At 31.7% G+C, this 120,960-nt stretch overlaps 2 protein-coding genes across 4 annotated transcripts; one reads left to right on the top strand and one right to left on the bottom strand.

Annotated features, from left to right (window-relative positions):
• Positions 1 to 22,017: 22,017 nt before the first annotated feature.
• On the bottom strand, positions 22,018 to 56,275 carry LOC129220550 (JNK-interacting protein 3-like). The gene is made up of 7 exons (XM_054854980.1): positions 55,725 to 56,275; positions 45,930 to 46,062; positions 45,738 to 45,847; positions 41,355 to 41,552; positions 30,798 to 30,952; positions 25,315 to 25,383; positions 22,018 to 22,238 (listed from the first exon to the last, which is right to left on the bottom strand). The coding sequence occupies exons 1-7, from the start codon at positions 55,998 to 56,000 to the stop codon at positions 22,184 to 22,186; spliced, it is 996 nt and encodes a 331-aa protein (XP_054710955.1). The 5' UTR covers positions 56,001 to 56,275; the 3' UTR covers positions 22,018 to 22,183.
• Positions 56,276 to 56,699: 424 nt separating this feature from the next.
• On the top strand, positions 56,700 to 99,578 carry LOC129219634 (WD repeat and SOCS box-containing protein 1-like). Of its 3 annotated transcripts, XR_008580427.1 has the most exons (11): positions 56,700 to 56,801; positions 56,877 to 56,955; positions 66,154 to 66,325; positions 70,106 to 70,150; positions 72,213 to 72,436; positions 78,139 to 78,371; positions 82,342 to 82,514; positions 85,560 to 85,673; positions 87,893 to 88,003; positions 93,516 to 93,686; positions 98,474 to 98,611. XR_008580427.1 is itself a non-coding variant. In XM_054853895.1 (10 exons), exons 2-10 carry the CDS (start codon positions 56,919 to 56,921, stop codon positions 98,637 to 98,639), a joined length of 1,260 nt encoding a protein of 419 aa, XP_054709870.1. In that variant the 5' UTR covers positions 56,700 to 56,801; positions 56,877 to 56,918; the 3' UTR covers positions 98,640 to 99,578. The 3 variants fall into 3 exon arrangements, 2 of the variants coding, with proteins under 2 accessions (XP_054709870.1, XP_054709869.1); XM_054853895.1 differs by lacking the exon at positions 93,516 to 93,686 and having other exon boundaries at positions 72,228 to 72,436; positions 98,474 to 99,578; XM_054853894.1 differs by lacking the exon at positions 93,516 to 93,686 and having other exon boundaries at positions 98,474 to 99,578.
• Positions 99,579 to 120,960: the final 21,382 nt, after the last annotated feature.

The following is a 120,960-nucleotide window of genomic DNA, read 5'->3' as shown; positions in this document are numbered from 1 at the left end:
ATGGTTAAAGAAAAAAAAAATTTTTTTGCAGTTTTTGTAGATGAATAAAAAAAAATCTAATGAAGTTTTTTATTTGTCAATGTTTTATTGAAGTCAAATGATATAAAGTCCGAAAAGGATTTGTTTGCTACGTCTGTTTAATTAAGCAACTATTTGGTATCCAAGCAGGGATGTGAATATTATTGTATTAAATATATCAAGTTGATGTAACATTTTTTTCAATGCATAGTTTATTGATACATTTTTTAAATATTTAATTTATAACAGTAACCGATGTATATATGTCATTGTTTATATTTTATGTAATAAAATGTTATTTTTATGATATTCATTCATTCATATTAAATTCATATCAAGTGAACACACAGTATTTAATCATATTTTAAAAATATTTTGTTCAGGGTTGGCTTTCTGCCGGCAGAAACTAGTTTTTGCCATGCCAGTGGCAGAAACTGGTTATAACCGGTAAAAACCGGTAGAAATTGGCAAAAACTTAAAAGCATCTCAAGTAAGTTAGTAAAAGCGTCTCAAGTAAGTAGTTGGTCCAGTTTAACCCATTTTCGACCAAAGGTACGTATACGCACCATTTCAGTAAAGAATTTTTAAATAACGTTGTTTCGTATATTTTTTACAAATTTAATTTTTATGCTATTTTAAAAGGTTTTGAAGGCATCTATAAAATAATAGTAATTCATTTGGAGCAAATACTTTCTTTAGAGAAAATTTCAAAATATGCTTGTTTTTTACCTTGCAACGTCGACTGTCAAATTCGACTTTTTGAAATTGTATAATTAATCCACTTGAGATTAATCACACGTTCTTATAATGGGTTAAAGTTGTAAATTCTATAGATAAAATAAAAATAAAAGTAATGTCATAAAAAATCTTATAAAATGTTATACAAATTTAATGGTGCGTAAACGCACCATTGGCCACCCAGGTAGCATCAACTCATCGGATTTTGCTCGGCCGATCATCGACTCCTCCTAAACTCATCGCGTAATGCACGCTGATATCGTTGCGATCAGAATCTGAGAACGGTTTTCGATGAGCTGTTTTATATCGGAAAACTATATCCTTACGATCAAATTTTTCGATGAAAATTTGTCGAGCTACATTTCATCGGAAAAAGAGATCGTAACGATCAAATTTTCCGATGAAAATTTGCCGAGCTACATTTCATCGGAAGAAGAGATCGTAACGAACAAATTTTCCGATGAAAATTTGCCGAGCTGCATTTCATCGGAAAAAGAGATCGTAACGATCAAATTTTCCGATGAAAATTTGCCGAGTGAAATTTCATCGGAAAAGTAGTGATCAAATTTTCTGATTAAAATTTGCCGAGTTACATTTCATCGGAAAAAAAGTAGGTCGTTTAAATTTTCCGATAAAAGTTTTTCCAATCTAAAATTTTTGGAAATCGCCCAACTGTTAAAATAGGATAAGTTTTATTATTCGACTATTGATCAAACTTAAGGCTATACGGATCAACATTCAGGGTTGAGAATCGGAGGAAAAATGACTGAGACTTTGACTCCGAATCCGACTCCTGGATTTTGGAAGGGTTTACTCCGATTCGTTGCAAAATCAACTCAACTTTAACTCCATGATTCCAACCCCGATTACCTCACTGGAATTGCGAACAAAATGAGACTCCGACTCTTGAAGGATTTCTCTCTATCTCCAAAACAATTCCACTCCGTTCAATTTGACTCCCAAAATTACCGACTCCGACTCGGTTTGCGGGCAAAATGATCGACTCCGACTCTTCACTAGCTGGCGCCACAAGTATATTCACTGAATAATATTCTCACTTTCCGTTCAGAAATCTGTCATGGCCTTGCCCCCCGATAGATGGCGCCACAAATGATTTTCCATTTAATACATTATTTTCCTCCTTGGAAAAAGCATTACTTGTCTAGTGGTTAGCATATGAATCTCGTGTTCCAGAGGTCTAGGATTCGATTCCCGGCTAAAGCGACTTAGATTGAGCTCATTAGTCACGTTCATCAAAAGTTGTATAGTTAGAAATTAAATAAACAAGTTATTAAAAAAATGAAAATAGATTAAATAATTGTCCCAAATGACGTCATCCGAAAATACCCTCCTGAAAGTTTTCAAGATGGCGGAAGGGTCACGTGATCATCCAAGATGACGGACCCCCCTTCCCACTGTTATTTTTTTTTCCTCCTGCTTGTCCCTATATCGCAGTTGTTACTACTTCTCATCGTATTTTCATCCAAAATTCATCGCCTCGGAACAGCACTGCTCGTATATTGCTCCAAATCTCATCGTATTTTCATCCAAAATTCATCGCCTCGAAACAGCACTGCTCGTATATTGCTCCAAACCTCATCGGTATAGGGAGCAAAATTCATCGAATTCCGATGATCGGATTCTACTATTGCCGATGAGACATATTGGAGCAATTTCCGATGAAAACTCATCGGAATCCGATCATCGTCCGATCAAAGTTTGATCGGATTTCGATGAACGGCCGATGATCGGCCGATGAGTTGATGCTACTCGGGCAAATGCATGAACAATAAGCAAAAATTGAAAACCTAGTTTTTATGCAAGGAATCGTACGTTTTTTTTCTTGCAAATTGTTATTTCATTTAAATTTGTCTAATAGATGTGACCTAATAGATTTCTTTATTTTTTTTTTTTTTCAAAAAAATATGCTAATGACAATAATAGTCATGATTTCCAATTTTCCGCAACAGACTTGAAAATATTTTAGGCATACTAATTTTTTCTGGATACCATTCTCTTCCCCAAGTAGATATGTACTAGTCTTTAGATGAGGATAAAGAACTGCCAATAATTCAGAGAAGCACGAGTCGAATCAGATTTAAAAACATAAAACAAAATATCCATTTATCCGATAACTCTTGCCTTGATAAAACACACAAGTTTACTACATTACGCCCATTTTTCCTGCATGTAAAAAAAAAACGTATTTACAATTTGGAATCTTTTCTCAAAATTTGTCAAGTGACGAAGAGATGGTGTCTTTTTGGAAGGCATTCATCAAAAATGTTCATAAAGGGAAAGCCAGTAAGGTTTGGATTCAAACTTTGGTATTTGTGCTCATCAGACGGATACCTTTTCCAATTCATTCCGTATATAGGTGCTGAGACTGGCAGTAATCAACAAAAAAAAAAGCCATTAGGAACAAGTGTTGTTATGAAACTACTTAACTTTGTTTCAAAACTTGAAATGCACAAAATAAATTTCGATAGCTTTTTTTCTTCCTACAGTTTATTCAAAATTTTGAAAGAAAAGGTTTTTTTTTTTTCATCTTGAACAGCTTGCGAAAATCACATTGCTGAATGTGTATTGGATGACTCCAAAAATATGAAGAAAAAAACCTTGGGGTTCCTATGATTTTGCATTCAACAAGGATGCGAAGACATTGGCATCAAATAGAACGACTATGCTGTAGCAACGATTGTTACCAATAATGGAACCGTTTTGCCAATTGTGAAATTGCACTGTGCCGCAGTGAACGAAAGGAAATTTCTATTTCACAACCAACCTTTATTTTGAACTACAATAAGTATATCGGAGGCATTGACCTGCATGAAATTGCTATAGCAAATTACCAGATCAGAATTCAAGGCAAAAAATGGTGGTGGCCATTATTTACAAATATTATTGATAGTGAATTCATGGAAGCTACATAGAATTGCTAATAACACAAAAATGCCACTTGCAGACTTTAGGTCATACATAGCGATTGCCCTATTAAAAGCTGAATTCAAGGACAATCTATTTGGTGAAAATACGATACAAATAACACTATTCAAACAAGGGTCGTCCATCGTCCACAGCTCTACCGAAAGAAATACGGACTGATAGAATAGCATATGCCATTAATGAACACGAAAAAAAAGCCCACAGACAATGTAAAGTGCTCAAAAACCACACGATTTATTTGTGCCTCAAATGCACAGTCCATTTACATCCAAAATGCTTCGAAAATTTACATTTAAAAATTCGACTAAGAATAATATTGTTCCACTGAAATATTTGTTCATTGATTGGGCCAATGGTGCGTTTAATGCACCATTTTATTTTTTTAATTAAATATTATTTTTTAAGCAAGAAACTTTTTTTGTGTCTTAATGGATGCATTTTAAACTCAATTTAAAAAAAATATTACCACATTTTATAAAATGTCCATGCTCGGCCTGAAACGGGTTAAAAAAATATGCAATAGAAGAAAGTTTAACGAACATTGCTTGCTCCTTGATGCATTGCCTGCTATCTCTTCTGTTAAAAGAATTGGAGGTATTACATTTGGAGTATGCTGTTCAGTTTTGGTCTCCTTATCTTAAGAAAGACATTAATGTATTGGAAAGGGTTCAAAGGCGGGCTACAAGGCTAATAAGTGGACTTTCCCATTTAGATTATGATTCCAGGCTTAGAAGGTTAAAAATTTACAGTCTTGAGCAAAGAAGAGACCGAGGGGACATGATTCAGCTGTTTAAATTTATTAAAACGAAAGATGTTACGGGGCTAAAGTTTAGCACTGAAAACAGGACAAGGGGTCATTGTTTTAATCTATTTAAATCTCAGGCTAATATGGATATTAGGAAAAATTATTATTTTAGCAGGGTAGTGGAACCTTGGAACAGCTTACCGGAAGAGGTTTTAATGAGCAAAGGAGTTTACAGTTTTAACACTCCGTCGGGCCCAATATGTTGTAAAACATGATCGGGCACATTGAGCCTGGGAAGCATACTTTGATCTACTGATCTTTTCTACGCATGTTCACATTTTCTTACGAAAAAAATGTCAACTACAAACACCAAAGAAGAGAAATAAAAGTTTTTCATGATTTTCGAATGTAACAAGTTTATTTGAGAAAATGAATGTACATTTTTCCATAAGCTATTGAGGGCGCATGGCTAACTAAAGAGTTCGAGGTGTGCCTAATAGATCAGTTGCGCCCAACGGAGTGTTAAGAGGGCCATTGATCTTCACTGGGGATTGTAAATTGACTAGGACCAGTCTAGCTGGGCCCAGAGCTTGTTGCTGGTCGTCACTTTTGTATTTGTATAATATTCTAAAATTTCTCATTTGTACATATTAAATTGAAAAACTGTTTAGATTTTAGAAACCACCTTTTCCAAGGGGCAACTGCAAGGTTCAAACAATATAACATTTGATTTTGAATTGTGATAATATTGTAATTAAATTGTGCTTTGGTTAACTGCTAATTATTTTCCCCATGCTTTTTCTATAGTATGTCAATAATTAATTTTTTTTCACTTTGAGTTTTTGCCAGTTTCTGCCACAAATGTGGCAGAAAGTGGTTTTTGCCATCCCGGTTTTAACCAGTTTCTACCAGTGGTTTTAACCACCTCGGCAGAAACTTACCAACCTTGATTTTGTTACCAATTTGTTTTGTATTATGTAGCATTTGTAATTCCTAGACATTTTACATGTAGAGATGGGATTAGTCGGAAATTTTCGGGAAAAAACTTTTTTTTTACTGAAGGTGTTTATTTCCAGTGTGGGGGGGGGTGTAGATTGAACATTTTTGAAATTTCTAGAATAAAATTATGCATTCAGAAATTTGCAATTCACATTCTTGAATGTTTTTTGTTTGTTTAAATACTTTTTTGTTTAGTATCCCAAAAGAAAACATTAACTTTGTTAATGCAAGACATAACATAACTTAAATTCCCTGGACAGCAAACTACTGAAGTATTATCTGCTACTTTTTTGATAGACACTGTATATGTATACACAGAAAAAAATTAGAGTGTATTATGAATGTCAGTAAAAATGTTTAAGTAAAATTTTCATATATTTTCATTTAATGTAAAGGTGTATATGTACACAGTGGCGTACCGAAGGGGGGCGGTCCGCCCCAGGCCCCGCTTTGACATAGGCTCCTAAATTTCAATTTTTGGTTTTCACCAATGTTGTCGCATATCTTGGTTTGAATTTCTTAAACAAGTTGGCTTAATAAATCATAATTTTTTTAAAGAACAAATATTTGTTCACAGTGACTCCTCTTCGGGATCAATGGAGGGTTTATGATACCCAGGCCCCGCTTTGACATAGGCCCCAAAATTTTAATTCGTTTTCTTTTTCGCCAGACCTGTTTTATGTCTTATGTTTAGATAAATAAAAAGTTGTCTTTTTATGTAGAATGAATATTTTCTCAGTGCCTCTTGCCTAACCAAAGAGGGCAAATTATGTCCCACAGGCCCCGCTTTGACATAGGCCCCGAAATTGTATCTTATTTTTTTCCAATATATACATCATGATTAGAAATATTAATCGGTTACCTATATATGCGAGTATCCACTATAATATTAAAATCTGTTCGCGTCTGTCTGTCTGTCTGAAGATCTATCTTCTCGAGAACCGCTGTGAATCCGAAGTCAAACGAGATACCGATCAATTCGAAATTTCCCAAAGAAAACAATAGGACCAATCTCGTAATTGTGCGACTTTAATCAGCGGAGATATTAATTAAAACGTTAATTAACATAACGTTATTCGGGAATTTTATTTCTTTCCTGTTGCCATTTTGAATTTGCTTGAGCAAGTAAAATTCTAATAATTGTTTTAAAAGAGATTTTTTTGGCTGCTGTCCAAATCTTAAAACAACGTTTCAATCTAGAATTTCATTTTAAATTAGTTGCTCTATTCGGATATCGCCTTTATTTTATCGTCTGTCCTTTTTTATTTTTTACATTCAACGTTCTTAACTCCTTTCAACATATGAAAGTTGTTTCTTTAGCTATGTTTATTGATTGTAGTGTAAGTTTATCATTCACCGGCCTCATATTTTGGTACATTTAGGATGTGCGACTAATTATGTTTATTTTGTTGGACTTTTTCCCGTCACATCTGTGAGTTTTCGAATTGTAATAACTCTCTTTTTCCTTCCTGTTTCTATTTTTGAAATATAGTTTGTATTGTTAAAAGAACATGTTAAATTAAGATTGTTTGGATTTCTTTAAGTGAAACAGAGTTGAACAAAAATATTGTTTTTAAGGATTTTAACTAAAGCTTAATTCGAATCTGATGACTTGGTATTAAATTAATGCTGATTGGTATTTATAAAGTCTTGGTGCTTTAGTTTCATGTAAGCAACCAAAAAGTATGTGTCATTTTATGTAAAAAGCTGATCGTAATTGTACATACAAATGTTTTAGGTATAGTCTATCAGATTTAATTCAGTTTAAAGTGAGCACAGATTATAATTGATAATGCATATGTGCTAATTGAAAATACTCATAACTTGCATTATTGATAACTATGATTAACTTTAAAGAGATTTTTGCCAAAAATATGCTCGACTGGTGTTTGCAAACCTTGCATTACGCGTATTTATTTACTCCTTAGCGCTTTAAAAACTGATGTCAGAGTAATACAAAAACATCAATTGGACATCTCTTTAATTTTTTAAGTTGCCCGTGCAACGCCAGGCACACAGCTAGTATATCATAAATTTTGTTAAATATGACTTTTTTTTCACAGTGACCTGTCCTAGTGTACAAAGGTACATGCGCTTGGGCCACGAATTTATTATTATTTTCGTTAAGTGCTTTCAGCAAAGTTTTATGCATTTTTTTTCAAACAATTTATTAAAAAAAAACGAATGCATAACAGATGCACGTTTATAATTTTTGATCATTACAGTATACAGCTAAAATATCTGTTTTATGTTTTGTTTTGTGTATTAAGACTACGATGGTCTAGTCTTAATTCATACACTATTTTTGAAACCAAATTCAAACATATAAACAAGAAAATCCATTCCTAAATGAGCAGTTGTCTATCCTTTGTGGCGTTGGAAGAATCAGCCAGATAAATTTTTCTTTTTACCAGCTGCACTTCTGTGGTTTTAAGTTTCGTTTTCTGCCCGATAAGCTATAACTTCTAAGAGCAAATCGGACGGACCCTTTCTGACTCAAGCAAAGAGGACTTCCTTTTTGCTATGCCCCTTTCGACAGCATAAAACTGTTTTAATTGGTCAATCCTTCGGGACTTTTGACCTTGACTGCATAATACCTCCTCCCATCCATTCTATACTCTATTGCAAGCTTACTTGACTATGGAGAAATGAGCTGCGGCCAAGCGAAAGAAATAGTTCCTAGCGCTTTATCCGATAATCGGGGGAAATTACGCTCTTCGCTTTAGAAATAAATCTATATTTTGAATGCCCTCATTTCTACACATGCATAAAATGTCAGTAAAAAGTAGTTACTAATATTTTTAAAAAATATTTCAATTCATGAGTACTAATTGAACTTCGTAATGAAGAATTGCAACTTCTATACAACTAGCTTAGAATTAGCTGCTGTTATTTGTTTTATATGTTTTTAAATATATACTTGGATGTTCAGATGCAATAAATTTTTAAGACGCAATATATAATTTTAAGACTTTTTTCGGTTTTTGATATTTTCTGACAAAGCACAATTTTATTAAAAATATAGTATTTACTTAATTTCACTTAAAACCATGTGTTTTACTGTGGTATTTACAATAGTGTCCGAAATCAAACCAACACTACCTGAAATATGTAAAAATGTACCACTTAAAGTAATTACTGTAATATATGGTACGTACACATAGTTTGAGAAACTTCAGTTTCAATACCAGATAGGTCCTCATTTCAAGTAGCGCCCCAGGACCCCGTCCGTCTTGGTACGCCACTGTATGTACGTATAAATGTATGTAACAAATTTTGAAACAAGTAACTAAAATTAAACATTGAAAAAAAGTAACTGAGTAACAAATGTAGAATCAAGAAAAAAATTAAAAATCTTTTTAAAAGCCTTTCATTATTAAAAATCAATTAGAAGTATTTTATTTGTTAACAAATAGAAACTGGCAACAGATAAAAATTTTAAATCAATGCGTTTTCTTTCCTTGTCGGCCAACAATGAATTCGGTTACCAACTGCATGAGTAAAGGCTCAGCCATGCATAAAATCTGCTTTTAAAAAAATGTAATTTGAATTCTATATAACATGGAAGATCCAATCATATTCTATCAGATTCAGAAAGAAATTGCTCTTCATTTAAATACTAAATTTTTAAAATTTAAAACATGTTTTTACTGAAAAAAGCATGAAAAACCTTTTAGAGGTATTTAGTTAATATTTTTGTTAGTGTCATCCAAAGACGCAACCTAGCTAACACTCTTGATTAACTCTCCTTTTGAACAAAAATGTTTTTTTTCAAAATCGGTCCATCCCTTTAGGTGTTAGAGTGCCACAGACTTGTCAAACTTATAACCCCCCTTCCTTTGTGTGTTAGGGGTTAAAAGAAATAATAAGAGTTTAACCACCTTGCAGTTTGTGACGAGATGGCTTGTCCATTCAACATGTAATTCTGGGACTGTCCAACTGCAAGGGGGTTAAAACCTTACTGTATTTGCAGAAAAAGAAAAGCAAATTTCTGTCAAAAAGCTTGATTTAAACATGTGCAAAAATCATATTTTACTCAAAATTAAGGGCTGATTGATAATTTTTGATATTCTGAACAAGAAAAAAAATAACTTGCTTTTTTTTCAACAGTTTAAGTTTTATGTAAATTTACTTTTAAATAAAAATGTAGGCTTGCACGGATCTTTTCTTAGCTTCATCAAGTTTTAGGTTTTCTGAAAATGCATAGCTATTAAATAGATTAGATTCGCCAAAAAAAAAAAAAAAAAATCCAGAAAAAAACGTTACCTCAAAATTTCTTGAAAGTACAGTGTATTTACTACTAAATTCCAGCCAGTAGTGTATGACAATTACTATTGAGAAAGTAGGTGAACAGCAGTACAGTGGATTTCCACTTGTCTGAATCACTTTTAGACTTCCAAAAAAAAAAAAAAAAAAACAAACAAACATACTGCGATTTACAAAATAATGAGGTCTACACCAGGGGTGGATACTGAACGAACCTACGGTGTTGGATGTGAAAAATTCTAAAACTGCTTGGTTGAACAAAAAGCACCAAATCAGCCAGGAATGATGCACCAAAAAAGAGCAAACACATAACTAATTAATTTCATAAAAAATGAAAACAATCAGTATGTTAAATGTTTACATTAGTGATGTACCGGATATCCGTAGAAATAGGAGGGAAAATACAGATCCCCTTATCCATTACGTTTTTGAAGGATTCTTACACATACAGTAAACTCCCGATTATCAGTGGTCTTATTATCCGGTGGTCTTTACACAATTGTTTTTTTTTTTTTTAATTATATCTGTCATTAAATGTCTTTTAAACTTAGGATTGTGCCTTTTCATTTTTTACATTGAATGTAGATGCAATATAGCAATGTTTTTAGCTATAAATTAAATATGTGTATGAATGTTATTCATATTTTTTAGCTATTGTATACAGTAATAGTTTTTACCTATTTGAGTTATCCGCGGTTACCGTGTCACCCTATTCCGCGTTGATTGCATTTGAATTCTAAATATATATATAGGTATAAAACACTCTTAAGTTCCATTTAAATTAGGTTTTTTTTATTTCTTTAAATTATAAGGTATTTCTAAAATTAGAAAGTTAATTTTTAATCCCTGGCGCAGCAAGGAAGGGGAGAATAAAGTTGACATATCAAAAGTGCTTTAAGCTTGGTTTCTTCTTTTTAGAACATTAATTATCAGAGATATTAATTTAAAACCGACTTAGCGTTTTTTGCAATTTTGGTACAGTTGACGCTCACTATAACGACCACACATTATAAAGACCGTACCATTATAACGACAAGTGGTAAAAGTCCCAACTTTGTTCCAATGAACTCGATGTTAATTTGCTTTCATTATAACGACCTTTTTGTATCGTCTAATCCAATACCGACCGAATTCAGCGGACGCTATTTCTGGTATTCTTTCCAATAAACAAATTTGTAGCTTGAAATGACCTTGATTATTGTTTACGGACATCTGCCTGAAGTTTTCAATGTCAAATCCAACTTTGAGAGGGGTGGAGAGATTACCATTCACCACTGCTAGCACAGAAAAAATAATGGGAGGAAAAATCGAGAAATTTCCAGATTCCTAAGAAAAGGGAGTTGACAGATGTGTTGGTAGTTTGGTGTTTGAATCTAGTGGTTTTTAAAATTTGGGGTTCTCGAGGGACTTTTAAATGTTTCTTTGAAAAGCAAGAAAAACACAATTTATCACCTATATCTGAAACAGAAAATAATGTTTGCAAAAATCACTTCTGTCAAAAAGGCAAACATCTGTCTGGTTTTATCTTCAGAAAATGTTGTGGTAGTAGTAGCAGATTTGTAAGTGTGTAACATTTTCCTCCCTATATTTTCTACTTTAAAATTTGTTTAATATTCTGTCATAATATTTTGCACACGATTTTTCTAAAAAAATCCTATGATAAAAATAATTCGGGCATTTAACTGGAATGTTTGAAAAAGTACCATTTTTTTTCGGAATAGCGGGGCATGCATGATGACCCTATATATTTTTTTTAAAAATTATACCTCTTATAACGACCAAGCGTTATAAAGACCTTTTCCTCTGGGACGGAGATAGTCGTTATATCGAGTGTCGACTGTAGTGAAAACTTCTTTGACGTGAAAAACATTGGCACTAATTGAAATATTTAAATTTTTGTTTGGAATTTCCAAGTTAAATACAGTAGGAGTTATAATCTTGTTGAGTAAATTTCAAATACAATTCAAAACCCTTTTACATGAGATTAGTAATGACCTCTTTGTTGCAAGATAAGGAGAAAAAGCTCAATTATTTAAAATTTCTACCTGCTTTTAGTTTCTGCTTGTTACCTGAGTACTGACACGCAAGACTTATCTTAAAATGAGGTTGGTTGAAGTACATTTGTCCAAAGATGCGGTCACCAATCGTGAGATGGATTGTTTATATACTAACTCTGTATAGCCAGAATCTAACCTTTTTTTTAAAAATTATACTATTTGTGTGAGAGCAGCAAAATTTTACAATGATAAATTTCCTGATGTGGCATTGTGAAAAACTATATTATAAGTTTTATTTTTTATTAGAGATTATCATAATATGTCAACACAGGGCTGAGTATATTCTGTTATTAAATGACTATCTCCACCTAGATCTGCTAAATGCATGTACAAATCATTAACCAACATTTTGAAGTAATTCAAAATGACCACCCTGCCATTCATTATACTGCATTTGGGATCAGATGCCGATTATTTTCAAAAGTGTTTGCTTTCAATGCTGAAATTAAAATAATTCTGTCACCAGAAAAACCAGGTTCGAAAATTCATATTTTAAACTTAATTGAAAGGCAGAATTTTAGCTTTCATGGGAAAAAACTTTTGGCACTTAATTTCTTTGTATGCTCTGATTCGTTATCATGTTCCAAAACCATTGGTTCTGCAAATTTCCAGTTGTTTTTTCCCTGAGACCTTAAATTGAAATCTAGAATTTTATAAATTCATTAAAAAAAATTTTGATGCCAGTAAATCTAAAATGTTTGAAAGCTTTGCTAGATGCCCTTTCTCTCGAGTATTGCTTTGAATATTTTCACTGTCAAAAAAGGATGAAATATTTTTAATTTATCATTCACAAATGAAGGGTACATGGGGGAAAACCCCATCAGTCAAAAAAAGTTAGTTTTGAGAAAAACATTTGAATGTTTTACTGATGGACTTTTTCCTCAGTACCACGTATTTTTGAACAAATATTTTAGCTGACTTACGGAATTTTGTCAAAAGATGATAGACTATTCGAAAAGAATACTCCAGCAACCACTAGACTGCATCATAATTTCGTTCCCTAGTAAAAGCTGACTGATAGCGTTTTCCCCCAGTACCCTTCCAATGTTGTGACTTTTTAAGCTTTGGTAATATAGAAAAACGAAACTATTCTTATAACGTAATTGTTATGTGGATTATCTTGATTAAATTTAAGTCTTTGTTCACTACATTTTTTAGATACTTATAATGTATTAAGGAAATATATAAACTTAATGACATAATTCACCGAAATTATTACTTAAACGATGATTGATAAAGATTTATTATCTTGCTCATTCCATTGCATAAATGAGACATTTTTACACATATACAATGGAATTCCAATTTTACATATTCCGTTGGACTAGTGATAAATATCACACCAAGTGGGAAAACGTAAAGTTGGGGGCAGGAACAAAAATCTAAAGATGTCATTTAAATTTCACATTTTTCCAATGGAAAAAATTTAGTCCACTTGTTTCCTGCTTTTTTAATAGTTTCATTTATAGCGCATTTTGACCTAACAATATTTTACAAATTTGCTTCTCGGTTTGCATACAAATAAAATTTGTTTTAAAGTTTAATGCTTTGACAATAAAAACGATAAGACTGAACAGAAATAAAGCTGGAACGGCTCATAGCCCCACTAGATGGCACTGACACTTAACGGCCTTTGTACTTTATGACTTTTCTGTGTTAAATAGATGAAACTCATGCATCCACCAATTAATGTCAATGTTTCAAAGTTTATTTTTGATTGAACATGGCCCATTTTGACTGCAAGAGGCGCGGAAAACGGAACCCCTGCATCCACCAATCAATGGCAACATAATGGAAACAGGGGTTCCCTGTAGCGTTCTCTTTGTTGTCATGAGTTTCAACGATTGCCATCGGCTACAAGAATTAAGTGGGGCCATGAATGGCTTCGAATAGCTAAAACAAAGAATTTATCTTGAAAATAAAGACCCAGAAAATAAGTGTATGTGAGTCTTGTAGAAGAAATTTGATTTGATCTGTTTTAAGATTGACATAATAAGGAGACTTTCTGAAAAAATGTTATGTTAAATCCGGAATATTTGAAAATAACTTGCATAGCAATTTTCATGGACCAACAGAAAATGATTTCAAAAGCGGAATAAAGTAGGATATGGACACTGTAAAATCGAGATTTCACTGCATTTGAAATTTATTCATCGATATTTTGTCATTTAATTTTCCTATATTCAAATGTGAAGAACTATCATGTATCATAATATGAAGCATCATTTTTCTAAAAAGTTTTCTGGCATTTAAAAACTGATGATTTGTACATGTCGAGGGTATGATTGTGTACAAATCATAATTTTTTAAGAACAAAATTGATTTTAGAAAGTTTATACTTCATATTATGATACATAATGGTCCTTTATATTTGAACCTAGGAAAATTAAAAGCCAAAGTTTAAAATTCCAAGAATAAAGTGCAAATATATGCGTAAAAATGTCACACCTGTGCAATTGGCTTGAGCAATCTTCATGCCAAATCAGGCAATTTGTAGTATAAAACACTTTTTCGATTAACTAATAACTTTGAAATTTGTTTTCTTCCAACTTGAAAGGCTTTCTTTTTCTCCAGTGATAAAGTATGGTAATTATGTTCCAAATAGTGTAAAAGTTTTTTTCCTTCAAAATTTACAATTTTCAAAAGTACCCCATTCTAGAGATGAGATGGGCTCAGCCCGGGCCCGACAGCTCGAGCCCGATCTCTAGAACCGAAAATAGGTTTTGGGTTCGGGCTCAAGCACAGATATTCAATCACCAATCTCCACACAAATTCAAAGCAAATAAACATTTTCCTACTGTGAGAAACTGAAAGGAAGATTTAAGTCAGTTCAATCAATGTCAAATCCCCCCCCCCCTGCCGCCCAAAAAAAACAACAAATAAATTAATTAACGCTTATTTATAGTGTTTTTTTGCGATTACTATTGCAATATGTCATACAGTAACACATTTGAAGTGGAGCATTTTAAGAAATTTAGAAACTTCTCTCTGTTAATGAAGAACATTTGACGTCAGAGAGTATTTCATTGTCAGACTGTAGAAGGCTTGGTTTTTGATACAAGAAAGGTTCCTTCTGGCTCGGATTTTGGTCCGAGACAATGTTACTCAGGTTCGGGCGAACTAGGTTTCGAATTTTCGGGCTCGGGTGGGACCGGAATCTCAAAAATGAGCCCGAACTCATCTATACCCCATTCCCAAACTTTCCAAGTACTTTCTTTCGTTTCAATTTTTCCCAAACTTTTTGTTACTCTATATATATAAGAGCAATCCAATTCGATAATTGATAATTTCACCAACACTTTGTTCTAATTCTTAATATTTTAACTAAACAGGAGTTAACAATTTTTTTAATCTTAACAAATACAAATATAAAAGTGACAACCAGCTATAGACTCTGGGCCCAGCTAGGCTGGTCCTAGTCAATTTACAATCCCCAGTGAAGATCAACGGCCCTCTTAAAACTATCTACTCCCTCGCTCATTACCACCTCTTCTGGTAAGCTGTTCCAAGGTTCCACAACCCTGCTAAAATAATAATTTTTCCTAATATCCATGTTAGCCTGAGACTTTAGATTTGATACAAAGATAGTCCTGGCAAAGTATAGTTTTTATTAAATAACTTTGTTACTTAAAATGTAATTTATTTGCATGCATCATGTGCGGCACATTCAAAGGCAACCTTTTGTAGTTTGCTATATGCATTACTTAGTATTTCGGTTTGATTAATATAGCAATGACGAAACAAATTGTAGGTTTTGAAAGCTAAGGTTCCAACGTAAAGGAAACATATCTCATTTGTTGAGAAATAATAATTTAAACAGTTGAAAAAGAAATATGTATATGGGCATTCCACTGAAAATGGTCATTTGGCCAGCATGAGATGGTTCCTATATTTTATAAAAAAGAAATAATTTTAAAAGGTAATGACAAAATTTTTTGAAAAAGAAGTCACACATGCGTTTGTGATATCTTAAGCAACAAAATTTTGTTCATTATCCTTTTAAATTATTGTTTTTAATGAAATGTATAAAGCGTCAAGTGAGAGACAAAATTGCCTTTTTCCGTGGCATGGCCCTATAGCGTTGAGCAAAGAAGAATCAACGGGGACATGATTCAGTATATTTAAATTTATTAAAATGGAGGGCGTTGAAGGGACATTTCTGCACAGATGACACCAGAAATGACTGGTTCAGAAATGGTGACCAGAGACGACCATGAACCAGAAATGACTGTTTAAACTTAATACTTTACAAATCCTGAGCTAAGTTTGAATTTTGGAAAATTACTACTTCCAATGGGTTGTTAGCATTTTTGCATTTAGAAAAGTTTACCCTAAGCTCTTGTTATTTCTAATGAGATAAATAGTTTTCAGAAGGCTCTTGGTCATCATTGGAGATTGATATACGTATTGTCAAGGACCAATCTAGCAGGCCACAGAGCCTATTGTAGGTCACCCTTTTTGTATTTTCATTGTATTTACTTTAAATTCATTAACGCTTTCAAAGTTAGCAAAGTGCACATTTATGTACAGTCAAATATGCACAAAACAGAAATAAACTTAAAAAATAATGATTTTTATTTCCAACAAGAAATGTGATAAATAACTACAATAAATCTCACTTAGTATCAAGTACATAGTCCAAAAGAGTTGAAAAAAAAAAAAAAATAGAAAACAATGTAACAATTTAATTGTAGATTCAATACCTTATGAGTGCATAAATTGAAATAGATAGTCAAATAATAGTGTGTTAAAATGCAAAATATTTCAAATGAATTTTTTGCTTTTGAACATGCTGGTTGCAGGTCCTTATTTAAAAAAAAAAAAAAATCACTAGCAGTTTTCAAATAAATAAGAATATTTTAAAGAAAGTTATAACATAGCACAACAACTTCATACATTGAATTTGCCAACTTGTTGACTTACAAAGAATTTTAATAACTATTTTGAATTATTTAACCAATGCAAAATGGTCAATTATGAAGTAAGATTTAAAAAAAAAAGTACTGTGAAAATAATCATGATTTCCCATACCTGCCTTCTACTGCGTTTCACCCTCCATGCAAGAGGTACCTCTATCCCAGTGGCCGCTTTTTCTACCTCTCACGGTTTCGACCACTTGTAACTGCAACCTTACAGTTAACCTACACATTCTGGCATGGCTTGATTTTTCATTCAAAAAGTGGAATTTGTGCAAGAATGTAGTTTGCAAGGTTTTCTTCGACTCCTCGGCACTTTTTAATGTTTGGGGGTCATGCACACAAATTGGTGACTCTTCCAAGTTTTTCTGCTAGCCGAATCATCTGCATGTGATCTTCGATTTTTTTTTTTTTTTTTTTTTGTGTGTCTTGAGCTTTCTGCTAAAACAAGTAGGAAGGCAAATTTCTTCAATCTACGAATGCAGATGTCCTAGAGATGCGGACGCTGAACTGAGAATAAGGAGATCTACAGTTCTACAGTTCTTGGTAAACCCTTGTGCATCTGATGAGCATGACTACCAAGATGTGAAATCCCGATACATCCTAAAAGTGGTTCATAATCTAGCAATAAAAGGGGAGCAACAAGTATCACCAACGAATTAATAAATTGTGTGCAGGGCGATTTATGATTTTTATAAAAAATGATGTTGGTGTCTTCAAAATTGTGATTCGCCGATCCACGTGCTGCTGAGCATAAAAAGGTCTTACTTTTTTTTTTCTGTAATGTTCCATCACTTTTGCATTAATATTTTATCCTATAAATTATAAATTGAAATTTTGATTACACACCATGTTATACATGTGTATCACATCACTTCAATCCATTTGCTGATCAGCAAGGTTTTTTAATTAATATTTCCTTAAAATGGTCATTATGCAATATTATATACTTATGCCACTATACTATTAGATCATGCATACAAATGTTTATATAATGTAAATAAACCAGCATTTATGTTTCTAAACCCTCTCTTTATCATTATTCGAAACCCTTCTGCAGCTTATCTTTAGTACCCTTTCACCACATTATCAAGTCCATTTAATAATGCATGAAAATGAGAATAAATTAAATGCACCAATTATAACAAGGGCACAGAAAAAATATAGGAAATTAATCTTAAAGATTTAAAACCCTTATCCGAATTTCCATTTACTTTCCTCTAGTTTGATAATCCTAGATGCATACTTATAGTTGCAAAAATGTCCAAAGTGCAGAGTAAAGGTATTGAAAGTTTGAAGCAAAAAAGAATACTAGAGAAAAATACAAATAACTTTTTATATGGACCCTAGTTCCCCTACCTTACACTTCAGTAAATCCTTGCCATAGAAAAATAATTTCAACACAAAAAAATTGAAACATTTGCAACCAAAACTCAAGGAAATATTAAAGTTCAAAGTATTTAGGGGCCATTATTGCCCTTTCAGAAGAACGACAAGTTGTCGAAAAAAAAAAGAAGCATAATATTTATATATTTCATTATTGCTACTGAAAAATAAATGCAAATGCTATACTATGATACACAAAAACACATTACAAAAAGCTTGTCCAATTTGAAAAAAAAAACACTAGGCACACATAATTTTAAACAAACCAATTGTTAGCTGCAGAATTTCTCCCAAAAGGTGTTGTTGATTGCGAGTATAAAGTGGTATAAGTCAAAAGACGCTGCATTTCACATATATATCTCTGTGAATATTTATCATACTTATATCAAACTTTCTTGTTGAAATTTTTTTCAATTGAGATTATTTCCCTAAATATAAGTTAGGGGATCTAGGATTCATAAAAAAGTTAGATTTCATGCATTACTTTTCCCTTTCCCTTCAAACTTTCAATATCTTATCTCTGCACTTTATTTTGACCATTTTTGCATTGGAAGTATGGATCTAGGACTAACTTTTGCGAAAATAGAGGTTTTGCAGGTTAAACAGGTGCACGCTGTATACCTTCAATGGAGTCTAAGGGATTATCTAAAGCAACAAGGAAAACAACTCTGGTTCATATTTAATTCACTCATATTGCAACACATTATTCAGGGGTGCCTCCCCTCTCCCTCCCCCCCCCAAAAAAACACCCCTTAAAAATTTCAATGGTTCAGTTCAATTACCATACCCCCCCCCCCCCCCCCGCCCAAAGGTGGGCGCCCCTGCTTTATTAATGTCTCATTTTAAAAACTGAGCCACAAAACAAATTGTTACAACCTTTTTGCATAAGAAGTACAGGGTCTGTATTTTAAATAATAAGAATGAATTCACAAATCAAAATTTTTTACAGGCATTGCGGCAAGACATTAGTAGTCTTCTATGTATGCTCCTGGAGTATTGACACATTTCTGCACACAAGTTTTCCATGCTTGGTACACTCCCAGGGTCAGATTAAGGCATGAGCCCACAGTGCACAGGCCCAGGGCACCAATATTTGGGAGGCACCAAATCTGTAGTCAAAGTTTTTTTAAAAAATGGAGCTAATTCATATCACACTAAAGCAAAAAATATAATAATAATAATAATTTTTAGCCTCAAAAAAAAAATTCTACATATTTAGAATTATAACCTCTCCAAAAGCTACTCCAGACTTATTGTATTTTACTGCATTTTGAATGTTATATTAGAGATATTTGATATTTATGTCGTATTGCTACCAGGCAAAAGTTGGACAACATCTCATATTATCGTGTTTTCATAATTTATAATGCAATGTAAGATTTTACCACATTTAGCGTGGTTGAAGAAAATACTTAAGTATCAAAATATTTTATTAATATATAGTATAAGTTGGGGAGAGGGGGCACCAAATAAATTTCATGCCCAGAATCCTCAAGAGTCTTAGTCGAGTTCTGCTCACTCCCTCAAAGTTAGCAAATGAAAGATCCTTCAGAGCATGCTTGAAAGCTCAAAATGCAGCAAAGCATTAGACAGAGTTAAGAAATCAAATTTTGTGGAAAATATTGAACTATCAGGTCAACCGAGTGAGACCACAAATTGCTGCTGATGGGAAGCTCCATCATGACAAAGTGCTGTGTCACAACTGCTGCGTGGTTTCAGCATACCTGATGAGAAATGGCATCACAACGATTCCTCAGCCTTCATACAGTACTGATGTTGTCCCAACAGACTTTTTTTCTCTTTCTTAGAGTAAAGTGGCCCCTTAAGAACTCAACCATGGAGCCCTTGATGCTGTCAAAGCGGCTTGCTCTGAAGGATGTTTCATTTGTTGACTTTCAGAAGCATACTAAGTGTGGGAAACTTGCCTGCAGAAGTGTGTCGATACTCAAAGAGCATACATGAAAGACTACTTAAGATTTGTAAAGATATCTGTACAGCATTTTGATTATTGGATTTATTTTCCTTACTTAAAATGCACACCCTGTAAATACACTACCAGGGGTCTGTCCAAGATTTTTCACAGGGTCCGTTTTTTGTGAAAAATCAATTAATTTTTAAAAAAATCAAGTTCTGCAAAAAAAAAAAAAATGTAAAACCAAATTTTTGAATTTTGAGATGGCGCAAACTGCATCATTGACACTTAAAGTTGAGTGTTTTACCTCTTTTCTGTTGAGAATATCATTTTTGAGTGTTTTTTAAGGATTGGGGTACGGGAGGACGCCATTGCTCTCTGGGAGATGGGCACCTCTCAAGTATCAATATTTATTTACCATTCTACATTATGTTAAATTATACTAGAAATGTTATATGTATAGTATTTAAAATAACTGTAACAAAGAAATTCAGGCAGGGGTTCAGCATTTAAGTTTTTGAACCAAGACATTGTTAAAGAGTACAGAATTCTTTTTAAAAATTATAAACTCCGTGATTTTTACAAAAATAAAAAACATATTTTATTTGTTTACCTCTTAACAAAGCGTACTAAACATCGAAAATTCGAAAAATCAGATTCCTATAACGAATGCAAAGAGATTGGAATCCTCAAAGTGAAGGCATCAAAAATATAAAAACGGCTTACAAAATAAATATTTTTGATAAAATTATTTTAGAATTGAATTTTAGAGTCCTATGATAAACATATCATTAATTCAGTAAGTTACCGCCCATTAGCCAGGGCTAAGGCAGAAATACGTGAAATACACCGCCAGCTCAGAGTGCTAATAAGCATGAAACTGCGGTCCTCGGCTGGAAATGACTGAGCTGCCGGTGTATTTCACATATATCATTAATGTCTGGACACAGTTGAATCAAAGAAATAAAATAAAATAAAAAAATGAACCATCGATTCAGCATTTAAATTTTTGACTCAAAAGAAAACGGAATTCCGCTTTAAGATCTTAAAATAAGCGTTGTTACAAAAATAAAGAGACTTTTCATTTATTTGCATCCTAATAAAGAGAAGTTAGTTTGAAAAAAGAATAAAATATGATTCTCATATTGAATGTAAAAAGATTGTGCTTTTCAAAATGTAGGCATCTAAAGAAAAAAACGTTAAATAAAAGAATTTATTTAAAATTAATTATCCTTTTTGGCATCGAAAAAAATCAAACCCATATAACTTTCTCCCAAAATAACAATTAAACATTGCCCAGATAGAAGCTAAGTGGCGATAAGCAGTTAAACATCGCACTTTAAGTGGCGATAAGTTTAAAGTTAGTAACCCTATCTGAAGCGATCACATTTTCCCCCATCCCTACTATCTTTGCAGTTCTAAGTTCATTTCGCTGTATAGTATTGTTTATTAAATCACGAGCTTATGACTGACTGAAGGATGACATTTTTTCAGAGAAGTTCACAACACAGAGAAGTTTACAACAACACTGCTGCATAAAACAAACAAGCAAAATTATAAACCAAACTGACTTTCAGCTGTTAATTTCTTTCAAAGAAGCCAACAACAAGCATTATAGTTTTTTTGCCTTAGTAGTTATTTATCGCTTGCAGAAGCATCACAAGAGTGATATTTTTTTTTTTTTTTTTTGCAAACTTAGCAGATTTTGTATATGTTGATCCCTCTAATTTAACTTTAAAAAGGTTCCAAACATTATCGTTTTTACTCATGGAAATATGCTGCATTATTTTGATTTGAGATTTGCTCTTTTAATAAACAATTTGTGAAAGATCCGTTTTTGTTTATCAGAATTTTGTGTAGGGTACGTTTTGGTTGGTCGGGATTTTGTGAAAGCTCTGTTTTGGCTGATTGGATTTTTGTGAAGGTTCCACTAACGGACCCAAATTTCCTCTGGCCAGACCCCTGACTACTCAAAAGATAAAAACTAGAGACTTCATGAAGAAATAGATCAAACATTCAAAAAACAGTCAAATATCAAAGAATAAAATGTATATATTTACAATATAAATTAATAAATATGAGAAATAAAAATTATTCATTAATTGAAGGCCACATAAGAGCAACATCTACATTAAACTGACTTTCACTGGGTATATTATTATCAGAAGAACTTTCATCCTCATAAAAAACACACTTGCTATCATGCCAAACATGACACAGGAATTGTGGCAGGAAATTCGAGAAAAAGACGAAATCTATAAAGAGAAGAAAAAATGAATACAGTGAAACTTTGATAAGTCGAAGTTGCAGGGAATGCAAAAAAAATTCGAGTTATGAAAAATTCGTTTTATTGAATTCGAAAACAAAACTGTAGAATAATATGAAATATAACCACTGACAACCATTAAATTTATTATATGAGCAAAAAAGTGATAGAATAATGTATCGAAGATAATATATCGTCGCTTCAAAGAGCCAGTAGGATATTTTACTGTTATTCTTAGAATTAGATGTCTTTCTGTTGAACTGAGGCGACAATATATACTTAACCTAATCAATAACCTGATCCTACGAATTCTAGAGTTTGAATAGGTTGGAAAACAAATTTATAACTTTATGTTAGACATAACAATTCTTACTTACAAGGGAAAAAAACATTTATTTAAAAAAAATTCTGTCATCAAACATTTCTCTCAGTAGAAATTTATTCTTTCGTTAAAATAGTCCTTGGATACTTTTAAAAGCATCAAAGTAAAACATCCTTACCCCCTTTTTAGATATGCTTCATTTAAATTCAAATAAAAGGAAGGTGACCCACTTACCTTTTACTATGGGGTAAGTGGGATACCCATACGATATTTTACAAAAATACAATTGTTAAGAATAGTTAAAGCATTATTTTGGAAAATAATGATGAACTTTTGTTAATTAATGATATCAGAGATAAAATAAGTCAATAAGTTTAAATTTTTTTGTTTTAAAAGTTTTGTATAATGTTTCAAAAACGAACAATGCTCAAAGTGGTCCCATTTACCCCAACCAACCCTATACTAATTTAAGAGGACAAACAATTAAGTGAGAGAATGGTTCCTTTTTGCAATCGCAATTTTTGCACGGTTCATTTGCTTACGATTTTTTTGTTCTATTTCTGTGTAATTGCCAATGATAGTTGATTATTCATGGAGGGGGGGGGGGTCTGTTCGGTATTTTCATCTAGAAAAAAAATTCCAGAAAAACAAAGGAGTGCTTTTTACTTGATCAGTCAGAGGCACTTGTTTAGTATTTCATGGTAAAATCCAACTTAAAAGTAAATTTTGAGTGTTATAATCTCATTGTAACTGACCAAATAGTTTCTCACATAACTAAGTCTTGCAAGTGTATTATTTGAAAATAATTTTACAATGATAATCACAAAAAAAGGGTAAAAATAACCAATTTAGTTTTTCCCCCCCAAGTATAATATTTTTATATTATTCATTTATACAGTAAGATTTTCTGCTTAAAATTTAAGGGACTCATTTTTTGCACCAAAGGACCCAAATCTGTTTCATTAATGGGTCCCTGGGACCCAGGTTATGGATAGTTGAATACAAACACTGTATTGTGGTTATTCTGTCTTCCAATTTTCCTTTGCAAAACACGATTATTTGCTTGAATTCTCCGTAGTAAAATTTTCAATTTCTAGAATAATATTTTTGTTTTCTTGAAATACAAGCGTCTACGGCCCCAGAAAAAGAACTTTTAACATTCTGAACGGATGTAATAATTTTCTGTGATACCTTAGGTCTTATTTATTCCACTTCATTTTATTTTAAAGGTGTCTCCTGCATCTCTTGGTCAAGTTTTAATTTACTTACGATTTTTACGTTCAAACATTTAGTACTTTTGGTGTGAGTATTCATCCCAATACTTTGAATCTCTCTTTGCATGAAACTTTTTTTCCCTCTCTCTCTCTCTTTATTTTAAATATATTTCGCCGCCTCATGCATTTTTCTCCACTTAGCAATGATTTTCAGGACAATACTTTTCATCAAAAAAATTACATGTGGGAATGTTTTGGCGGCACCTATGAAGCCATCCTATTTATTTATCTATTTTTTTTTAAAACTGAAGAACCATGAAGCATGGTTTTGTAACCAGGACCACCAAGAGACAAGGCGTGCACAATGTTAGTTTTGTCGCCTGTCCTCCCTCCCATTATGCTAATTTTATTCGATGCACAATACTTTAATTTGGGCTAGGCCCATAGTTTCCGACTAGGCAGACATACCCACTCTTTGGCCTAGTGAATAGTGTACTGAATACTCACTTTTTGAGTTAAAAAATGTTTGAAGCTTACATTTCCACAGCCCTTACTTAGATAATCTCAATAAAAGAGCATCACAGATGTTCCTAAACTGTATTTTAAGATTACATTTTCTATTCAAATTTTACAGAAAAGATATATTTGTCACTATTATTTCAATTGTTCATTTATAATTACTATTTTAATTTTTTAAACAATGAAGAGTTTGCCTTTATCTTTGTTTGTTGCATCGCTGAAATGAAATTGGCGGTCCCACTTCTGAAAAACTGGGGGGGGGGGAGGGGGGTAGCACTCATCCCATGGCGTTGATCCTGTCTAAGTGTTCAAGCAAAACCAAAATGAAAGTGAAGAAGAGAAAAGAAAATTTAATACATAACTGATTTTTCTAGTATACTTACTTCCAATCAAATTACATGAAAAATTTTAACACTCAAATTATGTTCAAAGATTATAAATATTTAAAGCAACTTGAAATGCAAAGTAAGTACATATGCAAAGTAAAATTATATATATATATATATATATATATATATTTAAGCAATACCTTATTAAGAGAGTGGGGAGGGACGAACAATATAGGTTCATATTAGAGGAAAACTACAATAAAAGAACTTATGTTACTACTTGGGGAAAACTTTAGAAACACTTAATATTCTTTTTGATAGTGCGATGGAAATAAGTATTATTAATTTTTCTCCAATATAAGTCTGTCTCTATAGACAACTAATAACAGAAAACTATTAAAATGGAATAGATCTCACAATAACTAATAAAAAAATTAAGCTTTCATCATAATTGTAAACATATTCACATTTTTTAAGGATATTTTTGGTTCAAATATAAAATATCCACATCGGAAAAAAAAAAAATGAACGCAAAACATCAAAACATCGACATTGATGTTGCACCACTACCCAGACCCTACAATAACAAGGGCTGACACTGAGTACAAGTACACTGTACAGAAAAATGTAAGATAGCATAACTTAATGTAAGACACTTATTTTCTATGCAAAGTAACTTACAGTTTCCTGATATTTGATGCTTCAGTACTTTGATCATTTAAAGAAGAAACTTTTAAATTGTTCTCATACCTAAAAAGAATACACATTTTAAATTCAAATTGCATTCTTACAAAAATTGCTTTCACTTTCAATGCACAACTAGCATTCAAAAATCACTAAAAGATTATTCAAATAAAATGAAACAATAATCAAGTATTTTCAAACAAAACAGTAAAACGTTTATTAATACTATCCGCATAAAAGTAGACAAAAGTAATGCTTTTAAAAGACAAGGTGAGAAACACTCTTTAATTCATTTCAATGAAAAATGTATAAAATGTTCATAAAACCCACCTCAATCAAAAAAAGATACAAAGATATATCAATAATAAATAAATAAATTAATTGAATAATAAAAAATGAAATTTTTTTTGCTGTTTTGTGAGCAAAGTATTAATTATTATTATATCTTTTTATAAAAAATATTTTTCGGTATAGCACATTTTATACATGCGCTGTGTTATCAATTATGTAATTTGCTGATTTTGCAATAAAAAATCCTATCACTGTTCTTCTAGTTATTAAGATCAATCATCAAAAATTTTCAAACAAATTTATAACCATTTTCTCAAAGGGTAGCAAACAAATAAATAGCTACAACATGCTTGAAAAATCAATACTCATTCGGAAATGCATAAAATATTAAAGCAAAATCTTTTAACTCGAGCAAAAATTTATACCAAGTCAGAAAAAAAAAAAAAAAAACATTTTTCTTATGTTGTTCTGTAAAAAATAGTAATTACAAAGGACCCTCATTTTTCCTGCCCTCATTTATTCCAATCTCTGCTTGATCCGTATCAAATTTGCAGACTTTTAAACTATAAAAGCTGAATGATTCGTATGCCAAACACTTAATCTTTATTTTGATTAATTGCACAATTCCTGCATAGATTGTGCAACAAATCACTGATAATAATGTAATTTTTTATACATTTAAATAAAATTCTTCAGAGACCCACTTGCTCAGATTTATATGAGCATTTAAAACCGATAAACTGAGCAATTGGTAGGTGCGAGTGGTCTCTGAGGGTGTCAAATGTCAAGCTGAACTATAAATGATACAGTGTTTGCCCAAAACAATCCCATGGATTTTTGTTACAAAGCAATGTTCTTTTGCTTTTAAAGAAAGGTACATCTGTTTATATAAGAAGTTGTATAGCTTATTATCCATATTACCTTGAATGGTCCAGATTTTTGTTTATCAAGATTGCCTTTGGTCCCAGTTAGTACAGATAAAGTTTTTTTTACAAAGAATATTTTTCAAACATAGCAAACTTTATGAATGTTTTATTATCAATGCAATACTTTGCAAAAGTCTCCAAATTATGTTCTTGTTATTATAAAAGAAAAGTTAATTATAACCAGGGGTAGAAGTGACCGACTTGTCACAGATAGGACATTTTCCACAAAAAATATTGGACAAATATACAACACATTATATGAATGATTTTGCTATGAAAAAAGAAATAATACATATCATATATTATTCAGTTATTCTTAGCAATGATTTAGTTTTAAAAAAAAACCTCAAACAAAATACCTTACATCTATAATGACTTTCCTGTAGTTGAAAGAATAATTTTTGAAAAAAGTGTACTTTATAGACTAAATAACTAAACAAAATTTGAAAAAAGATAATTTTTATTTTTTCTTCCTCACTCATGACCCAAGTACTAATTGCACTGCTCTTAGATTTTATATCTAAACTGAACCCTTTACCACTTGTATTAATAACAAACAGAGCTTGAGAAGGATCCTTCTGATATTTTTCAGAGTTTTTTTTATGCTTGAATGTTTTAGCATGCTGCTTCAATTGCGAAAATCCACTATTGCTTATGGGCACTGAACAGTTGCAAAAATGGCAAAAAGCGGCAAAATCATCTTTTCTTTTAGTGAACCATGCACCAAAATTTGTAGAATTAATGTCCTCCTGGTTCAACAACTCCACACGAAATGTTGTTAAGCGATGCAATTTTGCCATTAATTTCACTTATTACAATAAACTACGTTTGAACATCATAAGGAACTAACCATTCCACGATCCCAAAATTCCACAAAAAGAAAAGATTAAAAAAAGAAAATTAGAACATTCCGATCAGGAAATGCACTGAACGCAAAAATATACCAACAAAAACCATGATGGAAAACAAAACAAACGGCTGTTGCCCCCCCCCCCCCCCCCCAAATGCAAAATTCTAAAACAAACTTCAGCATTAGTTCTCAAAACTCCACCCACTATAGAGTGACGTCACATTGCTGTAGCCAATGAGAGAAGAAGCCTGTTTCAGAATTTAGTCAGTTGAGTTTTTTTCATTTGAAATTCGTTTGGGGACGTACTTTCAGCAAAACATCCGATGTCAGAAAGTTTATTTACCGTTCTATTTAAAAGATATATATGGTATGAAACGGGAATATAGGAAATGTAGGACATTTTTGAAAAATATAGGAAATATAGGACAATTTTGATGCTTTTTTTGAAAATATAGGAAATATAGGATATATAGGACTACTTCAACCACTGTATAACCTTACAAATTAAGTTTTAAATATTTTCTCTAAGAATAGTGAAATTTATTTTCAAATAAAATTGTAATTGCAATAATCTGTTTTAAATTATTATGATGTATAATGTACAGGAAAGAGTAATATTAATACAAAAATGCTTTAAAAATATACAGAATGCACAAAGACCACTTAAAATATTTTATACATTGTTCAGCAGACTATAGAATGAACACTAGTAGAACACAAAGAAAAAATTTCAAATGAGATATAGCAATAACATTTTAGCTTGATTACAAAGTTGAAGCACCAAAAGCATTTTATTCAAAAAATTAAAAATTTAACATTAACTGAAAGAGTACAATGTACTAATTTTCCATTTATTCTACCAGAAACCTAAGACCAACCTACTTATAGATACAGGAGTGAAAAATCAAAAATCTACACACAGAACAGAAATGTATGGGGAAGGTGGGGAAGAGAGGATGCTGTTTTGTACAAGTTTTAATTACTTTTAAGAAAAGAAATACAAACAAATCAGTTTTTTTAAAAAAAGAAACTTCACTTTTTCTTATCATAGTACCAACACATCCTGAAATTTTTACCAAAATTGAAGACATCAACTATCAAAAGTGTCCAGCTTTAAAAAACGAGCTGATGTGTGCATCACATGACTTCCTTTTACTCTAATTTAATGTAATTTTCTCATTATTGGCAGTTTTAATGTGATTAAATAGTTTACTCTCTAAATATCACCAACAGTGGCCAAATTAAAACCAGATTTAAAAATTTTTTTTTCAAAAAATCGCCAAATTTCTCGCCAAGTTGGCGACAAAACTTGGCGACCAAAAGTCTGGTGATACATCGCCAAGTGTCTGCCAAATTATAACACCACTTGAGTTTACATTGAAATTAACAATAATTTCCCTCCAAAAAGGGGCAAAAGACCCCCTTTGGAGCATCCAAATACAACCAAAAAGGAAGGTGTACAACTAGACCCCAAGAAGAGTCTACATACTAAATTTCAACTTTCTAGGACATTCCGTTCTTGAGTTATGCGACACACATGCGCACATACATAAGTACATACAGACGTCACGAGAAAACTCGCTGTAATTAACTCGGGGATCGTCAAAATTGATATTTCGGGTGTCTGTGCGTTCCTAGGCATATATCAACATGTGGTCGGGTTGAAAAAAAGAACTCAACATTCATTCAGGGGTGAGCAAAATGGAAATTAAGGTCGAATTTTGAGTGAAATTTTTTTCGCGAATACAATACTTCCATTTTTAAAAAGGAAGTTAAAATGACTCTTAAAGCATATGATAATACAGGCAATTTTCAAAAATTGATACTCATATTGTAATATTTTGTTGTAAGTCAAAAATTATTTATATTACTATAAAATGATAAAGTTCTTGTTGTTAACATTTTAAATATTATTTGAGGCCTCCTAATATTCAATGCAGTATTGATTTATTTAATATGAAGCTTATTTGTATTTTGAATGAATTGTACAATTAGTCAAGTACATGCGGGGCAAAGTGAAATAGTTTGTTTCATATACTCACTTAATCATCTCTGCATAGTATAAAATGAAGTCTCCAAAAAGCGTCCGTGTGTTTGAACTCACAAAATTTAAGAACTACCCAGCCGATTTCCCTGAAATTTCCACTAGTTGTTCCTTTAAGTTCTGAAAAGGTTTGCGGACCATTTCGGAAAAAATTCGATGAATAGTTCTTTTTTTTATTCCAATTTAGGTCCAATTTTCACATAATTTCCCAAATATAGGGGCGAAAAATTACTTGCACATATTAATATTATATATAGTTGAAAAGAGTAGAATTTTCCGCATTCTAGGCAATTTGTTTCAATGCTCTAACCTACTTACAACGGGAGTTATTTACGTTTTTAGCACGAATTTTTTAAGGCTTAGCTGAAATTTGTGCACTACATTCTTCATTAAATTTATCAATAAAAGGAGAATGAATTGTCCCATAGTTTTCTTTTTGACACCATTGGAAAAGCTACATTTTTTACTCCAGATATATCTTTGACCCTATAGTCGAAAAACTGAGCTTCTATGTCCAAAGAAAAAAGTAACAAGCGTTTTTAAGTCAAGTTCCGAAAATGTCATCTTCATTTAAGTTGTTAACCATTTTATTTTCACGTTTCTATGGCTACGCCTTTTGAGAGAGAGAATCCATTGTCTTTGCTTATTTTGCATTTAATTTCTTAAACTTATTTTATTTCATGTTTCCATGGTTACACTCTTAAAATCCGCCTTTCGCATTTTAATTTCTCAAAAGTATTTCAATATCTGTCGTCATTGTTTGGAAGGGAAATTTTGCATAGTGTTTTTTTTTTAAATCCAGGCAACGCAGCTGGTTTGATATCAATCACTTACCGTTTTATTTATTAAATAATTCATTTACATTTCTTTATTTATTAATTCACTTATTTATTCATTTATTCACTAATTTTTATATTCATCCATTCTTTTAGCGGCTCATTTAATTATCCTTATATATTAATTGATTTATACATTTAATTATTCGTTTATTGTTATATTACCTTTTCATTTATTCATTTAACCTTTTATTTACTCATTCTCTTGATCAAAAATATGTTTTATGATTGAATACAAAATATTTCATTCGAAAATTATTTATTTTTCACTTTGCACCATGAAAAAAAAAGTGAAAAATTTCCACTTTTTTTTTTGAAAATTCAAATTTACTGCCAAAAATAAAACATATAGTTTCAATGCAAGTTTTAGTATAAAATACAATGTTCCTTTTTTATGCACTGTAATTTTCAAAACAAATTTCCGATTCATTCCTTTCAAAAAAAGTCAGTTATCTCAATCATTACACTTTGCCCCACATTCCCCTATTTTAAAATAAACAAAACAAATGGTATATTTCAAACTACAGACTTACTTTTCAACTTCAGCTCTTGCAATTTGGAGTTCTGAATTTAAAGTTTCTATCTTTTCAAGCATATAATTACGTTCATTGATAATTAGATCCATTTCAACACAATTCGTCTTTAACTGCTTCATAGTAATATTTTCTTTCATAAGTGATTCATAAAACTAAAAATAAAAACTAGTAAATTGAAGAAGAAACAAATCAGGCTTTTAGCATCAAAACCACCTCAATCATTGAATTTCTAGAAGTTTTTTTTTTCTGCAAATTGATACTTCCTGGTGGGGTTCTATCATTCTACAATGCGAATTAGAACACATTCAGAGCCAGCAGATTGAAAAATGTTACCAAAAAAGTTTCTAAGAAAAACAGCTCGATACATGAATGTTTTTTGCCTCTCTTGTGAAATATTAAAATGTTGACTCAGTTGGTTTTGATGCTAAGTGCCATTAAATATTAACATATTATAATACAAGGTTAGGATAAAAGAATATCCCAGTTTTAAAAATTTATATTTCATAAACTATTATACTTAGCGCTATAAATGTACATAAAAATAAAGATAAACTCAAAGTTTTTTTTCACTCATAAATGTTCAATGTGTGTGCCTTTGTAATGCGACACAGATCTATAACATACATTTCTGTGTTTCACTGTCAATTTTTTGTAATGCTACACACATGTGATCTTTCAGTTCTTGCAATGTTATAGGCAATGACGGTGTGTAAACACTGTCTTTGACGAAACCTTATAAAAAAACACATGGGGTTAGGTTTTGAGATTTGGCCAGGCAAAGCATAAAGGGTAAATCATCATCATCTGCAGAGACAATTCAGCGTTGTGGAACGTCAATGGCGCAGCAAAGTAGGGGGGGGGGGGGGGCACAAAAAACCCCAAAGAGGTCTTTGTTTTTGTTATGTACAGAATATCAAACGCCATTAGCGAAGATATCTGACATATTTTAATACTGTCTAACACTAAGCAGAGTGAATATTACACATTACAAGGAAAGATACTTCTGCTATAAAAAGCTTTTTATTTAAAAGTCTAAAATAGTTGGTAAGTTAAAGAAATTACAATGTACGTTGCAAAACAGGATGGATGAACATTTAACTTCATACCTGTAAGGTGAATATTCTATATAATACACCCATTCGGACATTAGGAAAAGAAAGCACCATGTTACAAGAGAGCCACACACCAAATACCACACAAACCATCTGTGATCTTACTTCTTATATCCCACAGAAAAAACACAGTTGATGCCTACTCATGGCGCCATCTACACCGGACAGTGAGGACAAACAATGAGAAAATTGATACGTATGTATTTATGATAACAATAGAGGGTTGTTTAAATGGCAAGACCAATTATGTCTGAATATATTATACAACATGGCCTCCCCCTCTTGACACTTTAAAAAAACTATTCATACTATTCATAAGCTATACAAACTGTTTCGAACAATCCAACCCTGATTACATTTAATACAGATACATGAAAGATAAAAAACTTAACATAATATATAACAATTATGATAACATATAAATATAACAATACTAAAACTATATATATATTTCTTTAACTGTAAATAATTATAACTGGTTAATTCCTGCTAACCATATAAAAATAAGTTACCAACAACTTGTATAACACTAAACTCCAAATACTACCATGGAAAAAAAAAATCCAAGTAACATCAAGATAAACATATGAAAGATCTGAAACATTTTACAAACGTCTTCTTTCTGCAAAAATAGCATTTTTTCTGAAAAAAGTTCATATAGACAAGTCCTAAAATAACTTATATAAGATCTGTAAATAGAAAGACTATTATGTTTCATAAAGGACAATCATGACCAAGACCTTTTTTTTTTCAATACTTAAATATTGCACTATGTTTAGCTACTTTTCCATGATAAGAGAATTCATGATATCCCTGCGTTCAAACACATATACATGAAAAACATGACTTTCATTAATACTTCAAAAATTATTTTAATACATATTTGATTGTAAAAACACTAATGTATTTGTATAAACATATTGATACTATGACAATTAAAAAAAAAAATTCAGAGCCAGCAATAATACTGTTAAACCGGGACCTAGTGACATTGCCAATTATCAAAATAGGGTCTTACAAAATTAAAAATAACATGCCCGCGCAAGGCCCCTCATGTAACATTGATACTTGGATAATCCCACACCCAATGACTTTCTGGCATTTACAATAAAACACACCCCTACGAAACGTTTCCCGAGGCTGCTCAAGCCAGAAGGAGTAGGCCAAACTAAGCACAGTTGAAACAATCAGGCGGGAAATTAAATTGGTTTACTAAGTATCAAACTGGATGAAAAAAGATTATGGATAATCAATTTAATACAAAATCAGGGTATTAATGTATCAAAGTGAGATTCAATATGTAATAAACACTTAAAATATCAAAAAAAAAAAAAAAAAAACATTGTACTTCATGTCATTTCAAAAAATATCACTCAAAAATTTGTTCTGAGTCACCTTTGGTAAGAGGTTTGGTAAAAGCATCAGCAAGATTATTTTTACTTTTTACATATTTTATGCTGAAAATATCTTTAAAGAACAAATCACGAACAAAGAAAAGTTTGACATCTATATGCTTTGTACGATGGTTCTCTATCAGAGATTTAACAAAATCAATAGTGGCTAAATTGTCTACATACAGGCAAGATTGAACTTTACGGTCACTGATAACTTTTCTATCTATTCATTCATTTAATATGCGATCAAACCATATTAGTTCTTTAACAGCATCAGTCATAGAGACAAATTCTGATTCCATTGTAGACAAGCAAATACTTTTTTGCTTAGAAGTACGCCGCATTATAGGGGCTTTACCCAATAGTATAAGTTGTCCTCCCATTGATGTACGATCATCACGATTAGATGCAAAATCAGCATCACTGTATGTAATTATATGAATGTTTGTAAAAGTCAAATTTAATTTCAGATTCTTAGTTAAATAAACATAACCTAATAATTTTAACAGACCTGACCAATGAAACCATTCCAGAATTGTTCTGGAAATAGCTGAAAACATTTACAGCGTATGAAATATCTGGTCTTGTACGGCTTGCCAGAAAAGATAAACAGCCTAAAAGATTTCTATAAGGGTAATTTTGCATTTCATTAATTTCATCTTGTGATTGAGGAGATTGAGATTTGGAAAAAACAGAACCCTTGGCTATAGGGAGAGAAGAGATAGGAGGATTATACTCTTGATACTTATCATATATTTCATTTATGTAACTTAATTGATGAATTAAGATAGAATTATCATTTTCCTCGAATTCAACTCCCAATAACTTTTTAGTTTGACCAAGTATTTTTAAATCAAAATGTTTTTTTCAACAAATTTAGAACCTTGTTAATATGTTTCTCAGATCTACCAAATAAGACAATATCATCTACATAAAGTAGTAATATGACATCACTTTTGAATATATATACACAATTATACTTTTCAAAAACCTAATTCTGTTAAAATTTTGTTGATTTCAAAATACCAGACTCTTCCAGATTGATGGAGACCATACAATGCCTTTTTTAATCTGTAAACATAATCCTCCTTTCCCTTTACACAAAATCCCGCGTGGTTGAACAAGATAAATTTCTTCAGATAAAGGGGCATACAAATAAGCCGACTTCACATCACATTGCAAATGAGTCCAAACTTTACATGACACAAGTAGAGAGAAAAAGAAGCGAATGATACTTATATTGACAACGGGGCTAAAAGAGAGATCAAAAGACTTGCCTTGTACTTGTTTAAAGCCCTGTGCACATAATCTTGCCTTATATTGAGCAATCTCCCCTTGGTCATTTCTCTTAATAGAGTAAACCCATCTGCATCCTAATGGAATGACTTTCTCCGGTAATTTTACCAATTCCCAGACCTGTCTCTTGTCAAAAATTTCTAACTCATCTTTCATTGCTTGATACCACCTGTCTTTTTGGAAAGATTTTATTGCTTGCTTATAAGTTCTGGGAACTGTGACCTCCCCTAGTCATGCTGAACTGCTAGCAGAAGGAGAATCTGAACTAGATAAGATTGAATCACCATCAATGTCTGAAATGTCTGAGTGACAATATTCAGATTGAATATTTGAGACAATACCTTGGCTTGTATTACTACCTTTGAAATCAAACAGTTCTTTTTCATATAAAGTATTGTTTCGTTTGCAATATGACTCAACATTCTTGTGTGATCTTAATCTTTCCCTTTCCCCATGTTCATAGTAATATATATCAGTACGTGTTCCATCTGGTCGAGGTTTTGCTTCTTGTTCCCAGGTAACCCTCCTTAAACTTGTACAAGGGGTTGTACTTTCACTTGTTTTGGATTTTAATACTTCATCCGAAGGTGATTTACTGTACCTAAGAGGAGAAGTAATATAATACCTGTCATTTGACTCAACCTCTGACTTATTATTAGAATCATAACTATCAGATTCATTATTACATTTGGAACCCAGCACTGCTCCACTATTACTCTGTGTCAGGTAAAGATTCCTTAAAAGATACATTAACAGTCTCAACAATTTTGTCTTCTTTAGGAAGCCATATGCGATAACCTTTGGTTCTGAATGCATAGCCGACAAATACACCTTTCTTTGCTTTTGCATCAAATTTACCCCGGTGTTGTTTTGGAATTCCCATAAACACAGGTACCCCCCAGGGTTTTAAATGCTTTACTGAGGGTTGTCTTCCTCCATACAATTCAAAAGGAGTTTTAGTTTGGTTTTTGTGACATAATCTGTTCCATGTATAAGAAAAATACAATGCCGCTTCGGGCCAAAAACTTCTATCTAACCCACTTTCATCTAAAATTGTACGAACACCATTTATAATAGTTTGATTAAAGTGTTCAGAAATTCCGTTCATTTCTGGACTATATGTGTTTGTAAATTCATGTTTGATACCCTTTTCCATACAAAATTGTGTAAACTGTTCATTGTCAAACTCGCGACCATTATCAGTTCTAATTTTCTTTACTTTTTTATTTAGAAACCTCTCAGCTCTAGCTATATGTTGTTTGAAAATTCTAAATGCATTACTTTTACTACGTATGGGGTAAACTGCTGTTTTACGTGAGAAATCATCAATTATGCTCAAAAAATATCTTCCCCCCTATTTACCTACAGTTCTGGAAGGTCCCCAAATGTCCATTGCAAGAAGAGACAGTGGTTTTTTAGTTGTAACCTCCCCTAAAGATTTAAAGGATACTCTCCTTTGCTTGTTAATTTGACATGTTTCACAAAAAAAATTCTTACTTTTAAGTTTAGGAAGACCTTTGACACATTCGTGATTACATGTATTTACAATCAATTCAGGACTAACATGAGAAAAACGTTTATGCCATTTATGCATTTCATTATTTTCAACAACAGAGGCTTCGAAATGAACCTTTTTAGGGATATTCTTAAGAACCTTTGGATAAACCTAATAAACACCATTATCTAGTGTGGCTGAAAAAAGATATTGACCTTGCCGAGTTACTTTTACCTTACCCTTACCACCTGCAAATTCTGCTCCTTTAACATCAAGTTGAGGACCAGAAATCAGGTTTCTACGCAATTTTGGACAATACATGACATTTGTAAATTTAAAAATTTGATGACCTATTTTCAATTTTACAGTTCCTTTACCTTCAATTGGAAAAGTATTACCTTTTACAGCTACTGACATTTCTTCTTTTATTGGAGTAAAGTCCACAAAAAAAGATTTATCTTTTACAAAATGATGAGAAGAAGCCGAATCAAACACAAATGCATTCTGGGTTTGTTTGCTGCTTGTATAGCTAGCCTGTGTAAAAAGTGAAAGAGTACCTGTTTTACTGGAAAAATCTCTGGAGTCGGAATGTTCATCGGAAGAACTTCTGGAGTCGAAATGCCCTTTGGAAGATTTCTTGGACCTGTTCTTGGTTTTGAAACTCTTATTTCTACTCTTCTTGTTTAGATTCTTGTCTGTACCTGTAGTACGGTCAGCTTCTGTTGAAGATGAGTCGTCACTCCTGGCTTTTGTCAGAACACGGCACTGCTGTTTACTGTGTCCCCATCGTCCACATCTGTAGCATCTCATCCTCCTCTTGGTGTACTGGACCTCTGGAAGAAAATTGGCGGTCCTGTCCTGTTCTCTAAGGAGTAGGCGGCATTCCTCAGAAATCAGCTCAAGGAGCACATCTCTGTAGTTAAACTTAGTATCATCCCATCTGAGAATAGCTTGGACGATTGGCTCGAATGCATCAGGCAGATGTCTTAGTAGTTGAAAGGTCAAGTAAATTTCAGGAACTGGTTGCTTAATGGATTTCAGCTGTTCGGCAATGTGACATATTCTTGACGAAAATAAGTCAATTTTCTCTTCAGGTTGTAGACGGCAAACTAATAGTTCAGAGAAGAGCTGCATATGTCTGGACCGATTATCTGGTTTGTAATGTGTCTTCAGTAGAATCCAGGCTTCCTTCGCTGTTTCACATGACTCAATGATTTGTCTGTATGATGGAGTAATGCTCAAATAGATGAGAGCAAGTGCAGTCTGCGATTTAGATATAAAATCATCAACTTCTTTAGCCGTAATATTTGTCTCTTTATTTATTTTAGGAGTGTCGGTATTAATAGTCGTAAATACTCCTCTTTCAATAAGTACGAATTTAATGTCTCTTGCCCAACTTGCGTAGTTATTTGCACTCAGCTTTTCAATTGCAGGCTGAATTAGTGCCATATTTCAATTTGGAAAATAATAGACAAGTCCAGCAAAAAAAAAATTTAAAGTTCAATTTCTATTTTTTTTTAAATTTCCGAAAAATTCCTCATTAAAATTTCAATGTTTCTCAAAAAATTGTGAGAAATAACTATTACTATTGAAATAAAACTTTTATATGGGGATAAAACATGGCCTCTCCATCTTCATACATCGTTTCATTCTTGGCAGCCATCTTGTGCAATTTTCCTCAAAGTCCGAATAGGTGTATGTTTAAGTGGAAAACAAATGATATTTTCACTTTTACTCAAAATACTAGCGATAATAATGAAGGTCATTCAAAAATATTCTTCCTTACTTATACAATTAAATACTAGAACTAGCATGATAACTGCCCATAACCAAATGTTATGTACAGAATATCAAACGCCATTAGCGAAGATATCTGACGTATTCTAATACTGTCTAACACTAAGCAGAGTGAATGTTACACATTACAAGGAAAGATACTTCTGCTATAAAAAGCTTTTATTTAAAAGTCTAAAATAGTTGGTAAGTTAAAGAAATTACAATGTATGTTGCAAAACAGGATGGATGAACATTTAACTTCATACCTGTAAGGTGAATATTCTATATAATACACCCATTCGGACATTAGGAAAAGAAAGCACCATGTTACAAGATAGCCACACACCAAATACCACACAAACCCTCTGTGATCTTACTTCTTATATCCCACAGAAAAAACACAGTTGATGCCTACTCATGGCGCCATCTACCGGACAGTGAGACAAACAATGAGAAAATTGATACATATATATTTATGATAACAATAGAGGGTTGTTTAAATGGCAAGACCAATTATGTCTGAATATATTATACAACAGTTTTAACATTGTTGACGATCGTAATATAGTAGTTAATATACTTACAAAGATTGTTGTGACCAAAAAACACCTTCCGGAAAGAACTTCTGGCTGCGCTAGTGCAGAATGCGCATGTTTAAGTAGTTACGTACATTACAAAAACTTTCAGTTTATCTTGATATGTCATTTATAGTGCTAAGTGCAACACTTTATGAAACATAAATTTTTTAAACCAGGATATTCTTTTTCCCTGCATAATCTGTATATACACTCACTGCCAAAAGTTAAGCATGGAGAAGAAACTAAATTTCTGGAATGCAATCCTAATTAAAGAGACTGCAATTTGCTACAGAGGTAGTTAGAAGTATGCAAATAATTAAAGTAACAGCAAATCATGGTATGGTGTTGAGAAATATACAAAAAAGGAAGTCGTATAAGAAGGTCACATTGTGAAGGGTTGCAGGAGCTGCTTGTAAGTGCTGATAAAAGGTGTCTAGAACTTTAGTAGGATTTGTTTTCAAGACAGACATGTTTGTATGGCTTCCAGAAGATGAATGGAAGATTCTGAGCGATGGAGTGCTGTTGGACGCATTGAAGCAGGACAATCAATCACAGATGTAGCTCTTTTCTTTGGCGTCCACTCCTTCATTTCACGATCATGAAAACAATTTCTAAAGAGCCTGACAGTTGTCCGAAGACCTGTGCTCGGCCGCCCATGGATTACGAACCCTGTGAAAGATCCATATATTGTTGTAGCGAAGCGGAACCAACAAGCGACCTCCACACGTGTGACATCTATGGTTGCAGCAGCTATTTGATGATGATATCTGCCACTACTATATGCCAAAGGCTACACATGAGTGGGATGTATGCCCGGGTACCACAAGTTTGTGTTCCTCTCTTCATCCAATTCAGAAGGGCATGATTAAAGTGGTGCCACCAACATGTCAGGTGGACTGTGTCTGATTGGGGCAATGTTATGTTCACAGATGAGCCAAGATTTGCTCTGCAACCCGATGACAAGCGTGTAAAGGTCTGGAGAAAATAAGGCACACGTAATTGGCCTCAGAATATCACCAAACATCACGCATTCCGGGGTAGAAGTATCATGGTCTGGGCAGGGATTTCGTTGGGGTATAGCACCGACCTGCACATCTACAGACGGAACTCTGTGACGGTTATACAATATCGTGATGAATTCCTAGACCCTACTGTGAGGTTGTACGCTGCAGCAGTCGGGTCCTGCTTTCGTTTTAATGGACGTTAATATGCTTGCACATAGAGCCGACATCATTGACGACTACCTGGAGAGTGAGGGTATTGCGCATATGGACTGGCTGGTGTACTTATCCGACGTCAATCCCATTGAAAATCTCGGGGATGCCCTTGGCCCTGCTGTATGTACACGTTTCCCACCCGCAGCCACTCTCATAGAGCTGGAAACTATCTCAAGAGAAATGGAGATTACTTGACTCTGTGGCGGTTGATCCCCTCATAAAAAGCATTTAAAGCTAAGTTTACATGCTGTAAACTTGGTATGCAGTTGAGGGGTGCTCACATACGCAATTAATGTCAGTTTTTGTTGTTTGAATTGAAACAATATTTCGTAAATGACTCCAAAATGAAATCACCTTATAATTTATTAATATTTACTATTGTTTTCATCTCTGTATGTAATCCTTTGTTATATTCATTGCATAAACATATTTGTTACTTTCCTGTCGCATTTGTTGTCAATCAAAGCAGTACTTATCCTTTTGTTTGCATTTTAACTCTCCATGCTTAACTTTTGGCAGTGAGATAAAAATTAGAGTGTCCCAAGAAAGCGAAAGTCGCACCACCCTCTTATACTTTTTCTTTTAGGTCAAAACAACTGTAAAAAAAAGTTTCATATAATTTAAACAACAGCAACCCGTGCCGATTTGCGCCTGAAAGTCTAAACCAGCCCTGTGTAGGTGTGCTATGTCAAATTAAAAAAAAAAAAACATTGGGGGAGGGGGAGGGAGAAGGAACACTAGAGGTCTTGGTTTTAACATTGCTGCCAATCTTAATAGAGTAGTTAATGCATGTGCAAGGACGGTTGTGACCACAAAACTTCTTCCGGAAGGAATTTCTGGCTGTGATAGAGCGGAACGTGCACGTTTCAGTGGTTTTGTACGTTCAAAAAAATTTTTTATGGTTTTTCTTTATTAATAGTGGTAAGTATAATAGTATATTGAATATGAATTTTTAAAACTGGGATATTCTTTTATGCTAACCCTGTATTATTCAAGTAGACTAAAATGTTTTTTAGTCTTATTTTCCCTAAGAATAACTAATAAAATTAATAAATAAAATGTAGTTAAAAAAATTGACTTTATACTCCATGAAAGTGTCATTAAACAACTTTAAAATTGCTTCCTACACTTCCAAGATTGAAATTTGAGCTGAATCATTATAAAACATTAGAATAAAATTTGCATATTGGGATTGTTCTATCCTGAGAGTGTAAATAATTTTTATTCTTCATAATGCTATACAAATTTAAATGCAAAAATTAGTGATTTCTTATTTTTGATTATAAATTTTTAAATAATTTGCTTTATGATTTTTTTTTCAAACTTAAAACAAATAATAATAGAAAAAATTCATTTTTTAAATTTACTCACGATTTTGAAATCACTCCGAAATGTCAACCCCCCTTGATAACCGAACCAAATTTTAGAGAAAGTACCCCCCCCCCCACGCTCTCCTTCTACTAAACCTTAGCTTTAAAATATATCTAAAAGCTCTTTCTTTAAAATACCTTTTAAAAGCCCTTTTGGTCTAAACTCAGCTTGTATTTGTTACTTTCCAGCACTTTATTTTGCTTCAATTATTGTTATGCTTTGCTTTTTCTGTTCTTACAAGAAAGTAGGTTAAAACAGAAAATTCTGCTTGAAATGTACATGTGCATAAGAATATCAAGAACAAAGAAATTATACCTCTTTCTTTTCACATTCTTGACTTGCTCTTTCCTCTAAAGCTTGTTCTAAATTGGCAATTTTCTGCTGAAGGAAATCGAGTTTACTTTCGTAATCAACCTTTTCAAACTTCAGCTTTTTCACATCAATTTTAACTTGGTTATGGCTCAGCTGAAGAACTTTATTAAGTTGAAGAACTTGTTCAAGCTCCATCTTTAACTATTGAGAGAAAAAAAAAACAAAAGATGTTATTATAATTTTAATTCTCAAACAAAGTATTTATGCACATATTTAGTGTGAATGCTCAATACCCCCATTAATTAAAAGTAAGTTAAGAAATTTTTAGTATTCATATCAAAATTTGAACATTTTTAAAAATTAAAAAATCAAGTTTAAATTAAATTTCCATAAACAAACAAAAATGGAGTGGATGTACAATTTGAAGCAGTTGTAAAACAATTTATTTTACATTGCATACCATGTATAGAAATATTCGTGATATGCTCTAGAATGCAAAACAATATTTAATGACATAGCACTTAAAAATACTTCTTTTTAAAAATAAGAAATAATAAACAGTAATAAAAATGTGACAACCGACAACAGCCTAGTTAGGATGGCCATGATCAATTTATCCTTCTCCGATACAGATCAAAAGCTTTCTCAAAACTATTCTCTCTATTGCAAGTAAATCCACAACATTATCATAGCTAGAATATCTCCCATCAAGGTATGATGGGTGAAAATTGCTTCTACATTTGAATGAAGCAATTGCCTGTGTGGTGATATTTTGATTGTTGAAATTGTGACCCTAACTCCAGTGGATTAACCTTAAACTCCAGTAGGTAGAGGTCAATGTTGACCATTTTTTCGTTTCTTCATTCCCCTCAAATAACAGGAAATCGGTTAACAATAAAACTTACCAGTAAAACTGTTAAGTTACCGGATTGAGTTCAGCCTTGTCACAATAAAGCAATTCCCTGCATGTCAAAGCTTACCAAAAAATATTATCAAATTATCATGCTGTGGCACGAGTTTCATTATTGGTGATGTCAGGAGTGTTACTCGATCAGTGAATTCGCTATTATATACAGGGTGTTCCTTTTTAACCTGCTAGACCTCTATTTTCACAACCGTTAGTCTTAAATGCATACAGTCGAGTCCCGACTTATGCGAGGGATACGTTCCGAGACCCTTAGCGTAAGTCGAAATTTCGTGTTGTGGAAAAGGGTACGCATAAAAACTTTCATAAACGCACCCAATTATTTTAGACACTAGCAAACACCCCATCAACTGTTAAAAACCCTATCTTAACTATACATTACTATTCCTTACATAAAGAACTGAATATTTAGTTATAATATTTTTTAAAAAAACATTTTATTCAACATAAAATACTGCTATGATGCACAAAATCAATGATCAATGGGATAGAAAGACATAAAATAAACTAGTATATGGTACGTACAGTATATAGTAAGAAAAACAAATGCATTATAGTTGTACTGTACAGTAGATCCAGTAATGATATTTGTAACTTTAAAAAAGTAAAGATGATAATGATTTATGCTGCATGATCAAACTGTTATTCTAATATATTTTTAAATACAGTTGCTACACTAGTTTTTTTATATCATTTCCATCTGTGACATTGACAACATTCTTCTTCCTGGTTTCTTTAATTCACAATACAAGAGCAGCTTCCATTTTCATAAATTTTTGCATTTTACTAAGATATTATTCGTGAACTTTTACGGATTTAAGTTTCTGGACTTTCAATTGTATTGTATGGAAAGATTCACTTGTCGTGCTACCTTCGATGCATTTTTTAACTGAAATTCAGCTTTTCAGGAAGCCTCATCAGCTTTTCGAGAAGCTTTAGTTTTCCTTTAATTGTTAAAAACTTTCTCTTTTTCTTTCTATCTTCACAAACTTAAGACAAAACAGCGCTCTTAGGTGGGAACTTCCACTCTCAGTAATGCGAAAAGGATAAAGGTTTATTCACGAAAACATATATAGTAGCCAATAACAAAGCCAACACTTAAACGCCACGATTCCCCTCGGAAAATTTTCGCGTTGCAGGTGAGGAATTCGCGATAGGCCTAAAATTCTTTACTGGTGAAAAAATCGCGTTATAGCCATTTCACGTAAGTCGGATCGCGTTGTAGCGGGAGTTGACTACTTCTAATTGCAAAAATATTCAAAATCAGATGCAGAGTTAAGATATTGAAAGTTTGAAGCAAATATAAAAATGAGTCAAAAAATACAAAATTTAACTTTTTATACTGGCCCTAGGTCCCCTAACTTATATTTAGAGAAATAATCTCCATTAAAAACTATTACTGACACAAAAAACTTGATATTTGTGTGACCAAAATTCAAGGAGATATTAATTTTCAAAGTTTTAAGGGACCATACATAAGACGAGATTGGAACTTATCGCCCTTTCAGAAGAATGAAAGGTTGTCAAAGTAAAAAAACAAAGTGTTTATATTTTTCATTGCTATTCAAAGATTCATGCAAATGTTATGCCATGATACGCAAAAACACACTGCAAAACCTCGAACAATTTGAAAAACTACACTATGCACAAACATAATTTTAAACACTTGTTAACTGCTATATTTTCTTCCAAAAGGTCTTATTGACGGCAAGTGTAAAGTGGTGTCAGTCACAAAACATCGCGTTTCATATCTCAGGGATCGTACTCAATTTCAGAAATAAAACGAAGGAGTTTCGGAGGAGTTTTGAAGGAATGAAATGAGATTTTGAAGGAGTACTAATGGGCTGTCCTTAAATGATGTCGCACTTTTTTTCAATTTGACCCCCTTCCCTCTGGTGTGAAAACAATAATCATAAAACTTGAAAAAATAGCCAAGTATCATTTATAAGCATGTTTTACTTCACTTATGAAATATCTAAGTCATCTAATAATATTTTCACCTTCAACTTTTATGACTTCAATGATAAATTTGTAAATCACATCTTTATGAAAAAATGAATATACGAAATTACTACAGTGAAATCGCCCTCATGGAAAGTTAAATTGTCGATCGAAGTATTTTAAGTTACCCTCATAGAGGAAGATTATGCAGTCTTGAACTAAAAAAGAAGTTTTGAAGGAATTAAAACCAAAATGAAGGAGTTTGAAGGGCCCTTCAAAAAAAATTCCTGAATGCAGGAGTATTGGAGGAGTTTCGAAGGAGCGTACGAACCTTGTATCTCGGTGAATATTGGTCGTACTGGTTTCAAACTTTTTGTGTTGGAAAAGTGTTTCAGTGGAGATTATATCTCTAAACATAAGTTAGGGGATCTGGAACCCATATAAAAAGTCACATTTTATATTTTTGACTCATTTTTATTTTAAATTCAAATTTTCAATATCTTAACTCTGCATCTGATTTTGAACATTTTTGCAATTGGAAGTATGCAACTAGGACTAACGGTTGCGAAAATTAAGATCCTGCAGGTTAAAACAGAACACCCTGTATATGAAGACAATATATAGCGAGCTGCTTTCAGTAAACTATTCCGAATGCTTACACCCCTGTTGAAGCAGCAAATTTATAGATAAGGACAAGTTTAATCTAAAAAAAAATCTTTATAACACACATAGTTGCCAACTATGGAAAAGGTCTCCGTGGCTCTATGGTAGAAGCTTTGCTTCACTGCCAGAGGCGATTCTCGCTGACGCTCTGGGTGTTATTTCCTTTCTATGTGCTGTAAATCTTTCTTGTGTTGTCTTATCTCCTAACAAAGAAGTCCAACCTTTTGTGACAATGGCACTAATTTTTCTGTAGTAGTTTATTACGGACATGCCAACAACAACACAACAACTAGGGAAAATCCCTAAGTGTAAACACTTGAAAAATCAATCGTCTTATAAATTCTGCTAATTGCTTGTTCAATTTTCAAAAACTCACCTCCTCCCTTCCCAAGTATTATAGTATTTTTTGTTTTTTTCTAATAATATCTACTTTTTACAATTACCAGGAAAAGATTGTCCTTTGCCATCACCCTAAAAAATAGTTTTTAGAGTACAACATTTTTAAAGCAGCAACGATTATTAGTAAAGTGACCTTATTTCAGTTTATTTTCACTGACATGATTGTCAAAACTTTAAGGAGCGCTCAAAACAATTTCACTGCAAATAATACACATGACTGAATCTTATCAAATAAATATTACAAGGTCTTCTCTGGTAGCAATCTACATCTAAGTGAGTATTTCACCTTAAAAAAATAACATTTGTAAATTATGTAAAAGTTGAGGCATAAACTTGGAATTAAAAAACTCAGTTCTTTAGGAAATTTAAAAATTTTGCAAAGATGCTGTTAAGTCAGTCAATAAAATTCGAGTTACAAAATAATATTCATCTCTTTAAGAATATGAGTCTTAACTTACAACATCATTGTAATCACTAATTTCTGATAACTGCTTGTCTTTTCTCTGTAAATCAGCCATGAGCTTCAAAACTATTTCACTTTTTTCAGATTCACTAGCTTCAGAAATATCTAAACAAAATAACGTGACATAATTTGAGTTTTTTCATCATGACAAAAAATTTTAATTAAATCATTTCATATACAAAAATACCTAATTTAACATTCTTGTCTTCCTTGGCAGTTGCTTGGATTTTCAAGAGCTTATTTTCAGAACTAAGAATTGAAATTATGGCTTTTAAATTTTGGCACTCTTTGTTCCACACTTCTTCTGTTTCTTCAAAAGTCTACAATAGAAAATTGTTTTTAAAACAAATTTTATGATTGATATACCTATACTATTAAAATCTGTGCACGTCTGTAAATGTGTGTGTGCCTGTATCTGTAACCCTATCTCCTTTGGACTATGAATGTCTACCAGGCTGTGTTGGATAAAGGACATTCAGGAGAAGCTATCCCACTCTGTCTCACCCCTCTAAACATTAAGGTGTCAGACATGCAGGGGTAAAGGCATTAAAAGCATTGATGATTGTCAAGAACCGCTGATGGCGAACGGAGATTGGCAGTCAAAGCAAGCAGGAGCGGATACCCCTAGTCCATATTCAAAGCCAGATTTATGCAAGACAATACAACCCAAATTCAAAAAAATAGAATATCATAACTGTTTAAGCAAAACTTGTCACTAAGTCGTAAAAAATGAATGCAGGCTAATTAAACGAAGTAAAACATGTTATTAATGAATAGGTGAAACAATTTCAGCATCCTTTAAGGTATTTTTTTTAACAATATAGGGGTCATTAACAAATTCAAGACATTATGAGTCAAAAAATTAGAATAATCAATTCATTTAATGCGAATTTGAAAAGTAGCAAAAATATTTGCCTGCTTGTTAGCTGTGTAGGTTGCGACAAGTATAAATCTTGATGCCCGGAAAATTTTTCGTCATTCTTTTGCTGAAAATGAGTCGTCAACGTGATAAAATCGGAAACAAGGAAATTGCTTATTATGTCATTGTTTAAAGATCAGAAAAAAAGTTAATATTGGATTAAAAGAAGGAATTACTATCATGTTCATGAAGATTTTAAAGGAATATAGAAGGATCAACCAATGAAAAAAAATACCCGAAGTAAATGAGGTAGAAAGCTTCTAACAGCTGGTAGAGATGAATGCAAATTGCAGTAAATTGTCCAAGATAACAGTTTTAAAAATGCCTCTTACACATCCATAAGTACTGGAAAGAACCTGTAGTTATCGTGTCCAAGCCAACTACACTTGAAGATTGCATAAACAGCAGTTGCGGGTCCTCGAAGTAAAACCAAAGATGAACATGAAGCAGAGACGTGTCCAGCTCTCCTGGAGCAAAGAGAAGCTCATCTAGGGGCAACAAGTCTGAGAAATTTTTTTATTCTGTGATGAATCTTTATTTGAAATATCTGTTGAAGAAAGAGCTGTTTGGGTTTGGTATTAGAAAAGCGAAGTGCTTAACTTAATGTTTAACTTCTTTGTGAATAATCTAATTTTCTTCTAACAGCCCACAGCCATGATGCCTTATCTTTATTTCTAATCAAGTTTAAACATGTTCAATACTAAAAAATTAAATAACCCCAGCTCTTTTCTTTTAATTTTTATTTTGCTTCTATTTATAACCTTCACCAAGAGCTTGAAGCATTTAATTACAGACATCATATCAAGATGATAACAGGGATAAATTTCTAGCCATAAAACTAAAAAATATATTTTTAATGAACCAAAAAATTCTATTAAATTGAAATAACACACACACACACAAGAAAGCACAGTATAACATTCAACATGAAAAAAATCTACAAAATATACAGTAAGGAAATGATTTTTAAATAAGAAAATTGACTATTTCTGAATGATTTACATCTCCTAAAATACAAATTTATATACAAATACAAATGTGACGACTAGCAACAGGCTCTGGGCCCAGCTAGACTGATCCTAGTCAATTTACAATCCCCAGTGAAGATCAATGGCCCTCTTAAAACTGTCTACTCCTTTGCTCATTACCACCTCTTCCGGTAAGCTGTTCCAAGGTTCCACTACCCTGCTAAAATAATAATTTTTCCTAATATCCATGTTAGCCTGAGATTTAAATAGATTAAAACAATGACCCCTTGTCCTGTTTTCAGTGCTAAACTTTAGCCCCGTAACATCTTTCGTTTTAATAAATTTAAACAGCTGAATCATGTCCCCTCGGTCTCTTCTTTGCTCAAGACTGTACATTTTTAGCCTTCTAAGCCTGGAATCATAATCTAAGTGGGAAAGTCCACTTATTAGCCTTGTAGCCCGCCTTTGAACCCTTTCCAATACATTAATGTCTTTCTTAAGATAAGGAGACCAAAACTGAACAGCATACTCCAAATGGGGTCTTACCAAACTTCTATATAAGGGCAGAAGAACTTCTTTAGATTTAGATCTATTGATAATTCCAAGTATCTTATTGGCTTTGTTGCTAGCAATGCTGCACTGTTGGCTAAACTTTAAATCCTGACTTATTAGGACCCCCAGATCAGTAACTTTGTCTGCTTGACTAATGACTGAACCTTGCAAATAATAACTTGTACACTTATTTCCATGCCCTAAATGTAGCACTTGACATTTCCCAACATTAACAGCCATACCCCATTTATCAGCCCACTCCGTAATATGATGTAGGTCCTCTTGCAGCTGATTTACTTGTTCTTCATTTTCTACAGTCCCCATAACTTTGACATCATCAGCAAAACAATTCATGTTCCCAGAAATATTTTTGTGAATATCGTTCATAAAGTCATGGAACATCTGACCACCATTACTTGATTGCATTATTGTAATAAAAACGCTTTTGCCTCAATCACTAGTAGTGTTTGTAATAAGTAGCGGTAGAAAATTCAGAATTTAAAGCCTTAATTCTGGCTCCCCAGTCTGGAAATCTGACATCAAAGTGAAATTTTCAGTCTTAAAATATGCCTGCTGCTACCATGGGCGCCCATATGCAAAGTTGCAAGGGGGGGCTCAAATATTTTCCCCGTGGTTTAGCTGAATATTTTCCCCGTGGAAACTGATTTTAGGACAGATTAGAGTCATTACAATTTGACATTTTTAATAACTAATTCATTAATGGCTGGAGAAGAAACATTTTTACATTTTTGCAAAGAAAAAAGTACTAATTGAGCAAGGAAGTTCTAATTTCAAAGGGGGGTGGGGCTTGAGCCCCCCCTTGCTCCCCTATATGGGCGCCCTTGCTTGCTACCACTTATTTTTCAATTTACATATGCCACTTGGGAAACTAAGCTTTACCTTATTGAAGGCAGAATAGAGTTGCTTCCATTTTCACACAATTACTATGAGGGTAGAAATCCAACTTAGCTCAAACAGTACACAAAAGATAGAAACAATAACATTTCAGTATCTCCTGGCTCTAGATCAGTTGAAATACCGTGATGTTAAACTTAAGGGATGTGTCTTCCTATCGGATTCTCAAGAAGCTATTGAGGCAATAGCATCGATAAAGAGCAGCAAATTGCAGGAAATTTCTGAATGTCGCAGTTTCATTAACGATCTGGTGATGCAGAATATAAAAGTGGTGTTGCAGTGGATCCCTGCACACTGTGGGATTAGAGGAAACGAGCTAGCTGATGCTCTGGCCAAGAGGGGGTCTGCTACTGTTCAACTATCAAATGAGCCAGTCTCATTCAATGCAATAAAGTTATATATGAGGAACAAATCAAGAGTTTTTTTTTTGGCAAGACCTAAAAGCTAGAAGCAACCAAAAAGTTTGGTTTATAAAACGTGATTTTATCCCTTCAGCACCAAGAGCAGAGTCAGTAGCTTTGTATCGACTTTTAACTGACCATGACTGTTTACCAAAACATCTTCACAGCTTGAGGATTGTCAAGAGTCCCAATTGTCCCCTTTGCAATTCAAACAAAGAAATGGACATTCGCCACCTGCACACTTGCACCCAGCTTTCCAGACGTAGCCTGTGTGACCGTTATTGGGAAGCAAGAGAGCATATGGGCAGCTAAATATTTCACTTTATTATTCCTGTATTATTCCTTGTTCTATGTATTGTGTTTGTTTTTGCTATTTTGTTCTTTGTAACCTTTTCTTGCTGCCAGCCATTGGAAATAAAAAAAATTTAAAAAAAAAAAATTCAGTGTCTTTGATCCAGACCATGAGTCAAACAACCACTGATCCAATATTTGCAAAGGTATTGATTCGTTAAGGGAACTTAGAGGACTTAAGTGATCATGAAAGATTCAAGAATTTTAATTTTTTAAGAGCCATCCGAAGCATAAAAAGGGAATTCAACCAACCAGTGTCTAACCCATGACTCGTTGACTACAAGTCTAATGACAACTAATTAGGCATAAGAATCACATAGAGTCCTATAACTCTAATGTTGCTTACATGTTGAGTTCAACAAACCTTCATTTTTAAGCTAATGAGCACGTTTTAGGCATCTCAATTGATTTCTTTGAACCTTTACTATTGTCTTTCGACAAACCAGAAATTAAGACTTAAGTGTTTAAAAGATCAGTGTTTTAAAAGAAACAAAAAAAAACTTGCACAAAACAAGTTTTACCTACACATAAAACAACAAACAAACATGTCTAAAGCTTAAAATGTAATTAAAAATAAGATTTATGTATTTAGTATTTTGCACATGTATTTTGTTTGGGCTCTGTACCCCTTTTTTTGTATTTCTAAATGCATCCTCTTTGCCCCTTTCAAGTTATAACAAAACTTCACCTCAAAAATATATTAAGCCTGGCTTTGAAACGTGACTCCATTTCCCTTATCCACAAGAATTTAATTTGAATTAAAAATCTGTATTTCTTGAGTTTGCAGCACACTTTTTCAAACCAAACACTAAAAAGATTTGTATGAAAAAAAAATGCTATTTAGAAAACACTTGTGTTTAGTGAGCACATAGTAAGTACATGGGACATTTCACAGTATTTGTGACAGAGGGGTGTATGTAACAAAACTTGTTAAACAGTTTAAAAAATTTATATTTATTGAAAAAAAGCACATTCTAAAGGATATAAATGTCACATTTTTTTTGTCTTTATTTGCTTCATAATTTGCATGTAATCGCACTCAAAACACCAAAAATACAACTTTTACCGTTATGAACTCGACATTAAATATTTCTTCAATAGTGACTTGCACTGAATTTCAAGCCAAAAGTGGTGCTTGGAACAAAAAAAAGTAAAGGGTCATCGCTAAGACAGTTAATAATTTTAATTAAAAAATGCGTTCGTTAAAAAATTATAAGTTGTGAAAATGATGATTGTAGAGTCCATAACAATAATTAGAAGAAAAATTTTTATTTATGCATTTTATATCACTAAATTGAATATTTCTAATCTCACCTATAGTGTAACAATACTCTAAAATAAGTTTCATAATTATTTAAATTCGGGATTTTTTATTAATTTTCTAAATTTGGTTACAGACTCTACATTTGGCAACTGTTACAACATGGCTCTTTCTTTACCAAAATAATTAAACAGCCTGCACAGGAAAAAAAAAACAAGTGAGCCCTTTAAAAGGAATAACAACTTATAATTTTAAAAAACTTTGACTTTCAGAAGAATTTTGACTGCACAAGTGTATAGGGGGAATCGAAGCACATTGGTTTGCTTGTCTATTTTTTTTATCTCATCGTAAAATTCAATTAGTAGTTTTATTTTCCACAATGAGTTTCATTAAATATTTCTCATCATCCCAGAAAATGTTCAATTCATTAACTTTTTTAACATTAATATTTTAACAGAACTTTATGAAGTGAACCAACCAGTCCCAGTCCCGGGGTCAGTTGATCCACATAAAAACACCTTCTGTTACAATTTTAATGATAAATATTATCCAACATTTGTAACAAACAAACATTGTTTTATGATTAGAATTAAAAACTAAAGTTTAAAGATCGATGTAATTAAAATTGACCAACATCTACTTTCGCGCTATTATGCCCTGTTACATTTTTTCAAGAATCAGCACAATTTGGGTTTTTATCAACTTCACTATTGATAATACAAGAATATTGTTTTTTTAATTGTTCTAAAAGTTTTTGTGGATATTCTAAAAGTGAACCAAACATATCCCAGGTTCTTGGTCTAAAAAAAGTTGTCCTGATTTTTTTCTTCGTAACAAAAAATAAACTGCAAATACTTATAAGAACTAAAAAAATTTATTTTAGGAGAAGAATTTAATTTATTGTTTCATTCTTTGTGAAAATCATTTTAAAAAATAAAATTGCTTAGTTGTAAAAGTTACTCAACCAAAAAAAAATGAAATTTTTTCAATGTAACTATATTATGTGATTACATTATGAATTCTAGAACTGTAGGGCTGCTTTTTGTTGGTCGTAAATTTAAAAAAAAAAGGTATTAAAATTATCAAGATGGGTTTAATAAGCCTCAACTTCCCCTATTATCTCATGGGGTGTTGACTGATCTGGTGGTCCAGAATTTCAGTATATTTTCAGTGTGACATTAAAAATATTTCCAGCATTATATTACACAAAAAAAAAAATTACTTTCACAACAAAATAAAAGAACTACGTAAGGTACATTAATATTAGGGGCATTAAACCCCAAAAACAAAAAACAAACAAACAAACAAACAAAAAAAAAGCGTAATCAAAACTGCGTAAATTGAGACCTAATAATAGTGTTAAAATAGGGGTTTAGTGCCATAGATAACAAAATACTTCATTCTAGTGATAACTAATTGTAAAATAAGTTTAATATGTAGTTATAACGACTTTTAAGCACAACATGCATAAAGAAAATAGAGATTAAGTTCGTGTTCTGTTTATAAAGAGGAGCTGGTTACGATAGTCTTTTGGTAGTCATTAAAAATTTTTCTCTGTAATTCTTTGCAGAGCATTAACGCATCCATGATCACTTGCGTCATTTCCATGATAGAATCTTCCTTCACTAACAAATTAGAAAGATCATTTCTATTGTCTAGGAATGGCCGAAAATTTTCCGTTTTTGGTTGTGTGTCACCAATGTTGGTATCCTCCTTTTGGCCTCTGGGTGTCACTCCTATAAGCTCTTCTTCCAGTGAGTTCTGAATTCTGTATGAATTTAATAACTTTACTTCTGGACAGGGTTGCTTGGTTTAAACCACGTTGGTTTAAACCATGGTTTAAACCAATTGGTTTTTTTAAAAAAACCACGCGGTTTTTTTAAAAAATGGTTTTAAAAAAAAAGCCAAAAAAAAAAATCAATTTTACAGGTTTACATTGATTTCTCCACACATATTGAAAAATGTAAAATTCCATTTATTCTAAGTTCCTAGCTAAGTTGCAAAGATAAATACTAAAATTGCAAAGTTGCTTCTTCAAAATGTATTACAAGCTTTAATCGAAAAAAAATATTAATATATTTTTTATTTCAGGTATGTGCCATAAAGCAGATTTCAGTTAACTTCCATCATTATGCTTAATTTGCATGATTAGTTAAGATTTACTAAGGATTGAATCTTTTATTGTAGTGCAATTCATTATATTGCTCACTCCTATTGCAGGGATGTGACATTTTTGCAAATTTATTTGCTCTTTCCTGGAATTTTAACTTTGACTTGTAAGGTAATCAACAGTCTAACTTAATTGTTTGCACCTAAAAATTGAGATTTGTTCTACAGGTGAACACAAATAATATTTTTTGAATCAAATTTAAAAAAAAAAGTTTATACTTCATATTATGATACATAATAGTTCCTTATATTATAATGTAGGAAGATTAAAAGACAAATTTTTAAATTCCCAGAACAAAATGCAAATGTATGTGTAAAAATTGATTAAGAAATATATAAATCTTCACATATAAACTACTCTCTCCATTGGTGTTTTTTTTTTTTTTTTTTGATTCTGTGTGCTCAAAAGATTTTGATTGGCTATACACCTATGTTGCTTTATGACTATTTGGTGCAGATAATTCTTAGTCCCCCCCCCCTTTTGTTAATTGGAATTGGGATTTTGGCATTTGCTTTACCTTAGCTAACCTGTGCAGTTTACAAAAGTTACTTACTCATATTGTTTTAAAAAGAATGTCTAATTCTGGTAGAAAAAAAACCTAATCTGGCTTTCATTTGATGAAATCAAAAATGAAGCCAGTATTTTGTATCATAAAAGGTCTATATATACATGCATACTAATATGTTAATCAAGTCAAACATTTCAATCAATATTTCCCTGCAGAAAGCTATTTTAATTATTTAATTTAGTTACAAGATTTTGTTCTCATCTCTTTAATTAATCAAGAAATTAGGTATAATGTGACTATTGAATAACTATTAATTACATGTAACCTTAATTACCTTGCGAAAATTAATCGTTTTTCTCGCAAATAGTATTTAAACCAAAAAAACCCGGTTTAAACCAATAAAACCGGTTTTTTCGGGGTTTTTTTTTGAAAAAAACCAGTTTTTTTTACCAACCCTGCTTTTGGAAAGAGCTTTGGAACCAATCACATAAAATGTGTCCAGTGGCTCAAGCTTGATTATTAGCACACCAAAATGCAGTTGATTAAGCATAATCTGCAATATTTAGGAGTTTGGATTTTGAAAGAGGGGAAAACTTTATCTCTTTGCATTGCCGCATCTGCTTAAAACCGAAAATCATCCGCATAAAATAAAATAAAGGTGTCAAATCTTAAACCGCGTAAAACAAGGGTCTACTGCATTTAAAATGGGAATTGTGTGAAATATTCTTGCTTAAAAATTATGTGATTTCCAAAGCAAAAACTCTTGCCATTTTAATTAAATTAACAGAAAATTTAAGTTTCCTAAAAAAAATGCAATTTTAAAAGTTTTGGGTAAATAACACCTTTTTCCTAAACATGTCCTCTCCCTCTTAAAGTTTATCCAGAAATTTCGATTTACCGAAGATGGTCTGGGTACCAATCACGTCAGATAATCTAGGTAAATTTCTAGTAAAATTTGAATAAAAAGCCTATCATTTCTAATAACAAAACGCAGACTGAAGAAATCAGCATAAGCACACTTGGTCTGTTCCAACAGGAGAACCAACTTCAAGCTCGTTTTTTACATATACAGGGGTGCCGCCCCCCTAAGAGCAAGGGTGTCCCCTAAATATCCAAACCCCTCCCTCCCCCAGCAATAGCAAGAGCCTCATCCCCCCCCCCGATTTCCCAAAATGAGACAAATAACCCTGAAAACAACTCTTCTAAAAACTTTCATGGCACAGACTGCCACCAGGACCCCCCCCCCCCCCCCCCCCCCCCCCCCCCAAGTGTTCACATATATGATGAAATATAGCCATCAGTTGATTGAAACTATTTAATAATGAAGTAGTATTGCTATTGTTTAGACTCTAAACAATACTCAAACGTGACAAATATGTAGAGTCCATAACATATTCATAAATGTGCAGTTCTTTAGTAAATAAGTCCTTAAAAATATTTTATGCCTTTTTAATAATTATTTTGGTGTGTAAATGTATTATAGATAAATTGAGACATGGTAAAAAACCTTCATTAGGTAAGAAAGGTATTACTTTCACAGAAAATTCGAAGATAGTTTAAGCAAAAATTTCCATGTCTTTTGAGTGTAGAGTTCGTAACATGCTATATATCTTCCTATATTTTTAGAAATTCAAAACAAATCTAAATGTTTTACAATGCTATGACGTAAGTACACATAGTTCCATGCACTTACAAAAGTTTAACTTTACTATTTGCTCTAATCATGAGCAGGAGACTAAGACATCCTTATGAAGTGTCAAGTCCATAACAGACAAATACTGTGAAATGATCCACACAAAAAAGTACATCTTTTCTGTTACAAAACTTCTATTTAAGCTCCCCTTTATCTGGGAGCAGCATGCCCCTTCTTTGGTCAAGGGGAAGCACTAAATAAAAACATACATAAATTATACCTAGCTGGGAAACTCATAACTTACCATCTTTAATCTTTCTCTATTAAAGTCATTAGATGCCTTTTCAGAAACTAAGTGAGTTAATTTAGATTTTAATTCAACAATTTCTTTCTCTAGGCATTCTATTTTTTGAACGCTGGTTTCCAAAGATTCAAGAACGTTTATGACTTTATGAATTAGCGACCTTGTCAAGTCAAGGCCATGAAGATTGACAAGTTTGTCAAAATCTTCTGCTATTTCATAAGCAAAATCATAAACATCTTTCACCGTCAGAGCTACTGAGAGATCTGAGCCTGACATGTTATTTCAAGATTATTATAAAAAATTTTAAAAAAATAAAGTAAAAAATCTTCCCAAAATAAAGTGACTTAACTGGTGTAACATTTGCGAGCATAATTCCTTCGGGATGAAAGAACCAATAGTTATAAATAAAATGCTTCGATTTTGAAAAACATTTTAAAATGCAACATAGTTTAATACAGAATTGAAATGACTCTGAAAAATATTGACGAAAGATACTTTTTGGTTTGATTTTTGAAACAAGGAGTTTCCTATTTCCTTGTTTTTGTTTAGGGTTTTGTAGACTCGAGAGTTGCCACATTTTTTTTAATCATTTGCTTGGTTGCGTTCGACGAACCTCACCGGTCTACCGTGTCTACCGGTACGTAACCGATTACAAACCGCAGCGTTCTATCATCTATCGGTTTTCGCACCGGTTACCATTTTCAGCTGTTGATTGGTTGATTGGAAGCTGTCACGTGATAAACTAACCGGTCACTCCCGATCGAGCTCGTCGAACGCAACCCTTGTGACTAAAAGCAGCCGAACCTTACTTCATTAACGAAGATTAATATTTAAAAAAAAACCCTAAAAAAATAAAGAATCAGAATTTAGTAAGATTTAAATTAAAAAAAAATTATATTCAGGATTTAAAGCCGCGATTAGTTTTCTTTTTCTAACCTATGACAAAAATATCTGACCACAGCCACTTTTAGCTGCGGAAAAAAAAATTACAGAACCACGCAGATCGCAAAAAGAAACAAACGCAAATAGAATTTCTTACATTTCTGAAACTAGTATCTGATTACATAAAATACGACTGTAAGTAAATATTTATTTCTTGAAATGCTACTCTAAGTACATTAATACAATTCTTAAACTTTCCATGTTTTGTAGATAAAGAACGAATTGATTAAAAATAATTGGCTTCGCCGGTGAATGGCAAGTTTTAAGGATCGATCTAGAGATGAAATATGTAAGTATTTTTCCTTTCGTTCAAAGGTTTGTGCTAAAATTGGATACAAATTTATTAGTATTCTTCAGTTGAATTTTTAATTGCCCGACAGTTTGTTAGCATTATGATAGTACTTAAAATTTAACAGTTACTTTGTTTTGTATATTTTGTTTCATTGAATAGTTCCGTAGGTCTGAGCTTTACAACAAATTTTCTGAAAGAGCGTGTAAGAAATAATTTTGAAACGGGAAAATTTCTTTCCGACAAATTACGTTTTTGTAGCTAAAAGATTGCAACCAGCATTAAAAATTGTTATTTTTTAAAAACATTATTAGGGCAATTCCACGGTGTCGGACGTAAGAATTGCACATTATTTACTTCAAAAAATCAACACATTTATTGGTTAACAATTTTGAAACAGAGCAAAATATTTTTTTAAATACTTACTAATGGATGTAGAATTGTTAAGCATAAAAAGAATATATGAGAAAAATATTTAACTCATGGTGTCGGATGTATGAGCTGAATCTGAAAAATGAGACTAGCAAAACTAAAATCTAAGATTCAGGTCAATGGCTTAATCTGCAACAATGTAACTACTTTCATGTCAAAGAGCAATGGTGAAATATTAATAACTTATAAATATTTTTTTAATTTTAGAGGTATTAAGTGCCAAAATAGGGACTTTGGTATTGTTGTCGGACGTAAAAACTTGGTGTCGGATGTAATATGTACAAAATTACCATGGTGTCAGACGTAAACAAAAGTTTAAAACCTTTTCAAATTACTTTTAATTTTGCTTTAAACCTTAAGTAATATGTTAATGACAATAAATAAGATGTTTACATAATTACAACATTAAATATCAAATATTTTTCGTAAAGGTTAACTATCACCCTCTTTTAATTGGGATAGGTGGAAAAAAATTCTTAAATTTTTTTTTATTTTGTATAGAAGATTTTATCTTCCTCTTTTTGCCATTTAAAGTGCCCTTCTGTCCTATACATCACAGATATTTCAATCATTTCACCATTTAACAAAGGATTGCATCTTGTGTAATGTACAGACTCTTCGTTAACCGCAACCCACCTATGTACTTTAAGTTGTGCAAGAAATTCTATATCTTCAAATTATCCAATGCATCACTGTCAGATAATTCTTTAAATAGAGCAACCATCCTAAGTGTTTGTGAGGAAGAAGTGTCTGAGATAGTAATTTTATTCAATGAAATGGCTTTGACTCAGTGCATGCAGTGCTCAAGGATTTTCTCAAATATTGCTGCAATGTTGCTGAATTATGCATGATCTCTTCTGAGGATATGTGTACTTTAAGTACACTGCTGATTAATGAAGGAGCCACAGATGCATAATTCTGGTGGCATACTACTCAACACTATTCCAGCTTTTCTAGTACAATGGATCTTTGGTTGCAGTGGTGGTCTGATTTGGTTGAGCACCCCTCCCCCCTGTCATTTTACATCCAGCTTTAAAAATAGGCCACATTTTTTTTTAAACCTTACCAATTATGCTGCCTACAGCTCCTTCTCCAGGGAAGACTGAAAAGAAATTCCGGGTTAATCTCGGGTGAATTTCTGCTCAAATAAATGTAAATTTTGTTAATACGTATTTTTGCTTAAATTGTAAGCTGAGTCTATCTGAGAAAACTTATTTTTAGTGCTTGGGTACTTGGTTTTAAGATATTTTAACAGGTAACTTACAGGGCATATAGCACGGCGAGTTTAGTATGATCCAAAGTATCAAAAATTATTGCAAAAGTTTGAGAGAATTCTTTGGAAATCCACGCATGGGATGTGAAGATTGTGGCTTGGGCATGTTTGCCAGAATGAATTTCGTTCTGCTGTAAAAATGCCGCATTTTGAGATGCTTAAAATAAAGAAAAACTGTTCCTTATAAGGTCAGTGCTTCTAGAAAAAAAAAACCTATTAACAAATTGGACCAGTTAATCAATTACCAGTTTCATGGTTTAAAAAAATGTTTTTAAGTAAACATACCTATTAATAAAGACATTTTAATGACTAAAGTATAAAGAAATGTTTTTATTGCTGTCCTCTATCCCTTCTATTTTAAATTAGAGAAATTCTGTAATCAGAACGAGGAAATAATTTTAAAATTCTTGGTTTCGGACGTAATTAATTTGTTAAGTCCGACACCATAAAATAAAAAAAAAACTATTTATTTGAATTTTGTTTGGATTGCACATTTTCAATAGTAACTGATGCTCTGATTTGCAGGTAAAATGTTTTGTCAAATATTCCGTCCTATTTTATACAGCACAAACTTTTAAGCAATTTGGTGTCGGACGTAATTTTACCCAAGTGCCTGTTATAAATAAGCTTTTAAAGACAAAAATATTTTATTTAGCTCTATTTTTTTGTGCCTACATTCGTTCTAAAGTGTTGTGGCAGGCATCTGAATCAGTTACAATTTGAAAAATATTACAGCAATAGTTTGAAATACCAATTCCAACAAGATATCAAAAAATCCATTATGGCAGCAAGTCAAAAATACATTTGTTCAAAGGCTTGTAACTCTTACAAACATAAACTTTTGCGGTAATTTTTAAAATTTTCATATAATTCAACTCATAAGCTTCAAAATGATACCTAATTTGTGAGAAAAAAAGGATTTTGAATATTTGGTCACCAGTTCCCATTTCCGTGGAATTGCTCATTAAGCGTTAAGCTGGAAGTTACCATTCTTTTTTAAGCCAGGGCAATGGCAGAACTACATGCAATATACAGACAGTCTGGTTAGACCAGTAATTCCCATCCTTGGGGATATTTCGATATTTGGGAATCTGGCGTGGTCGTCTCATTTTTGGTGGAAATAATTTTATTTTAGTAACCCTGCTGATTTATAGTAACCCTATGATAATAGATGTTTCCAATCTCTTTGTTTAGATTTGCAAAGAAAAATACCTCACACGCAGACGCTGGAACCAAAAATTGACGCCAATGAAGAAAGATCGCCAGATTCCCAATTATCGAAATAAACCCCCAACCTTTTTCACGTCGCAACCCCTTTCTCGCCAACTAAGCAACCGGCGATCTCTTACGTGTGCTCCTCCATATACTATATATATATATATATATATATATATATATATATATATATATATATATATATATATATATATATATATATATATATATATATATATTAGTGTGTGTGTGCGTATAAGTAGACTCTATATTTTGCATAATAACTCAAGGAGTTTGAGGTATTTTATTCTTTATGGGTAAAACACAATGATTGTAAAAAAAAAAATAGTCACTGCAATGTTAAACACGCATTTTGACACTTCGAAAAGTCATGCGTCCTGGCAGTAGCAAATACAGAATTTGGTCTTCCGAAGAGCTGAGGTCATGAAAATCTTATTAGTACAACTTTGATTGAAGTGAATGAAGACATTTTCTTTTAACAAGGCCATTGCAATGTCAAAAACTTGCGAGGAGAGCCTTTGATAGTTACTCATAATTTTTTAACCATATACAGTCGATTCAGGTTAATAGGACCACATTGGGATGGGACTATTTTGGCCCTAATAACCGGCTGGTCCGATTAAGCGAACAAGACCTCTGTAGCTTGACCGAACTTGCTATACACAAAACGTATAAATGCCCTTATGATTATTGTCAGCCCCATATGTATGGTAAGGCTCCTATGTAATGGGAGCTGACTTATGTGACATTTTGGTTCCAAAAATGTCGGGCAAAAAAAATAGTATCAGTACAAAAGTCTCGTTGCAGAAAACTGGTGTCCAAGCTTTAGATGTGTTGCCTGATTGATGTTTGAATATTTTATTCTGTAGATAAAGACGATTTAATTAATACAAATTAAAAACAAATAAGGTGTGAAAATGAGGTTTATTACAGCAAACATTTCCTGATACATTTTTGTTGAATTTGTGAACTAAATTTATATTTTTAGATTCACTTTAAGTGACCTTTTACTCAAATTATCTTCATTTTACGACATAGCAACCAGCGAATATTATATCGTTTTCATAAATACTAGAAACGAGGTTAATCCAATTTTGTCTTGGAACCAAAATGTCGGATAAGTCAGCCTGTCCTTTTCAAGGGGCTCTAATGTATGGTCAACATCAACATACAACGAAGAAACATTGCTGTTTATGAAATTTTTCCATTAAAAAGAAATTAAAGTAAAGCAAATAAACTTTTTACATTCTTCCCAATCCGATACAGTTTTAGGGCTTCCTTCTAGTCAGTATTGATTCAATTACACAACCAGAACAGGGGTCTGGCCAGAGGATATTTGGGTCCATTAGCGGACCCTTCACAAAAATCCGATCAACCAAAACCGACCCTTCACAAAAATCCGATCAACCAAAACGGACCTTTCACAAAATCCCGATCAAACAAAACGGACCCTTCACAAAATTCTGATAAACAAGATCGGATCTTTCACAAATTGTTTATTTAAAGAGCAAATCTGAATGTAAAATAACGCATATTTCTGTGTATAAACCGCTAATTTTTTGAACCTTTTTTTAAGTCAAATTAGAGGGATCAGATTATACAAAATCGGCTAATTTTGGAGAAAAAAAAATCGGCTCTCTTGCGATGCTCTTTCAAGGGATAAATAATTGCTACTGCCAAATAAATATAATGGTTGTTTGTTTTATCACAGCTAATTAGCAGCGGTCCTGTTGTAAGCTTTTCTGAAATGGCATTGGTAAGCACTTTTCTCCCCTCTCGTGATTTAATAAACATTAATAATATATATCTGCGAAATGAACTTAGAACTGCAAAGGCATAGTAAGGGTGGGGAAAAAAATATGATAGCTTTAGATAGGGTTACCAACTTCAAAATTATCACCACTTAGCGTCTGGCGTTTAACCTTTATAATGACTTGATTAGAAAATATTCTCATCATTTTACCAGCTTGTCAATATTTGTATTTTTACGGTGGGTGCGGTGGGATGTTTAATTGTTATTTTGGGAGAAAATTATATGGGTTTTGATTTTTCGATGCTAACAAGGATGATTAACTTTAAATAAACTCTTTTAATTACCGTTTCTTTTTTCTTTAGATGTCTACATTTTAAAATGCAATCTTTTTAACATCCGATATGAGAATCATATTTTGTTCTTTTTTCAAGCTAACTTCGCTTTATTAGGATGCAAATAAATGAAAAGTCTTTTTATTTCTGTTAGAACTCTCATTTCAAGTTTTTAAAGCAAAATTCCATTTTCTGTTATTAAGTCAAAAATTAAAATGCTGAATAGATGGTTTATTTTATTTATTTATTTATTTTTTTTTTTTTTTTTTTTTTTTGCTTCAACTGTGTCCACAGATATTAATGAAATGTTTATCATAGGACTCTAAAATGCAATGTTAAAATAATTTTATCAAAAATATTTCTTTCACAAGCCGTTTTTATATTTTTGATGCCTTCACTTTGAGAATTGCGATCTCTTTGCATCCGCTACGGGAATCCGATGTTTAGAATTTTTGATGATTGTTACGCTTTGTTAAGAGGTAAACAATTAAAATATCTTTTTATTTTTGTTAAAATCACGGAATTTATAAGTTTTAAACGAAATTCTGTGCTTTTTAAGAGTGTCTTGGTTCAAAAAGTTAAATGCTGAACCCTATTCTGAATTTTATTTTATTAATTTATTTTTTGTTACAATTATTTTAAATACTGTACCGAAATATTTCTAGTATAATTTAACATAATGTAGAATGGTATATAAATATTGATACTTGAGAGAGCGATGTCCCCCCCCCCCCCGGCCAAATATCAGACCACTCCAGAATGATTTTCTCGACATAGAAGAGGAAAACACTCAACTTTAAGTTTAATTGATGCAGTTTGTGCCATCTCTACATTCTAAAATTTCATTTTAACAAAAAAAAAAAAATTTTTTTTTTGCGAAATTATTTGATTTTTCACAAAATTAATTCATTTTTTACAAAATTAATTCATTTTTCACAAAATTATTTGATTTTTCACAAAAAACGGACCCTGTAAAAAATCCTGGACAGAGCCCTGCAGAAGTAACTAACATAGTGAGAGTGAAAAAATGAGTGCTGAAAAGTACTAACCAGTCATTAAAATTTTCCAATGAAATGTAAATTATGCATTTTGCAACTAAATTGAAGAAATTTGAAATTTCACTGAAATTTTGACTTCTGTTGGAACAGTGCCTTCATAAAATGGAAGTGTCGTTAACCATTTTTTCCAGTAAATATTGATGGGTTTAACTTAAAAATGACAAGGAACCATTATTAATTTGTACTATTAAGTTCGTTTACCCACTTGAAACTCGCTTCAAGTGGGTGATTTTTATTTCCAATTTGTTCTCATGTTCCTTGGTCCGATTAAACGGGATTTTGGTCCCAATAAGCGATTAATATTAGGCTTATGTAATGGGATTTGTTTTGGGTCTTAAAGATTTGATCCGAATAAGCGGCTGGTCCTATTAACCAGTGGTCCCATTAGGCGGATTCCACTGTGTATGACAAGAAAAGGAGAAAGAGAGTCCAAAATCTTGCTTGGAGGGATTGAGAGTCATTAATAGCATGTGAGCGATCAAATCAATAGAATTTCATTATAAAAGCAGAAAAAGAGTTAACAATATAAACCTAGAGTCGTAAATATAATATACGCAAAGCTCCTAACCCGGGAAGTGTTCGAAATAGAAGTTCTAATATTGCAGTTTACATAAAATCTGGTGATGTTAGGAGGAGGAGAGGTTCCAGAGACTTTTATGAACGATTCAAGCTCGAAGACTCTGCCTCTGAATTTTCGCGAAATTGAAATCCTAAAAATGAAGTTTTAGACAATTTTTCACTATAGGGAAGGAGAGGAGAATTCTCTATTTTTTCAAAAATTAAAATCAAACTCCCTAAAAAGGCACAGTTGTAGACTGTTTAGGCTACCTTTTGCGGAAAATTTTTGAATTTAAGGTCCTAAAAACATAATTACAGGCCTTCTTTGCAAACATTAGGAAGAAGGTTAGCATTTGGAGCCTCTCCTCCGGAGTTTTTTCAGAATTGAAGTTCTAGAAACGAAATTTTAGAAGAGTTTTGATGACATGGATGGCCAAAGGATTAGGGGTACTCCCACAGAAATGTTTTGAAACTTAAGTCCAAAAAAACAGAATAGTAGGTTATCCTTGATAACAAAAAGAAATGTTCGGGAGACCCTCACCCGTTTTTTTTTTAATTTAAGGCCAAAAAACGAAAATTTATACGATGTTTAATGATGTGAGGTAGACACTAATCTGGAATTGTTTTCAAAATCAAAATCCTAAAAACCCATTTCTTGGCTATTTTTGATGAAATTAAGTGACAGGATGGGGTTCAGGGCTCTTCCCCGGAATATTTTCAAAATTAAGTTCGGAAAATTAAAGAACATTTTTTAGGATAAGGATTGAGGTAAAGAAAACCTCTCAAATAAATTATTCGGAATAAGAGTTCCAAAAACGAAATTTTAGGCGATGTTAGAGGGAGAAAAATTTGCCACTCTTTCGCGGAAATTTGTAGATATTGAAGTCCCTAAGCCAAAATTCAAGATAATCTTAAAGGACGTTGGCAATCAGCTAATCTAGTATGAGGGGGGACGATGATTCTACAGCCCCACAGCTCTTCTCCTGGATTCGCCACTGCTTTCAAGTATTGATGCTACTCCAAAATGTTATTTTTTCCCTGTGTATTTTAATTTTTTTTATCTATGCACTGATGTATTCTTTAATTTAGGAATAAATGTCGCGACCCCCTAAGAAATGCTTCACGATCCCTTTGGGGTTCGCAATCCACGGGTTGGGAACCCCTGTGTTAGACCATTCAAAAGACTGCCATTTTGCTTTTACTATGATGCAACAAACTGGTGCACATGCTAAATTAATTTTAGCTGACTGGGACCAGCCTAGCTGCCTGTTGCTGGTCGTCACATTTGTATTTGTATTAGTTTGCACTCTCAGCTTCAATAAGATGACAGCTGCCTTTAGCTTGGTTTTTCAGTAGACCCTCGTTATACGTGAGGGTTATGTTTTGCGGAAATGCCACTTAAATCAAAACCACAAATTAAGACTGAATAATAGTGTAGAAATAGGGGTCAGGTTCCGTAGATGAAAAAAAAAGAACTTCATTCTAGTGATAAATATATTTAATAAGTTTAATGTGCACTTATTTCAATACATATACACAATGTGTATAAAGAAAACATGAATTAACTTAGTTCCTCAGGGATCAGTTTTAGGGCCTCTTTTGTTTATTATCTTTGTGAATGACATCAATGAAAATATTTCTGGAAGCATGAATTATTTTGCTGATGATGTAAAAGTTATGGGGATTGTCGAAAATGAAGAACAAGTAAAACAGCTTCAAGAGGATTTAGATCATATTACTAAGTGGGCAGATAAATGGGGTATGGCAGTTAATGCAGGGAAATGTCAAGTGCTACACTTAGGTTCATGGAAATAAGCGTACAACATATCGTTTACAGGGTTCAGTCATTAATCAGGCAGAAAATGTTATGGATCTAGGTATCTTAATAAATCAGGACTTCAAGTTTAGTCAACAGTGCAGCATTGCAAGTAACAAGGCCAACAGAATGGTAGGGTTTATCAATGGATCTATTTCAAACAAATCTAAGAAGGTTGCCTTTATATAGGAGTTTAGTAAGAACTCATTTGAAGTACATTGTTCAGTTTTGGTCGCCTTAATCTGAAGAAAGATATTTTTGTATTGGAAAGGGTTCAAAGAAGGATAACTAGATTAGTAAGGGGACTTTCAGATTTAGATTATGATACCAGACTTAATAGGCTTAACATGTATAGCATGGAGCAAAGGAGAATCAGAGGGGACATGATTCAGTTATTTAAATTTATCAAAATGAAAGATGTAAATGGATTAAATTTTTGCGGGGAAAGCAGGACGAGGGGTCATTGTTTTAAGCTATTCAAATCTCAGGCTAACCTGGAAATTAGGAAAAACTACTGCTTTAGTAGGGTTGTAGGCATTTGGAACAGCTTACCAGAAGAGGTGGTTATGAGCAAAGGGCTGGATAGCTTTAAGAGGGCCATTGACCTTCATTAGGGATTAATAAATTGACTAGGACCAACCTAGCTGGGCCAGAAGCCTAATGCTGGTTGTCACATTTGTATTTGTACATTGTATGTGTGCCTTGTAGTTAGTAATGTAAGTTTTTTTTTTTTTTTCCAGCATCAGCTACCCTTATTACAGAATTAATTCCCATTCATACAAATAAAAAGAATAAAACCTGGGGCTCTGAATCATGGTGTTGTGCTTTCTCACCTGATGAGTCGTATTTTGCTTGGTCTTCTGGCAATAATGTTGTTACTCTCATACCATGGACTTTCTGCAAAAATACTTTGTAAGTCTCTTCTGCTGTATATTATTATACATAAAAGAAAAAGTAATATAAATCTTAAACTTTGAGCATAATTCATTAACATCAATTTGAGGATAAGGTCAAAGTTTTAAATTTTTTTTTTTAAATTTAGGTTATTTTAATGCAATTAGAAGAATGTGTATTTTGATCTTGAGATAACTTTTGATGGTTGTTAACGACTTGTTTTGGTAAAAATGTATGCTCTCTCTCTTTTTTTACTTTCTTCTATATCTATTATATAGAAGAAAGTATTGGATTCGTGCAAATTTTCGAATTTCGAATTTTGACGGATTCGAACGTTTTGAGGTGTGCTGAGTCCATTTCGACCATTTTTGGAAAATGTCTGTCTGTCTCTGTGTGTGTGTGTGTATGTGTGTCACGTCTGTGTGTGACCAGTTTTTTGTGGCCGCTCTACAGCAAAAACTACCGCATGAAATCGAACGAAATTTAGTACACATATGTGCCCCTATGTGAACTTGTGCCCATTAGTTTTTGGCGCGAATTCCTCCAAGGGGGGTGGAGCAATGAGACGTTTTTCAAGTTACGTGTGCTTGCTATTCCTCAAGAAGTAACTGGCGGAATCAAACAAAATTTGGTCCATATGTTGGTATTAACAGGAACAGGTGCTGATTCAATTTTGGTGTCAATAACTCAAACGGGGGTTGAGCTATAGAACGTTTTTTGTCGTCAATTGTGACTGCTGTATCTCAAGAAATAATGAACGGAATGAAAGAAAAATTTATCGGCAAGTAGCCCTTAGTGGGTATAAGAACTGATTTTATTTTTGTGTCAACAGCTAAAAAGGGGGTAGCGCAATCACCCCTTCTTTTTTTCCATTTTGAGTGCCCTATCTCAAGAAGTAATGCTACGTTCTGGTTGAAATTTGGAATATATGTGAATCCATATGTAAACAGGCTTTGGTTCAATTTTGACGCCGATCGCTCCAAGAGGTGTTGATTTTTTTTTCTTTTTTACGAATAAAAATATTTTTATTAATGCAACAATAAGAAAGATAAATCGTAATAGATTGTCGTCTGCGTATTTCTCGTGATTTTAATTGTATGGAAATGATAGGAAATATTATTTCAATGATTTAAAATTTTTAACTGTTGCCATCTTATGTTTGTTAACAAATAAAATATTTGTAATTAATTCAAGCAAGGCTTTTAAAATAACTTTCAATTTTCGCTCTTTGCTTTGCTTTTGCAATAATTCAGACATTGGGATAGTCGTCAAGTTTTTGCATGTGTAATTTTGTTTTTGTTGGGAATATTGCTTCCTCGTCAAGCATGGGGAGGGATCAGAAAAAAAAAATATATATATATATATATATATATAGAAGAAAGTTTCGTGATGGCCACAACATACTAGTTGTATTTTGTGTTTTTGAAATTTGTCAATCTTAATCAAATCAAACATATGCTTTTCAGAATTACTGTATCTGAGGTTGCCATATTTTTTACCCAGTAAATTTTTTATCTAGATTCTAAAGGTGTCAAAAAAATCTTTATAATATTTTTTTAATTTAACTTTTTCAAACTCTTTTTTTTTTTTTTTTTGTATTACAGATGACATAACTAAATCAATTATTACAGAAAGGGCATAGGTCCCATTTTTTGCAAAATTGTGTTAGCTGTTTTATCGTATTTTTATTTTGAGAAATCGACTAGTGTAGAAGGGAAATGAACCCAGGTACAACAGAGCACTTTATTTTGGTGCTACAATTTTTGTTTAGTGCAGAAAGGGCATTAGTCCCGGACTAATGCCTTTTCTGTTCTCAACTCGCAAGTTAGATGCAATCTGAATATGGCATGATCATAGAAGAGCTAGATTTTTTGACATAATGAAGTAAGAACAAATAACACCTTTACTTTAGCATTATTAGGGTAGAAGCAGATCTGTTATTTAACGGGTTGGGGGGGGGGGGGGTCAATTGCCCCTTTCCCGACTTTGAAAAGTTAATTCTTTTTAATTGCTTTTCGATAAAATTTGCTTTGATTTGAGTATGCACCCGTTACCCCAAATTCAAAATTATGGGCCTAGGTAGAGATAAGGCAGAAAAATATTGGAAGGAAATTTGCTGGATTTTATCAATATCACTGTAGGAACTGCAAAAAAACTACTCTTTCAGTAATGTATACGCTGGTCAAAATAAGAACAACACTATAGGAGACTTTTACTTTAAAACACTAAAGAAATTTAACAAGATTGCTCATAACTTTCCTATGAGAGGACAAACTTACTTGACCTTTGTGACCGGGATTTGGGAGAGTAAAACGTATGTTAAGCAGATATGACAGATTATTGCCATCTCTTATGGAAGGAAATTCTGAAATTGCATCAAGATTCACAGTCAAATCTGTTAAAGCGAATGAAATTTGTAACTGTTAAAGCAGTGCTCTTCATTTTTAAAGAGGAGTTATCTCTTAAATTGAGATTTTGAAATTTAGTTTGTTGGTTTTTACTTTTTTTATATTTTTTTACTCCAGACTTCACAAAAACAAGATGAGATAAAGAGGAAAATACAAGATATATTTTCTTAACATAATAAATTTATGCATACAGACTTCTCCAATTATTTTTGTCATTTTGTTTACATTATTTTTAATTATCTTAAATCAATCTAAACTTAGTTTCACTTGATTTACATTTTCATCACTCTAAACGAGACCTTCAGGTTGTTGATTTCAGAAAGAGCATTATTCCCCAATTTTTAAAAAATTTTTGATTATATTCACAGTGATGAGATGAAACATAATTTATAAGTTGAGGTAATGATCCCACATGCAGTTAGATTAGTCATAAAAATTCTTGTAGAATTTAGTTAATTTATGAATGAAATAAAAACTTTTTATTGAATCCTGAAAAGTTTTATTTGTTGGACTTAGGCCCTTGATGCAATAATCAATTCAACTTATCTTTTGACATCATATTTAACTTTTTAAGTATTCAAATTGCGTTTTGTTACTTTATTTACTTATTGTTTTTCATCTTTCATGATTTTGTAAATAATATTTTTCTTATTTCAAAGTGTTAGGTTTTAGATTTTAAAAAAATCTAACAAAGCATAATGCTTTTTCAGAAGCAGTAATTTTAAGAATCAAAACTTAATTATTTAAATAATAAATTTCTTTCATTGAAAAAGGTACCAGAGCTTCAATTGTTTTGTCACAGTGGGTAAGAAGCAGTTCTTTTTTTTTTTTTTTAATAAAGGTGGGCACAAAAGAGAGAAGCTTCTTTTTTTTTTTATTTGGACAGAAGTTAAGGTGAGCCATGATACAAATGAGCTTATTATACAATTTGAAAACATTATTACACGAGTTAGATGAAAAAACTATGGTTGAGCCTCTGTGGAAAGAACCAGAAGGCATCAAGCATTGCACTTTTTTTGTTTCCTTTGACTAAAGTTTGGCCACCCCTGCCTGGCAGCACTGAAAGGCAGCCCCTAAAACTTACAATATATTTCAAACGAAGTACTCAATTCCATGTTGTAATCACGGGAAATTCTTTCGCTGATGCTGAAAGTTCAGAGAGAATCAAGTTTAAAAAAAAAAAAAGTTGATTTGGAAAAACTTCTATGCCAGGCTCCACTTTCCCAATTTTTACTGGTCCCCCAAAATTTTTTTGAGGAAAAGAAAAAATACTTGTCCTCTGAAATCTTTAGAAGAATCTACTATAAAAATTTCATCAAAATCAAAATGACCTGCCTAACTCATTTAAAAATTGCTTCATTTTTTTGATTTTAATGTTTTTGTTTTATAGGTTTAAATACTCAGAAGTAACTGTTCCTTTTAAGCCTGGAGTAGGGTAAGAATAGATTTCATTTTGTTGCGTTTATTAATACTTCAAAAAATCTTCTTTATGCATAACAAAGTAAGCCAGTTATTTTTTAAATCAAAATATTACCAGAACTTGGCTTTTCTGAGTTAGGGAAATTTTTTTAAAGAATTTAAATACCTTTAAGTTTGTAGTTAATGAATCTGTTTGTATTATACTAATATATGTTAATTTTAAAAATGTTTCCTTGCTCGTATGTTAAGCAGCAATGTTTTACAAGTAATGTCCTGTAATGTTTTTCAGTGGCAGATTTAGATGCTTGGGGGCCGTTCACAATGTGTCTTTGGGGACCACTTTGTACAATGTACATTTTTGTACATTTTCTTTGTACATTTTTCATGTGCAGTTTAGGATCTCTGTTAGGGCCCTTATGTCTTGGGGGGACCTTTGGCTGATCACCTTCACTGATGGTGTTGTTATTTTTATAAAGAACTTATATGACTATTGTGCTAATGTGTAAGTTAATTGAACAATGTTAATTAAACTTGTTTTTACTATAAAATTGTTCTATATCAAAGGCTGAAAACATTCAGAAATACAGTAAAACCTGTCTACAACAATACTGTTGGGACCTAAAAAAAATATCGTAATAGACAGATTATCGTTATAGACAGTCTGATTGTTCATGCTGACATTTTGCTGGGGCCAAAAAAAAAAAATGTTATAGATAGCATCGTTATACGCAGGTTTCACTGTAAATATTTTTTGGGGAAAGCATTTTCTTCAAATGTAAGCAATTAGCTGTAAAGTACAAAACAACTGTAAATAATGTAAAGCACTTTGCAACTATGATTTGGTGTGTTTTTTCTTCGAAATATGTGTTCTTAAGTTGTGAGTGTATTATTCAATGTCTCAATTTGATTCAGCCCTTTAACCGAAATTAAAAGCAACAGTACTAGGCATAGAATTTCATTATTATACAAAATTAACTCTTAAAATTAAAGATCTACAAATGTCATCATTGCTTATTGCATTTTTTGAAAATTTAATTGTTCCGAAATTTAAAGTTTGTTCTCATTTTCCTAGCAGCTATGCTACTGAAAAAAATTATTTAAAAAATGATTTTTTTCATTCAAATATATGTTTGCTATATAAATTACTTTAAAAATAGTGTGTGTCACACAAGTTTGACTTGTTTTTAGTTTTAAAAAAAATCTTTAAAAAAAAAAAATAGAAGTAGGAAAACCTACAAGTATAGAGGTTTGGTTTTCCCATTGATAGGTTTTCTCCACTGTTTACATGTTTTCTTGTTTCAAAGAAAAGAAAGGAAACAAATTTACTAATAAAAGATAGAAATAAATACAAATGTGATGACCATCAACAGGCTCTTGGCCCAGCTTGGCTGGTCCTGGTCAATTTATTAGCAGTCCCTAAGAAAGATTAATAACTCACTTAAGGCTGTCTACCCGTTACTTATTACAGCCTCTTATAGCAAGCTGCTCCAAGTTCCTACAACCCTAGTGAAGTAGAAATTTTTTCTAATTTCCACACTAGCCTTACATTTAAATAGCTTAAAACAGTGGTCTTCAACATGTGACTCACTGTGTAGATTTCAAAGACCCGCCTAATGATTTAGTTAAAATTCTATTCCCGTATTTCTTGTCATTTCGATAAACACTAATATATCAAACAGAACTTATTGTGTTGTAATGCAATAGTGATTTTCAGGTGAAATTTAAGAACTTCAGATTATTGGATTTATATTCATTGTATCTTTAGAAAATCAATTTCCAACAACCAGATCTCATGCTCTGTTCACAAGATCCTTTTTTGGTAGCAGTAGCACTTATATCTTTTAGGAGATATTCTCCAAAATAGGAATGTAAAGTTAAAACTGAGAAATGTTGTTTCTAACACTGATCTCGAAAGTTCTAAACATTTTGAGTAGCAAGCAAGAATACGTGCAAATTTGTTAGACTTTCATTTGAATGTTGCAGTTATGTTTTCTTTCTTAACAATTTAATTGTTTTTAATAATTTAATTTCAAACGTAACTGTTCAGTTGAACTAGATTGATATCATATCAATTACAGGATTCTTGTTGACAGCAAACATGAAGTTCAAGACTGTTTTGGATGCAGCACGATTTCTGTACAGACCGGACATCTTGTTCGATCTATGGCTTTTGGATCTTCGACGTATGATTATACTTCCCATGCTTCCTCTCCATTTTGGTCCAGGCTAAGTTCTTACAAAGATTTAGTTTTGGCTACTGGACACAGTAATGGACGAATTCGTACTTGGGATGTAAAAACAGGTATTTTTCTTTCATTTGTTACTCTTTGATAAAATACCGACTTAAAAATCAGGATAATTAAAAATGTTCAATGTTTTAATTCATTTGCTATTTATCTTTGAATCTCATATCATTTGTTACTGTAGAAACCTGTAGAAACCTGTTTTTATAGTGTCTGTTTTATACGTTATCTGCCACCAATGTCATTTTCTGCTGGTTCATGAAAATTGCTATACTGATAATGTTAAAATATTCCAGATTTTAAGTTTCCCTTTTCCAGAAAATACACTGAAAACGTTTTTCTACAAAATTGTTTTTCGTCTAAAGACTCACATAGACATTTTTTTCTAATTTTATTTTTTTCAAGATAAATTTATTTTATAGCTAGAATTCTTTTCAGTCTGTACTACAGTGGACTCCTGCTAAAACGCTATCCGACTTACACAAAATGGCTACAGCACAATTTTTTCACTGGTAAAGAATTTTAGACATAACGCGAATTCTTTGCCCGCAACACAAAAATTTTCGGAATGCAATCGTGGTCTGTAAGTATCGGCTTTGTTATTGGCTACTAGGACTCGACCAATGCATCCGCGCCGATGGTTCAACAATTTAGGCATCGGCATCCGATGCTAACTTGCAGGAAACATCGGCCCATCGGCCTTAAAAACATCGAAAAGCCGATGGAATTGGCCGATGTTTTTGAAAAAAAAAGACCTTTGTTTTACTTTTTAATACAAAGTAAAGGGAGTTGTTGTTTTCGAAGAAAATTGTTTACTTAAATTTCAGTGTGAATTTATATTTTAGTCACCCCTGAAAGAGTTTTTAATACTGCATTCATGTACCAAACACGTTAATTATTGCGTTGTTTCTTGCGGCTGGATGCACGTATGTATCTCTCATAAGTCATAACTAAAAAATGGTAAGCTGTAGAAGGCTAAATTTTCGCCTGTGGGAAGTGCGCACGTTCCAGTTGTGACCTTCCCTTTTTGTTTTCGATGGGATGTTCTAAAAAGCCTATTAACTGATTTTTTGTGGCTATTAATTACTTATTTCAATGCAAAACTAATATAGCGTCTCAGACTGACGATCATTTGGTGATATGTTACCGAATTGGAGACCATGGAAACAAATATGAGATGGCGAAACCGGTTTTGTTTCATTTTGTTCGATTCCCGTTGAACCGACGGTAATTTTTAATTTTTCGATGTTTGTAATAAAAATCACAGTAATGCAGTCTTTTCTGGATCGCTTCGGCGGAGCTACAAGATTGGGGCCTGTCGAAATACATTTTGGGGCCGTATTTCTCTATCACAGAAGTTGTAAAACATTTATCAAAAGCATTGTTGTAACTCCTACGGTGCCCCAATGGTTATGGGGCCCTCGCGCAATTGCAACATTTGCTACATTTTAAATCCGCCACTGCACGTCAAAACAAACTCGGGTGCAAGTTTTAAAAGGGTTTTTCTGCTCAATGTTTATTATTATTTTGAACTCTATTTTTTGCGACTATTTTTTGTATTTCCGAGAACACTTGCGTGCTCCTCCTACCACTCCCTCAATTTCTGAAATTAAACTAAAGTTGTACTTCTAAGTTGTTTAAAACTAACACTATTCATAAAATTAGAGATTTTTTTTCAAGTTTTATTTATTGTTTAGGAAGAGTTTAGAGCATTAATTAGAAATTGATTAAAGACGTTTTGAATTGTGACATAATTCGGAAAACAAAGAGATTTTGAATTTTTCTTCGGAAGTGCTGAAGTAGATTCAGAAACTCTTCCGAGGCGTTGGTGGTAGCGCTTCTGTACTAAAAATATTAAGCTGAAGTTGGGGCCGAAGTTTAACATTGTGAGTTACTCCAAAATTAGAGGGTGACCCCCTAATCCGTCCTCGTCGTTTCAAGCATTTCTTAAATATTTAGCGATTATTTATTTTGGTCAAGAAATGTCATTTTGCGTATTTTTTATACTTGTTTCACCTATATTTTGTAATGCACCACCTTTTTTGCATCATTAATAGCGATCGATTTTTTTTTCTGTTGTAACTATTTTTATGTATTTATATAAAATCAATGAATAAGATATTTTCGTTTTCATGATATGTTTAATAATATGTTATAGAAAAGTTTCAAGGATTTTCTACTATGCAATTTTTTAAATTTCAGAAAATTATTGTTAAATTGAAAAATTTAATTTGAACGTGTTTGTAGTGCTCCATAAAAGATTAATCAATCAAATTGTTCAATATTACGTGTGCAAACATCAAATCAAGAAGTATGTATATGTATTCAGTTATTAACTTGGGGTAAATATTGAGTTTGTTTATTGGTAGCTGCGTTTTAAGAATCTCACTCATTTCGTGGCTATTTCTTTTTTCCGCAAAATTTACGCCCCTGTTATACATTTTATGAAAAATGCCAACTTTTATATTCATAAATTTTAAATAAGTATAAAAATATTCCTATTATGATTTGATATTGTAATTTATCTGTTACCTTTTTTGTTTAACTTGATGACTAAAAAATGTCTACGTGCAATCTTTCCACTTTAATAGCGTAATTTGTTGACGGTTTCATAGTTTTTTTTTTTTTTTTTTGAATATTTAAACAACATAATTTAATGCTTTTTAACTATGTTTAGTTTACCTAAATCCAAACATTATTACAATATTACTGAAATCTTAGTTATATGTTCAATTTAAAAAAAAAATCAATTGGTTATTAAACAGTCTCTTTGTTTTTCCTCCATTTTTTTTTTTTTTTTTTTTTTTTTTTTTTTTTGTCTGTTGTTCTTCGTTTTCCATCATACAGCAGTCAAAAAAGGAGAAACATAACTACACCCTATGCAGATTGTACGTAGTACGATCCAAAAGTTCGAGGGATAAGCTGTATAAAACCTTACCTAGAATAGTTCACATTACCGAAGCACATCCACCTACAAAAGGTCATCTTGAGGGACTATGTACTTCTGCCAATGTTCATATAACTTTTGGAAAAACTCCTGGAAGCCATTTTTCACTACCTTCTGTGATGCAGCTTTATCTTCTCCTGACGGAAGAAAGCGGCGTCCATGCAAATGTTTTTTTTTTGCTGGGAACAGGTAAAAGTCACACGGAGCTAGGTCCGACGAAACGTGGTGTTATTGGTTTGTCATATCTGAGTATTGACCAATCGAACCGTGCATCCTCAACATGAAAGTCGCCTTCTTCCCCACGATGAAGTCAAAGCAGCAGTGAAAGAGCCCTTACAGGAGGTTGCGATAAATGTCTTCCAGGAGTTCTTCTAAAAGCTGTACGAACGCTGGCAGGAGTGCATAGTCGTTCAAGGTGACTATTTTGCAGATAGATTCACGGTAAATTTTTATACAACTTGTCCTCGAACTTTTAGATTATACTACCTACGTATGAGTTTTCTACTTACTATTTCATAACGTTTTTGAGTGACGTAAGTTTACGCGCATGAAAACATCACAAGAGAATTTGCGATAATTTTAACTAAGGAGGCTTTCAAAATGGATATTTCGGTCATCTATATGTTCTTAGGTACATATGCATGTACATATGCGCAGAAAAAACTTGTGAAGTTAAAATTGGATGATCGTAAAATAAAAATTTAGGTCGAAATCTGATTTTTTTTTGGGGGGGGGGAATTACAATTCCTTATCCGTAGAAAAGAAGTAAAGTGAAATGAATCAATGATCCTTTAAATCCCTGACAATTTTATCAATTTATTTCTGTTAGATTTTTTTTTTTTTTTTTGCCATCGGCCAACAGCATCGGCCATCGGCAATCGGCCATTTGGAGGAAAACAATCGGCCATCGACCATCTTTGAACAATCGGCCAACAATCGGCATCAGCCCATCGGCCAAAAAATGCCATTGGTCGAGCCCTATTGGCTACTAAACATTTTTTCTTGCGAGTGGACCTTCATCCCTTTAGCATCACTGAGCGCAAAGTTCCCACAACGTAGTAGTCTGATACATCACTTATACAAATAACTACTCCTCATTTTCCTTTTTTTTTCTTTTTTTTATCATTCTAAATGTGAAAAGTGTTGAATTTTAATGACACCTAAGAGTGCTGCTTCATCTTGCGAAGATAGAAAGAAAAAGAGGAAGTTTCTGACAATTAAAGAAAGCTTAAGATTATGTGCTTGAACAACTATAAAATGCATCAAAGGTAGCTCGATAATTAGGTATGAGTGAATATTCCATAATTATGTGCAATTAAAAGTCAAGAAAAGGAAGTCCATAAAAGTTCACAGAGTAGTATCTAAGCAAAATGCAAAAATTATGAAAATGGAAGTTGCTCTCGTATTGTGAAACCAGGAAGAGTGATGTTGCCATAGATGAAAACGTTATGAAAGAACTAGTGAAGCAACTATATTGTGGATTTAAAAATATATAAGAATAACGGCTTGACCATGCAGCGTAAATAATCGGCTTCTTCACTTTTTTAAGTTACAAATGTCATTACTGGAAATACTATACAGTAAAACTACGAGAGTCAGTCAGAAAATTAGTTGTACTGCTCAAGAAAACAAAAAAAAAAGGATTGAAATTTTAGAATGACTTCATTGTTACCTTAAAGTTCCATTCAAAATCTACTTTTTAACATAACCACCTCCGTTATTTAAGCACTTGCTCAGACGTGTACAATTTCTTCGATGCTTTCTGCAAAGAAATCCCGTTCAATGTCCGATAACCATTGTTGGGTTGCAGCTTTCACTTCATCATCCGAATGGCATCATTATTTTAAAAGTTCTTGTTTTATGGGACCAAAAACATCGAAGTCAAGAAGTGAAAGGTTAGGGCGGCTTGGGAAGGTGATTCCACACTTCCCACCTAAGCTTGGTCTTCCCTCGCGCTCAGCGTCGTCAATATCTGTACGTCCATTCTCAAACTTGTTGCACCATTTCACGATAGCTTGATGTGACATTGCGTTTTTACTATACACTTCATGCTACTGCACATAAATTTCAGTGCAGTTGCATCTTTTTTTCCCACAAAATTGAATCACTGCACACGTTTTCAATTTGGACGCTACTTGCAGCTGTCGAGACATGTTTGCGACTGATAATCAGAAAAACTGAACTTATCTTGGGGAAACTGCTACGTCACACGATAAAGGTGCATGTCTGAAGTATTGCCACAAAGTTTCATTAAAATTGTCCCCAGACGGAACAGATTTACGAAGAATTGCAACTAACTTTCTGACTAACCTACGTATAATGCATTTGATTTTCTTGGGTATCGTACTGGTTTATTTTATGTCTTTCTTTCCCACTGATCATTGATTTTGTGCATTGTAGCAGTATTTTATGTTGAATAATATGTTTTTTTTTAAATTTAAAATAAAAATTTAATTTTTTATGTAAGAAACAGTAATGTATAGTTAATTAACAGTAGTATAGTTTTTGAGTTTTAGATATAGTTCATTGGGTAAGTCAATATTTAAACAATATACTTTGATTTTTCAATCCCTCCCCCAATTTTACGTTTTCCTGTTTGGTATGTTTTTTATCCCTAGTTGGGGGGAGGGGAGCAGAGTACATAAAATCCGGGTTACAATGTAATATATTTTAAAGTTAAAAATAATCAAAGTTTTACATTCCTTTTTAGGACAAAATTTAACATACAAACTCATGAAGATATGTGCCATAGGTTGAGAAATACTGTTAAATATCAATCAATGTGTGGTATATTAAAATAATTTTCTCTCATAGGAAAACTTATCCTAGAGTTGATGGATCATACTGATATGGTTTCACATTTGTCTTTCAATCCTACTGGTAATTTAGTACTGATATCATCTTCCTATGATGGAACATTAAAAATATGGGATTTTCACGAAGATGGAAACATGTTCCAAACTTTGAAAATGAACAGCAGACCTATATATTCTTGTTGCTGGTCTCCAGATGGTAAAACCATTGCTTCTGTTGGCATGTGCAAGCTGGTAAGCCTAATTTTTATTTTGAGTGTTATAATGATGAATTTTAAATAATTGAAGTTTTTAATTATGGAAGAACTAGTAAAAATACCCGGCGTTACCTGGATCAGCAATATTATGAGAAACAATTGCTACTTTCACTTGCTATCTGTTTTAACTGAAAGAACTCAAAGCACACTGCTTTGAAGTGATTAAAAATCAAGCTTCTTCCTTTACCCATCATAGTAAATAGAAATAAGTATAAATAAAAAAGTAAAAGAACAAAATAGTATTTATTTAGAATCAAAAGCGCAACATTTAATGGCATACAAATTTGAAGCGCTTCCAAAATATGAAATTAAATTTCACTTCTTTAAAAAAAAACTTATCAGCTGATTTTTTTTTTTTTTTTTTTGAATATAGTCTTAAACCATCTCTATATGGCTATTGAAATACAAATGTTTAAAAAAGTGTAGCAGCACATAATCCCCCTATACTTGCTTTTGTTCTTTTAGGAAATGTTAATCATTGTGGGTTCTTGGTGCGATTTAAAATGTTACCAAATTTGCAGTAATCATTTTGGAATACCTTGGATAATCAGGGGTCTGGCCAGAGGATATTTGGGTCCGTTAACGGACCCTTCACAAAAATCCGATCAACCAAAACGGACCTTTCACAAAATCCCGATCAATCAAAACGGACCCTTCACAAAATTCTGATAAACAAGATCGGATCTTTCACAAATTGTTTATTGAAATAGCAAGTCTGAAAGTAAAATAAAGCATATTTCCGTGTATAAAACCGATAATTTTTGGAGCCTTCTTGCAATGCTCCTGCAAGAGATAAATAATTGGTATGGCCCAAAAAATAAATATAATGTTTGTTGTTTGTTTCTTGGAAAGAAATTAACAGCTGAAAATAAGTTTGCTTTTAAATAATTTTGTTTATTTTATCACAGCTAATTAGCAGCGGTGGTGTTGTAATTTTTTCTGAAAAAGCGTTGGTAAGCACTTTTCTTCACGCTCATTATTTAATAAACAATAATAATATATATCAGCGAAATGAACTTAGAACTGCAAAGGGATAGTAAGGATGGAGAAAAAATATGATTGCTTCAGATAGGGTTACCAACTTCAAAATTATCACCACTTAGCGTCTGGCGTTGAACCTTTATAATGACTTGATTAGAAAATATTCTCATCATTTTATCAGCTTGTCAATATTTGCGTTTTTACGGTGAGGTGCATGTGATGTTTAACTGTTATTTTGGGAAAAAATTATATGGGTTTGATTTTTCGATGCTAACAAGGATGATTAACTTTAAATAAACTCTTTTAATTACTGTTTTTTTTTCTTTAAATGTCTACATTTTGAAAAGTGCAATCTTTCAACATCCAATATGAGAATCATATTTTGTTCTTTTTTCAAGCAAACTTCGCTTTATTAGGATGCAAATAAATGAAAAGTCTCTTTGTTTTCGTTAGAACTCTCATTTCAAGTTTTAAAAGCAAAATCCCATTTTCTTTTATGAGTCAAAAATTGAAATGCTGAATCGATGTTTTTTTTTTTTTTTTGCTTCAACTGTGTCTACAGATATTAATGATATGTTGATCATAGAACTCTAAAATGCAATTTTAAAATAATTTTATCAAAAATATTTGTTGTACAAGCCGTTTTTATATTTTTGATGCCTTCACTTTGAGAATTGCGATCTCTTTGCATCCGCTAAGGGAACCCGATTTTTCGAATTTTTGATGTTTAGTACGCTTTGTTAAGAGGTAAACAAATAAAATCTCTTTTTATTTTTGTTAAAATCACGGAATTTATAAGTTTTAAACGAAATTCTGCTTTTTAAGAGTGTCTTGGGTCAAAAAGTTAAATGCTGAACCCTTGTCTGATTTTTTTTTTTGCAATTATTTTAAGTACTGTACAGAAATATTTCTAGTATAACTTAACATAATGTAGAATCGTAGATAAATATTGATATTTGAGAGAGCGATGCCGCCCCCCCCCCCCCCCGCCAAATACTAGAAATACACTCCAGAATGATATTCTCGACCTAGAAGAGGAAAACACACAATTTTAAGTTTAAATGATGCAGTTTGTGCCATCTCTAAATTTTACCAAAAAAAAAAATTGCGAAATTATTTGATTTTTCACAAAATTAATTCATTTTTCACAAAATTATTTGATTTTTCACAAAAAACGGACCCTGTGAAAAATCCTGGACAGACCCCTGATAATGCTACTCTACTTTGTAAAACTGTCTGTTACTAAATTTTGTTGAAGAGATCTTGTGGCCGAATACTGAGACAGTTTTGGTGACCATAAAATGATGCTAAACATTTTCATATGACATGTTTTCAAAAAGTAGTAAAATTTGGCTATTGTTTCAAATTGTGCACCAAGACAAAATAGTGAAAGTTTTTGTGCTGTTTATAGATTTGCCTAATTTAGTTGGTGTGATTTGTTTACATTTAAACAAACATTTTAAAGATTCTTTTAATGGTTATAGTTTGGTTACATGGTGAAAACTGAAAAACAGTCTTACATAGTGTTTCCCTTCAAAAAACAGCAACTCTTGGAAAAATTGCTAAATGTCTCAGTTATTAAAATCTTTGGGCAAAAACAGTTAAAAAACGTTGCTTTAAGATTTGACTTGAGAAAAGCCTTGAACAGTCAGACAAAAAGTAAAAATACCACTATTCTAGCTATTGAAAAAGTTGAAATGATACTAAATACTGAATTGGGTCGATGAAAGCCTTCGAACGTAGAACTAAAAAGCTTACAACTCATTTTTTATTCTACTTGGAAATTTCGAACAAATGCCATCTTCAGCAGAAAAATCAGAACTTTTGATAGACACATAATGTTAATATGCGCAAGAATTTTTTTCGCCCCAAATTAGTGAAATAATGGGAAAATTGTGATTTAAGGCCTCCCTATGAGGGGTTTTGCCCCTATAATAGGACGAAAATTACCCTATGTGTTCTGGTGTATAAGCTATATTATTCTAAAGTTTCATTGAAATCCATTTAATAGTTTTTGCATGAAAGAATAACAAATATCCTCACAAACTTTTGCATACATAATAGCATTAAGATTTAACCACAAGAAATAAAAACCTTTTTTTATTACATAAGTGTTATATTGGTGGCATCATTTAGATGCTAAAAACATTTTTTTTTTCTATTTCGGTTAAGCAAAATCAAGCTTCTTGTTTGTAATTGTTGATTTTCAACCTTTTATTTTTAATTTAAGAATTTGAATCTGTGTTGAACAATTTTTTTTAACATGGTAAATACCATTATAAAAATTTGGTATCATACTAGGAATGGAAGTACTCAGTTTTGCCACATGGGAGAAACTAAAAGATGCGTTTGTGCTCATTAATCAAATGAAAACTGATAAATATAATTAGTGTGCATTATATGTATTTAACTTGCCTTTTTAAAATGCTCTTAGTAATTAAATTAGTCCCAAAAGTAAATGTTACAAGTAATTATTAAAACATAGGCTCATAAATGTTTTTGAATGGATAAAGTTTTTAAAAAAGTGGTTTTTATTTTTCTTTTTCTTATTTTTTAATTTCAATTAAGTGTAATGGCAGAGTATGTCTTAAAACATTAAACTGCTGTTGATTAATAAATCTGACCTTATTTCATTTTTGATGAAATTAAAATTGCTCATAAAACATCTAAATGGTGATCCCTTCTTTCTCTTGATTCAGCTAGGTGGTACTAGAAAGTAATTTAATCTGGGATCCTTAATGAATTTACTTATTCGCTATCATTTGCAACTGGAATATACCAGCAAAAATTCTTATATTTTTGGGTAGCATACGAGATTTTAAATTTACTAGACTAACTAAATAATCTCATTCGAAAGTCTGCTCCCCCTTCCCCCACTGTTTTATATTTCTTAGCATTTTCTGTGTTTGAATTGGTTTTAACTGATTTTTTTTTTTTTTTTTGTAATGGAATTGGTTTTTGATCAGGTTTATATTTGGGATGTTAAAACATTGAAATTGAAAGCTAAGCTTGAAGGTCATCTCCATGACATTGTTGCCTGTGCCTTTTCCACCGATAGCTGCCTTATTGCATCTGCCTCTTGGGATACAAGATTAATCTTATGGGATGCATACTCAGGACAAATGCTCAAATGCTTTGGGTAAGATAATTTTTCTATTTTATGCATAATCTTTAAAATGTACTAACCTATGTGTCTTTAAAACTTATTTTCAGCTTAATTATTCAGTTCTGACATTTGTTCCTGTTTCATTACTAGCTGTACCCATAAGGTGATGCCCTTGCTAAGAATTTAAAGGGTTTCCCTCGAATAAATGAAAATCCCCAACCCTCCCTACGCACATAATTTTAAAAAAACAGTATCCTCTGAAATTTAAAATATTTTTACAGAGAAATCAAAAGCATTAAATTACATTAATAGTTGGTTCAAAATATCAAATAATCCACCAATGCCATTACTTATTGCCTATCTCACCAAGTGACCAAGCTACCTAATCAGATCAACAGTGCCGATGAGCAAGCGAAGCGAACTCCAATCAATTAGCAGTCCAATCTTAGTGGAAATGATTAAACAAAAACCCCACTCTCTCTCTTTTCCTTCAAGGAAAAAAAAACGTTATTAAAAAGCACATTATATCTAGAACAGTAGGAGAAATCCTTTCCCTTGTACAAAAAGAATTTAACTCAAATACCCAATGCAATTAACATAAAATTATCATATCATTCCACTCCAACTAGAAAAAAAAAGGTTTTAAATTAAAATCTGTATTACAAATACAAAAAGAAATCTTGCTCCCCGTACAAAAAATAGTTTAACTCAAATCAGGAATAGTTAATAAAAAGTTTTTTTTTATTTTTTGGTGAAGAAAAATAGAAACTTTTTTTTTCTTTGTTTAACCCAAGTTTGTTAAAACACTATTTGTAAAAAGAACATTTTTTTTTAATGAAAGCTATAAAGATTTTATGAATTGTTAATGAATCATTAATAATATTTATATTTGTACCTAATTTCTTCATAGTTAATGAACTAATTATAAATGAAATCTTGTAATTTCATTTCCTCATACATTGTGCTTTCATTAGGGGAGATTGTTTAAAACTCTTTACCCATTAAACAAAGTCAATATGTAAATGGGTCTTGGCATAAGTATGTTATTACTAATTATAAACAACAAAGAATAAAATCTTGCAAATTGATTTCTTTGTACTTATATTTTTCTACAATAAATAAATAAAGTTAAATTGAAATCATGTTTTCTTAAACATGAAAAGTATTTCGCAGTACCTATAAATGAATCACAAGTCTGATGTACATTACACAACTTTAAAAATCAAAAGATCAACACATATTTTGTGTAAAGATTTAAAAAAGGTTACAGATCATGTAATAATTTACCTAATGTATCAGTGAGAACACTTATAAAACTAGGCCCCATAGGTGTTAAGAAAATCATTATGTTTCCCATCGCAGACATTATTTCGAATGATTTAATGCATTTAAAAATGCAGTTTCTTTTTACTAAAAAAAAAGTTAAATGCCTTAATAAAAAAGACCCAATCCTAATGTAGTCCTTATTTTTAACAGTAAAAATTTAAACATAATCTTTTAATTCATTTCTATCATGAAGGCTGTCATAAAAACTAATGTTAAGTGATTCTTCCATCATTCAAAAGGGACTACTTTTTATTATATTGGAATTAAATATTACCTGATGTATCAGTGAGAAAACTAGGCGTTAAGAAAATCATTATGTTTCCCATTTGTAGACATTATTTCTCATGATTTAATGTGTTTGAGAGTACTATTTTTTTATCGAACAAAATATAATAATAATGTCTCAAATGAAAAAGACCTAATCCTAATATATTTGTATTTTTGACAGTACAAACTTAAATGAACATATTCTGTTAACACATTTCAATAATGAAGGCTGTCATAAAAATAATGTTAAGTGATTCTTCCAACATTCATAAAGGGACTGCTTTTTATTATATTGGAATCAAAAAAGATCTTTGAAAGGTGAAAATTTTCCCATTAACTTTTATTATAAAAGCGCAGAGTCACATTGATGTTTTCTGTTTTCAAAATGTTATGCAACTCTTAATTTTTCTTGCTCTGACTGCATTGTCTATTATCATTTAAATATTCTAGAGTTAAAAATTTTAAAATACACTATTCATCACTTGGCTTTAATGATACATAATCTATCACTATCTTCTTATCACAATATATCTTATGTAGTCAAGCAAATCAGGTAGTAAATGACATTTTGCTTAAAATATGTGTTTTGGACTAATAAAAGTTTTAATGATTAGAGAAGTTGCACTGATTTTGAAAAAGAAAGAAAAAGTTTAGAATACTTGCATTTCCTTCAAAAAATAAATAAATAAATAATAAGTTTTACAGTTTTTTAATCTATAATTCATCTCTAAAGCTTTGCTAGTGATTTTCCATTAATTAGAATCAACTCTGAAATTCTATGAAAACATTTGAAGCGAAACAATTGGGTTTTTCAAAAAAAAAAAAAAAAAAATGACCACTCGGTTTAAACCTTAATTAGTAATGCTACGTTTTAGATGAAATTTAAAATGAAACAGGCGCTGATTTAATTTTGGCGCCTGATTTTTGCCATTTTTTGTACGAATGCAAATAGCTTAACAACTTCGTAAAGCTTAGTGACATTTAACTTTGTTTTTTGTACAAAATTTCTCTATTTATACATGGGTATATTCCTCAGTCACTAACCTTGTGATTTTTATATTCTTTTAAAGATACTTTTGTTTTTTGTGACTATAAAATAAATATTAAAAATTAAATTTAAAAAGTGAAGTAGAAAAATATTAATGTATAAAAATAGAGTTTGATAAATTAAAAGAATTAAAAAGGATTAATATAAATCAGTATAAATCAGTGATTAATAATACAGATAAAAGTATTTTGTTTCTTGTTTTAATCATTTTTTTAACACATCAACAGTTTGATACCCAGAAATTTTATGCTATGGTACATTAAAGTCTGAGAAAACCTGGAAGAGTGAAGTTGAAAGCGTATCTGGTATACACACGCTGTTCAATCAAGTTCAGTATTTGATAAAAGCTTTTTTGTGCTTTCAAACATTTTCCAATTTTTTGACACTTGGTCTATAACTGATTTTTCAAAAACTCTGAAAGCATAATGTATTTTCAGCCATCTACACCCGTCTCCTCATCTCATTTTTGCTTCTGGAGATAACGGAGCATGGATAAGAGATATGTCCTTTTCATTGGATGGTGCACATATTGCTACAATTGCAGATGATGGGTATGGTTTGTTATTATTCTTTTCTAATTTTAAAGTTTTGTAGAATTTAGTTTTCTGTTTCATCAATTCCTAAAATTGAAATAATTATTTCAATGCTTTAGTAGAAATATTAACAGTTTATTTTGTAAAAGTTTTTTTTATCTATATACATAAATGCTTGCTTGTAAGTATGTTTGGGGTAAGCTTCAAAACTGCTGGACCGATTTTAACTATTTTTTCACCATAGATTGCTGTATCATCAGGAAGAAATGTAGGCTGTAATTCATTTGTAAAAAACTTAGTTTAAAAAAGTTATTATGGAAGACAGTAAATTTCATGCAATTTTCCCATTAAATGATTAAATATAAAACCCATTGTTACAGAAATTCATTGCCTTACAACAGCAATATTAATAGTATTCACAGTCAAAATTTTGAATCGAGGCTTCTCTGAAGCAAGCATGATATTTTTTCACTACTTGCCCGGTACCCGGCGCTGCCCGGGCATTTGATTCAGTAAAAATAGTGATTTTTTTTCTTTTGCAGACGTTACTTTTTGCACACTACGGGGATCATAGAGATTTTTTTTAAAAAATCTTTGTTTTAGTTAGGGAATGGGCGGTTAGGTTAAAATAAATGGAGATGGATTAAAAAATTTTGATATAGGTCATATAAGTAGATAAAAGAAGTCGCAGGCGGCATTCTTGGCGCAAGAAGATGAATGGCACAAAACAGAACTGGAGATGTAAAAAATTCATATTCATACTGTTAATTATATTCATAGTGTTATATCATTATTCATATTGATAAAGATAGATATAGATTGATTAATACTGCAGCCAACTTTATTTAAACAGCTGCCAAAGGCAGCAAACTTGGTGTAAAAAAGGTAAATGACAAGTAAGCCAAACAGCTGCCGTAGGCAGCTGCTTGTACAGAAAGGGTAATGGAGTGAAAAAGCAAACCAGCTGGTCGTTGCAGGTGGCTAGTTATTTTTTAAACAAAATATGTATGATTTTTTTTTTTTTAATTTGATCTTCTTTACTTTTATTTAAATATTATGAGAATGTTATCTAAACTGCCAGAATAATGAAGGTATTATATTGTTTATTCTCAATTACAAGCTTACTTGGCAATGGAGAAATAAGCTGAAGCCAAGCAAAGGAAATAGTTCCTAGCTCCTTGTCTGATATTTGGATGAAATTACGCTCTTCACTTTAGATATCAGATTAGTTAGTTAAACATTCGTAACCTTTTTTTGTCATAATTTCTATCAATCGTTAAATATTTTCAGTCAGTAGCTAGTAAGTGTGACGTTTTATCTGTTAACTTGGTTTTACTTCCTTGGGTCATGACGTCACTGACAAGTAACTTTGCAAACAATATAAAAAACATTTTCCCATTAGTTTAGAGTTTTTTTTAGTTTATAATTTAAATTCAATCAAATGTGTTTGTTCTAAGTGAATGATGGTTCCAAACTTGCAGTTTTGATGGTTGAATCTTTTTGAGGTTTTCCTAGGAAAGCAAAAAATAATGGTTTATTTAAATGCTCCTTTTACAATATAATTTTTTTGCTGAGGGGGGGGGGATTTGTTTCTTTATTTGTATGGGGATCATGGTTAAAATGGGAAGGGTGATACTGAAAACTGGCAATATTCCATGCGTTTGTAACATAAGTGCTTTTGTTTGCATTCCCTTGCACAGCCAGAATTTAAATTCTAGGAATACATCATAACAGTCCTTACATACATTTAAATGACTGCACTATGATTGACAATATGACAACACCAAGGGCTCTAGAATCAACCCCCCACCCCTGCTGTGTCCCTGATTGCATTTAGTGCATTTCTTTTTAGAAAAGTGTTTTTAAAGTTTCTTATATTTTGTTTAAAAAATAATAAATTAACGAAATAAGAGGAGAGAAACTTCGTGTAGCATTTAAGCCAACATTAATTAATGAAAATAATCATCAAACAATTATTCTGATTTATTCATGTTCTAACTTTAACTTTCTGAAAAATGTTGAAATAGTTCCTAAGCTGTATGATGAACTTAATTTAAACATGTCATTACTTGCAGTGATTAACTCTTTCACATAAGTTACATTTTTTTATTAATGTGTTTGTTGCAATATGCTTTATTTATATGTTTCTTTTGTGGGTTTTGTGATGATCTAGCCAATGCTTCATGGAGATATAGTTTTTAATCTTTGCATATTTAAAACTAAAAAATCTTTCTTAGGTTTTTGCGATTTTGGGACATTACATCTGATGAAAATCCTGAAGCAGTTGCTGCAATTGATAATTCATTATGTTGTACCTTTTCTCCTTCTGGTCGAACAGTTGCCGTTGGGTAAGCCTCCAACTTTAAACATCATTCAAAATTTTGTGAAATGCGTATTCAGATTTTTTTTTTAAATAATGTGACAGCTTGCATCTTATTCAGGTATTTTTTCCTTTTTATTATTGATTATAAAAAAAAAATATTTTTTGATAATTCAAAGATTATTAATTAAACATTCCTCCAAAACCTACTTGCGGTTTAATGCATCAAGTATTTTACTGTTATTCTCTTAATTTATGGCTCATCTTAGAACAGGCTCTATTCATCTCTTTAACTGTGCATTAAGTCTCACTTTGCTCTAGAGTTTTGCTAACTTGTCTCTTAAGTTGTTATAAAATCTTCCAAGTTTTCCAGGTATAAAAATATTTGGAACCAGAGAGATTTTCTTGTAGAGCAAAAGCACGTAATCGGCAGACCTAAGTCACAGTATAAAAGCCCAAAATTTTTCTGAGTAAGCACATCACAGTAAGTAAGAAAGGTTCATTATTATTTGAGCTGAGTCACGCTGGCTTTGGCAAGAAACAGGTAGCAAAAGTTGCATTAAACTGAGCAATTCCATGTCAAATGACCTCGTCGTCTCCACCTGACAATCTCCAATTTGAACGAAATTATATAGATGTGCAGACATGCCTTTCAAAATAACCTATATAAATTTGCAGCTTTCAAGACCCAAATCCTGAGGATCTAGGATCGCTAAAAAGAAAGGGTTCCGAAATGGCACAGCAGCTTTGTGAAATGAAATGCCATGTTCCTCAATTTGAGGTCATTTTGGAACCCACTTTTGTTTTCTTTTTGAGGTGCCCTAGATCCTCTTGACTTGTGCTTTGGAAGCTGAAAATTAGCATAGGTTAGTTTCAAAGGCATGTCTGCTCCTCTCTAGAACGTACTCCAAATCAGAGAACCACCAGGTCACATGGCGTGGAATGAATGTATGATGTTTAGCTTATGTGTGCAGCAATTTTAGGCACCTTTGCTACGTGTTTCCTGCCAAAGCCAGCTCGACTCAGCTTAAATAATAGCAAACCTTTCTTACCTGCTGTAATGTCCTTACGCAGAAAAGTTTTGGGCCTTTATACTGTGACGTAGGTCTGGCACTCATGGGTTCTTGGACTATTGGTGTTTCATTTTAAAAGTTTTGACATGCATTCAGAATGTTTATCAAACCTACTGAAAACATATTGATACAAAATCCTGTTGGCATGTACAAGAGGGACAGTGCTGTCATAATGAAATGTTACCTAGACCATTAAGGATCAAGAGTCTTGCATCTCTGTTGGATGTTGGTACCAATACTTCTTTCTGAAAGGACCATCTTCAAATCTTTGGTTGTTCAGAATTCTTTCTCCTTTTCAAATTTCAATCAGATGTTATTCTAAGTTTGGAAGAGTTTTTTTTTTCAAGGACCCAAGCACACAATTTGGTGACATCCAGAGGATTTCTTATGCTATCCTCGCTCACTATGAATCCATGTTTGATGGCCATCTTGCATATTCAAATAGGTTTCTTGTTTGGGTCATCACATCTTGACATCGAGTTTTTCTTGGACTCTCACACGCACCTTTACCGTCTTTACTCTTCTTTACAATTTGGCCAACAGTTGCTTTTTTAGTTCTGTGCATTCTGGCAATAGCAGAATGTGACTCTTCTTCCTCTGCTTCTTTTATAATTAAAGGACAAATGGCCAAAGTCTTATTTTTCCCTCTTCAAAATAAACTAGCAAAATTCAATTAATAGTTTCACTCAGTGGCGGTTCGTGTCTTGATAAAGTGAGGGAGCCAGATCATAGGTGCAGTTTCCTCCCCCCTTTTTGAAAAAAAAAATCGATTTTTTTTTATTTTTTTAATATAAACTTTCCTAAAATAATTATTTAAATTTTCTTAAGATCTGTGTTAAATAAATAAAATTAGATTAATTTTAAACACACAGGATAAGCTTTAGAATACTTAAACTACTATGTACATTACGAAAGGTATTAAAAGTATCATGTTTAGGTCCATGGTTGCCGGCAGGATGGTGCACTCTCACCCCCTGACTCAAAAATAAAATTTAATTAATCAGACAGCAAAAAGCTACAGAATACATCACAAAAATTATTATTCTCACATTTATATCCAGTACGCTTTCCAGCACTGCAGTACGCCTCCGTTGCAGCACCGGTAAGGGGCTTCAAGGGAGGGCTTCGGAGGAGAAGGGGAGGGAGGATCATTTTCACCCCCTGACTTTTCAAAATAAATAAATAAATATTAAAAAGCAATATTAATCTAATATATTTTATAGAAATGTTATTTTAAATCTTTTAATAACTAATTATTTTGAATAAGTAAAATTAATTTTATTTTAAGCAAGGCCAAATTACAAAACTGCAAAAAATTGTAATCAGAGAAATATGAAAAAATTATAAATTAATTACTTTAATAACGACGAAAATAAATCTCGGTATTGACGAAAATACATCTCACTATTCGCTTTAAAATGAATAAAATAAAATAGATAAGCTAAATTTAAAAAATCTAAAAATAAATAAATTAAAAAAATAGTAAAATAATAGTAAAAAAAAATTAGCTATTTACATTAGGGTGTACCCTTCTGCATATGAATCTGCTGATGCCCATGGGGCAGATTCAGATTTTTAATCCAGATAAAGAGAAAAAAATATCTAACTCCTTTTATTTTCTTTAAATTATTGATATATAATTATTGATTATGTTAAAAAATAGTCTTGTAATGATACATAGATGCACACACGTACATACAACACAAACACACAGTAGCACAACTACAAAATAATTTTTATTGGGGGGGAGGGGGCAGAGTAGAAAAAAATCTCATCAATTTGATTGATTTGATTAGCTCATCAACTCTCTCAATTTTGAAACTTGTAGTTTTAAAAAACGCAATTTTAGACAGCCTTAGGTGATGTTAGGGGAAAGAACGATGCAGGGGACTCGCAAAATTTTTAGAAATTGAAGCCTTAAAACGCAGTTATAGGCCATATTTACTGACGTTAGAGTAAGGGATGGAGCTCCGGGACTCTTCCCAATTAATTTTTTTTTCTTTTTTTGAAAAATAAATAGAAATCAGTTCCTTCCCCCCCTTCAATTTTTGAAATTGCAGTTCCAAACACGCAATTGTAGATAAACTTCAAACATTTTTACAAGAAGGAGTTCTGTAACTCTTCCCTGGAATATTTTTTAAAATGGAAGTTCTAAAATCGAACTGAAGAAAAAGAAAGCTTTCTATAATCCGCAGATAGTACGATGCAAAAAAAATGAAGTTTTGATTTAACATAAAATTTTAGCTACTAAAATAAAAACGTGAAACAATATTTTTTGAGGTTTTTTCAAAACTAATACAAAAAAAAAATCTAAAAAATTATGACTTCTTCTCTAAATTGTCATTATAGTACGTTAATTACTTGAAGACAAATTCAAGAAGGAGCAAACCAGCTAATCTTGGGCAAATGAAACGCTTCTTCTTTTATAGTATGTTGTTTATTTTATGCAGCCTGAATCGTGTAAGAACATTCAAGCTGTATAAAATAAACAATATACTGGCAGGTTCTCAGGGAATCCTGCTGCAAGTATTGAGGTTCAATGAGTTTGTGTTGAGGGGAAAAAACACAGATAACTTTTCAAACACTTTTTTGACACATAATCCGTGGATTATACGCAGCAAAATACTGTACAATCCTTTTTTTTTTAATTTCAATCACATACGCACGAAAAGAAGGAAAATAAATAAAAAGTTATACATTATTGTCTGAAAAAAAGTGAGGGGGCCAGGGCCCCCTCTGGCCCCTCCCACGAGCCGCCACTGGTTTCACTGTAATTCTGATGACTAGAGATTAAACAAGTGTGTTCCACTTATAACAACTAGGCTGAATGAGTTTTGTGCCTTGTATATGAAATATATCACTTATTCTAGAACATTCTTGGAACATGACCATATAAAGCTTGTTTACGTATTTTGGCCAGTGCTAAGTTATCACAACTTGTCATTTGTATAGAGCTTGAATTGAAAGAAAATAACAAAACCATGATCTTAAAGCTGCAGACAGTACTCTAACCGAATTACCTGCATGGAATTCCTTATTTTTCTTATTTTTTCTTCCTTCTATTTTCATTTTGCATTCAAACAAATATTTCAATGTAATATTAAAATATCTTTTTTATGAAGAAAAGATTTTTTTCTGAAAATCTTTTTGTTATTTTGCAAACTTAACATTTATGCTAGATTTCATCAATAAGTAGAATTTTTATTAGCTTTCTTCGCCTATAAAGCAAAGGTTATTTAAATGTTTTTTTTTTTTCTATTTTCAATGTTAGGGTGACAAAACGTATAACATAATTTTGCTAATTTTGCAGGTTCATGTAAGTACAAGTATAGAAGCTTTATTATGTTTCATTATTAGTTTTTTTAATAAACAGCTTACAAAAATATAACCAGTTAATATAGTTAACAGGCTTAATTTTTGTGAACTGCTTATTTGTTTTGTTAAATAAAACTATGTTAAATAAAAATGGTCCATTTACCTTTTTTAAACATCTTTTTTTGCCTTCTATTTAAAATTTTATGACAATAAATATTCCCGGAACTGGTTTTTGTCTAAATAATTAATCCTTTTTTTTTTTTTTTTTTGAATGTATGATAATATTTTTCAAGTTGCCTTTGCTTTTTAGGGTGCTTAAAGTGAGATGCAAGCTTTTATTCTTTTTTTCCCTTTTCTTTTAATTAAAAAAATGTTTTTAACAACTGCTTTATTGTGAAAAATATTAATTAAAGATTATTTTTCCATAGGAGTTGCAATTGTCAAACTGAGTGCTTGAAAGAGTGGAAGTTTGGTTCTCAAAAAGAGAAAAAGGCTGTTTTATATCCCTCATATCCATAATTGCAAATACTGCTAAATTAAAAAAGAAAGTTTAAAAAAGGCAGAAATTTAACTTTCTTACGATATACGATTAAAATACAAACTAGCAAACACTGATTTTTCCAAGATCTCCATTCAGTTAATCTTTACCATGGCTTTAATTTCTCTAGTCTGTTACTGCAAAATCTAAAAGCAAATTATAAATTGCTTGCACTGTACTTAAGCTGACAAATGTTAAATTACTTTTAAAAGTTGTTTTATTTGAGCCTTTAAAGAATTCAGTGGTTGCTAGTTGCAACAGTTTACCTCTAGTGTTCTGATGTTTCCAAAAATAAATATCATAGATATGTTCAAAGCAGAGGTTTTTTTTTACTAAAAGATGCTTGAAATAAACTTCGGTTTTTAATATAAAAAATAAATTTATGTATTTTTTTTTAAATAAAATAATTATATGAAAATACTACATGATCAAAATACTTGTAATTGACTATAAATGACAGTTGTAGTTCTAAAAGGTTTCTGAAAAACTTAAAACATTAAGGTAATGCAATCTTCAAAATTATTCTAGTACCAAAGCCTTTTTTTCTTTTCGTATGAAAGTTAGGAATGAATGCTATGTCAGTTTTGTTCTTCTCTAATGATTTTCATTTGCAGTGGATGAAATCCAGCAAACCAGTGAGCCATATCCTGAAGCTAACTACGCTTCAGCAGCCGAGGTGCTGAAGCCAACTGGAATTTCAATCGCTTTTTTCGCAAAACTGGGGGTTTTACCTGCATTGGAATTGTTGCAGTTACACTCAATGCTCGCACACGTTATAGTCCACAGTAATTCGATTTACATATTTGCCTGTTCATGTATGTTACTGAATTGTGTTCTGTCGTGATATAATAATAATAATCATCACTTTTAGTTTAAAATGTTAAAAATCGATTCTTAGATTTCTCGTAATTTAGTCTTTTTTTATATAAATGTAAACAATGTCTTTTCATTGTTTGTTAGTATTCAAACTAAAGTTTCTTTAATTTTGGTGATAGTTAATATTTTCAGAATATAATTTCTTTAGAAGGAAGTCTGATATCGTCAGACTTGCGATTATTGTAAGATTTGAAAGGTTAATGGTTTTTAAGTTATTTTCAAATTAGCATCATTGTCTCTTTTTTCTCCAGCTGAAACTTTTTTTTTTCTGAAATTATTCTTACAAGATATTTTAGCATATTGCTTATTGAGAGATGAAAATGTAACACTACCTTGGCATTGTTTTGCACATTTCACAATGATGTGTTACTGGTAAGACCCAATTTCTTTCTATACTGTCAGGAGTTTATTTACAAAAATTAACTTGTGCTAAAGAATTTGCCATAAAAGCTTGAGCAAATAAGAGTGCACACGATGAACTTCTCATTTTAGTACTTTGGTTCCAGCATCCTGGTTGTTTTGATAAACTTTGCTGATTTTATTATTCAATCAAAAGTGTACATAATTTGAATGAATAAAAATTGAGTCTGATCGCTATAAAAAGGTTTACTCAACTTTCTCAGTACAGCCTTTTAAGAAATGCATTTCTACAGTAATAATTCAGCTTTCACTAAAAATGTATCTGGTCTTGTCATGTATAGTTAGTAATATAAAATAAAATAGCATTTTGATTGTTAAAGCTTTAGTTTTTTTTTTAGCACTTTTTTTTTCTTTCAAAATAAAAATACTGTTTGGCCCTTTTATAAGGAAGCTGTATATGAACTAGATTACCAAAAGTATTTTGACACTTTCAAAAATTCACAGTTTTATGGATTTCTCAAGAAATAAGAGACCTGCGAGATAAGAGATGTGTGCTGTAACTTTTGTCACATAAAAGGTATACTTCATCTGTCATATTCCAATGAAAATTAAATCACCTGTGCATTTTGGGGACCAGCAGCAAATTGAGAAAACGATAAAAGGTTTTTGATCGTCCTTCATTGCAAATAGATGGGAATAACCTATGAATTTCAGAAACAAGTAACCGAACTGCGTAGAATTTATTTTTATATTCTCGTGAAAGTATCTCTTATACCCATAGAGATAAAAGCATTTCTTTCAGAAATAAAATTTTTATTTGAAGGTTTTCAGCTCATGACACACAGTTTTCTGTCAAACGTTACTAAACTTTCAGAATATTTGACAGCATACAAGAGAAACATAATAATATAATATGAAGTTAAAACTTAAAAATTTGATGAAATATGAGCTCTTAAAGCAGTTGAATTTTCATTGCACATGCATAAAAGATAGCAATTTGTAACCGTCATAATCCAAAGGACAAGTAGATTCTAAAACTCATAGTAAAATTCCAGCTCAATATCTGAGAAAGTCCATTTCCTTTTCAATATCTTGGGAAAGATATCAGTCATCTGAACTGAATTTCTATAGTTATTTAACTCTTTTGTTTTTGCTTCTTACCTAATTATTTAGGAAAATAATTAGCAAATGAAAACTTTCCTTTTTAATTTTACAGAATGCCAATCTAAAATAAATTGTTTTTCTTTCTTTCTTTCTTGAGAAAAAGAAAAATACAAATCGAGTATTAATTTTATTCTTAGTGTTAAAAGCGATCATATTTGCAACCATTTTTAGTTGCTTTTTTCTTACTTAATGCTTAGCAATGCTTGCCGTAATATACTTTCCTTAAACATTTGATACTTACCTGCAAGAGCGCCCATATGCAAAATTTTAAGGGGGGGGGGCTCAAAAATTTTCCCCATAGTTTAGCAGAATATTTTCCCCATTGAAACCGATTTCAGTATATATTAGCGATATTCAAAATTTGATTTTTAATAACTTATTCATTAATGGCTGGAAAAATAATTTTTATACATTTTTGCAAAGAAAAAAGCACTAAAAGCAAGGAAGTTCTCATTTCTAAGGGGGCGCTTGACCCCCCTCCCCCTTGCCCTTCTATATGGGCGCCCTTGCTTACCTGTCCTTTTTAATGTAAAAGTATAGCTTAATGGTGAATAATAAAATTAAAGAGAGTGGTATACAGTTAAAGGCCGTTATAGTGCACATCTTGGGACCAGAAGTTTTGGATTCTGTAGATTTTGCCATTGTATAGATCATTTCACAAATTTAGAAAATAATGCTCTGAACATATAATTATGTTTTTACATCAGAATAAGTTTTACTGCAATGTAATAAAAAGGATGAACTTTAAATATTGTTCACCAATATGTTTTGTAATTATAAGTGCATTATCCAGCACTTTCACTAGCTTCATAGTTTGCACAACGGCATTCCCCCCCCCCCCCCCCCCCCCCAAGAACAATCTGGTACTTTTTTCTACTGTGGATACTAATTTTCATTTGAAAGCTGAAAAAGTGTGCAAAAATTTAGTTTGCCAAATAATTGTTATGTTTAGACTGATTAGATGACATTTTTAACTAACTGTAAAGCTTATTGCTTACTTCTGTAAAGTTGTGCAATTTATGGAGTATTTAATTCTATAGGTCGGCTTTAAAAAGGTCTCTTGTATATTACTTTCAATTTCGCTCTGTGTTTCGTAGTTTATAAGTTGATAAGGGTGAAAAGAATTAATGTTACAGTGAATCAATTTGCTTCTTGTCTGCTATATATTGATAAAGCTATTTCCATGCATCATAAAAGTCAGCAGTTTAATTTTTCTTTGATTCTTTCATGAAATTGGTTGTGGTAAAAAAGTAGCAAAAATGGAAAATATTGCCGTGCATTGTTTTTCAGTAACTCGTTCTAGGCATGAATATTTTAACAATTAAACAACTAGTATTTCCTGTCTGGTATTCTGAGTTGGAATGTTAAAATTCCATATTTGTTTTAAAGGAATTAAAGCACTCAATTTAACAATGATACAGTGATAATTTTTTTTTTAAATTTTATGTTAACTTTTTCTTACAAAACTAAAAATTTATTCATATAATTTAATTATTTATTTTAAGTTGAAAATAAACTTTGGAAGCTTTTAAAAAAAAAATGAGAGTAATTTTTTCCCCTCGGCTTTATTCATGCTGCGTTCATTGAAATATATGATGGAATCAGCATTAGTAAAAGATGTATTTGATATAAAAGTTAGTTTTTTATTTCTGATATCTGAATCCATTTATTACAACATTCGTAAGCATCTATTTAAGAAACTTTATTGTTTTATTTCTGAAATATTCACAAACATAATATTAATTTTTATGAACTAAAACGTTTTGATGTTTTGGCCAAATTAAAAATTATTTATTTTATTTATTAATTTTTTTTCCAACGATCAAGCAATGCAATTAAACTCATTAATTCAGTTACGTATTGTTATATTATTTCGAATTTTTGATATCTACAAATACTGAAAAGTGTTTGTAACTTCTTTTATTTTTATGCATTGATGAGTTATTAACTAAATTTCTTAAGGTAGCAAAAAAGTAGGTATTTTACAATGTATACAGTTTTTTTTCCTATTCAATGCATTAATTTATTCATATTTCATGACATGCTGTTTTTTCATAGCTTAAAGTAAGATAATGTGGGAATAGGTTATTAAACAAGAATTTTTTTTAACTGCCATATTTAAATAAAACGTAAAGTTGCGTATAGAATGAATTCAGACTTTTTTCTCATTGTTTTCAAGTGAAATCTAGTTATAAGTGGTAATTCTAACTAACTTCAGTCTTTTTAAAAAAATTATCACTCTATAAATTTTATTTTAATTCTTCAGTTTACTCAAATTCTTTTAACTACAGCTAATGCTTTCTCTTTGAATATCTAACAATGATTATTTTGAATAATATCAAAAGTCTTGTAAGATCAAATTTTGATCAAGAACAGTCATTTCTTAAATTCAAAACTAAGCTAAAAAGAAAAATATGACATTAATTAAAGCATAGCTTATAATCTCTTTTAATCTTAAAATATTTATATTGATTTAAAACCAAAATATTACAGTTAAATGTGAAATCATTTTAATTTTTGAAGGAACAGCAAAATTGCTAAAATTAAATCAACAAATAATGTTAAATTCTAAAGAAACAAATGATAAAAAGAAAGAGGGATAGAAATGATTAATAATTTGACATTATGACATTAAGAATAAGACAAATAACATGGACTTTTCATTAAAATTACTCTGGTATGTCTTGATCATGTCCTTAATTGCATCTGAACTTTAAGAATTGATTAATATTTATTAATACCTTTGAGCATGCATATAAGCTGGTGTAATGTATACATAGAGCGGCTAAAATAAATTCAAAAATAAATAAATAAATATAAATATATATATATATATATAGGAAATGAAAATAATAATAATAAAAAAATAATAGTAATCAATTAATGATTTTAGTCTTTTTTTTTTTTTGACTTAAGTATATTCATGAGCTTACATTGACAAATATGTATTCGAACTTTGCTCATACTGTAATATGTAAAGTGAAAGATCAGCATATATATATATATATATATATATATATATATATATATATATATATATATATATATATATATATATATAGTGTGTGCGTGTGATTTATGGTGTATATTAGTAATTTTCATTGTTCCAGATTTAATTTCACTGTTTAAAAGTTACTAAGAATATTTCTTCCTTCTTTTTAATTTTTTTCAGAAATAGATATGGACCAGTCACATTTTGGAGAGCATCCCTTTGTGTCAAGCCTCTTCTATTCCTGTCCAGGATTGCAGTCCGGAAAATGATTCCTTCTGAAGACATTCAGAGTCTCCTCATTCCCAAGCGCTTAATTGACTATCTGCTGTATAAAGAATTTGAATGACGACCTTCATTTGACATCTCAGTCCTACATGTAACCCAGGGGATCAAAGTATGGTCATTGTAAATATCATAGATGTATTTTATACTTAAAATGGAAAATGCTTAATTAGAAAATGCCCTTTTTGAACAAAAAAGAAAAAGAAAAGGTTTTGTTGAATTTTCTTTCATGTTGTGGTTTTATTAGTATGGTTTTCAATAGTGAGTGCAATATTTCCTACATTTTGTGTGCATGTATGTTTGTGTGTGATATTTTTCTGTGCTCAATTGATTTTCTTAAGAATGATGAAACAAATTTTCACAGTACACGAATTATTTATGAGTTAGATGTAATTATTTCATTTCTTAAAAAGATTCCTTTATTTTGCTGTTATTATTTTTTTAAATACAAAATGTAGTTGCTCAGTTGCAGAGAAGACTGCTTTGAAAGAAAACCCAAATGTTGAAACTGCTGTTTGATTAAGGAGCAAGTGGCTTAAGATAGTTTCAATAAATGAAACAATGGACAACACTTTAAATCTTTTTAAAGTTTTGCAGTCTAGCTTTAAAATGATGATCTGTTGTTAACTTTGATCGAAAGTAATCTTATCAAATTATGGCAAAAGTGATCAATATGTATCAAAGGAAGGGATTATTCTTTACAAGCTCTTTAACAATTTCTTTCAGTTCTTTAGTTCTTATTTCTAAAACTAACTATTTGCAAAAAAATAATCCATTTTTTTTGTAAAAGTTACTTTACTTTTTATATTTAAGCTTGTTCCTGTTAATTACCTAAAAGCTCTTTCATAAAACTTTTTAACATAATGAGCTCAATAAAACTCCTTGAAAAATTAAATGATTGTATGGAATAATTTAAATTAAGGTGCACAGATTTTACCATCTGAAATAACTATTACCAATGCATTACTGTCATTAATGTTGCAAAGAATTGGTATATTTTTTTTTAAAACAGAGCTTAGTTTTAGATTAATCTCCTTCCTCTTTGTTTTGTCATGTTTGAGTAGTTTTGTTTTGGTGTTTGTGAGCATACAAATTTTTGCATTTATGTTTTGTAATACATTCAAATAAATAAATAATATAATAATAAAATAAAATAAGAATTGGAAGCTTTGTTCAACATTTTTGTGCTTTTGGGCTTTATTATCTGGTCACTTTAATTTTTGATATATAAATAGCTTTTTTATGCTCCTTGCTTATCTGTTTAGAAAAGAAGATAAAGAATTGCTTTATGTCAAATCATATTTAACATTATGCATTTTCATTCAGATCAGTTTTATTAGAAAAGTATTTAAAATATCCTTGAGGTTTTTTCCTAATATTGTTTTATTTCTGTTATTATGTAATTTTGACTAGTAATAATCCGATATACCTGTAGTAATGTATCAAAATATTGCAAGCATTTATTGATCTCTCTTTCAAGAAATTTACTGTGCATGTATTTTTATGTAAAAATGGTAAATTCTGCATTTTTATTATGTAATCTCTTGCATATAATTTCTTTACACGCAGAAGTAAAGCTTTTTCGTTTGTTATTATTTATTGAATTTTTGAAAAATTTTATCTTCTATATAAATGAGTTTTTCAATGTATGTGTTCATTCTTGAACACTACATCTTGTATGTGTTTATTTTCTAAAATAAAATTGTACAGTCATTTTTTTCTTTTTGTCATAACTGTTAAGGGAGGACAAGGGAAAACAAAGTCCTAAGCAATGACTTTGTTTTCCCTTTTACATTTTGTCTGACTGTAAACTTGTTTGTTACACAGCATTATGAGCAAATTTTATCTTCAATTTACTTCAAACTTGGCTTAAATGTTTTATATAGTTATTACCAGGAAAAAAAAGACATGTACACTTTATCACATGGTTAAAGGGGTTTATTGCAGTATTTCTTATTTCTTCATTAATTAAAACCTTTCTTATAATCTGCCAATTCCGCTTTTCTGCCAAACCGTTAATAACGGGTAATCAAGACTCGTTTTGAGGTACCCGTGGGCACTGTTCAAAAGTGACCTCATAAGCAGGCTGACCATCTACAGTAGTTATTTAAATGTATTTTGTTCTGCACTCGACATTTCATGATGATATAAATGTTTAGTAAACAAATAGGGAGTCATATTCTTTTTTTTACTTTCTTCTATATCTAATATATAGAAAAAAGTACTGGATTCGTGCAAATTTTCGAATTTTGACGGATTCAAATATTTTGTGGTGTGTTGAGTCCATTTCGACAATCTTTGGAAAATGTCTGTCTGTGTGTCCGTGTGTGTGTGTCACGTATGTGGGTGACCAGTTTTTTGTAGCCGCTCTACAGCAAAAACTGCTGCATGAAATCGAACGAAATTTGGTACACGTATGTGCCCCTGTGTGAACTTGTGCCCATTGGTTTTTGGCACGAATTCCTCCAAGGGGTGGAGCAATGGAACGTTTTTTTTTGCGTTTTTGCGTGACTGCTATTCCCCAGGAAGTAACTGGTGGAATCAAACAAAATTTGGTCCATATGTTACCCTTAACGATACAATTTTTGTGTCAATAGCTCAAACGGAGGTTGAGCTATAGAACGTCATTTTTGTCCTCGATTGTGACTGCTGTATCTCAAACAAATAATGAACGCAATCAAACAAAAATGTATCGACAAGTAGCCCTTAGAATGTATAAGAAATGATTCTATTTTGGCGTCAGCTGCTGAAAAGGGAGTGGCGCAATCGAACGCTCTTTTTTTTCCCATTGTGAGTGCCATATCTCAAGAAGTAACACTACGTTCTGGATGAAATATTTTAATAAATATGAATCTATATCATGGGTGCAAGACCTTCCGTCTCAGGACGGATTTCTGTCTTGGACAAAATTTCCGAGACGGAGGTCGGGACGGAAAGAAATTCGATGAATTTTCTTTCAGTTTTTACTAAAGAAAAATTAAGTGTTTGAAAAATATGCTTTAACCACTAGATCGTTCCATAGCCACGAATTTACATCGACATTCTCTCGATTTTCCGCCATGGGCTTGTTTTGTTTGCAACGTGCTTTTGGAGGAGTGGCTTTTTAGACTCGCGCCGTTTGACTTTTTTTTAATGTGTAAACTCTGTTATTTCTAACTCACTGCATTGCAGACCGCGGAGTAGCTCGCTATAGATCCCTGATTTTTCGAAATAATCGTCTCTAATTGAAATTTTAGCCTTTTCTCTTGCTAATTTCGATTATCCTTTCGGTTTTTTTTTTTTCATTAGCAGTTTTTTTTTTTTTTTTTTTTCTGCAAACTTTACACGCATAAGTGAAAATTATCTGCGCTCTTAAAATGTCTTCAAGTTGAATCTGAATCATCGATTTAGAGTGATTGCTGATGAGATGAAATGTTTCCACCACAACAAAGGGCATCCAAAGGGAATTTTAGAAAGAATCGGGGTGAAATTTCAAGCGGGTTTGAAACATCGATAGGCAACCGTTCCTGCAGTTTTAACAATAGACTTGAGGAATTACAAAATTCCAATGTCATTCAATACAACATTCGCTAGAATGGAAATAGGGGGGGGGGGGAGAGAAAGAGAAATTAAACGAGAATAATAACGGGAGCACGAGTTTGCGAAAAACCCTGCTCTTGCAAAGAGGGTAAGTTCGCAAATTAACCAACGATATTGAGGTCTCAAATCGTTTATATCTTGGACAATCTAAGGGGGGGGGGGCTACTCAAGGGCTGCAGTATAAAATATTGAAAAAACTGAATTGAAAGCCATTTTGAAGCTAGGAGTGCTTTATTATTTCTCCTCCGCAAACTCTTAAAAATTTAAAAGTCAAAAATGTTTAGGCTGTCTTTAACGATGCAAAAGTGGGGAGGGGGAGGTTTAAAAAAATAGAAAACTGGAGTATTAAAAACACTAGTTTAGGCAATTTTTTGGTGAATTTATGACAGATGGTTTTGGTGTTCTAACATTAGGACTCGACCGATGCATCGGCGCCGATGGTTCAACAATTTAGGCATCGGCATCGGCGGCCGATGCTAAATTGCAAGAAACATCGGCCCATCGGCCTTAAAAACTTCGAAAAGCCGATGGAATTTTCCGATGTTTTTGAAGAAAAAAAAAAGACCCTTGATGTTTTACCTTTTAATACAAAGTAAAGGTTGTTTTCATATAAAATTGTTTACTAAATTTCAGTATGAATTTTTATTTGAGTCACCCCTGAAAGAGTTTTTAATACTGCATTCAGGTACCAAACAAGTTAATTATTGCGTTGTTTTTTGCTGCTGGATGTACGTAGTATCTCTCATAAGTCATAACTCCAAAATGGTAAACTGTAGAAGGATAAGTTTTCGCGTGTGGGGTGTGCGTACGTTCCAGTTGTGCACTTCCCTTTTTGTTTTCGATCGGGTGTTCTGAAAAGCTCATTTACTCATTTTACTCATTTTTTGTGGCTATTAATTACTTATTTCAATGCAAAACTAAGATAGCGTCTCAGACTGACGGTCATTTGGTGATATATTGCCAAATTGGAGACCATGGAAACAAATATGAGATGGCAAAACCCCGCTATTCATTTTAAAACACTCTGTATTTTAAATCCGCCACTGCAAGTCAATACAAACTCGGGTGCAAGTTTCGGAAGGGTTTTTTTGCTTAATGTTTATGATTATTTTGAACTCTATTTTTTACGACTATTTTGAATTTCCGAGAACACTTGTGTGCCCCTCCTCCCACTCCCTCAATTTCTGAAATTAAACTCTAGTTATACTCCTGAGTTGTTTAAAACTAACACCATTCATAAAATTAGAGATTTTTTTTTTTCAAACTTTATCTATTGTTTAGAAAGAATTTAGAGCATTAATTTAAGAAATTGATTAAAGAAAGATGTTTTGAATGGTGACACAATTCGGAAATCGAAGGGACTTTTGAATTTTTTCTTCGGAAGTGCTGAAATAGATTCAGAAACTCTTCCGAGGTGTTGGTTTTAGCGGTTCTGTACTACAAATATTAGGCCGAGGTTGGGGCCGAAGTGTGAGTTACTGCAAAATCAGAGGGTGACCCCCCCTCCATTTCGTAATGCGCCATCTTTTTTGTATTATTACTAGCGATCGATTTTTTTTTCTGTTGTAAGTAACTATTTTTATGTATTTATATAAAATCAATGAATAAGTTATTTTCGTTTTTTATAGAAAAGTTTCAAGGATTTTCTATTATGCAATTTTTTAAATTTCAGAAAATTGCTGTTAAATTGAACAATTTAATTTGAACTTGTTTGTAAAGCTTCATAAAAGATTGAACAATCTAATTGTTCAATATTATGTATGCAAACATCAGATCAAGTAGTCATATGTATTCAGTTATTAACTTTGTGTAAATATTGATTTTGTTTATAGCTGCGTTTTAAGAACCTCGCATGGCAATTTTTTTTCCAGCAAAATTTATGTCACTGTTTTAGTTTTTTGAAAAATGCAAAATTTTCTATTCATAAATTTTAAATAAGAAAAAAATATTTCTTTTATGATTTAGTATTGTAATTTATCTGTTATCTTTTTTTTTTAATTTGATGACTAAAAAATGTCTACGTGCAATCTTTCCAATTTAATTGCGTAATTTGTTGACGGTTTCATAGTTTTATTCTTTTTTTTTTTGAATGATTTAACAACATAATTTAATGTTTTTTAACTATGTTTAGTGAACTTAAATCCATACATCATTACAATATTACTGAAATCTTAGTTATATGTTCAATTAAAAAAAAATCAATTGTTTATTAAACAGTCTTTTTGTTTTTCTTCCTTTTTTTCTTTCTTTCTTTCTTTCTTTCTTTCTTTTTTTTTTTTTTTTTTTTTTTTTTTTTTTTTGACTGTTGTTCTTTATCTTTCATTGTACAGCAGTCAAAAAAGGAGAAGCATAACTACACCCTATATAGATTGTATGTAGTACGATCCAAAAGTTCGGGACAAGCTGTATAAAACCTGACCTAGAATAGTTCACATTACAGAAGCACATCCACCTTCAAAAGTTTACCTTGAGGGACTATGTACTTCAGCCAGTGTTCATATAACTTTTGGAAACACTTCTGAAAGCCATTTTTCGCTACCTTCTATGATGCAGCTTTATCTTCTTTTGACGGAGGAAAACGTCGTCCATGCAAATTTTTTTTTGCTGGGAACAGGTAAAAGTCACACGGAGCTAAGTCCGACGAAATGTTCGCTACCTTCTATGATGCAGCTTTATCTTCTTTTGACGGAGGAAAGCGTCGTCCATGCAAATTTTTTTTGCTGGGAACAGGTAAAAGTCACACGGAGCTAAGTCCAACGGAATGTTATGTTATTTGTTTGTCATATCAGAGTATTGACCAATCGAACCGTGCATCCTCAACATGAAAGTCGCCTTCTTCCCTACGATGAAGTTAAAGCAGCAGCGCAAGAGGCCTTACAGGAAGTTGCGAAAATGTCTTCCAGGAGCGCTTCTAAAAGCTATACGAACATTGGCAGAAGTGCATAGTCGTTCAAGGCGACTATTTTGTAGATAGATTTGCTTCGGTAATGTGAACTATTCAGGGTAAGGTTTTATACAACTTGTCCTCTAACCTTTAGATCATACTACGTACGTATGAGTTTTCAACTTACTATTTCATAACGTTTTTGAGTGACGTAAGTTTACGCGCATAAAGACATCACAAGAGAATTTGCGATAATTAACTGAGGAAGCGTTCAAAATGGATATTTCGGTCATCTACATGTTCTTAGGTACATATGCATGTACAGATGTGCCGATAAAACTTGTGAAGTTTAAATTGGGTGATCGTAAAATAAAAAATTAGGTGAAAATCTGATTTTTTTTTTATTTTTTGTGATTGCAATTCCTTATTCGTAGAAAGGAAGTAAAGTGAAATGAATCAATCATCCTTTAAATCTCTGACAATTTTATCAATTTATTTCTGTTTGATTTTTTTTTTCCATCGGCCAACGGCATCGGCCATCGGCCATCGGCAATCGGCCATTTGGAGGAAAACAATCGGCCATCGGCCATCGGCCATCTTTGAACAATCGGCCAACAATCGGCATCGGCCCATCGGCCAAAAAATGCCATCGGTCGAGCCCTATTAATTTAGGCATTAGCGTGAAAACTAGCTCATTTTTACAATATTCTTGAGTCTTTATTTAGTAATTTACAATTTCTTGGTGAATACTATTTTGCTATATCGCGATTTGGAATGAATTCTGCTCAATCAGGTACAAAACTGCTGTGAAAATTCGGTTTTCTTTGAAAACAGTTCAAATCATGTTTTTGTCTCTCCTGTAAAGTTTTAAAAAGTAGATTGAAACAGGTTCAAACCCAACACATTCATACAGTTTCCAAAGGTTCATTTATTTCATAATTTTCAATTTCTTGGTGGATGCTACTATGCTACATCACGATTTAAACCTCATTCTGCTCAATCAGGTCAAAACCTGCTGTAAAAATCTGGTTTTCATTGAAAACAGCTCAAATAATGATATATTTTTCTGTCTCTCTTGTTATTTTTTAAAAATGGATTGAGCTGGTTTTGATACACAATGCCTCAATTTTACTCTGCAAAAAAAAAAAAAAAAGTGATAAAAATTCCCACACCCGGTTAAGTTAGACTGGGGCACGTTTACGCAGTGCCCTTTTTTCAAAATGAGTTATAACTGTAGAGTTAACAGTCATAACAGATTGGTGCTGCTCCCTAGCGAATATGCTCACAAATTTTTGAGCATTAGTCGAGCTTTGGTCTAGCAGCAGAAAGAACAATCTGTTTTCTACCAAGTCGAGTAAATTTTGAGTTGAACGTTTTGAAACTTATTGTGAATAAATTATACTTAGTTAAGAAAGAACAAATATAAAAAATTAACAGAATTTTATCTTATTTTGAGAATTGTATTTCTATGAACTGAAATGTTATTTATTTATTTATTTATTTTTTTTTTTTTTTTTGCACGTTAAAAATAAATCCAAACTTGGCTACGGAGCAAGTTTACGGATTGACGTCTCAGCACCTTTACGCATGTTCTTATTGTGTCTTACTTCAAAACGTGTCCTGACGATTTTTTTGCTCCGAACCTTCTGAAATCTTTTTAGTATTTTCAGGCTATTTAGTTTTGAAAATTCCCATTCAATTTTTAATTAAGATACAAATTCGTATCTTATAGCTTACTATCATGTAGTGCTTCATGTCCGTTCAACTTTTACTTTATACATTATTCAGTCTGTAACAAAGTTGTTTTCTTAACACGTTACGTTATGTTCTCTTACAGACGTTATGTTCAAAACACTAACAGAACCAAGTTAGGTGTCAAAAAAAATATGCGTAAACGTGCTCCGGACACGGTGACCCGCGTCCGGGGCACGAATTAAAAAATATTTTTTTAACGGTTCAAAACACAAACTGAGCAACAACCGAATATACCAATTTTGACTCCATTAACTGCTTCATAAAACCGCAGTGTCAAAAAATTCCTAAGTTAAAACATAAAATTTAGAAAATTCATTGAAAAAAATCCTTGTAAGCGTGTTCCGGTCTACCATAATTTTTAAAATAGCATTACTGATGCAAAAATGATAATTGACATGATACAAAACTGATGATTAATCCACAAAACTGTTTGTCGATGCAATTTAAAAAAGAAAAAAACTAACTACTAACATCCGCAGGAAATGGGTATTTTTACTTGTGCAAAAATGTGTTTTTTTATTTTCCGCCTATTCGTCATGGCATCTTAATTTTTGAGAGACGTCTTTCTTCATAAACGTCTGTTTATTGCCTGATAAAATTTCAGCCGATTGTTTCTGTTTTTTTTTTCCTTATCTCAATGATGATGATGAAGAATAAGAGCTTATAAAGGTGAAAGATATAGCTTTAAAAAATTTCACAGCAGAAGGTAAAATCAAACTGGATTTCTTTTTTAAAATACTGATTATCTTATCTTTTTCCGAATGAATTGCGAGTTCCAATGGTTGAAAAGTAAAGATTTTCATTACCATAAAACGTATAGCATTGTAACTTGCTATTTTTCAGTATTTTAAAAATTAATGTGGCATGTTTTTGAAAAAGAAAAATCTATGCGTAGTAAGCTAAAAACTTTATTTAAAGAATTTTTTTAACAACAATGCAGGGCTGCCACTGAAAAAAGCTACTAAAAATAGTTGCTTTACTTGCCTTTAATATTGAAATTAGGTTAAAAATAATCTCTAGATGCGAAGTATAGTTTCTAAAATAGTTGGGGAAGGTTGCCGTCAATGAATCACATAACACTTTTGACCTTTTTTAGAAAGTAGTTCAGACTCAAACTTTATATTGAAGATAGGAATTATCTTTTAATATTTCATTTTATCATTTCTCTTTTAATAAAAATATTCGCTTTTATTTTCACTGTCTTCAATAAAGAATAAAAATTGAAAAGAAATATTTTAACATTTGGTCCATTCATGGGAATCATTTGCTGTGGATGGACCAATGAATTTCCATCGATTTTCCTCATTCTCAAATAAGGAAATCAAACCGTAAAATATAAATAGTTTTTCAGGAGATAATCAAACACTGCAAATAATAGTAAGTTGTTCAAAAAGAGAAAACTTTTTTTAATTATTATTATTGTTTTTTATCACAGGAGAAACGTAAAAACCCCTCAGGACTCATACAACGCAGCTGTTTTTACCACACCTCGATTGCCATCGATTTACCACATTCTCAAATAAGAAAATCAAACCGTAAAATATAAATAGTTATTACAGGAGATAAATAAACGCTACAAATAATCGTAAGTTATTCGTAAAGAGAAAATTGTTTTTTTTTTTTTTTAATTATTTTTTATCACAGGAGAAACATAAAACCCCCTCAAAACTCACACAACACAGCTGTTTTCACCACACCTCACTCAATAAATGATATTTTCTAACATGTGACTTACTCATCTTAGCTAAAATTTTATGGAGCCTCTTTTGAACAAATGGGAGTCCTGTTTCATGCAAGTTCAAAAATTTTGATCCATAATTTTTTTACTTTACGAGAAGGATTTTGCTATAGCACGTTGCATTCCCTCAGTTATTGACTGGTTTTATTTTACTTGTTTTGGTATTTTTCTCGAACAATAAATGTACTTGAATCTCTATTAAAATATACTTCAACAAGTACTGAATCAACTACACAAGGTTTAAATTGAAAATAAAATAACTGAAGAGAGTTTCCAAATTTTTTTTTTAAGTTTCATTATTATCACACTTATTTAAGAAAAATTGATTTAAAGATAATTGAGCTGAAATAATAATAATAATATGATTCCATGATCGGACCACTTTGTTAGCAGGTTCATTCATAGAAACATCTAAAGGTTCAATGATAGCAATTGCGTCAATTTGAATGTTCTCATAGTTGTTACTGCTGTGACGATTCATGGTAAAACTTTAAATATGGGTAATAATACTTGAAAATGCACTCTTTCAAGTCAATGTCCCCATTTAGTTGTTCAGTAATATTCAAAGCATGTAAAAAAATGTAAATGTCAATCATTAGTAAGTGATTAGTAGAAATCTTTTTTGGACGTTTAATAATATGATGTATTGATTCAAGATCCTTGAAGATACTGCATTGAACTGTTTTGAGACAAAAAAGGACATTAAAACTGATTTCGTGCCTGAGAAAACTCTGGTGGGGAAAATATCTTCGAAGTCCAATCATGAAACCGGTTCACTGATGGCCACTTCCCCTATAGCCTAACCTTTATAATTAAACATAGAATTATAAAAACAAAGAAGAAAGTAAAATTATTACAGTCGAGTCCCGACTTACGCGACGGATGCGTTCCAAGAACCCTCGTTGAAATTTCGCGTTGTAGAAAAGGTATGGGTAAAAACTTTTACAAACATAGCCAATTATTTTAGACACTTTTAAACAATATCTCAAACTATTAAAAACCGTTTCTTAACTATACATTACTGTTTCTTACATAAAAAACTGAATTTTTATTTGCATTTAAAAAAAAAAAAAAAACATGTTGTTCAACAGAAAATACTGCTATGATGAACAAAATTAATGATCAATGGGAAAGAAAGATATAACTTAAAACAGTACGATACATACAGTATGTAGTAAGAAAAACAAATGCACTATAGCTGTAATGTACATTAGATCCAGTAATGATATTTATAACTTAAAAAAAGTGATAATGATGTATGCTGTGTGATCAAATCGTTATTCTTATATATATTCATAATACCACACAATACAGTTGCTCCACTTGTTCTTTTATTACGTTTCCCTCTACGGCAACACCCCTCTGTCTGGTTTCTTAAATTCACAATATCGCAATACAAGAGCAGCTTCCATTTTCATAATTTTTGCAGTTTGATTAGATACTACACGGTGAACTTTTACGGATTTCCATTTTTTGACTTTTAATTGTATACATATGCAAGAGTCACTCTTACCTAATTGTCGTGCTATCTTCGACATCGATCGCATAAAATCTTTCGCTTTTCTTTAATTGTCGGAATTTTTTTCTTTTTTTTTTTTTTTCTACTTCACAAACTTTAGATGAAACAGCGCTCATAGGTGTCATTGCATTTCATGAACTTTTATATAGTGGCTCCCAAAAGTGTTTGTACACTTCGAAATTTTTTTAGTAAAACAAAAATGACGCGAAACTGAATACGAATATGAAGTTTAATATTTTTTCACATCATTCCTATGTCATTCTAAATGAAACCCTGTAATTTTTTCAAAATACTGTCGGATCTTCTTTTTGAAATGGGTCAAAAAACGAAGAGACAGAGAAATAATACGCCACAAAAGTCATCGCATACTCAAACATTTTCGAATAAATTCATGATTAAAATTATAATATGTCGTTTTTTTATTATTTTCGCATTGTGTTTACCCTAAAAAGTCATTTGGCTTTAATTTTTTGTTTTTTTATTCCTTAATATTGTGCTTATTACTTTAAAATGGCTGGTATTCGTAAAAAAACCACAAACACCATTCGAAATTTGAATTTTTTCCTCACAAAAGCGATAAATTGGTTTGAAATGTCTCTAAATTAGTTAATTTATTCCATTCTATAGTAAAGTGCTTGCTAAAATGCTTTAAAGAAAAGAATCGGACGGAAAACAAGGTAAGAAAAGGTCAACCGGCAAAGTTGACAAAGCGTGATCGGATATTTACAGTTAAAAAATTTATGAAAAACACACATTCGACTGCTGTAAAAGTTTCTGCAGAGTTTAATGAAAATTTTTATATTTAATTTTCACCTATGTTAAATAAGCTCAAAACGTTTTGGAATTACGTCTTACTTATAGATAAAAATGAATTCAACATTTTTCGTTAAATTGTTATATAATTATAAATAGAAGAAAAAAATTAGGTACTTAATCTTAAGAACTTAGTTGGACCAGATAATCGGGACGGTGAAGGTGTTCTTGTGTGAGGGTGCATAATCAGCATCAGGGTAGTTTGGAATTTTTTGATGAAATAATGAATCATGCTGTTCATTTAAATATTTTAAGCACAAATTTTAAACTCTTAGCCAAAAATTTGGTTATCGGAAACAATTTTATTTTTTTATCAAGATAACGATAAGAAGCACACGGTTTTCAACGTTTGCGTCTTGTGCCTCAAAAATTGTCCCAAAGTTAAATACTCCTTCACTCTCCAGATTTGAACTTAATGTACCATATTTAGAAATATCTGGAGGCTAGGTTACGAAAATACGGTTTTGAAACGAAAATAGAGCTAGAAACAGTCAGACTCGAAGTGTGGTTGAACACTTACTCAGAAATTACGCAAAAAAAGAAGAAAAAAAGAATGAAATCTATTCCCAGACGTTTTAAAGGTGTTGTTGATACTGCATGATATTCTGCTAAATAATAACTTAATAAAAAGTTAGATTATTCAACAAAAAATAGACATTTTTAAAGTGTACAAAGACTTTTGTGAGATAAAATTACCGGCACTTTTTGGTTTTTTATTTTAAACGAATTAAGTTTTAATATTTTTAAAAAAATTATGTAGTTTTGTTGACAATTGATCATAGATCTTATTATTAAATACCTATTCCAAATATTAATTCTAACCAATGGATAGGATCCTATTTCATTCAAAGTCGTAGGTGTACAAACACTTTTTGGAGCCACTGTATTTAGAATGAAAAAAATAAAGAGAAAATGAGGAGTAGTTATTTGTGTAAGCGATGTTCAGACTAGTACGGTGTGGGAACTTCCGCTGCCAGTGATGCTAAAAGAATGAAGGTAAATTTACCAAAAAAAAAACACATTTTTACTAGCCAATAACAAAGCCGATACTTACACACCGCGATTTCCTTTCGAAAATTTTCGTGTTGTGGGCGAGGAATTTGCGTTAGGTCTAAAGTTCTTTACTTATGAAAAAATCGCGTTATAGCCATTTCGCGTAAGTCGGATCGCGTTGTAGTGGGAGTAGACTGTATTGTTTTTTTCTCTTGCACATCAGCACTAACACACTTGCATGAATATAAAAAAAATTTGTTTTGAAGTTCAAAACGTATACTTATTAAACATTTTTTCCTGACTATCCACATATAAATTTTAAAGAAGAGTGTTCATGAACACGAACAAAGGTTGAAAACTTTTTTCCAAAATTGATTAGTCTAAACAGCAGGGTTCAATAACAATTCCTTTGATATGAAAGCGTCGAGTTTATTGAAACGTATCAAGTCAAGCACATTGAAATTATTATTAAAAATGGGAAATTTTAATCATGAAACCTTTTGGGAGAAAATAAATTTTGAAATATTAATTTATGGTGTCCACGACTGTAACAGTATTACTTAGTAGTGCTGTTAATTTAACATTATAAACATTGTTTATAAGAAATTAATATTACGCACGCAGAATAATGTTGTTAATGCTTCTAACAAAAATGTGTATAAAAGACTTTTCTAAAAATTCAGATTTCTTCATTTTGTATTTCTAAAAAGTAGGTGAAATTATGGAGTTACGCCAGTACAAATATGTGACTATTTTATTACTGGTGCTCATTATAATTTTCCAAAGCTTTTTAAATTTTAAAGGTTATATTGTTTTAAATAAAGCAAAATCTGCTTACATATGAATATAGCCAGGGTCTTGCAAATTAATAGATCTTTTAGAATAAGAATGTTTCAGAAGCAATGTTACACATGTGTAATCCTATAAACTCTGAGAAATAATTTGTCTGGCGCATAAAACTGTTACCTGGCCTTTTACGGTTTTATAATGGGGTTGTTTCCTTCAGTCAAAAGTAGTACTTTTTAGTCACTAAAATTGATAGAATAAGCAAAAAATAATAATAATAACATGGATCCTGAAAATTCTTTCATTTTCCCAACAGTTATTTTTTAATTAATTTTTTAAACTATTCGATTTTTCAAATAATACACATAGTCTTGATGACGTCACAAGTGATGCTCTTTGGCGCATCTTTGTACCACGTTTCCACGTTATGATAATCCAGAAGCGAATAAAAATTGCACTCTATGATTGCTATCAACCACATCGTTGGCAATACACGTGAGTAAAGATGCAAATTAAATACTTTGCTTTGAGAATGGCAACACAGGATGGCATTTCATTATTTGTGATGTCATCGGCAAGAAATGTAAACAATGAAAGCGCACCGATTTAGGTAATTTTTTAAAAATATTAAACTTAAACAAATTACTTAAAAAATTTTTTGATCCTAAATTTTTAAGCATGTTCTTTCAGAAAAAAAATACTTTTAAAATTTTGGAAACGACCCCATTTTTGACAGTCTCTAAAAGTAGCTTTTGATAGTGATCCACGAAAATCATATGTCTTTGCAATTTCCCGTGCATTTGAAAAGTAATCTAAACTCATAACATTTTTTATTCAGCTTTAACGAAAATATTTTTTGAATAATTAGTTTTCATGATAAAATATGAAGCAGTTAAGGAATGTTTATGTCGAGTAGTTTAATATTTATATCTTGGGAGCTTTTCGAGCAGCATAACTTTGTTTTTACAGGGTAAAAGCATAAATAAATAAATAATTTAGAGAACTTCAGAAAACATCAATTTGATGGTGGAAAACATCCCGCATAGCAACAAGTTTGGTAATAGTTTTGAGTGGTATTTTTTAAACTTCAGCCGAAGGCTTTTCTTCAACTACTAGAAAATCGCTCGTCGAGGTATGACAGGGGAAAATTGCTTCTACATTTGAACGGAGCAATTGCCTGTTTGATGATATTTTGAGAGTTGAAATTTTAACCCGAACACCAGTGGATTAAACCTAAACTCCAGTGGATAGCGTTCGTTGTTGACCACTTTTTCGTTTCTCCACTCTCCTAAAATGAGTCTTATCAGTAAAACAGTTAAGTTACCGAATACAGTTCAGAATTGTCAAAAAAAAAAAAAAAAAATCCCTGCATGTCAAACATTGCGAAATTTTTTACCAAATTATCAAGACGTGGTGCGAGTTTCATTATTGATGACGTCAAGACCGCTACTAGATCATTGTCTAGTATATATGAAGATAAGTAATTTTTAACTTTTTGCTTTAACTATTAATGGCGTGAAATAAAATCTCATAGACCTTTGTCCAAAAAATTAAAATTTTCTCAAATGTTTTGAAACGGGGAAGTAAATCTATAAAAAGATAGCTATAAAGACACATTTCTTTGTTCAGAGAGATTTCCAAGGTTCTTTTAAAGGCGTGGAAGTACTCTTTGACATTTTATAGATGAGTAAAACTCATTTTGGAAGAGTGAAAATAAGATAGCAGTGAAACCCGTAACAAGGATTGATTCCATAAAAAAATAAGTAAGTAAATAAATAAAAACTTTCCATGGATGAAATGGAAGCTAGAAGTAAAAGAAGATATGTATAATTTTTCGATTTTTCACCCTAAGACTGTTTAACATTTTGGAAAAAAAAAGTTAATCGTTCAAAGGAAATATTTTTAAAAATGCTAATTTATTTTTTTCTCTTTCTCTACGACGCTGAATTTTTGTTTCATATACAAAGCATACGCTCAGTTAAATTCTTAAAAACACGCTTGACAAATTTTTAAGACATATATATGATTTTCAATGCATGAACTACGCTTGCAGAGATGTTTAAAATATTGCTGTCTCTGTGTGATAAACCATTTTTTTTTTTTTTAATTTTCGCTATCTGTTGAAGTCTTTTTTTCATTTTCATGCGACATTTTCACACAATATAAAAAGCTCTGTTTCATGCTTTTACTTAATTTTGTCTTTTTTAGCCTAATTTATACGTTGGAAAATATCAAATAGTTTTCACTCTAATCCGAATAAAATGCTTGAAGACCAACTTCAGCTTAAAATCAAGTTACTAATATATTCAAATAATTATTAAAGCGCTTGCTTCTGCTACTGAAATGTTATTTCGGTTGCAGAAGCTATGTTGTTGTTGTTTTTTTTCGTAATTTTAAAGAACCCTGGTGTGTGGAAATGCAACTAAATTCACAAAATAAATTTTTGGAATAAAAATTTCAAAACATTTGCGAGTGATACATATAGGTGATCAAGAATATCGACGGTTACCGTTCGCAAAATATTGAGGATAGTAACGAATAACAAGGATAATAGGAGAAAAATAAAGGGAACTAACTCACTTTAACCATATCACATTTTAGCTATGTCGGACTCGTATAGAAAATACCAGGAGAGTACAATTTTTGTGTGCAAGGTTAGTGACATTTTATTACACAAAGCCTAGAACTATGTTAAAAGTTCATGACAAGTTAACTAAAAATTAAAATAATGTTTTTTTAAATCAACTAATTTATTTTTATTTTCAGCGTGTGCTGTGTCTTTACGGGAAACTTAACACGAGAAAAATAAGTAGAACTGTCTGAAACCTGTATTGACTACTTGTTTTAGCTGTATTGACCTGGTATAGAAAATGCCAGGAGACTAATTTTTGTGCGCCAGGAGAATGACACTGTATTTACGCAGAACCTAGGATTATACTTAAGGTTCAGCACAAATTAATTAAAAAATTAAAATAATGATTTTTTAAATATATATATATATATATATATATATATATATATATATATATATATATATATATATATATATATATATATATATATATATATATATATATATATATATATATATATTTATTTATTTATTTATTTATTTATTTATTTTTAGTGTTTGCTAAGTCTTTATGGGTACCTTAATAGGAGAAAAATAACGGTAAATTTCTTTAACCACATTATATTTTAGCTGTGTTGGCCTCGTATTGAAAATGCCCGAAGATTGCAATTTTTGTGTGCCAGGACAGTGACATTTTACCTACACGTAGCCTAGAATTATGTTTAAAGTCACAAAATTTGGTTTTTTATTCTTAACTCTCAATTAACTACACGTAACAGGAATAAATAAAAAAAATATTTTTTATAAAACAAAAATGATATCGCAAGCGCTTAAACGTTGGAAGAAAGTTGAATTACAGAAACGCCTTATAAGAGCTTTCCGGCATTTTGTAATCAAATGTAAGGGTTTTGAAATGAAACGCATGAGTGAAGGAAGCATAATTACTTTAGATGATTAGTTTTTCGAAAAGATGTTTTACAAATTGTTTCTGTACTTTTTTCCATTATTGGGACCATCACTCATTATATTTTTTAGTTAAGAAAAACAGCATTATAACTAACATTTAAACAAAACACATTTGAAATAATCTTCAAGTTCCAAACAATTTATAAATGTTTTAAACTTTTTACTTTACTTAGTCAATCATTTCATAATTTTGTTTGATGAAAATTAAAACTGGAAGCGCTGAAGATTACTTTTATCTGAAAGGCATTCCTGAATCTTTAAAAATAAAATTTGAAAGTTTTTTTTTCCCATATTAGGCGAAAAATTTATTTATTTTACACAAGAAAATTATACATGATGATTTTCAATTAAATATGGAAAATAAGATTTACTAAAATATTCTTTACAGAGTTAGAAAACGATCTAAAATGATCGTCTTGTTTCAAATGAATGACAAAGAAAATAAAAAATATTTCGGTGTGTAAAACCGTTCCCGCTGTAAACAAAATAAAATATCAATACAATAAATATACCAGAAAAGAAGAAATTTACATTTTAGTATCAGTGACATGATATGTAACTTGAAATATTTTGAGTCATTAATAAAAATAAATGAATTTTGATGAAATATTCGTTAAAATGGTACAGACAATGAACAGTTATCGTCATTGCATATATTTCATTCTTGTTACTCAAACTCATCATAATGTATCGTATTTTGTTACGAAATTAAGATACCATAGTAGATAAGGCGTAACAATGCATTAATCAAAATGATCTATAACGGATCGCTCTGTTTAAAATAAATGAAAGAAAATGAAAAGATTTTTTTTTTTTTTTTTGAGAAAAAACTTTTTCACTTCACACAAAATAAACTATTATAATATAAACATCTTTGAAACAAGAAGTTTATTTTTTAGCATCAATAACATAAAGTGTTTCGAGTCATTAATGAAAATTTACGAATTTCAAAGAAATATTTCTCCGATTGGCAAAAAAAATAATGAGCTGTTAGTTCCATTACATATATTTCATTCTGGTTACACAAACTCATCGTAATGCATCAGGTTTTTATCACGAAATTTTGAATCCATAATAGATAAGGCATAACATTGCACTAAGCATAACGATCCATAACGGATCGCTTTGCTTAAAATAAATGACAAAGAAAACAAAAGATTTTTTTGTGAGAAAAAGCTTCTCCTCTTCACACTAAAAATGGGCTACTATAATATAGCCTCTAAAATCTATAAACTAACTTTTTAGCACCAACGACATAAAAAAAATTTTATCATTGATAAAAACAAATGAATTTCAAAGAAATATTCCTCGGGATGGTAAAAAAAATAATGAACTGTTAGCTTCATTATTTCATTCTGGTTGCACAAATTCATAGAAATACATCAAGTTTTTTCAAGAAATTTAAGCGAATAAAATCCTAAATTTGCCAAGACAACATTGATGCTTTTCGATTCTAAGAAAATAAACTCTTACCTCTGATTTGACCTTTTTCACTCCATCGATGAGATGGTAATTTCAACAACACAGAGTAAAAGAGAATTTCAAAACCAGCGATGCGGCTCGTATTAGCTAACGATTCACGCCACTGCTGCGGCCGTAATCGCGTCTCATCCGCCACTGCTGTAGAGAAAGAGCGGGTGCTGTGCTTTTGGTCGGCGCGCGATCGTTCCGCTGCGCCCCTCAACCATCCCTCCTCATCCTCATCCGTCTCTCGCAGTCGAATAGGAAGAGGAAGAAAAGGGGGCGTTGGAACGAAGACGATGGGACACCAACAGACTATAGTTTGATTGTACCCTTCTGGGATGTTTTCTTGTTTTGGGAAGTACACTATTAAAATTTCCAGTATGGATGTAAACTTCTTTGGAATATCAACCAAGCTATTACAAAATAAATAAATAAACTAACGGAAGACTAAAAATGGAAAAAACTGATGGAACCAGTTGCTGGACAGATTGCCTTGCACTGAACTATGGCATTGTTTTGAACTTCTCTAAAAAAGTTACTGCAAAAGGCTAATATAATAATTGAAATCAAATACTTGCTCAACAGAAATTGTTGAAGCCTAATTTTAACAGCATTTTCGACATGCAAGGAAGCAATTTTGCCAAACAGTTTTTTTTTTTTTTTTTTTTGGAAATTAAAAAATAAACTCTTTTACAGCAGATACTAGTGGCATTGCTTTGTATATCTACATGCAGGACTGTACCTTGTGCTTTTTTGATCGGAAAGTTGATGCATCAAAACAGAAATATAGCATTTCAATTCAAATTTATTAGCTATTTTCATATTAACTAACGGTATCCGCATGGCCTTGCCATGGCAAAAAATTAAAAGAACATTTGGTTCTCTTTTATATATTTTCAGCTAACTTCTGTTATGAGTATAATAACATTATTTTTTAAAGATTTTTACATAGTTTTACCAAAATTGAGAGTTTACCATCCACGGCTATTTGCTTATAGGCCTATATTAAATCAACAACTTCATTTCTTGAAACAAAAGGGCAAAAAAAAAGCAAAAAAACATGTTGCACGTGCTTGTGCATTCGCGTCACTGAATGGAGTGCATCATCTTCGGCTTCAAATTTCACGGGATATCACTAAATTGTAGTCTCATTTTTACCTGTTTATGACTTGATTTTCGTCACATTGTTTCGTGACTTGAACTGTTTTAAGTTAAATTTTTACCTTATTGGGCTGAAAGAAAAATAACTTCAAGAATTGGGAAATAATAAAGAAAAAAAAAGTTCGTTGTGTTTATTTAATTAAAGTTTTTAGAACAGTACGATAATAATGAGTTATAACATATTTGAAATTCGAGTTAAATCATCCAATTAGTAATAAATAAAACCCCAAATCGTAACGCTAAATTAAAAGCAAAGTTTCAATTTAAACGTCTTCATTATTTCCAAGGACATAACATTGAAAATTAGAATCAGATGAAATAAACAGTTATGAAATAATAGATTAAAAAAGTTCCTGGAGTTAAATAAACTTGAGGAACGTTTTTATTGGTGGCAAAAACACTTTAACAGCAATAAAAGTTTTAAGAATAGTAGGGGAAAACCGCCTATATTGGACCACTGCTTAAATTGGACCTGGGGCTTAAAATCTGTCATAGATATCTGTACTACACTTTACCGGTGGAAATACAAAGATTTGTGTTTAAATTAAAGTTTAAAAATGGTATGTTTTCCTTTATTGGACCGAAAAAAGTTTCCTATATCGAACCGGTAATCCAGTTTAAGAATATGAAATTAAAATTACCTTTTTCTTATCACGTTATAAAGTAAGTGGTGTAACTTAATATCATAGTTAGGATTATTTTAAACATATTTTAACACCTATTCTGGAAATTTAGTTTGATTTTTTTTTCAAGCACACTTTCTAAAAGTTGTCATACATTAAACTAGAAGTTTATCCAATAAGTTTAAACATCAGCTTTATTAAATATGGTTTTTTATTTGACAAAAATTTGTGCTTGTTCTCGTTACTTATTGGCTGTTTATTTCACTAATTACAAGGACCAGTGGTCTTGTTTAAGAGTATGAAATTAAAACAAACTTTTTAAAAAATTTTATAGAAAATTACTTAGTGGCGACAGTTAAAGGCGTACTTAGGATTATTTCAAACATAAATTAAGGCTTATTAAAGCATTCAGTCGGACTGGTTTTTGCTAAGCAAGTTGCTTAGAAGCTGCAACCTCATAAAATAGCTTCTTTTTTTTTCTTTTCATTTCGGAAAAAAAGCTTCAATTTCAGTTTTGTTCGATAAAAAGTTTTTTTTTAATTTAATTAATATGTGTGCTCGTTAACATGGTTTTTTAGCTGATTTCTTTATTAATTAAAAACTAAGTTAATTTCTATCATTCTTGGTGGATGTTCAAAAGGGGGAAATGTGGTTCTTCGGAGGAAAAAATGATGGAAAGAGCCTTAGAGAGAGAGAGAACTGCTCGCAAGAACGATGACATGGGGCCATGCTATAAACTTGACTAACGACAACGGTCTACTGATGTTTTCTCTTCCAGCACATACTACGCATAGTCTCCAGCCCTTAGAAGTGGTCTTTTTCAAGCTTCTGTCCACATAATTGAGCATGGAATACGTGGATGCGAGAACACACAATGAGGTGCATTACCCAATATCAAATGTTGGACTGTTGGGTGACTCTTATGGACAAGCTGCAAGCGTGGTCAATTCTGTGAGTGAATTCTAAAAAACAGGAGTTAAACCTGTTGCAACACATGTGTTTATTGACAGCGACTATGCAGCAGCCGAGTTAGAAGTTAGTATTCTAGATGAGGCTAGTCACCAAAGTAAACACTTAACATGTTTGGCGCCAGCTGTACAAGATGCACAAGAACAAGGTACGCATAAAATTAGTACAAGCTCCGAGAAATCAGAGGCTAATTCTCATCAACTAGTGGTTGGCGGTTCTATTGATGTTTTTGTAAAGTTGACAAAAATGGGAGGCAGAAAAAGGAAATTTACTTCGGCAAACGTTCTAACGTCATCGCCACATAAAAAGGACACGGAACAGAAAAAGTCGCACAAGAAGGAGCAAAAAACCGTACAAAACAACAATTGCAATTATATATTATTGGTATTGCAATATTTGCCATAGAGATAAGTTGCGAAACATGAGTAAGTGTATGAAATGCCCTCAGAAGGTTCATCAACGATGTGCCAAGTTAACCCAAAGCAAAGGCTATTGCAAAATCCTGTAAAAAGACTGTATAGTTCAAATGCAAGCTATTCTAACATTAACTGTTATGGTCCAAT

This window comes from Uloborus diversus, chromosome 4 (assembly GCF_026930045.1).
Source record: "Uloborus diversus isolate 005 chromosome 4, Udiv.v.3.1, whole genome shotgun sequence".
NCBI classification, from domain to species: domain Eukaryota; kingdom Metazoa; phylum Arthropoda; class Arachnida; order Araneae; family Uloboridae; genus Uloborus; species Uloborus diversus.
The sequence above is the reverse complement of the archived record's forward strand: the minus strand, read 5'-3'. Positions and strand labels throughout refer to the sequence as shown.

Bases quoted from the DNA above. Each gene is read 5' to 3' on its own strand.
- LOC129220550 (XM_054854980.1), bottom strand. From the start codon at position 56,000: ATGTCAGGCTCAGATCTCTCAGTAGCTCTGACGGTGAAAGATGTTTAT. The intron at 46,063-55,724 runs GTAAGTTATGAG...TTTCTATTGTAG, and splicing joins ATAGAGAAAGATTAAAGATG to ACTTTTGAAGAAACAGAAGA. The intron at 25,384-30,797 runs GTAAGTCTGTAG...TATTCTTTTTAG, and splicing joins GCAAGAGCTGAAGTTGAAAA to GTATGAGAACAATTTAAAAG.
- LOC129219634 (XM_054853894.1), top strand. From the start codon at position 56,919: ATGGCAAGTTTTAAGGATCGATCTAGAGATGAAATAT. The intron at 66,326-70,105 runs GTAAGTCTCTTC...TTTGTTTTATAG, and splicing joins ACTTTCTGCAAAAATACTTT to GTTTAAATACTCAGAAGTAA. The intron at 82,515-85,559 runs GTAAGATAATTT...ATGTATTTTCAG, and splicing joins CAAATGCTCAAATGCTTTGG to CCATCTACACCCGTCTCCTC.